This window comes from Ostrinia nubilalis, chromosome 8 (genome assembly GCF_963855985.1).
Source record: "Ostrinia nubilalis chromosome 8, ilOstNubi1.1, whole genome shotgun sequence".
NCBI classification, from domain to species: Eukaryota; Metazoa; Arthropoda; class Insecta; order Lepidoptera; family Crambidae; genus Ostrinia; species Ostrinia nubilalis.
This window is the reverse complement of record NC_087095.1, coordinates 11,522,941-11,644,836: the sequence shown is the minus strand read 5'-3', so window position 1 is coordinate 11,644,836 and position 121,896 is coordinate 11,522,941. Positions and strand designations below refer to the sequence as shown.

At 36.8% G+C, this 121,896-nt stretch overlaps 7 protein-coding genes and 2 long non-coding RNA genes across 10 annotated transcripts; 4 read left to right on the top strand and 5 right to left on the bottom strand.

Moving 5' to 3' along the window:
* The first annotated feature begins 3,450 nt into the window (after positions 1 to 3,450).
* Positions 3,451 to 13,486, top strand: LOC135073936 (alanine--glyoxylate aminotransferase 2-like). 2 transcript variants are annotated; one of them, XM_063968190.1, is made up of 10 exons: positions 3,451 to 3,570; positions 3,660 to 3,726; positions 4,326 to 4,444; positions 4,758 to 4,992; positions 5,738 to 5,831; positions 6,171 to 6,385; positions 7,831 to 8,050; positions 11,689 to 11,933; positions 12,365 to 12,539; positions 12,938 to 13,486. In XM_063968190.1, exons 2-10 carry the CDS (start codon positions 3,665 to 3,667, stop codon positions 13,019 to 13,021), a joined length of 1,449 nt encoding a protein of 482 aa, XP_063824260.1. In that variant the 5' UTR covers positions 3,451 to 3,570; positions 3,660 to 3,664; the 3' UTR covers positions 13,022 to 13,486. The 2 variants fall into 2 exon arrangements, with proteins under 2 accessions (XP_063824260.1, XP_063824259.1); XM_063968189.1 differs by having other exon boundaries at positions 3,645 to 3,726.
* Positions 13,487 to 15,710: 2,224 nt separating this feature from the next.
* On the bottom strand, positions 15,711 to 18,732 carry LOC135074228 (hornerin-like). Its single transcript, XM_063968522.1, has 3 exons — positions 18,712 to 18,732; positions 15,852 to 18,369; positions 15,711 to 15,769 (listed from the first exon to the last, which is right to left on the bottom strand). Exons 1-3 carry the CDS (start codon positions 18,730 to 18,732, stop codon positions 15,711 to 15,713), a joined length of 2,598 nt encoding a protein of 865 aa, XP_063824592.1.
* Positions 18,733 to 28,665: 9,933 nt separating this feature from the next.
* On the bottom strand, positions 28,666 to 30,469 carry LOC135074226 (leiomodin-2-like). Its single transcript, XM_063968521.1, has 2 exons — positions 30,075 to 30,469; positions 28,666 to 29,627 (listed from the first exon to the last, which is right to left on the bottom strand). Exons 1-2 carry the CDS (start codon positions 30,238 to 30,240, stop codon positions 28,666 to 28,668), a joined length of 1,128 nt encoding a protein of 375 aa, XP_063824591.1. The 5' UTR covers positions 30,241 to 30,469.
* A 9,079-nt stretch (positions 30,470 to 39,548) lies between these two features.
* LOC135074209 (uncharacterized) lies at positions 39,549 to 42,960 on the top strand. Its single transcript, XR_010257773.1, has 2 exons — positions 39,549 to 39,755; positions 40,012 to 42,960. It is a non-coding gene; the product is annotated as an uncharacterized LOC135074209 (long non-coding RNA).
* A 4,782-nt stretch (positions 42,961 to 47,742) lies between these two features.
* Positions 47,743 to 49,374, bottom strand: LOC135074210 (retinol dehydrogenase 14-like). Its single transcript, XM_063968510.1, has one exon. It carries the CDS (start codon positions 48,992 to 48,994, stop codon positions 48,053 to 48,055), a length of 942 nt encoding a protein of 313 aa, XP_063824580.1. The 5' UTR covers positions 48,995 to 49,374; the 3' UTR covers positions 47,743 to 48,052.
* A 6,504-nt stretch (positions 49,375 to 55,878) lies between these two features.
* Positions 55,879 to 56,992, bottom strand: LOC135073954 (retinol dehydrogenase 11-like). Its single transcript, XM_063968224.1, has one exon. It carries the CDS (start codon positions 56,958 to 56,960, stop codon positions 56,028 to 56,030), a length of 933 nt encoding a protein of 310 aa, XP_063824294.1. The 5' UTR covers positions 56,961 to 56,992; the 3' UTR covers positions 55,879 to 56,027.
* A 1,619-nt stretch (positions 56,993 to 58,611) lies between these two features.
* Positions 58,612 to 60,730, bottom strand: LOC135074225 (uncharacterized). The gene is made up of 2 exons (XM_063968520.1): positions 60,535 to 60,730; positions 58,612 to 59,480 (listed from the first exon to the last, which is right to left on the bottom strand). The coding sequence occupies exons 1-2, from the start codon at positions 60,728 to 60,730 to the stop codon at positions 58,612 to 58,614; spliced, it is 1,065 nt and encodes a 354-aa protein (XP_063824590.1).
* Positions 60,731 to 66,529: 5,799 nt separating this feature from the next.
* LOC135074208 (retinol dehydrogenase 13-like) lies at positions 66,530 to 68,261 on the top strand. The gene has a single exon (XM_063968509.1). The coding sequence runs from the start codon at positions 66,858 to 66,860 to the stop codon at positions 67,824 to 67,826; it is 969 nt and encodes a 322-aa protein (XP_063824579.1). The 5' UTR covers positions 66,530 to 66,857; the 3' UTR covers positions 67,827 to 68,261.
* A 28,311-nt stretch (positions 68,262 to 96,572) lies between these two features.
* On the top strand, positions 96,573 to 97,628 carry LOC135074207 (uncharacterized). Its single transcript, XR_010257772.1, has 2 exons — positions 96,573 to 96,751; positions 97,262 to 97,628. It is a non-coding gene; the product is annotated as an uncharacterized LOC135074207 (long non-coding RNA).
* The last annotated feature ends 24,268 nt before the right edge of the window (positions 97,629 to 121,896 follow it).

The window sequence follows — 121,896 nt, the reverse complement described above, 5'->3', positions numbered from 1 at the left end:
GGCTTTCTCACAACTTATGACAAATTAGAAAAATACATCCCAATTATGCCTAGTGGGGACGTACACAAATATTGGCGCAAATGTCATCGTGCATGACATAGGTACGTAAAGTAAAAGTCAAGTAAGACCAGATGAATACAAATATTATTAATTTTATTTTGAACTAGCGGCCGCCCACGACTTCGTACGCGTGGACCTCGTTTTACTCCTTAGTTCGTAAAATCTGTTGTTTGATATCATGTTGATAGATGGCGTTTCACGGCTTACCCCGCATGAATATTTACGAACGTCAAAAACAGTAGTTTGTCCAGCGCTGTAGATTTTAACCAATGACGATAGATTGCGCTTTTTAGACACGTCTTATTTATTTATTGAAATTTATTTGTCTTAAATTATAGCCTATAATGTTAATCTGGGTTATAAACAATAATACTGTAAAGTTTCAACAAAATCCGTTTAGTAGTTTTTGAGTGAAAGAGTAACAAACATCCAGACATCCAAACTTTCGCATTTATAATATTAGTTATAGTTATAATATTAGTAGGATAGGAAGTAGGATTGTTATACGTCGCCACTAATGACATTAATTTTTTTCCCATTTATCCTCAGTAGGGACATAGTCAGTGTCCACAACCGGGAATAGACGGACCGCGGATACTATGCGGTATCCACGAATTACCTTAGCCTGTGCCTCAGTGATATCATGCGTTGCGCTTTTTTCAACAGTATACATACATACTCGAGCCCCATATAGGACCAACGCGCGACGCAAAAGTATAGTCAGCGACTCAGTGCGGCCGGGCCTCCGAGATTAGGCATCAACCGGCTTAGTGCGCCGGCGGTAGCCAAAAGCTTAGGGGTGAGACGATTCAAGTGGCCGTCAAATGACCACTGTCCAACTAACTACAATCCGAGGTACCTACCGCAAAGATTTTCCGACTGTAATATGTTGTGTATGTTCCCCCTACAACTAGGTGGGACCCTGCTGGCAGAGCATTCCTATTAACTATTCTGTAACCACCTATTTATGGCAAATAAATTATTAGTATTATTCCTCTTTATAATATTAGTATACATACATACATAACTTGCTGTTCCAAATTTTCGTCATTCGTTTTCGTTTCATCGCTAAAAATAACTTAATTTTATTTTTCATTACGTCTGAAATAGAATTTGTTGTAAAAATAGACTGTAATGAAAAATAACAATAAAATATTTTAATTACCACGTGATCGCAAAATCTACCACCAAGATTTTGCGGATACACTATAAAAGTCCAGCTACCTGTCAAAGATCAACGTACGCGTGACACATGTCAGCAGAGCACCGAGCGACGTGACCTCACTCTGGAACGCCTCGAGGCGGACTGAATTTGAACGATTCGTGCGCGGCGTTTTATAGTATTTTTCAAATACTCATAGAAAAAAAATTACAATGAATTATTTAAAATTTCAAAGTAAATATTTTAGATAAGATATTCTTCTATTATATTAAGCTATTTTTGTGTTGAATAAAGGAAGAATATTGGTAAAAAAAATCACTTTGATTTTTGGGTATTTCACGTTCTTTTAATTTGTGATTTCTTATTGTAAAATGCTTAAATCTAAAAATTTTCTCAGATAACTATTTGCCCAAGGATCTATGCTATAGGATATAAATGTTTGTTAAATCGTTTTCACAGTATTTTTATAAAAATTTCAGCTTGTAAACTGACGCTAAAGTGGAAATTTACAAAACCTGTGTGGACGTATCTTGATAGAATTCTTAAATACTAAACTAATTGCAATATTTTCTCAATTAACTATTTAGACGACGAAATTGCCTAACAATTTATGCCCATAACATATTTGTAATATTACTGGTTAATGATTGTAACGAGTTGAAAAAGTACTGTTTTTGCGCCAAACGGCGTAAACGCTCTTAAAGCAGTGATTTTCCTTTCTCCAAATCACTATGTTCAGATATCACATGACAATGTTGGGGTACAGCGATTTGAAGACGGAAAATTCTTCAAAAGTTCAAATACGTTTGCCAAACAACCATATCAGTTTGTCGACGTTAGGTATATAAATATTTCGCATTTTACTAATGACATAACACATTGATGTATAAACAAAGATAGTCTATTTTAAAACTAAATGGTAGGGTCAACAAAAATATTTTCGCGATTTCATTTCGCAATTTTGAACTCAATTAATCAGTATTTAGAGTGCGTTTTCTGTCTTATTTAGGAATGTCGTCAAATTTATATTACGCATTCTTGCAATCCTATGTAATTTATTACGACTTATTTTTATGAGTCTTTATGATCTTATTTTCCTAGGTAATGTGCGAAGTTACGAACAATGATAACTTATGAACGTCATAAGAAGGGTCGAGGAAAATTGGCGTAATTGTATTGCCTTAATCTAGCAGTTAATTATTATGTTTATTACAGGCTAAACGGTACCAGGATAATTTGTAAACCGTTTTTAGTAAATGTGTGACATTAAGGCTTAATTATTAATAATTTGCTAATTATTTTACATTTATTATAATTAATCATCAATCTCTCTCAATCATCAATGCAATTTATAAATGTTGTGCTTGGTAATTACAGAAGTAATTACAAATAATTACTACAGTACCTAATCGAAAAAATAGCAACGTCAAATTAAAACACCATTCAATTTTAGTTTTAATCAAGATATTTTTTTAAATATTTTTTATACATGATTAGGTAAATGTACTAAGAAATTGTATTAACTCTATTACAACTAGCTTTTGCCCGCGGCTTCACCTGCGTGAAATTTCGTTTGTCACAGATCGTCATAAATTATAGCCTATATGTTATTCTGGGTTATAAACAATAATACTGTAAAGTTTCTTCAAAATCCGTTCAGTAGTTTTAGCGTGAAAGAGTAACAAACATCCAGACTTCCAAACTTTCGCATTTATAAATATTAGTATTAGTATAGTAAGATAGTAGGATTATGTTATTCTGAGTTATAAAGATAATACTGTAAAGTTTCATCAAAATCCGTTCAGTAGTTTTTGCGTGAAAAAGTAACAAACATGTTAACATTCAGACATCCATACAAACATTCGCATTTATAATATTAGTAAGACAATGTTGCATGCGGATGAACGGATTTGGATGCAATTTGACGTTCTATACTTAAAGTGCACCGCTTAGAAAAGGTAAACCAAATTCTAGTTATTGACAATCATGGACATTCCCGTTGATGTCTTCCGATTTGATCCAGAAGACATTCGCGCGAAAAGCTTGTCTTTAAATCTTGATGACTTCCACTTAACGCCCATGCGTTCGCGCCATGGCATCGAGCCCCGCGTCGCGTGGCCGGCGGGTTAACACGATGTCGGCTATCAGTGATAACGTTAGCCCCTGTTTTGTTGCCATTGGTCGCGCGGAGGGCGTGCGCGCCTCTCCCGCTATATAATACGCGTATACGTACTACTTTCAGCATTCAATGCTCGCAGTTCACGCGTGACGCGTCACTCGCGTTTACGACTTAGATTAGACCAACAACTGATAGATTATAGACGCAACGCGGTCGGTGCATTCGACAGGTAATTTTTATTGAAAAAATATTTTATAATTTTTTGATGAATTCGAATGTGTAATTTAATTATTTTATTTTCAGATTAAATTTTCACAGATACAATGGCGTACCTACAATCGATGCCCAAGGCTGAAACAATCAAGCTCCGCGAAAAACACATTGGGTATGTATGATTTTGATTGAACATAATAATTTGCTCTCAATTACTTGTATGTAAAAGTGCCAACATCAATCTAGTGCCAAATTGATGTCATAAAATATACTCATATACATAATTATTATATCACATCGTTTCACATTTGGCAGCTGTTGTAATTTCATATATGTACAGGGTGTTAGGTAAATGGGTATATGAGCCGACACTAGCCCATGTTAACATGTGCATATAAATCGTATGGTAAAGTCAGAAAATTGATATCATAATTTAAATTATTTTAATTTTCATACAAATCAGATTTTATACATTTTATTTTGTATGAATATTTAAAAAAATAAAATTATGATATCAAGTTTCTGACTTCACCATACCATTTATATGCATATGTTAACATGGGCTAGTGTCGGCTCATATACCCATTTACCTAACACCCTGTATAGCATGATTCTTTTTAGACATAATTTTATTGACAATTCATAAAGTTATAACATATCGTTATTCCGTTTCACATTTGGCAGATATTGTTATTTCATATACAGCATGATTCTTTTTTGGTCAGTTGTTTTTTCTGCTTATTTCTATAACGTGTTTTTTTTTTATTGCAGGGCTGCGTGTCAATTATTCTTCCGTTCATCACCATTAAAAATTGTCCGCGGTATCGCGCAATTCATGTATGATGAAACGGGCGAAAGATATCTCGATTGCATCAACAACGTTGCTCACGGTAAGAAAGTTATCTTTTGCAACATCATCAGCACACGTCAGTCCATTATGTCTAAGTATGATTTCCTGTGATTAAAAAGACATTAACAGATGACATTACATTAATTTATTTTGACAAAATGGCATTAAATTAAGATATTATTAATTGATAAAGAAACCTTACCTTTAATTAATAATGAATAACCTGGGATAAAGATTGGTCCCTATTACTCGCAGGTCCATTAAAAATAGAAAAACCTTAATTGACTCGATTCTTATAACATATTTTGATTTTATGTAAAACTAGATATTAAAATTAATTCTCCTTTCTACAGTTGGGCATTGCCACCCTCACGTGGTCGAGGCAGGTCGTAATCAAATGTCTCTGATATCAACCAATAACAGATATCTCCACGATGAGCTAGTGATCCTAGCAGAGAGACTGGTTAAGACCCTGCCCGAGCCTCTCTCTGTCTGCTTCCTCGTCAACTCCGGATCTGAGGCCAATGACCTCGCTCTAAGGCTGGCCAGGATCCACACAAAGAATAAGGACGTCATCACACTCGACCAGTAAGTTTATCTACATTTTACGAATTGGCCAAAACACAAAAGGGGGTTTTTGTTCAGTACAGTGTGGAAGGGAGCTGTGAATGAAATTCTTTGGCAGTTGATTTTGTTTTCGTATAAACGTGGCAATTTTCTGAAATGAATGTAGATAAACCCGTGAAAGCCATGTTTGATAGTTTGCCGAATAGATAAAATCAAAGCTCGTTAATGGCTTTTGTTATCTTTCCTGATAACCATGTCGCAGTTAGTATGAAAATCGTCGATTACATAAAGCTTTTAGGCAGATATTTTATACGTGAAATATAATAATTGATTCTGGAGATAATATGATCAGAAAGTAATTTGTTCAAGAATTGTATAATTCCTATAGGGTGTGCAAAATATATTTGAAATACTTTTTGCATTGTCTCGATTGTACTATTTGTGACAGTAAACTTATTTGATCTTTTTGAAGATATTCAGCATTAGGATTGAGAATTTTTAATATGAACAAATCACAGTTCGTATACAGTATCTGTCTAAAAGCTTTCATAATTTTATGTATTTCAAACAGTTTTTATGCCAAAAATATCCGTGATTATGTCGCGTATGTGCAAAGGCACTGATTTTCTTTATTTGTCCAAATATTTCGAATTATTCCCAAAACTTCGAAATGCCCAAGAATGAATGAATGAGTGAGTGAATGCCAGATTTTGTTACTTCGCTCGTCGAAGTGTTTTAGGGTGCTACTAGCCCCTGTTTGTTACAGCGCGTATCATGGCCACCTTACCTCTATGATCGATGTCTCCCCGTACAAACTGAACCTACCAGGAGGGCCAGACAAGCCAGAGTGGGTTCACGTGGTAAGTTAGTCATATATTCGGACCCACATAGGGTCACAATTGGCCGTAGTTTTGTTTGGGGGTTCTAAATTAGGAAAAACTTAACATTACAATACCTACTCGTAACTTAGTCATACAAAAATAATAAGTTGCATAAGCTATTTATAGTATGTTTAATAAACATTGTATTCAAAACCGATTAGTGATCGTTGAACTGGTCACATTCAATTTATCATTAAAATAAAGTTAGCGAAACAATATTTGTTGAAAAGATAATTTGTGGTTTGGAAAAAGATTAACAAAACGATCTATTACTTAGTTTTAAAATATTATGTGTTATAGAAAATTTTAACCCCACAGGCGCCCGTCCCTGATATCTACAGAGGGAAATACACGTACCCTAAGGACTCGATTTCTGAAGAGGAACTTGGGTTGATGTTTGCCGATGAGGTCGGCTCATTGTGCAAAGAAGCCAAGGAGAAGCATGGCGGTGTATGTGCATTTATAGCGGAGAGCCTGCAAAGTTGCGGCGGGCAGATCATACCGCCTGATGGCTACTTAAAGAGAGTATTTGAGTAAGTTCGCCATTCTTTATCCACTATCTTAGTATAAAAAGTAGTAAATAATATATTTTGCCGAAGTCCTATAGTAATGTTTATTAGTTTAGCTGGGACATTCGGTTATCATCCTATTTATAGAAGGCCCCTAGGCTATATTAGTTTTTTCGTTCGTAGTATAACGCTGGCGTATGGAAGTGTTAGATGACGTAAGTGTGTCGACAATTTCGATTTTATGTGCTTGCTCTTGATAAAAATCTCTTTAATAGGATGCACGTGTGATTTATGTTACAACAAGCCCATTGGATGGCACAGATGTTATAAAGCATATTTTAAGATCATTAAATCAATCATTATCGACCTAATCATTAGATACTAGCGTGAACTTCAAGAAAATGTAAAGAAGACAGAACTCTAAATATACTCGTAATATTGTTATCAATATGTTTTGCATTACATTAAACATACATTTTAATGTGCGCCAATAAATCTTGATTAGCCATAAGTTGCATTCACGGTCACGGTTGCAACGATGTAGTCAATTAGTTTTGTTAGAACGCAATATTATTGCACGTGATCATTGTAGTTACACATTGTATACGAACAAGTTAGATAACCGAGATGTCAAACAGTTCGGGTTACGATTACAAAATACTGGATATAACTGGAAAATATAATCTTAACTTATCTTTAAACATATTTGAATAAGCTTCAGTTCCTTTGTAATTTGAAACGATATTATATTTTACATTGTTTCAATCTATTACGCTATCTTTGTTTTGCTCATTTTAATTGGGCGTAGTTAATAGATCGCTAATTAATTTATCGGAATATGGTTTCTTAATTAGTTCACTGATTAGCATAGACTCTAGACCTATCTTAGGACTGCACTGTCTGTTCCTCATTACTGACTAGCTTTCCACCCGCGGCTTCGCCCGCGTGGAATTTTGTCTATCACAGAAAAACTTTATCGCGCGCGTCCCTGTTTCAAAAACCGGGATAAAAACTATCCTATGTCCTTTCCCGGGACTCAAACTATCTCTATGCTAAATTTCATCAAAATCGGTTCAGTGGTTTAGGCGTGAAAGCAAGACAGACAGACAGAGATACTTTCGCATTTATAATATTAGTATAGATTAGGAAGGTAATAGGCACAACATTTATTTACCTACAAAGCTGAATAATAAAAATAGTTTTCATATCGCTAACACAAGAAAATGATTCTAGTCTCCCTTACAAACTTTTATCCCCTAAAAAATCACCCGCTATAAGAATATTTTTTCCGGTTTAGTCGTAAAAACGTAACACACAGGCAGTTCTTTTCGGATTTAAAATATTAGTAGTATCGATTCTTGAAGAAGTCAACACTATGTAACAGAGCAAAACATCGATTAATCAAAATAACCACCCTAAAACTATTTGACTAACTTACAAATTCTAATAAATAATTCCATTTGTTCCAGGTACGTCCGCGAAGCCGACGGAGTGTGCATAGCTGATGAAGTCCAAGTGGGCTTCGGCCGCGTGGGCTCCCACATGTGGGCTTTCGAAACGCAAGACGTGGTGCCTGACATAGTCACCATGGGCAAACCCATGGGCAACGGCCACCCGGTAGCAGCCGTTATCACCACCCCAGAAATAGCTAAGAGCTTCGCTGATACTGGCGTGGAGTACTTTAATACTGTGAGTTGATAAAGTATTGAATAATTTGTTATGTCTGGAAAATAGGTTCAAGTGATACGGAGGCCTAATTCTGATTATTTTTTGTAAACACATTAAAGTAAGGATAGGCAAGAACTAGGCACTTAGTACTGAGATAGTTTTTGAAAAAGGTTAACCTTTCGGTACGCTCTTTTAGATGCCAAAACTCCAGGTTTGATTCTTATGATTTAGGTTTTCCAATCAAATGTTATAGAGTTGTATTTTGACATGAAACATCGAAGTAGATTTTCCGGTTAGGTACTTATTTAATTAACACCAATATTCTCACTCGCACAAACGTGATGTCATAAATGTGTTAGCAACATCAGATTGCGATAAATGCCTAATTAAACTTAAACAAACTTTGTTTACCTCCTTTAAAAAGATTGTTTATTGTTCTTGAGAGAAAATATTCCTATTGATATCTATTTAGATAACAGTATCCGATCACAAATATAAACATACGCAAGGGTTAATTATGATACGTATGTCAACCTGATTGTACACTCGCGAGCAAAACTATGGAATCACTTACATGAAGTTTTTTCCACGCGATCTTGTGTATTAACGAATTTGTTAGTAACAAAAAAAGTGGCACCATTTTAAAGATTAAACTTTTACCTTTAAATTGATACCAAATTCATTTAAATCACACCAGTATTTAAAAAGATATCGCGGCTGATGTGAAGAAGTAAGGAAAAAGACATGTATCAACTGTTTGATACGTCGCGAGTTGCAGCCCATTTACCCCCTATAAAAGCACGTGTTTTCGGATTTTTGCTTTCACACGTTGATCCATACACATCTCAGCTTCTTTTGACACTTTACCTGGGATTCTACACCTTCAGAAGCAGCACAAATCCTTGCACTATTGCAAGCAGGGCTCAGCCAGCGGGCTGTCGCATGTCAGCTGCACATAAGCCAGTCCTGGGTTTCGAAAGTTTTAAGACGCTTTCGGGAGACTAGTGGCTTTATCCCGAGACCAAGTTCTGAACAGCGCCAGTGCACATCGCAGAAGGATGACCGTTTTTTCATGTCAACCTCTCTATGAAATCGTCATTTGACTGGTATCGACGTCCAGCAAGAGCTCAGAAATGTACGTAGGATAGCTGTTAGCGTGTGGACAGTTCGTCTAAGATATAAGCAATAGAATTTGTCTCCAAAAAGGCCTGCCACAGGCTCGAAACTGACGGCAGGTCACCGATAAGCACGCTTTCAATTTGCTCGTACACATCTCGATGGGAAGTCGAGCAAGCCACCCCCATAAGCCACTGTTTCAGCGAACCAGCACTGCACAAATCGCTCCCCAGGCTGCCTATAGACCCGACCTCTTCAACTGCTGCACTGCAAACACAGTCTGCATTCATCGGAGAACAAAACTCGCCTCCATTACTCGCCTACCCATCAAAATAAGTTCGAGTTAATTGAAAGCGTGCTTGTCGGTGACCTACCGTCAGTTTCGAGCCTGTGGCAGGCCTTTTTGGAGACAAATTCTATTGCTTATATCTTAGACGATCTGTCCACACGCTAACAGCTATCCTACGTACATTTCTGAGCTCTTGCTGGACGTCGATACCAGTCAAATGACGATTTCATAGAGAGGTTGACATGAAAAAACGGTCATCCCTCTGCGATATGCACCGGCGCTGTTCAGAACTTGGTCTCGGGATAAAGCCACCAGTCTCCCGAAAGCGTCTTAAAACTTTCGAAACCCAGGACTGGCTTATTTGGAGCTGACGTGCGACAGCCCGCTGGCTGAGCCCTTCTTGCAATAGTGCAACGATTTGTGCTGCTTCTGTAGGTGTAGAATCCCAGGTAAAGTGTCAAAAAAAGCGGAGATGTGTATGGATCAACGTGTGAAAGCAAAAATCCGAAAACACGTGTTTTTATAGAGGGTAAATGGGCCGCAACTCGCGACGTATCAAACAGTTGATACATGTCTTTTTCCTTACTTCTTCACATCAGCCGGGATATATTTTTAAATACCGGTGTGATTTAAATGAATTTGGTATCAATTAAAAGGTAAAAGTTTAATCTTTAAAATGGTGCCACTTTTTTTGTTACTAACAAATTCGTTAGTACACAAGATCGCGTGGAAACAACTTCATGTAAGTGATTCCATAGTTTTGCTCGCGAGTGTAGTTTTACCTACCTATATCAGAGTCCATAGCAACCTGTTGAAGAAAAGTTGATAAATAGCCAGTAGGTGTTGTTGTCACCTGTACCTATCAGCCTATCTTAGAATTTAATACACTCAACATCAAATAAATCGCACCTTCCGCGACGCGAACTTTAAAGATTTTCTTCTGAAACAATCATGGGCACCAACAATATTGGTGTTATTTGAAAGCCCAATAAATAAACTTAAAGAAAAACACATTTAATTTTTTTTATAAACAATTAACAGGTACCATAAAATTAAATGTGACTTGAAAAAAGGCCTCATTTGGGGCTCACCTCTGGGATCAATCAGACCAATTTTTGTGGTTATAAAACTAAATAATGATCTTACGTGTCCTTTTTAACAGATGGATAGCGATTAATCCCAATATAACAGTTTTATAGCCATAAAAGTTGGCTTAAGCGTAACTACCTATTTTTTGAAGAAGTGACTCTGGATCTTTCTAAAACACATTTTTGGGGTAAAAACCTTTCCTTTAATGAAATAAAGTTTAGAACTAGGCTTTCAAATGGAACCAATATTGGTGGGAAGTGGGGATGCATACGTTTGAGAAGTGCTTGTTGCGGGAGGTGCGATTTATTTGATGCCAAGTGTATTTGATTTGTTTTGTATTTGACATATTTGGCTTCAAATAAAAGGTCTAATAAAAATAAACCGGTCGGCTTAATTTTTTGGTATTGGGTATTCAATTATTATAAGCTTTCACCCAAATGATAACTCGTAATTTTACTCGAATCTAAAGATTGGGTACAATATTTTTTCCAAATTAGCTTGTAGGTAGATAAGATTTTTAACTATACAAAAGTGACTACAAGAAAGTTAAATCTTAGATGAAATTAATAACACTAATTCTTCTATAACTTCCTTCGACCACAGAATAATAATAAGTACTACGTACAGAAGTTTTACTTCGCGAAGGTATTTAAAAAAATGTATGCTCAATGTCAATAACAATATGGTGTAATTTAGCCTGTCTCAAGAGTCAAGCACCATTTTGTTGACAAACGTCAGTGATCGGCACTGCGCCGAAGCTATAGGGCTAACTTCGGTAAAATGATGTGACGTGAGGTGCCAAACTGCGGAAAATGGCGGAGGAAATATATGATTTAGCATGAATTATCATGAATAATATTAACTACTTATTTACCTCTCAGTGTCTTGAGGCAACTTAAAAAGGTACATTCTGTGTTTTTATTATTATTTAGGCAGTTAAATACTGCACAGTATTTAGTACACCATTTTCTTTATTTTCTTCCATCATACACAAGAATACGCGTGCGTGAGTCAATGTTCGCTCGTATGTGAGGCTTTGTCGAATAGTATCCTGTAGGTGGGCCATCGTGCGTGTTTTGTTTTCGATGTAAACTCGCGGAGATGAACAGGCCTGCTTCGACTTATAAAATATACTCCAACTAATAATATTTTTTTTCATTTACAGTATGGCGGCAACCCAGTATCCTGTGCGATCGCGAACGCTGTTCTCGACGTGATCGAAGAAGAACGTCTAATGGAACGCGCCGCTCGCGTCGGCAACCATCTCCTGTCCCGCTGCGAAGACCTCAAGCACAGGCATAGCTTAGTCGGCGATGTACGAGGCAAAGGATTGTTCGTCGGAGTCGAACTGGTCACCGACAGGGAAGCGAGGACCCCAGCCACAGCTGAAGCTAAACACATTGTTAACCGGTAAGTCGCTTGAAGCAATTGATGATCAGTACTGAAACTTTAAGTCGCTTAAAGCACTTGATTAATAACATCTACGTTTTCTATTTTCGAAACCAGCGGTGACAGTCAATGAACTTTACTTGTGCAGTTAAAAATAGTTTGTACCAAACATTTACACGCGTATACTCTCGTACACAAATAGAAATAAAAATATCTTAGTTAGTTTCTCTGAATACCTGTATTATCATGACATTTAGTTCTGCAAATACAATTTGATTTGATTCGATCTGATTTATTGAATATATCCTACTAATTAGGTATATCGATAATCCCAATTTCTCTTTTTGGGTACAGAACGTTAAAAAGATTTCACAATCGTCTTCACTTTAGACCAATAGGGCTGTACAATATAATAAATTATCGATATCTAAACTCATAATGTATTTTCCCAGGATGCGCGACGAAAAGATCCTGATAAGCCGCGACGGCCCCGACAGCAATGTGTTAAAGTTCAAACCGCCTATGGTGTTCACGACGCAAGACGCAGACCGATTGGTGGATACCCTGGATAGAGTACTGGGAGAGCTGGATGGAAACAGGATAGCTGTGCCCAAACTTACATTGGAGGTAAGCATTTACTGTAACTCATCATTATTATAGTCATCATTTAGTATTCATTGCAGGAGCCATTCAGTCGCGAATTTGAGTGCTAAGATAGAGGTTGCGGGTTCGAACCCTGCACAATCTATTTTGTGTATTAATATTCATATTAATCTCTTCTCATAAAATCATTGCAAATCATCTTAAAATTACCTAAGCAGATATAATAGCTACCTATTCATAATAAATTGTATGTGTAATTTCACTGATTTCAGTCTATATAATATTCTAAATCAGAATCGAATTGATTTAGTTTGCATTTACTTATTCCCAATTCCAAAGCCAACCATAGAACAAAGACATGGCACCATCTTACCGTAAGGTTACTTTATCCCAAATACTTACCAATTAATAATTTCTTCCAGGTCCGTGTCACCCCTATCACCGACGAAGCAGCAAGCTCAGATAGCCTCAGGAATACCATTCAGCAAACCGTCAAAGCCACGTGACGGAGTTTTAATGAAGGCAATTCAGGTTTTTGTTCCTAAGTAATATTAGCTAATGTAAAATATTTACTAGTAGTTGTAAGGCCCGAACTCACCAAAGGTTAAATTTAACGGTTATTTATCCGTAAACTGCGATTAGTTAACAAGTTAAATATAAAAAAAGATTTGCGGATAAATGGATTGTTTTAATTTGGTGAATTCTGGCCTACTTATATGGCCAGTTTTTTAGCTTTATGATATTCCAAAATAGAGTAAGTTAATTAATTAAATGGCCATAACTAAACTGTATAGTATTATCGAATATTAGAAATGTAAATATGAGTAAAATGTATGTAGGATTAGAATGTAGCTAGACTTGTACAAATTATTTGTATAGTAATCATTAGAATATTATTGATAAGATAATGTAAGCTTTTGTTCCAAAGAACTACCTAAAGGAATTGAATAAAACACTATTATATCTAAAAAGCTTATTTATTTACTACACTATATTAATCACCATTGCATGCACATTAAACTAATAATAAGTTACAATAAAAAAACAAGCTCGAATAGAAATATAAAATAAAATAATTAAAACTTAGGCACGTTCAAGATTTTTTAATTGGCAAATCTGCCTGATCGTCGGTATATAGTTTTTTACATTTTTTAGGAGTCGGTGTTACTTGAGACTTTTTGATGATACGTATTATATGTTCGAATTGTCGCGATTTGTATCTTTTGGAGTCGGGACAGTGGTGGCACTGTCTGTAGCTAGCCGTGTGATCGCCGCCACAGTTGGCGCACGAGGGAGGATCGTCCTGTGGATCCCTTCTGCATTCAGCGGACCAGTGGTCTCCTGCGCACTTGACGCACTTGACCCGCCCTCCGCAGTGCCTCTGTACGTGTCCCCATCTCTGGCAGCGATGACACTGCATAGTTTTAACATCAGCAGGCTCCATCGAAACGACCTGCCCGTAAATTTTCCTTACCATTAAAATTCTCAGCCCTTCCTCAGTGTGAGGCACGATTGCCAATAAAAGATGCCTCTGTCTCCTACGAATACCCTTGAAATGCATTTTGTGAAGCCTCACCACCGGAATGCTTGCCGCTGTTAATTCTTCTTTTATTTTTGACACATCGATGTTACCCGTCAGGCCTCTGATTACTACTCTTGCCATTTTATCTGACGGATTACCAAATGTATGATAGGGAATTTGATGCTCATCAAAATATTGAGTTAATTTTAGCTGATCTTCGAAAGAAAGGCCGAGAATTTTAGTGTAGTAGGCATTCCTATCGGGATTATAAAACTGAATTCCCATTGAGAGTAATTTCCTTATGTGGGTCTGAAACTCAAATGGGGGATGTAAAAACACTGAAGGTACTCTTAGTTTCTTTCTAGGCCACGTATCCCGTGTATCTACATCTAAAACAACAGGTTTCTTGTTCTCAAGCAAACTAGCAGCCAGTTTCTCTATGAATTTAGTTCCAAAGTCAGACAAATCGCTAGATTCTCGTACCACATCTATTTGCAAAACCTCTCTTTCAATCTCTTGAACGTCCCTGAATTTTAATTTTGCATCTGTTGTTGAGATCTTGCACTTCACCATACTATTCATAAGTGAATTTACGTCTTTCGAGTAGGCTACGTCGTCGTTTTCTTGTGCAACGCCTGATGCTATTTCTGAAATTGAGGATGAAATCTGACATATCTGATCACTTTTATGTTTGTTTAAGAAAATATTACTGACCTGATTGTCTTTTTTTTTACTGGTTGAAGGCTTTTCGTTATCAGGTGGATCCTTAGGTTTATTTTTACTATTATTGGAATTATTGCTCTCACATGATAAAGTCTCTTCATCCTCATCATCTTTACCTTTTTCATTATTCGGACTTTGCGGATAACTTTTTCTTGTTGATCGTTCGCCTCTTTTATTTCTAGCCACACACTCTCTTAAATCTTCTCTCTGTTCTTCTGTCATTACGTCATACACTGCTTGTGGAACATTTAAAAAATAATCAACAATATTCCACTTTAGTCTATCAAAGTGGTCTTGATTCATGCCATTGCGTGGATCCGGGACCCTGGAGAAATCATATTCATAATATAGTGCTGAACTAGGACCTGCTCTCGATTTTTTTGATGAATGGCTGGGGCTAGCTCCTGAATTTCTTAGGGGATCGTCAGTACTTTCTCTTGAATCACCGCTTTCTGTATCTAAATCTATTATTGGATAACTGGCTTCTATTTGAACTGCACCACCACTGTAAAAAGTACTTGGGCCTGTTATAAAGTTTCTGGCCAAGTAAACAGTACCTGTTGCCGAGCCACTGTTTGAAGTACTCGGACCAGCTCCCATGTCACTTTCCACGTAAATTGCACCTGTGTTTACATCTCTATACACGTAAACTTTACCAGTTGTTGAGCCACTATGTGAAGTGCTCAGAACTGCTGCCATATCTCTCAGATAACTAGCGGCTGCGGTCGAGTCACTGTGTGAGGTACTTGTATACGCTCCCAAATCTCTCGACGTATACATTGAACCTGTTTCCAAGCCACTGTGCGAAGCTCTCGGATCTCTTGACGTATAAATTGCACCTGTTCCCGAGCCACTATGTAAAGTGCTTGGAACTGATCCCAAATCTCTAGACGCGTAAATTGGTCCTTCGACGTTACTGTGTGAAGTACTTGGACCGGCTTCTAAATATCTTAAAAGGTCACCAGCATCTGCTGTCGAGCTGCTATGTGAAGGATGTGCTCCCAAATTTCTTGATGGATAAATTGCACTTGTTCCCGAGCCACTATGTAAAGTGCTTGGTCCTGCTCCTTCTACGTTACTATGTGAAGTACTCGGACCGGCTTCTAAATATCTTAAAAGGTAACCAGCATCTGCTGTCGAGCTGCTATGTGAAGGATGTGCTCCCAAATTTCTTGATGGATAAATTGCACCTGTTCCCGAGCCACTATGTAAAGTGCTTGGTCCTGCTCCTTCTACGTTACTGTGTGAAGTACTCGGACCGGCTTCTAAATATCTTAACAGGTAACCAGCATCTGCTGCCGAGCCGCTATATGAAGGATGTGCTCCCAAATCTCTTGATGGATAAATTGCACCTGTTCCCGAGCCACTATGTACAGTGCTTGGACCTGATCCCAAATCTCTTGTCGGATAACTAGTAGTTGCCAAGGTACTATGTGAAACATATGGGTATGTTCCCGAATCTGTTGACATGTAAATGAGACCTGTTCCCGAACCACTGTGTGAAGAGCTTGAACCTGCTCCCTTATCTCTTGTCACGTAACTAGTAGCTGCCGGGCCTCTGTATGAAGTACTTGGATGTGCTCGCAAATCTCTAGATAAGTTTGGGACTACTGCTGGGCCGCTGTGTGAAGCACTTGGATGTGCTCCCAAACTTCTAGACACGTTTGCACCTGCTTCTGGGCCACTATGTGAAGCACTTGGATGTGCTCCCAAATCTCCTGATACGTATATTCTACCTGCTACCAAACCACTGTGTGAAGTACTTGGACCAGCTCTCGGATCTCTAGACAAGTTTGGGCTTGCTTCTGCGCCACTGTGTGAAGCACTTGGATGTGCTCCCAAATCTCCTGATACGTATATTCTACCTGCTACCAAACCACTGTGTGAAGTACTTGGACCAGCTCTCGGATCTCTAGACAAGTTTGGGCTTGCTTCTGCGCCACTGTGTGAAGCACTTGGATGTGTTCCCAAATCTTTTGATACGTGCATTCTACCTGCTACCATACCGCTGTGTGAAGTACTTGGACCAGCTCTCGGATCTCTAGACAAGTTTGGGCTTGCTTCTGCGCCACTGTGTGAAGTACTTGGATATGCTCCCAATTCTTTTGACACGTAAATTTTGCCTGCTTCCGAAGCACTGCGTGAAGTACTTGGACCAGTTACCAGATCTCTATACATTTTTGCACTTGCTGCTGGGCCACTATGTGAAGTACTTGGATATGCTCCCAATTCTTTTGACACGTTAATTCTACCTGATCCCAAACCACTGTTCCTAGACAAGTTTGGACCTGCTTCTGGGCCACTGTATGAAGTACTTGGATGTGCTCCCAAATCTCTTGACCCATGAACTATACCTGCTTCCAAACCACTGTGTAAAGTACTTGGACCAGCTCCCATATCTCTATACACGTTTGCACCTGCTTCTAGGCCACTGTGTGAAGTACTTAGATGTGCTCCCAAATCCCTTGACCCAAAAACTCTACCTGCTTCCAAACCACTGTGTGAAGTACTTGGACCAGCTCCCAGATCTCTATACATGTTTGCACCTGCTTCTGGGCCACTGTGTGTAGTAATTGCATATGCTCCCAAATCTCTTGACCCATAAACTCTACCTGCTTCCAAACCACTGTGTGAAGTACTTGGACCAGCTCCAATATCTCTATACATGTTTGCACCTGCTTCTGGGCCACTGTGTGTAGTAATTGCATATGCTCCCAAATCTCTTGACCCATAAACTCTACCTGCTTCCAAACCACTGTGTGAAGTACTTGGACCAGCTCCCAGATCTCTATACATGTTTGCACCTGATTCTGGGCCACTGTGTGAAGTAATTGCATATGCTCCCAAATCTCTTGACCCATAAACTATACCTGTTTCCAAACCACTGTGTGAAGTACTTGGACCAGCTCCCAGATCTCTATACATGTTTGCACCTGATTCTGGACCACTGTGTGAAGTGCTTGGACCTGCTTCCAAAGCTCTTAACAGGTAACTAGGACCTGCTGTCGAGCTACCGCTTGGAAATGCTCCCAATTCACTTGACACGTAAATTAAGCCTGTTCTCGAGGTACTCGGTATAGCTCTGGGATCAGCACCTGAAGGTCTAACTTGACTTGTTTCTGGATCTCTTAACAAACTTCTAGACGCTCCTTCTGGATAATTTACCAAATTACCATATCGATCTCTCTTTGAAGAGGTGGGAGCGGTTAAGGGACTGGATAACAATTCTCTTAACAAGGCGCTGGAACCTGATCCCGAATGTCTTGATAAGTTGAGGGGAGCTGGTTCTGATTCTGCTTCGCCGGTATCCGAATCCTTAGACAAATTAAGCGGACTTTCTTGGACAGATCTCGAGAAATCAATGGGGTTGTATGCTGGGTAGCTATCCAAAATTCGTCTCATGTGCAGTATATGTCTTGGTACTTGATCCATTAATTGCTGTTGTTCTAGGTGTTTCTCGGGACTTTCTTCTGGGGCCAGAACCGTCTCTTCATCGGAATCCTGCTGCTGTGTAGTCGAATCTTCACTTCTCTTTCGTTGCTTTGGAGCATGCTTTGTATCACTCTTTGGTGAGCCCTTTGGTGAGCCCTTTGCATCTTTACCTCTACCCTGAAATATAAGTAGAAGCTCGTTAATCATCTTTAATATAAGTTCCAGTAGTTCTGGGAAATAGCTACTTATTTACTACAATAATTTGTAATTGCATACTTACCCTAGTGATGAAAAATAAGTAGGTAAAGGTAGGTATCAATTCAAATGATATTATCGAATTATGCATTTTAAACGTTTGAGTACTTAAATTTTTTATAATTTCAAGCATACTATTAACGTTTTATCGTAAAAATATTCTGGAAAAGTTACAAGTTACCTATATTTTTTCAGTCAACTAACTACGTAAAATACACACGCAACAATGATAACTCTAATAAACTTAATATGAATAAATCTTACCTTTTTGCCTCTTTTCGTCATCTTGTAATGTAATAATTAACTTTTACTTTTAATTAATCGTATTTGTACCAACGCTTTCGAATAATGTGCTGAAGAATGTTAAAATGACGGTTTTAAAAGTGATTCAGTATTGTAATACCCCCAAAATATTTCCTTTAATAATTTTTGAACTACCCTCAATATTAAATATAATTTTATAAATGCGCAAAAAATTTGTGTTTTAAAAATGAGTCTATGATTAGTAAATCATAGACTCATTTTTAAAACACAAATTTTATGTGACGATTTACTGAAATTAATATTTTACTAAAATAAGAAGTATCTTATTTTAGTAAAATATTAATTTCAGTAAATCGTCACATAAATAAAAATCTGTATTGCAGTACTTTATTCTCATTAAAGTTAATCTTGTTAGACACAATATCACAAGATTTCATTGCTGGCAACATCCTATTTTGACCTTGACATAAGTTTAATAGTTCTTTTTAAATCCGCCAGACTTGTTGGCATGTCGTTAGGCTAGCATTTCTAAAGCAAGTTATTGTTAATACCTACGCATAAAAACATGTTATTAAAAAGGACCAACATCCATTACAAAACTGTTCCGCTCCGAATATCAGCAAAGCTTTAAAACTGTCTTGTAGATAAAAAGAGGGCCCTTTCAAACTGTCTTTATCATTGAGTAAACCGACTTTACTATGGACCCATAAAAAATATACAATACGTAAGAGAGTATAGTCGTTAACAAAAACTTGCTTTGCAGTAAACTGGCGTGGCCGTTGGAACATGAAAGTATTCTGAAATCTTTGTCTCAATATTTGTCTCAAATACGTCCTGATGCGTATTAAAATGACTTCAGGATTTTTTTGGATTATTCAAATGATTGATGATATCTTGTTAAAGTTTGTCACAGAATAAAACCGTTATTAAAAAACACGCAGGGATGTATGAGTTATTAATAATTCACTTCTTGATCTGTTTATTCAGAATAATTTCATGAAATCTGTTAACTTTTCAGAATCGGTTATAATACTGAAAATTATATTTTTGTATCACGCTGAGTCTAAAAGTTAAATGGTGCGCATCGCTCAATGTAAGCAGGTTAAATTTGTTACATACCTACATTTTCCAATATTTTTATTTTCTTGTATAAAAATTTCAGAACCCCTTTCTTTTATATATTTCTTTTTAACGTACCTACGCAAAGAAAAAAGAGAAAGTGTTTGCCACCTTTATGGGACAAGGTATCCATTTTTATAACAAAGTCCCTGATAAATATAAAGAGCTACCGTACAATAAATTTAAAGGTATAGTTAAAGATCACATGCTTAAAAAAGCCTATTATACAACTCGAGATTTTCTTAATGATAAGTCATCCTGGGAGTAGGATTATGGTCCTCTCATGCTCGCACTAAAAAGAATTAAAATCGTGCTATGAAAAGTAATGTATAAACTAATCTAATTTTCTAAAATGTTATAGTGTCATGCTTCTCAATCTGGACTGTTACTTAGCTTTATTATTAGTTTTTTTTTCTCTAAGAGATAACTTGGTATTGTCATTCTCACTAAAATGTCTCTGGGGTGGTGGCGTAGTGAGGCGGGTCGTTACATTCCCTCTAATATGGTCGAGTGAAGCGATGGCTGGTTCACTCGTCATGTCTGTGAACAGGCGCTGCTTTCGGGGACTGGTCAATCCAAGTTATTCCAACTTATGTAGGTATGCGAGTCATTTCTACTAGTATTTGAGTATGTAATCTGTAAGTCTAGATATTAGCACGTCACTACCTTGTTTAATATGCCACGCAATTTTGTATACCCATTCTTATAAGATACACTATACAAGAATGCATGGTAAATTCAGTGAACTGCTCCTGAATCGAATGTACCTACTACTGCTATTTCTATTTATTTATATTAACCGGCAGACAGTGGTGACTGAGTTTGTTGCGGCGCTTCTTCTCAGCACTTGCCAAATGTTGGTCTCGAAGCGCTGGTAGGGTAAAAAGATTATGAGACATGTAGAGGCTCCTTAAGAGCAAAATGACGATTTGTAAGAACTATTTATTAGTCTAAACAAATAAAGAAATTTTGACTTTGACTTTGACTTTGAAAAAAGACGGCGTTCGGAAAATTTTATACAAGAAAATAAATATTCCAGGAAATTTTCCTCATGAAAAAACTCGATCGGAATTTTTATACAAGAAAATAAAAATATTGGAAAATGCATCTAACAAATCTTGTGTTCGTGACTGTACAAAATAATTTATTGGAATTAAACACTATAGTAACGAAACATTTCAATACAATTTTAGGATTCTGTAACCAATTCATACAATAAATACCTAATACATGTACTGAACATGTTATTAATTATTTATCGAACAACTTTATGCAAAATTAATCGCGTCAATATTTGATAGTCTTGCGTAATAGATATTCTGTGGTAGTATGCCATTAATTAAGTATTTGCATGATTAAACCCATTTGTTTACTTACTATTAGATAGATTTGGAACATTTAAATTATACAAAGTGAATGTTATCAGGTGAAGCTTAAATACAACTACGACCATGAGAAGCATCGCAGAAAACGTCATTTCTATCATGGTGTGGAATATTATGTAACAAATTAAATTCTGTATTTTGAGACTTAATCTTGTCCTAATTAGTATCAAGTAATTTAGTTAGAAAAATGTAAGGGACCCTTCAACCTCTAACATGTATGGGGCGCAATCTTTTTTTATACCTCAAAGACGAAGCTCGGCTTGCAGCCGTCCTGAGCACGTGCGCAAACTTACCATCGGCCGTTACATCAATCTTGTCTACCTTTGTCCGTCTTGTGCAACCTTTTCTTCTGATCTCCACACCGCAACTTCTACTTAAAGTCCTCATCATAAGATGCATATTCCCTTTAATGCATCCAGGTACTTGTATCCTTTCATTCGTCGATGTTTAAGGAGCCGTCTGTAGACAATGAAGGCATTGAATGCCTGGACAATACGAGGAGCCCAGTCTGAGGCGATTAGCTGGATTTATTTAACGGTCGCGATCTCTAAGATATCGAGCGAAGTTTCAGATATCGGGTGGGCGATTGTAAAACGACCGCTTTTTATTGGCTATCTCGAGTTAATCGTGGTTAAGGGACTCTTATCTATCCCATGTGGGTATAAAGATTACTATGCCTGCCTACACGTTTAGGTGGAGATATTAAAGTTACATAAGGAAGATTTGGCAGACCAAACAAATTGTTTCAATTTTTTTTCAAAAAGTCTTCTTTAGGTCCTGTTAAATAAGACCCATATTAAGTATTCTGTGTTAAGATCATATTTCTAGCTTTTTGAAACTTTTTTAGATTTGTCATTCCAAAGGGTTAAAGATCATTAAAAGACCACCCATTACAAGCCATGGGAGTTTTGACTGCTGCTTAAATTGTTTTATTCAAATACCTTTTCAAACACACAAAGATTTCGATCTCTAGTTGTGTTGGTTAGCATTCACTGTTCGTTCTGTGAATACCATGCATATTAAAGTGATAGGGGAGTCATTATGTCGGAAAACGATTAACGAAAGTGGTTTGGCGCGCGCCACCCGCATATGACGTCACCGTTGTTCTATGATGTCACGATGCGGTGGCGGTTACAAATCGAAAATCACTACACGCGAAATCTATAGTGAATTGGTGACATAAATAAGGGTTGCTGAATTTAATACAAACTACTTAATAATGTAAGTAAATATTTTTTCATAAAAAGTCATCAGACGCACGCTTGATAAGTAATAATAAGTTAAATAAATTAATACTTTTTATTAAATTAATTATTTTTACAGGGACAAATTCTCGATTATTCTTTCCTAGTCGTTAGTCTTTGAACTAAAAAATCTATGGCATCGTGATGATGGCGCAGATTTTGATCCAATATCGGTGGTGTTGACACCCCACAAAAATAAATATTTTCTTCAGTTGTAACATTATTTGATTACTAGAAATTCTAGATTATTGAATAGGTATTAATAATCTAGGTTGAAGATACATTAACCCTACAAAATGAAACAGTAGTATCCCACAGTGTAACGGAATATTCCGAATTTTTTCACGGAATATTTGTTCGAAATCGATAAAACGGAAGATTATTATTATTATTATACTTAGCTAATTATAGTCTTTTGCATTGATTCAATAGAAAATAATAGTGTGAAAATCAAAATAATAATAGGGTGCGTTTTGAAGAGGAATACGACGTGTGAACTGTGTCGCTTTCGCATGGCTGAGGGTATGCGGGTGGCACGCGACGAAGTATTTTTTTTGAATACCCACTCGAATTTATACATTGCTTTGTAATATGACTATTAGCTGTATTAGCGGAGATTTTAAATAATTTATTTTCTAACAGCTGTTTAGATTATCCTTAATTATGAATGAAAGCAGAATATCCAAGTCAGAATACCAATGTTAAAGTATAATCTAAAAGTTATCACGAACTTGCAAGCTCCAAATGCTCCAATATATTTAATGTCAGTGCTTGTAGTAAGTAGTACCTACCTATTAATAACTCTTCAAATTCGTGAGTCCGTGAAAGCGTAGTTTTAGACGTACTATTTAGTATTACTCATTCACAGAACGTCCAAACCAAAAAGTAACAGCTTCTTACTCAACGTATAATTTACCTAAAGGAAAGATGAAAAAGTAAATCCTAACCTAAAAGTCTTATGTACGAACTTGCAAGCTCCAATATAGGTCTAGTGCTAGTAGTAAGTAATTAATAGCTCGTCGAATTCGTCTATGGACCCAGCCGTCCGCCTGGCAGATTAGAGCATGTCCTGAAGCCGCCTGACATATTGCTCCGACCGCGAGCCCCGCATTTATATTCCGAGCCGCTCCCGATCCTAGATAATGCCTTTACAATAACGACCCCAAGATGACGAATTCGATTCCAATACGGCCCCGTCTCACACCTATTCATTATGATAATACGCACCAAATTTTGAATTCAAAAACCCGAATCGTATAATGGGAAATTAATTATTGAACAGATGATCTTTGAGATAAGACGGAAAAGCTATTGTTTACATTTCATTAATAATTTATTTGGGTGCAATGCCGAGGTTAAGTTGTTTTTTAGGCGTGCGAGGACGTTTTAAAAGGAATCGACTTAATGTTCGGTTTCCGTTCTAAAAGTATCTAACAAAAGTGTATCCTTTGTTGAATAATTGACAGGCTAACTTCATTTCAATTGAGCCGCAAACGGCCTTTCTCCAAATGCGTCACAGACTGAACAATAACCTCGTTAAAGCTAAGAATGGCTATCTATTCCGCACCGCTGTCGGACTTTGGCAAAAAAGCAATCAGGCTCGCGATCCTCCGGGTAAAGTGCAAATCGCCCGAGCGCCGCCAGATGTGTTAAGGCAAATTGCTGCACCTTGCGCCTCCTGCTTTCCCACGGCTCTAGGTAAAATGTATAGTGTAACCACTTTTGTTGGTCTATTGAATATTTTAATCCTTTCCTCATACTAAAATCTGCTTTAGCTAAAAGTTTCGTTTTTTGCATTTTCACGGTGTCACGCTCGAATATGGATAAAGGTAATGGTAGATATGAGGACATGTGAGTGAGAATCAGATAAGAAAAAGAGACCTATTACCTAGATGTGTTTTGATGTGGTTGTAAGTTATCACTTATCAATGATACTCATAACAAATCTCAAACTCGCAACAATTTGACATTATTCTTATTCTATTAAACCAGCTACATAATTTAATCAGTATTTCTGACAACTGTTAGTTATTACTAGGAAGCTTTTCAACATGCTCTCGACTTTGTGATATTAACGCAGTGGTACTGAAGATACTAGGTAAATGTAAGGAAGTTCCAACATATCCAGATTAAACTTTCACCAGCTGTGTTTCTGTGGAAGTATCGCAAGAGTTAAATCTCGGCGACTATTGAACAGTTCTTGGTAAAAGTTTCCCCATGTTTCTTAGAAAACCCTAGACGCTATAGTTTTGTGGTAAAGGGGAAGAAAGTAAAATCTATCTGGGCAAAGTCGGGAGTAAATGCTAGTCTTCTTAATAGGTTTCTAAATGATTTTCTGATAATACTAGCAGACCTGTGCCCCTCGGTGTGTTAGTCCAGGGTGTCAGCTAACTCCATACCAAATAACAAACATACACACTCACTTATAATATTAGTGTGATTATAAAATGTGATATTTTGATAAGTACTGAACGGATTTTGATGAAACTATACCTACTATGCTTTTATTGTTTGTACAGCATTTATTTATTTTATTTTAGATCAGAATAACAATACACTATATTTTTACTGATTGAGGCTTAGCCACGGGCAAAAGGTACCTACTTGCTTTATAAGGATGAAGCCTTATGAAGGTTTACTACTTACTAATTCAGGCAAACATGACTGAAATAATTTTGAGTACCTACCTAATCTTTTCTTTTTACTTTAATAAGACGTCATATTATATTACTGATTATTAATGATTAAACGAACTTACCTTAGTGACGTTCTATCATAATTATACGAGGGCTTCATCCGAAGAAATTAGAAGAATAATTGTAGTTTCGTGCAACTACTCGCTAATCATACACAATAGTTTAAAGTAATAAAAAAATAACACAGGTAAAATAAAATCCTAAACTGGTATCCCCAAGCAATCGTCATAACGGTCGCTCGTTCAAACTTCATTTAGTTGAAAGTGGTAGGATACACAAGACAACATCTACAGATGTTGTCGTAGTTACTATAACACCATGGACAAAATAATATTTCGTATTATTGGGTAAGTATGTGGTGGGAGGGTTCTAATTTCTTCGGATGAAGCCCTCGTATAATTATGATAGAACGTCACTAAGGTAAGTTCGTTTAATCATTAATTATACATCGAGCTTCATTCCTCGAAATTAGAAGAATAATTGTAGACCTTGAGAGTCTGAGAAATATTATTTTTGAATGAATTAATAATCATATATTAATCAATGAAATTATTTAAGTATTGTGTCTTCACAAAAATACAAAATAAATAATAATACATAATTCGAACAAGATAATATTTTCTATCGTAATTCATAATTATGATAGGTTATTTAAAAATAATCACAACCTTTGACTTAATCATTAATATCTTCTAAGACAGATATGGCAAAATCATGCTCCTGACGATTATCTAATTGTCTTTTATAAAATTTTCCAAAGACTTTAGACGTCCCGCTCCAGCCAGCAGTGCTCCTAATTGTGTCAATGCTGACGCCTAGCCTGCTGGCCGCGGACGTGCTGGCGTGCCGCGTGGAGTGGGCCGAAAACATTGAAGTGTCAATTCCGCTTTCATTTAAAGTATTTTTAATCCATTTACTTAAGGTTTGGCTACATACTGGTTTGTATGGTTTCCGGTAGCTAATAAATAGACGATCAATATTTCCTCTCAATAATTTAGTAATCTCTATGTAATCTAATAGTGCCTTGGCTGGACAGATTTCGGGTTTCGCATCATAAAATGGAATGGTAAGGCATGGCTGATAAGCGCCTGGTCTCGAAGTTTTTATAGTATCGGGTATTTTAATGGAAATCATACCTGTACAGCGCACAATATTTTGAACTTTAATGAGTGAAAATGTTTGCACCCTATGTGCTGTAATAAGAGCTATGAGTGTGAGTGTTTTCTTAGCTAACTGTTCTAAAGGTAGGTTTTGGTTGGGATACAGATTTGTTAAATAATCAAGAACAATAGAAGTATCCCAGGTGATATTGTATTTGGGTAAAGATGGTCTAAGTTTATAAAAACCCTTGAAGAGTCTGTTGATCCGATCATCGGTACTCACTCGTGAACCTATTAATAGTGATAGAGCAGAACGGTAACTGTTCAGAGTTCCATATTGTGCGCCTGAATTGAAAACACTTGTGAAAAAGTAAATGATATTTGGAATTGACGCTTCGTAACAATTTAAATTATTTGAATTACAAAAAAGCATCCAACGTTTAAATGCGACAGTGTATTGTGATATAGAACTATCGGACAGGGACGCACAAATAATATCTAAAGAACTTGATGGTACACTTCTTCTGGAGAACGCCTCCCGGATAATACGCCGGCCATAAGTTTGAGCTGAGGCTGCGCCATCACACTGCTGGAGACAAAAGTAAGTGTCTTTTCAACTGGCTCAAGTATGCAAGCAAGATGGGTTTTGTCACTAGAAGTCGATTAAATAGTGGAAACCAGGCCTGCGTAGGCCAATAGGGAACTACTACTATTCCTTCGGCCCTGTCAGACATAATCTTTCTTATAACTTTTGTTATAACCGATACTGGAGGGAAAGCGTAAAAATTAAGATTATTCCAGCTAACCGTGAAAGCATTAATAGCATATGCTCCTGGGTCTCGATGCCATGAAATGTATCTAGGGCACTTAGTGTTTAGTCTTGTTGCAAAAAGATCAACCTCAGGCTTTCCAAATTTATAAACAATGAGATTATAAGCAGAGTCAATCAATTCCCATTCCGTGTCAGGATGTAACCGACGTGATTCCGCGTCTGCTATATCGTTATCTTTTGACCGTATATACGAAGCATATATAAAAATGTTTCTTGTTTCACAAAAGTTCCATATATCTCTTGTTAATTTATTCAGGTGTGGGAATCTTACTCCTCCCATACGATTGATATACGATATAGCAGTCGTGTTATCAATGCGTAACAATATCTGAGTGTTGTTTAAATTCGCCGCAAATATTTTCAGACCAAAATACGCAGCTAGTAATTCAAGGAAGTTAATGTGTTTGTCTGATTCTTCCGCACTCCATTGTCCGTTCGCGGTCTTTCCATTGCATACTACCCCCCACCCAGTTTTACTTGCATCAGAGAAAATCTCTAAGGTGTAAATATCTTCTCTAATTGGATTAATTGCATTTTTAATTGAACCAATCCACCATTTAAAATCATCTTGTAAATATGTAGGTATATTCATATAAGCATCGTAATCATCATCGGACTGCAGGAGAGCAAGATATTTACATCTTTCCATCTGCTTTGTGTAAAGCCAACCATATTGTACACCTGGGCAAGCGGCAGTAAGAAGACCAACAACACGAGCAAAGTGTCGAATTGAGCAACGTTGAAGACGACTCAATTTTGTTAATTCTGTTAAGATGTGATGTCTTTTAGCATCAGGTAAACAGACTTGAAAGTTTCTGGAGTCAATTATGAATCCTAAGTACGTGCATCTATTGGAAGGAATAAAACAACTCTTTTCCTCATTAATTAGAAAGCCTAAATATTCAAACAAGGCCCTTGTTTGTGCCATATTCATCATACATTCTCGATACGACGGTGCTATACAACATACGTCATCCAAATAAATGGTTGAAAGATAACCTAATGATCTCAGCACAGACATGACAGGTTTAAGCAGTTTGGTAAAAACGTAAGGGGCTGTGCTTAAACCAAAAGGAAGAACATTGAATTCGAAGAGTTTGTCGTCCCATTGGAACCTTAAATACTGTCTGTACCGTTTGTCTACCGAAATTAAGAAATATGCATTATTTAGATCGAGAGAAGCCATATAACAGTCTTTGGATACTAATTTCAGAGTTGTTCTAAGATCTTCTAATTTAAAATGGTCAGTCCTAATAAATTTATTTAATGATTTTAAATTCAAAATGAAACGATATTTATCATTTTTCTTTTTTATCAGAAAGTAGCTGGATAAAAATTGATCACTACTTGGTTTGCATTCAGAAATAGCTCCCGAATCCAAAAGCTCTTTTATGGCTTCAAAATGATTATTGATTTCATCTTTTGACAATTTTGGAGGTAGAGGAACTCGTTTCTGTATAACTGGCTTATAAAAAGGAATGCTGTAACCCTTGACCCACGATAATATCGTTGGGTCGTTAGTTATTTGACACCAATGATCATAGAATAAAGCAAGTCTCCCAGAGGAGCGTACCGGATCTAACGACGTTGATACGGGCGTTGTTTGGGCCGCTGCTGCGACTGCGGTGGTGGCGGAGGCGGTGGGGGCGGTGGAGGAGGCGGCGGCAGCGGTGGCGGCTGCGCTGGATACTGGCGCCACTGCGATGTAGCCGGGAATGGTAATGGGGCAGGGGTCTGCGCGTATGCAGCAGGCTCCTGTCTCCTCTTGGCTGGTTGCCTGCCACTCGCCAGCTGAGGTCTCGGGTTTAAAGAACGAGACTGACTGCGTGATGATCCAGCTTTAGGCTTTGTTGCCTTAATTTCAGTTCCGGATTTATTAATGGCTTTAGCTGCCTTAAGAGTATCAGCCAAGTTTTCACCGAACAAGTATTTGTCGATTCCTGTCTCATAAATCTGGCTTTTGATCTCTTTTTTAATAGATGCACATATAAAGCTTCTCCTTTTCATCGACTCGTAGTGTTGTAAATCGCAGAGAAGTTGAGCGCCTTCAAGAAGAGGTCTTATCACTGAGGTATCCTTATGATCAGACTGAAAAATCTTGGTGAGAGCCTCTCCGATGCAAGCAATGACGGACGCTACCTGCGATTGCTTGCTTTGGGAAACCTTGTCTTTGCCAATCATGGTGTCTGATAACGCGGCTTTGATTTCAGGATTCAAAATCGGGGTGCCAATCTTTGAAGAATTTCCAGGAACTAAATGTTTATCTAAAAGTTCCTTCCGGGCGTCTTTTGAGAGGCCTGAAGTAGCAATATGCTCCCATCGTAACGCAATGTCCTTCTGGATGTTATCTCCAGTCTTTTTTGATTCTAACGGAGATGCGCCTAACATCTCGAGAATATCATTATCTAGCGTACATTCCTCGGTACTTGGATCAGCCGGCGGGGAAAGCGCTGGGGCGGGTTCTAAGTCCACGCCAAGTGTGGGTAAACCGAGATGTTCGGTCGAAACCACGGCCTCCGATAACTGCGGTCCTGGGCCATCTAAAAGTGCATAAAATATGTCATATTTTATTATTTTGCACGTTTAGAAAATAATATCCAAAGCATATAGCTCTAATAGGATAACTTAATTACGAGAACAAAATTATTTACAAAGCGATATCGCTAAGTATTTGTTTATTTCGTAAAAATACACATCGGTTACTTGCAATCATAAAATACATTCGTACAAAATTATTTACATGGCGTAAATAAAGTCACAAAGTGACCTTAATACACACTAGTATTTGTACATTTGAATGTTTTAAGCATTTATTGATAGCGAAAAACGAAAAGAGAGAAAAAAAAAAAAATTAAGTAAGGTATTTGCAAATTTTCAATAAAATTACTAATTCACTATATTACGTTACTGGCTTAAAATTAAAATTGCCATTCGTATCACCTGCTGAAGTAACCGATGAAACAATAATTACAAAAGGTTAGACCTACCTTCGCTTATTGATAGCACGGGCGAGGCACATTCCATCCTCGAGTCGCTGCTATCCGAAGATATACGACGAGAACGCTTTTTGCGTTTGCGCAATTTCTTTTCGATTTTTCTCATCTTGCGCCTAATGTATTCATCACAGTCTTCGTCACTACTCCTTTTCGGCATTTTCTTTGCAAGACGGGTAGAATTTGAATTTACGTGTAGACTAGCGAAGCACTAAAACACGAATGAAGTTTGAACGAGCGACCGTTATGACGATTGCTTGGGGATACCAGTTTAGGATTTTATTTTACCTGTGTTATTTTTTTATTACTTTAAACTATTGTGTATGATTAGCGAGTAGTTGCACGAAACTACAATTATTCTTCTAATTTCGAGGAATGAAGCTCGATGTATAATTAAAGATAAAGCTTTTTCAACTTCAAATTCACAGGTGTACACCATAATACCTATTATTATTATATACGTAACAGTAAAGGGCGATGGAGCGGGCTATATGCTCGGAGTTTCCCTGCGTGATCGAATCAGAAATGAGAAGATCCGCAGGAGAACCAAAGTAACTGACATAGCTCGCAGAATTGCTAAAATCAAGTGGCAGTGGGCGGGGCACATAGCTCGTAGAGACGATGGCCGTTGGGGCAGGAAAGTTCTCGAGTGGCGACCACGGGCTGGAAGACGTAGCGTGGGCAGGCCTCCTACTAGGTGTACCGACGATCTGGTAAAGGTCGCGGAAAGAGCCTGGATGCGGGCAGTGCAGGACCGTTCATTGTGGAAAATCTTGGGGGAGGCCTTTGTCCAGCAGTGGACGTCATTTGGCTGAAACGAACGAACAGTAAAGAAACTTAGCTTTTACTCGGCACAGTTATGTACAGTTGTACCATATTGCGCCTAGTGCTGGGATGTTATCTAGAATATCACCTAAAAGCACACATTCTGCGCTGGAATTGTCTAATTTTAGTTGGCATTTTAGAACTCGAAACTAAAAGAAAACTACACGAAACTACAGTTTTATTAAATTTTTAAATGCTACTTATTTTTTCAATTTACAGTCTATACTAGTACAAAAGAAATTCATCATAGTCATATAAAATGATGCATTTTTAGAGTTTCAGACACTTTAAAAAATTAGTTTTTCTTGAAATAGGTAAACACTAGACTTTCAGCCGTCCTGACCGTTTTCAGAATTTACCTTCAAATCTTTACTTTATTTTTTCATCTAAGTAAGCTTTGTAAACTAATCTTAGAAATTAAATAATTACAATCGGATTTGAAAGAGACTTCAATTTCTCGCTGGGAAAAAAGGTTTACTTATTAAGTTTCAGAAATTAATTTAATATACTATATTAAATTTAGAATTTCCAGTGTTGGATCTGTATTGAAAGAAATCTTACATCAATAAACCAAGTCACTAATCTACTTCGTGTGTGCACTATTTATATTATGCAAAACGTTCTAAGATTTCAGTATTATTATTTTTTAGTTAACTCTGTTATTTATCCAATCAATTTTATGACTTTAAAACCGATTTGATCCAGCCGTCAGCTATTTTTATTTACACCCATGCCTCAAATTCAATTTAAAAAGAACTATATTCCGGCCAAGGAAAAATGGTATCTCAGATTTTTGTCAGAAATACCGAAGCAGAAGAAGTCCCATATAACTCGGCGTCTACTCGAAATATATCAGAAGAATAGTACGTCTCAATATGCAATAAAACTGGGAAACGTACACGACCTCAAATCCTCTCGGATTTTTCTAGAGCACACCTGAACTAGATTACTGTATCCGCGCTATAAAAAACCTACCTTCAATCGTGTCCCTGCATTGGGGCGAATTTGAAAAGGACCCCGTTACTGCCCCGGTGCTATATCAAACAAGGAGACGGCTCTTTGGTTCTGATTTACATAAACAGTTTCGCACGGAACCCTTCCGAACGAAAACAAGCCGGTTATCGGGGGTTTGATGACATTACTTACAAGATTCACAATCTTGTATACGTTTTTACCTATACTTTTCGCGGTGTAAAGCAAAAAAGGTGGACCGCCATGCTAGCTTTTACCTTCCAATACATACATAGGTATGAGATATAAAAAAAACAATAGTAAGTATCTATTACCTAATTATAATACGAAAAAGTATGTGAGAATATTTACCTATTAGAAAATAAGATGCAAAAAAAACAGAAACTAAGCACCCACAGTTGACGGCTTCAGCTCAATAACGGGAATTTTCTTTGTGACGAATTCTGTAAGCAAATGGATAAGAAAAAGATATTATTGCGAAAGGAGACCCCGTTTACCTTTGCCTACGACATTTGTACGGTCGTACGTTTGTAAGCGTATTTTTACCCTGAACACATAAAAAGGCTCTTAGGTTTTTGTAATTTATTAGTAGCAAGCACTAGCAAGGCGAACATTTTCACTTCAGTCAGACATATCTGGCGTGAAACTCCGATGGCACGTTTGTAACGGAATAAAACACGAGTGTTCCCTGTCTAGTCCTTTTATTTACGGAACACTTGCGGAGGTGTTTTACAAAAACGGCGAACGTTACATAAAGCCGTGTCGTTCACATTACATAATAACACATAACCGTCTGCATATGACGCGTAATAAACTTGGCCCGGCCTCGTTTCGGCTTAATATTAAAGCTTAAAGTTCACCTATACTGTGAGCGAGTACACGTCCTTTGCAATCTTTCCGTTGTTACCACGACCTGAATCCGCTTTTGTCCCATATGAAAAGAACGGGCCAGAAAGGGAGTGCGTGAATAATTGAGGAGCTCTGGCGCTGAGAAATCTTAGCAGAACTCATAGGAAAGTGGTCCATTGCCGGTGCACGTGCGGATCTCGCCCCCCGATGTTTTATTATGAGGACACAATGGATCGGTGGCCAATCGGGTCATTTGATAAGCATGCCTGGGGAGTCCGATTAACACGTGTTCGCGTTAAGGAAATGGGAAACGTCGGCGAATTTCCTCGACGAGACGGAATAAAAATGATGGTGATGGTTAACGATTTTTATCGGAATCGAATGATAACATCCGTGATATTATAAGCGTGTATCTTTTCTGGGAAGCTGTTGCTTATAATGTTTTATCATATATTGCAGCGATCTGTATAATGAAAGATGAAAGCTTACCTGAAACCTTCCTAATTGGATTGGAATTTTCCCGTTTTCCAACTGCCTACAGTTGAATTCTCTGTGATTCTGAGGTTCTAGGTTCAATTCTGAGGTGAGACACAAATAGTGTTAACGCAGTTAATGCAAAATCAAAAGCTTTATTAATATACAACATTGCAAGATACTTACAACTAAAACTTTGATTGATTAGGTAAGTGTAGGTATCTCATTCTGACCTCAGGGTTGTAACAGAAAACTTAAGTTCAATGCAGTTCTTATGTTTTCCGATACATTATAAGCTTACTGAAACTTATAAACAGGATAAAGGCTCCCCTATAAAGTTTAGCCTGAGGTCTAAGCAAGTTAGGAAGTGGAAGGAAAGGCTCTGTTTATAGATTCATGTTGACGGGGTGCGTGACAGTTTATATAAGTTTATATGATATAAATTCATTTCAATAACGTTCATATTGTATAATAAACGTATGTTATAATAACACTTGATATAATTTTTTAACATATAATGTTTACTTCATATAATGAATCATTTCTAATAATGTCATTTCAGATACCAATCAAAACGCATAAAAACATTTGATATAAACCTTACTTAATCTAAGACTCATTTCATGTAATTTTGTTTAACATAAATAATATTTCATATAATCATTACATAAAATAAATATTATTTGTTATAACGACTATTTGGTATACTCTTTAATTGATATATAACTTTTAGTATGTTCTTCTTTAGCTTGACTTATAAATGACTTTAGTGACAAAAACGAATCGCCGTAAAACCGACTCCACGTAGTCTTGTCTGCCCTACCCCTAGAGTGTAATTTAGAAGCGCGTAGGCACGGAGGGGCGAGGCGGCCCGCGGGCTGATGAGCAGGTGGCTGGAAGCGAGGCGCCGCGGCTGAGGCTGGCCGGCAAAGCCGGCCAGCAAGCCGAAGACGCGGTGTCGAGCGAAAGCCATCTGCGACGATTAGCACGCGAGGGACCGCCAGAGCCCCGCAGTGCCGGAGCCGTGACAGAAGTCTCAAGTTTTTAGTCAAATTTGCATGCCTGCTTGCTTGCCTGCTTGCATGCTGCATGCCTGCTTGCCTGCTTGCTTGCATGCTTGCCTGCTTGCTTGCTTGCTAGCCTGCTTGCTTGCTTGCTTGCTAGCTTGCTTGCTAGCTTGCTTGCCTGCTTCTTGCCTGCATGCTAGCTTGCTTGCTAGCTTGCTTGCTTGCTCGCTTGCTTGCTTGCTCGTTTGCTAGCTTGCTTGCTGCATGCAATGTTTATTATAAGAATTGAACTTCATATAAAATTATTATTATTATATGATTTAAGTTTTATAGGAAAAGAATTTTATCTCATTTGATTGTTAGACATTTTATTTTTATATGATTTGAATGTTATTTGTTTTAAATAGTATACATTGTAAGTTTTATAGAAAATGTTCATTATATCAAACCATTTTATATCAGTTGTTAGTTATTTGTCTTAAAATTATTCGTTTTAAAATTATATTATTCGTTTATTATAGTAAATAATTATTATATTAAATGATTTTATATAATTTGATGTTATATCCTCTAAGTATTATATGATATGTAGTTATATCATACATTACACACCCATGTTGACGAGACACAACTTGTCTCACGTGTTAAGAATGTCGGAAACGTGACTTGAGACGTAGAACTACTCGGTGCAAACTTTAAAATGTACCCAACTGTAAGCTGTAAGTATATTGATGCAATATTTTGTACTATAAAACTTTTTAAAATGACGCAAAGTAAGTTTAAGTTTTCATTTTCAGTATTGCATCTAACACGATTGAAATATTGAGTTACTCAAACGCTCCTATGATTTTAAACTTTTTTTCTAAAAGTTAATTCTGTTGCAGGTTGCTTGCTACCAACCGGGCAACATGGAAAGCTTTGGGAGAGGCCTATGTTCAGCAGTGGACGTCCTATGGCTGAGGTGATGACGATGATTCTGTTGCGTGTTGAAAAGAGCAGATTCAGGGTGTTATTAGAAGTAATTAATTACTATGGTCCTTACTCGTAATATACCAATTTGTTCCGATAGTTAATCCGAAGATTAATATAATAATATTTATAAATAACTATGGTTATGATAACCCTTTAGGCAACAAGGATCAGGGTTACAAAATTATTATTACAGTAATATCCTAAGAAAGAAATAAGTAATAGTCTATTTTTGGTTCACCAGTTGCTTGACCCTTCCACTAGAGGCCATCGAAACTAATATTATAAAGAGGAAAGATTTGATTGTTTGCATTGAATAGGCTCCGAAACTACTGGACCAAATTGAAAAAATCTTTCACCATTTAGAATCCTTAATTATTTCTGATGAACATAGGCGGTACGAAATTCGCCGGGGCAGCTATTTACGTACAAACATGAGGCTATTGTTGAGACGACTAACATGGTAGTGAGCACAACTAGTAAATATTAATAAATAAATCAATACCTAAGCGCTCGTTCATCATATTAGCTTTAATGTGTTCGTGTAATATTCATGATTCGTACAAACAGTACTCAATTAAGTATTTTCTATTTCGGTATATATCCTGAAACTGTAATTGCCTTCTGAATGTCGAATTTGTTGGCAATAGAACACAAATTATATAAAACGCAGATATAATATTTTAGAAGAAAATATTTAGGTATAGATACACCTACTAGCTGGCTATTTCTGCGAGGGCAGAGGTTACAGGAAATGGTAGAAAAAATGTAAGTATCATGTATCATACTTTGAGGTTTCCAAAGTTTTGAATTCTTGATACCTAGCAACAAACAAGAGTCCCCAACTCCGCCAAGAAAAATGTACGAAATTTAACAACAGCTCATAAGTTTACAAAAGCAAAATAGTATGAGTAAGTGCCTACTTTCAGTTGGGAATGAAATATTAGGACTTAAAAGAAGATTCTGTAAACAGATACCTTCCATTTGGTAAAGCGAGGATTTTGGTATGTTTCTCTGAAACTTGTAACTCAGATTCTGAGATATAAAAAAACATTACTTCCCAGTAATAAGAAACAGTAATATTTTATCACGTGTACGAGTATGTTTATAATATCCGAGGTATCAAAAAATGTAGCAGTCGTAGCAATGTATTATGTGATAGTAGTAGCACAGGTTACTAATAAGTTACTGTAGTAGTAGCAATGTTTTATACTACGAAACAATTTTCCTAATGACTAGGTATCTCGTAGCATTACGATACAAGTGAGCTAAACTTGCATTAGATATTCTGAGCCAGTGTTTATGAAAGGAGCTGTCATCCTCAATCCATTGTTTTGCCGCATATTTCGACCCTGCAGCCCTGGAGCCCCCTATTCCGAAACGCTGATTACGTAGTTTCGGGTCTATCTGTCACCATTCCTCATGCTGGAAACTCGGTTAGCCTGATAAGGATGCAACATTCGAAACTTCTGATAACGTTAGTCAGAGTAACCCCCCTGGAGTCTGGCTAGCTGACCTATGCTACACAACTGTAGATTTCCGTTATTGTGGTCTAATACCTCCCAGTTAGTGTGTAGGAAATAATATGTTTACCTCCAGGTTGGCCCGGAGCGAGCCTTTGTTTGCTTTGGCTCAGACTTTGAATTTGAATTATTAGTATTGTATTGTGCAAATAGTTACTATTAGATATTGAGAGAAAGCACGGGTAATTCAATTTACGTGTCTGTCCATCCTAATTCACGTCTTTTACTTGAGATAGAGAATAAGTAAGTTAGTTGAAAAATACGCTCCATTATCTAAATTACACAAATGGTAATCACAGTAATTTCTTTTATTATCCCCTACTAAGTGAAAATATATTTTGGCTACTAGAATATGGCCTAACGTAACCCATTAAAATTCATTTTAAATCCAGATCCATGGTGTAGGTATTTGCTAGTCGTACCGACTTACAATTTGAAAATGTTCAATCTTAATAACTCAAGTATCCTGGTCCTTTACGTTTTGCAATTTTCTAATACATCCTTAGCAAAATAACTGATGTAAAACCAAGCAACAAGCTTAGGTAATACATTCACAGAATCCCATTTCACGATGAATAGGTAATACAGCCTATAAACTTCCACATCCAGGTCGAAATAAACAACTATACCCAGACATATATCAGCTTTTAAATATATCCCTAGCTGTCCTTAAACGGCAAGGACTCGTAACATATTTAGTATATTATCTATATCTGCAGCTCTGGAGTTACTGCACTGGAGAAATACTCTGAAAATAATCCCCCGTGGAAATGTACCAAATAGCAAACGGTACAGGCGAGTGCCCTGTGGCAATCGGTTACTGTGCCATTATGGGAATGGACTGTCTAGGCATATTTTTGGGATGGATATTATGGTATGAACTGCATTACGACCATCGGTCGTCAGTCGTGTTAGAGCATCAGCTCTAATCTAAAAGCTTGCCGAAGTAAATTACACGGTGTATGAAAAAGCATTAAATGGCGAGAAACACTAAAGAAAGTGGAAGAAAATTGTGTGGAGTTATTGTTTAAAAGCTAATTTACTACCTATAATACTATATTACAGGTATTTGTACTAGTACTACAGTATTAAAGAGGTTTTGTTTCGTTATTACATTACCTACTACGATTGAATTGACGACTAACCGTAGTGCAATAAGGGATTATAATGACGTCACGACGGCTGCATCGAAATTTGATGTACTTGTGCAAGCGTGAGAAAGTGGGATAACCCTGCAATGATATCTGCACCTGGACGCCTTTGCAAGGATCAATTCTACCCATATTATCGACGTGTCATGCGAACGGTATTCTAAAGATAATAACAGAATGCTTTCTTTAGGACTGACAGATGTCCTTTCCGCATTCTACTCATATGACTAATAAATAGATTCACCTGATAATTAATTGCATAGGTACACACATGCAATGCCAATTTTATGGTTTAATGATTAATGTTATTGATTCTCTTTCAGTGAACTACTTTTTCTGAACGACGTCTTTCAAGTCGTTATGTGCAAAGGTACCAAGTCAACATATTTTTTTAAAGAAATTAATACCTACACTCTTAACAAATTAAGAGCTTGATTATTTTAAACTGCGCACGTCCCGGTATAGCGCTGAAAAGATCTTTTGTTCGCTGCAAAACACTTGGGCAAGTCAATCGCCATCGCAGGGCCCGTTAGGCTTTGTGAACCGCAAATTAATGACTCACGAGCACCGCAGTGCATGCAGGGTTAAGTTTCACCTCCTTGTTAAGACCCCATTTGATTTTTAGAACACAATTTCACCAAGCCAAGCACGGGCGGGTTAAATAAAAACGTATTTAAAATGAGTTATAGAACGCGTATATGGGAAGCTATTTTTGTTTTTTTCGGAACGAAATGAAGCATTTTATTTGTGAAACCATATAAAATATGCAAAAAGGAAATCTCATAGGTGTAACATTCACGAGAATCTTGTTTACGAGCATGTAAGCTTTTCATTACAAAATAATAAATAATACATTAAGCACCTTCCTTAGATCGTATGAAATACTTAGTGGGAATTTCAGGATGTTGCTAGCTCGATGACTTTGTGTTTTTAAACATTCTTATTAAGATTCCTGTTTGAAAAGCTTAAAGCCTAGTTTATTATAGGGATTTTAAAGTGAGATTAAATCAAAATGGTAACACGGATTATTCCTTCTTAGTTTATCTTATTGGTCCCTAATATTTTTATTTTATTTTCATAGGTCCAAAGGCGATCTAAGAGCGATATCAGGAAGCGAAATTATTTTAGTTTCAATTTATCCTGGCAATCAAAGACAAAAGAGCACAATACAGCATATCATAGCGGCGGAATTTTCATTCTAGTTACCGCCGTTTTTGTCGGTTTTTATCTAAATTCGTATTATATTTATCCATATAATTTAGAAGTACGACCCGGAGACAGTTATTGGCAAATATCCAGTTTGTCTTTTGAAGACCTGATATTGCACAAGTAACGGTAACTCCAACGGCCATCGTGTCTTCACGCGCAATAAGGATGACCATTTACATAACAATAAAGCCGACCCGTGAGAAATGCGACTTTGCAACCCTCTTAAAAATTATAATGATTGTATTCAATAATTTCAGTTACTCCGCGAGTTCCCACCGGGCGAGATTTCTCCCCTTGCACAGGTAAATACAGATACGTAAGACGTTCGAGGGGTGGAAATAAAAGCAGTGGAAGAAAGAAGGCCATTGTGTGCGCTTACGCAAGTGACCCACGTGCGCCGGAGTTCCCACGGGCGCGCGGGGAGGGTTCCCGGGAGCCCTATATAAGGTCAACGGGACTCCGAAACGATCACTTCCGAATTTGACTAGCTACAGTAAACACCCCGGGGGGCAGCGCCCCCTGAGGGCTCTGAGTGCGAATTGCGTCTGCAAAATTTACCAGGCCTATCAATAGTTTGTCAATTAAAAGTTCGAAGCCAAAGTGGTGGTAATTAAAGTTTCATTACGGAAACAGTTTTTACATCGAAAATAAGTTTCAAAGGCGAACCGAGGCGAGGATTCTCTTTTTTTTGTTTTGGTAAGTTACACACTTTGTTACTGTTATTACTTATTTTATAGCCTTTTCAGTATTTTAAACTGTGTTTAACATTTTTTCAAGTACATAACTCAAAAATATTTTTGTTTTTATTTGTTTCCAAAACTTAAATTGTGAAGGTTTATTTTCAAAATGTTTATTTCTTTCTTAACTTACATTATCTAACTACATAATAGGTATCCTTAACAATCTGTGAAATTTCTAAACATGTTATTAAAAAATTCTCTACTTGTTTCAGATTTGAACACAAAAATGTATTACCAGCTGGGTATATCAAACGTCATCGTGAACAAACAAAAATCCTGGATCAAAATTTCATCTGGCCAAATTTTTCGGGGTCTTCTTGTAAATATTGGAATCACCGGAGGACTCGGACAAGACATCATGACTAAGGTGAAGTGAAACAGTCTCTAGATTCCCAAAGATAGGATAGGCTTAGGTTTATTGTATGTAGGTAGGCTAGGTTTGTAGTTTTAGCTGTGAGTGCCAAATTATTCCGTACAATTTTTACCTTCGTGAGCAATGCGTACTTACCAATGATTATTATCAATGTGTAAGAATCTTTTTCGATAGTGCCTTAATGATCGGTGTTGTTAGTTAAACCAGTTACCATTCATGTTTTTGTTTGTAATGGTACGTTTTCTCGAGTTCTTGTTAACGTTTTTGTTATAAATCCGAATTTGCCAGTTGATAAAACTCACAATTAGTTTTAAATTCACCAGTTTATCGCGGGTTTTCACAATTCCAAAGTTTCCTGTTGTTACATGTTTCTGTTGTGTGGTTGTTAAGTTTTTGTTATTAACACACTTAAAGCTCCAAATTGTTTTCTTGATCATTTGTTACATTTCGTTATTGATCAGGGATGTAAATTATTGTTTGGTTAACTGTAAATATGTTGATATTTTGTTTGTAAATACCAATTTGTTGTTACCAGCTGGACTGGACATTGGGAGGATTGTGACTGACGTTAAATTGTTGAGTTTGAATTTTTGTTTTGTTACTTTCTGATCACATCTAAAACCACATTGGATTATTCAAAATCATCACAATCCATCAGTTATAGATTCATAGATGAAACAGTTAAAATTAATCTCAATTACTTTAATGATTTTAAGTTTAAAAAACATTATTTGGATCATCCTACTTTTCTGAATCTAAAAAACCTACCTACCAGTCTGATAATCATGTTGTTAAAGTTATGTTTGTGTCATTTGCCTGAATACATCGTTGATTTTGTAATAATTACTAAACATATTTTTTGTGAATGTTTTAAATCCTAACAACCAATTAAAATAGAATACCGTGCTTTACTTAATTACATCTTCGTTCATGTTTTTGTTTTCGTTTGTAAATGTTACTCGTTGAATTTTTGTTTTGTTTTCTCATTCCGTCAACCAGTTAGTAAAACAAACAGAAAAAAAAAATACACAAAAAATCTTTGGCTGTTTACGTTCATACACATTGAATTTTTGTTTTGTTGCTTTTCTACTTGTAGAATTATCAGTATCAGTTATATTAGAAACTAAAGCACGTACAGAATTGTTAATTTTATTTGTTGATTTTTTTGTTTCGATTTAAGTTGATTTTTTGTTTTGTTACTTTTCCAATCCATAACCCGGTTATCTTTTTGGATCTAAATTGTTTTTTAATCCCCGCCTTTATTAGATCAAAAAACGTGCATCAGTACACTTTTATCCTGCTATCACAGCTTGTTGATTTCACTGTTAAAGTTAGTTGAGTTTTTGTTTCGTTGCTATTTTGTTTTACATTGTCAAATTGAATTGTTAAGTTGATTCTGAATTTGAGCCTACTTTATCAGTAAACCTACGTTTAGTAAAGATGGTTTCACAGATTTGATTCAAATCAAAATGCGTGTTAAGTTTTTGTTCTCGTTTTGCCTGAAACAATCACAACGTGCCTTACGCCAAAAGTGCCTGAAATTGTTTCATTTTTTATTATCTCTTTGTGTTTCTGTTATTGCTTTCTGTTGGGGTTTTGACTTTTGTGAAAACCTTATCAGGACGCTTTGTTCCTTTTTACGTGTAGTATAACTTAATCGGCTTCTGATATTTCTGTCAAAACCAACAAACGATTGTTGATACGTTTTAGAACAAAAATAATTTTCCGACAATAAGTACCTACATGTTTGTTATAATTTATTGCGAGTTATCTACACGTAAAATTGTTGTCTGTTATTTTAACTTGGTGTTTATCTTATCCCCTACATTATTTGTTCAAAAATTTTGTCAGCATTTTCATGATCAAAGGCTTTCAGGATCAGGGCACATCAGATACAAAATATCATTTAAATTGTAATTGACTGAGTTTCTTCCTCCTCTTCTCCAGTGAAATGTAGATGTCACAATTTTTATTTTGCACGTGTAAAGGGCTTAACATTGGTACTAATTTACATAATTTGATTTGGAATTAGAGTCATTACGCAACGTTTAATTATAAGTCACATCTACACTTGAGTGATATTTACAGTCAATACCATACTTTTATTTATTACTAGCTTTCCGCCCGCGGCTTCGCCCGCGTGGAATTTTGTCTGTCACAGAAAAACTTTATCGCGCGCGTCCCTGTTTCAAAAACCGGGATAAAAACTATCCTATGTTCTTTCCCGGGACTCAAACTATCTCTATGCCAAATTTCATCAAAATCGGTTGCGAGGTTTAAGCGGGAAAGCGTAACAGACAGACAGACAGACAGAGTTACTTTCGCATTTATAATATTAGTTGGGATTGTTAACTTCAACTTATTTTAATTTACATAAGTTAGTTCTTTTTTATGGTCTTGCATCACGCTACGATTTTTATTATGGGGGTAAGATATTCATTAAGACATATTGTTGACTTTTGTTCAAGTTTTTTGTTATTTATTTTTAAGCGTTAAGTTGTCGTTAAGTTTTGTGATATTACTGTTAAATTAAAATGGCTGTGTTTGTTAGTTTTATGTTAAGTTTTCGTTTTAACTGTTTGTTGTTTGTTTTCCGACATTAAGGCCGCCTAAACCAAATAAAAACTTGTACTATATTAATTAGATTAAGTTTTGCTTTTGTAATAATTAATAATGGATAAGTTAAAACTGAAGCTTTGTGTAAAATTAACAAATAGTGTAAGGTAATTTATTAGAGATGTATGACAGTAATGTGTGTTTGTGTGGAATAATAAAAGAAAAACACGAAGTTATTTGGTTTTATTTTGTATATTTTTAGAAACCTTACCTCAGTAGTATGAACTCTTTATTAGGTTTCGTTATTGCTTTGTGGTAAAACATAATAAGGTATGTTTAACCATTCAAGATATGTTATGATAATTTTATGAAAGGTTGTGTTCAATACAACCTTAATGTACAATGTTTACCTATTTTCGATGTAACTCAGTCCTCCTTACTATTATACTTATCATACTTAGTTACGTATCTAGTAGTAGGACATTTGTTTATTTGACAAAAACCTCCATTGAAAATGTCCAACACCAATCGAATACAAAAGGGTAGGATCTCATCTCTCGGTCCCATCACAGGCCCGAATGGTGTGGAACGATCTTGACTCGAGAAGCAATATGCTAACACTGCCACAACATAAAATGAAATGTAAGGAAACTATCCCACCCTAGTAGCTTTGATTTGATTAAACGATCCTATAGTTGTACACGTTTCTTTTGTTACATATTCGAAGACATTTTCATCCTATATTATCTGGAAATTCGGAAAATACTTATGTATGTCAAAAGAAACTACTCATTAGACTAAAGTAGTAAAATCGCTTATCGTCCGTATGTAATTTACAAAGCAAACCAAATGAAAGCGTCTAAGTGTCGAGTACCTATGTAGAAGCTCAGTCTACTACCACAGAATACATTATGTACCTACTACTCAATCGCGTTAAATAAATGTTAAACTACCTACATAAGTAGAACATCTGTAAAAGGATTTGTGGCGACGCCTGGTGGTAAGTAATTGAAACACTTTTTCTATACAAAACCAAACGACAAACGATATCAAGTCAATCTCATACGAAACCCTCGCGTAAGGTAGGTCCCCAATGTTGGGTTAGAGTAAATGTATCACGGTATCACAATAGATAGGTACTACAAAGTCTATTATCATAGAGAAATTCTGTTATAAAATTATTTAACGTGCTTAAACTTTGTTTTCATGAACTTTGCAAAGTTAATAAAAGCAGTATTGATAACCTATACAGTACACTTTCTTAGAATCAAAGTAAGAAACTCGTGCATAACGGTAATTTAATCCTACATAAAACCTACCTACTTCATTAACTTGCTGTTCATGAAATAGGTAAGTAAGTAAGTAAGCATTTTTCACTAAACTTTAGCGATATTTTAAAAGACCATGTTTAAGTATTCGTTGGATGGCGAATAAGAACAGAAACATAGCAACGTCAAAAACTAATTTCATGTCCAATTAAAACATTTTAAAAGGTTGGCGTTTTGTCCAACTCATAAAGCATTGTTGTGAATAAAGACCATGTTTTAAAGCCACTAATCTAGTCGGTTATTGTTGGAGCTTATCCAACTGTTCACTATCGCAATACATACGTTCCGCGCATCCATGGGCGCAAAACATTGTACCGTGGTTACATATAACATCGCATAACAGATGTAATGAAGATAGTTTTCGGTGGAGAAACAAGAACTTCGCCCCATGCAATCTCGCCGCTTAGCCTCTTCTTAATTGCTTAACTTTAACCGGAGCGTCTTCCTGCTGTCGCTGGCTTCGTTTAACTTCACGCATACTTCACGGTTCACACGAAATAAGATACTTTGAGCGCCTACGCGGAACTGCGATGCAAAGTTAAAAATCGCGCCGCTTATTGAACGCCTGCGGAAATGTAATAGCAATAGTACCGTTCGTAGAGTTGTATAAGTCCTATTTTATTAGGAGATGTTTGGGTCAGTGTGTGTTGCTCTGCACTTCAACTACTAGCAGTAGCAGTTGATTTTTGTACAATTCATTCTACAAAAATCCTTATACCAACCTATTAATTATCTTGACGCCTTTAATTAACACGCCATTCTTCGTTTGTAATCGTTTTGTAAGCAGGTGTACCCACCTAATTATTTCTTGAAGTAATTAAGTACTTACTGTCTGCTGTGATGGGCAATTAAGAGTACCTACCTAGCCACTTATTTATGTGTCTTTTATAATAAGCGGAAAAACACACATCAACTTAACCACCGCGACCGTGGCGTATTATCTCGTTAAGTTATAGAATTGTAGGTAGGACTTAGTCTGATGTGCTAACAACTGTACGATAGGTAGGTACAGTCAGCAGTAGGTACATCAAAATACAACTCTTTACAAATTAAGATACTTAAGTACCTACAATGTTTAAGTTAACGTGCTATAAATAGTTAATAACTTTGTAATAGCTAGGGTAAGTAATAACGCAGATAGTGATGATTTGCTTTGTAAACTTTATTGTAACACGAACAAGAGAGATTCAAATAATATTCCCTGAAACTTGAAACATTCTCTATAAATCAGTTTGATGTTGGCTTAGAATCTTATCTTTTGTAGTCACAACTTTTATTGCTATAAAATATCAGGCGAACTTACACAAATAGTCTCAAAGAGAGCTGTATCGAAAATATGGAACGTTGGCGACTGTGGAACTTCAGAAGAAAACTTTGCTAGCAAACTTATTTAGGTCGATATTTTAAAATTCAGTTACTAACAATATAGAGGTACACTCAAAAGTACAACAGACTACATTTTCTTTTCAAAATAGCACTTATTGTACATCTAAATAAAATTCTAAAGTGCTTACCTTAAAGATGCCCATCTGCAATGCCTACGTTGTTGCACCGATTGCGATCTTTGCTAATGAAAGTAAGTAGGCGCCGGTTCAGTGTCCACTTCGCGTATTTTCGCTTGCTATTTTATTATTCAGTGACTTGCATTTGTGAACGTTTCAGGCTGAAACTTTTCTAGACAGGGGGAGATTTGGGCGTTATTTCTTTGTTGGCTCAGTGAAGCGAAGGCGCTGTGTGCCCGCGGACCGTCCACGGGAATTCGATATTGCCTCAAGTGAGGCGTTCTGGCTGCATTGTGCACTTTTATTCGCCATTGTAAGTCTGAGAGATGCCACTCCGCTTTGCTCCGATGATTGTGGTATCGTATTCTTTCTTTAGAAAACACTTAAAGCTAGATGAGATGGAGTGTAGTTCTTTTTGTGTTGGTTTTCATTACGAATCAAGTGTAGTATGCTGTTATTTTGTTGCACTCACTGGCACTCACCATCTAGCTCGCTATAAACAAATGGACGTAGATTTTGTATTGACACGAGGTTTAGAATCGACACAATGTTATAACTACTATATATTTCTTAAAGTTAGTTACCATTGTTCATACAGCCTACTGATGCCAATAAACAAATATAAATTTGAAAAATAATTACTTTATTACCAAGATAGTTAAGTAGGTGAGTACTTTAACTAACTTAGCTAGTTATGATAAATTAAGCTGCAACAGTGATATCTGCTCATATCCATTAACTTGCACTTTTTGTCAAGTAATGGTCCAAAGATTTATGATGAACTCAGTCGACTTATAGTTGACCTGGAAACAGCAGGCATAGGCAATAGTCACCTGTATGTATGATAAGAATTTACATTAATTTATCTTGGTCCAAAGTATCCAAAACCTTAGAAAAAGGCAAGTATTAAAAAATTGAATTTGTCAACTCTGTCAGCAAATGTCAGTGTTGATATCAATTTATTGTAAACCGAAGTAAATTACGCTAAATTCTCAGTAAAATTAACCAGTCAGCATGAATCGTATGGACGACGATGTGGTACTGTCCCCATCTTACTTTTGGGACTGCGTGACATTCAGCAAGGACTGCCCTTTTCTGTCTAATATAGACCCGAAGTTGTACTACTTTGGCATAGGCCTCCTCATCCTCTACGGAACGTTTCTACTCGTGATTCTTGCTGACTTGAAGTTCTACTGGTCTCTGGACAACTTCCAGCGCCAGATTGATTATTACATAAATCTAGTGAGGAAGAAAGTACGGCACGTGCAAATGGACCAGCGAAGGTTGGTCAGCACTCAGGAGAGAACCGAGAAATTGTTGAAAAGAAGTGAGCAATGCAAGCGCATGGTGACTGCTCTTAGAGGCGCGTTACACGAAGACGATTCCCGATATCTGTCGATACTCACGAGCACTGACGACCCGAATATATCGGGCACAGGGGAGTTATGGAGTGAGGATCGCAGTGTCATCGATTTTTAGCTTGTTGCATTTTAGAAAAAAAACATAACTAGTTATTGATAAATATTTGGACGTCAGACAATGTGTATTCTTTTCTCACGCTTTGTATTTCCTCGTTCTTAGTGGGAGCGTGACGCGCCGTTGTTTGCTGAGGCGAGGGAATACCTTATACTTTATCCTTTGCAGTCGGCTGAACGTAAAATACAGTTCAAAAGAGAATTACTATTATCCCTGTGAAAGCTTTAACTGCTACTGTTCATGCTATCGTAAACTTATATTATTTTAGTTCAGCTGTGCCTGCTTACAAGGAATTTAATAAAATTTCTAGTGGAAGATATGTAGTTTAATACAAGTTAGGTAGATAGCTTAATATGAATTCAAATTGAGGTTGATGTGACTTATCTTTATAACTTTAAAATAATATAAAATAATGTCACCTGATTGATAATAGGATAAACGAAGTTCTGGACGTTAAAGTAAACCAGTTAAAAATGTTATAATAATAATAATAATAGTTCCTCAGCCTGTGACCCTGACCACCGGTAGCTTGGGCCCTGCTGCCAGCGGATTTACTATTTTCAACCGACTTCAAAAAAAAGGAGGAGGTTCTCAATTCGACCCGTATGTTTTTTAAAGTTTTTTTTTATAATGTATTTTTATTATTTGATAATTTACATTGTAAAAAAAATATTTAAAAATAAGAAAGAAAAGTAAATAAAGAGAATGTTAAAAGGCGAATTGATAAATAATCTGATATTCCTTATCTTTTATTATTACACATAGATTAAACGAACATACATTTAGCGAACGCATTTCATACTCAAAATCCTACTTAGATATCAAATAATTTATTAATGCTTAAAGGTACAAAAAGCATAGGACGTCTCACAAGGTGAACCGATGACCTCAAAAAGTTAGCAGGAAGGCGCTGGATGCAGGTCGCTACCAACTGGTCATTATGGAAATCATTGGGGGAGGCATAAGTTCAGCAGTGGACGTCCTATGGCTGAAATGACGATGATGAAAGGTAATTATTTCATTGTTTAATATGCACTAGTTTTTCCGAGATCTCCCACAATTTCCGAGCTGTTTCGGAGTTTCCAGCTAATTCTGTCGTAGGCTTTTCGCGGCAGTCGACGAAGTATTTCCCGCTAACATTCTGCACTTCGGGTGACACAGCTAAATAGGTGGTGGTCTGCGCCCCTTGCCACGGCGTTTTGTAGAATGGTCTGAACAGAATAAAAGCATACTTTGCTAGTGGAACATTCAGCGCAATGTCTGTATAAATTACGCCGGGGTGCAAGCTGTTCACAGTCACGCCGGTGCCTTTGAGACGCTCTGCTAACTCAACTGTCATTAAAACGTTGCACAGCTTCGTTGCACCGTAAACTTTGTATGGGCTATACTTCCCATGATCGAAGTTCAGATTGTCTAAATCCAAATCAGCAAAGGAATAAGCCATCGACGACACGTTTACGATGCGGCTGGGTGCGCTGGACTTGAGTAGAGGCAGCAGGAGTGATGTCAGCAGGAATGGCCCGAAATGGTTCGTTTGCATGTCCAGCAGTAACCCGTCCTCCGTGGTCGAGTGTCCGCTTCCAAACATTCCAGCGTTGTTGATAAGAATGTCCAGGCGCTTCTCATTCTTCAGTATATCTTCAGCAAACGCTTTCACCGATTTAAATGAAGCCAAGTCCAATGGCTTGAAGTAGACCTCCTTATTTTCAGTCTCTTTGATGATTTTATCCCTAGCTCTCGTTCCTCTGTCCGCATTTCTGCAGGCCAAAATCACTTTAGCACCTCGCTCGGCTAAATCCTTCGCAGCTTCGAATCCTATGCCGTTATTTCCGCCGGTAACTATGACCACTTTCCCCACTAGATGTCTACTACATTTATTAATTCCCCAAGTTAGCCTGCAATATATCACAAACAAAAAATATATGCAAGCATTAACTAAGAACAAAGCTAACAAAAACATCGTCGCTTGAGATATCTCGTACAACTGAACTGACTCGGTCACTGAGTTGACTTTATTTATTGAGTCACCAGTTACGCCACGTTTTAGTTACTTGCCGGTTCCTCTATGAGTTATCTGATAATGACGTTGCGATTAAAGAACCAGTTTTCAACGTCAAAGTTTGGGGATACTACACTTATTATTATTCTGTGATACTACACACCATGTTTTGTCAATTCATAAAACTCACAATTCCACGCGTCCGTTCGATATTAGCGTGGTAGATACTACCAGAGCTAGGCAACTTCACGTACATTGATATAGAACAGTGAGTCACAGATAATGGCCAAGTGACTTCGTGTGCGTCCGCGTTTGTTTGTATTTACTTACTGGGCTCACAGCCCAACACGCCGTTAGTTTTTAATAAGGTTTCCGACCTTGACAATTGTTTATGAGTTCCTAGTATGTTATTAAATTAACTTGTGATAACTGCCTGACCACACCAAGAAAAACAATGATTGGTTTAAGGCCGGGTAGCAGAGAAAATGGCGAAAATGAGGTTTTCATTTTTCATTTTTGAGGTACTAAACAGTAAAATTAAAGGCTAAGATTTTTATTGGGCATAGTTGAGGATATTTTCTAGGGCTATTAACGGATGGAAACACGATTTGATGAAGTTGACTCGATAGAATAAATTCCCAAAGTTACCTCTATTCGTTTTCTATTTATGGTTTTATTTTTAAAATAAGCGATTTGAGATTCTAAATCTTATACTAAACTAAAGTTCAGAAATAACTTGAGGGCTTTTTTTAATTCGGATGAAATTTTTATATTGCGTCTTATTTAGTTACTATGTTAAAAAATGTGGAAAAAATCGTCCATGACGGCTTGGACAATCTCAATCAGTCGCGCGGTGGCGCTTACGGAGGACGGACGCGTGTCAGTTTTTTGGCCGTGACAGTTCGCGATTTGTCAATATTTTTGACAATGATGACTTTGATGAGTCACAGTATAATAATATCAGTGTTACTGGAGAAAGCTTAAATTTTTGATAATTAAAAATTATCAATTTTGTCTACCTATTGAAATTTAAATCGTTCGCATCCTTTTAAACGAAGACTCTACTCATGATACATAGTACATTCCTCAAATATGAGACAAAACCAATGAGTTAAAATTTCATTTTAATAGTACCTACATACAATCGTCTTATGCCCGTTTTCACCATCAATCCCTAATTTTTAAGTGACCCCTATGGAAACCAAATTCCTGTTATATGTTACCATAGGGGTCACTTAAAAATTAGGGATTGATGGTGAAAACGGGCATTACACTCTTTAGAAGAGCACACTGACACAAATAAATAATAAAAAATACTGTCTAAGGTCTGTAGCTAAAGGTCTAAGCTGTAAGATAGAAGAATCTTCTAGCCAAAAAGATGGCAGATGCAGCAGATGTCAACGGATTTAAAACTGGAGTTCATATGACTCCTTGTAGACTTGAGTCTTTAGAGCGTCCCTTCCTCCACGATGCGTAAGAATTTTCACAAAAATACTGTCTAAGGTCTGTAGCTAAAGGTCTAAGCTGCAAGATAGAAGAATCTTCTAGCCAAAAAGATGGCAGATGCAGCAGATGTCAACGGATTTAAAACTGGAGTTCATGTGACTTCTTGTAGACTTGAGTGTCTAGAGCGTTCCTTCCTCCACCATGCGTAAGAATTTTCACAAAAATACTGTCTACGGTCTGTAGCTAAAGGTCTAAGCTGCAAGATGGAAGAATCTTCTAACCAAAAAGATGGCAGATGCAGCAGATGTCAATGGATTTAAAACTGGAGTTGATGTGACTCCTTGTAGACTTGAGTGTCTAGAGCGTCCCTTCCTCCACCATGCGTAAGAATTTTCACAAAAATACTGTCTAAGGCCTGTAGCTAAAGGTCTAAGCGGTAAGATAGAAGAATCTTATAGCCAAAAACATGGCAGATGCAGCAGATGTCAACGGATTTAAAACTTGGAGTTCATGTGACTCCTTCTAGACTTGAGTCTCTAGAGCGTCCCTTCCTCCACCATGCGTAAAAGTTTTCCAAAAATACTGTCTGAGGTCTGTAATAAAAGTCTAAACTGCAAGATAGAAGAATCTTTTAGCCAAAAACATGGCAGATGCAGCATATATCAACGGATTTAAGACTGGACTGGTAATGCACTCCAGGTAACCCTGTGTGATGCTTATTGCTCATAGTGATTTTCCATACAGAGCCCCGTACATACGTTATACATAAATTATGGAAAGAAAACACCTGGGTGTGTAGACCAATACAAACAAATATGTATGCAATTTTAGTATGATATTTTTATCCCAACTAATATTATAAATGCGAAAGTAACTCTGTCTGTCTGTCTGTCTGTTACGCTTTCCCGCTTAAACCTCGCAACCGATTTTGATGAAATTTGGCATAGAGATAGTTTGAGTCCCGGGAAAGAACATAGGATAGTTTTTATCCCGGTTTTTGAAACAGGGACGCGCGCGATAAAGTTTTTCTGTGACAGACAAAATTCCACGCGGGCGAAGCCGCGGGCGGAAAGCTAGTTTATTAATAAACAAAAAGACTGAACAAAATTGATGCGTGTACTGATTAATGTAATTAACCACATGCAAAGCTTTGTGAATTGCAACAACTATAATTTATTATCCAAGCTCTAAATAATCGCTACTACGAGTAACTGATCATAAAATGTTTTTCCTATCGCTCAAGCTCCCGAGGATCTACCGATAGGTCGGGTGACGTAATCTTGAAATTCTTTTAGCCAGCGCGGAACTTCCGGAAGGTCGGGTGACGCCACGCCTCTTTGAACTGTGTTTACTTTGGCAGTTATATTCTATATTTATTCGATTCTAAAATATATTCCCAAAAATTTTGAAAGTTGTTTTAATTTGTATCACTTGGATATGATTTGTATTAAAAAGTGCTGTGAGTGTGACGCTTGAACGCAAGGAAGTCAACCTAACCTAACCAACTGCGTATTTCTAAACTGCGTATTTCTATACTGTGTAGCCGCGAGAGCTCTTTGGCGCGCTGTCTTCGGCGAAGTATTGCGCGCGCAGATTTTGACAGCGCGAAATACCTACTTTAGCAGAAATACCAAGCCTTAACTTTGTCGCAGTTGGATATCTAAAAAAATCCAAATTTTATCTAACTTTATCACCATAGACACAAAATATAACAGAAGACAAACTCCATACTAAACGCGCTCGAGCCACGCACACATAGACACCGCTCTAGCAAGACTGTCTTGGACGAATGCGAGCGCGACGTGGGGCGAGCGCGACAGACGTTCGCCACACGTTCGCTGTGGTTCGCTTGAGTCACGCGCCGGTCAACCGCCTGTGATATTATTTTGTTTTGCGAAATTGACGAAAATGAGTGAACAGAAAAAGTCGTATTATAATTGTTCGGTATTTGGTTGGTTAAACTCATCATTAAATACCGAATTTTCATTTTTTAAATTACCAGTTGATTCGGGGAGGTAAGTAAGTTATTTATTTGAATTTCAATTGAAATTGAAAGCCAACTCAATTATTAGGAATATCGAATTGTTTTAGAGAGGTTTTATGAATTATTGGATAACTAGCTTTTGCCCGCGTGAAATTCAGTTTGTCACAGATCGTCATAAATTATAGCCTATATGTTATTCTGGGTTATAAACAATAATACTGTAAAGTTACATCAAAATCCGTTCAGTAGTTTTTGCGTGAAAGAGCAACAAACATCCAGACATCCACTTTCGCATTTATAATATTAGTTGGATAATAGTGTCAACCACTCAACTAAATACTACTTCCTTCTCGTGTATTTGTTTGCAAACTATTACTATAATAACGTACTAAATATAAATAAGTATACGTGGATAGCTGTTATTGTCTTTCTTGCATAGTATTAAGAGTAACATTTTTCTATCATAACGAAATAAACGCAACACATGTCATGACAAGACAACCCTAGCGCGACGGCCGAGCGTGCGAGCGAGAGAGGTATGCAAAGCGAGGTACATACATAAGTTTACCTTCTGTTATATTTTGTGCCATAGACGTCTGAACATTTGAAGTGGCGTATTATGATAAATTAAACCGCATTAATATAATGTTACCTCTTCTCATAATGACCACTCATATCCATTATCTTGCGCCGAAACACTTTTTGTCGAGTAATGGTACAAAGGTTACTGATCATTTTATTATGAGTTGGCTCTTACGTACGAGTAAGTAGTTGACCATGGAAAAAGCAGATTTCGGCATTAAAATACGCTAATTCACCGGTAACATCCAAAATTGCCAGTCACCATGGATAGTTAAGAGACCGAGATAGCTCACAGAATTGCTATAATCAAGTGGCAGTGACGGGGCGGGGCACATAGCTCGTAGAGACGATGGCCGTTGGGGCAGAAAAGTTCTCGAGTGGCGACCACGGGCCGGAAGACGTAGTGTGGGCAGGTCTCCCACTAGCTGGACCGATGATCTGGTGAAGGTCGCGGGAAGAGCCTGGATGCGGGCAGCGCAGGACCGGTCGTTATAGGAAATCCTTGGGGGAGGCTTTTGTCCAGCAGTGGACGTAATTTGGCTGAAACAAACGAACGAACAATGGATAGTTAAACGATTACGTGGTGTTGCCCCCTATTAGGTAACTTCTGTGACTTTGTGACTTTCACCATCTAGTAAAAACATTTAAATTGTGGACACGAAACTGTATAACTTCTGTTCGGCCTCTTTATCCTTTACGGAGCATTATTTTTCCTGACTTGAAGTTTTAATCTAGTCGGGAAAAAGACGTGTGTGAAGGACCAAGTAAGACGAAAGAAGATTGACAGTGACACAAATTAATAAAATTAATATCAATAAGCCATTAAATTCGCAAGATTAGATTCACAATAGAATCTTGTAATTATTCCATTAGTATTATTAGGTTGACTGGAGGAAAATGCCGAAAGGCATTAAGTCCGCCTTATGTACACTGTTTTATGTGCATACAAGTTTAAAATAAATAAATAAAATAATAAGTATTTGATTATTACTTATATTTATGTAAAACTATTTGTATAGCCTGACCAGGAACATAAAAACCCTGGCATAGAGGCGCGTCAATTGCATTTGATAGTGCAACACTGAGTACAGTCGTACCTGTGTTAAATTAATAGGCTAACTTTATGTATCAGGATTCAGGATTACGGGCTAATTTGATATTTTCATAAATTAACGTCAAAATATCATTATAGGTAACCTGGTTTAAATAAATTAAATGAAAACATCAATCGAGCTAGTAGGATTTATTTTATTATTCATCAATAATCAAATTCAGAACTTGAATATTTAACTGCAATGTCTGCTCATGAACGCTTCAAACTCGGTACTTCTTTCCCAATTCCATAAAATTCAAGACTTAGAAAGTGACAAAATTTTTTAAAATAGGTAGTTGAAACAAACCACAGCTAATTTTCATAGTGGACTGTACTATACGATAAAAATGTCAGTCAATTTGACAACCTTTGTCGGAAACATTATTCAATGAAAATATTGTCCGAACCCTTAGTATTTCTCTTCGACAAATACTTTAACACATTGTCAACCACTTTTCTTTCACGACTATAAAAATATTTTAGCAATTTAATTCACAAAATCAATTGCGCACATTTAAAATAAAGTTTGTTTACACTTTGACAGCAATAGACTGACATGCAAGGTGACATGTCAATGAAGTTTTCAGTTACTGTTGCCATTAAAAGAAATTAGTACCATTAGTTTTCCGCAACATGGCGAGGGTTTTTATGTTCCTGGTCGGGCTATTCGCTGGGTGCGAAGTACTAGGTGGGGGTAACATAATCGATCGCAGCATTCATGGTGGTCAAAAGTAGAAATAATGTAAGCTCTGTCATCAGATGTATCTGTCAATGGCAAAGCGATTCTACTTATTACATTTTAATATCATTAATTAATCGCATGAAAAGGGTCCTACTGGGAACTTAAATAAAAGAGTGGACTGTATTTCGATAGGGCTGGTTTAATAGCCGTTTACAATTTGGAAATAACTAGACTATGCAACGTGGTAGTACAAAAATGAGTCACAGTAGTTGTGCACAGATGTTTGCCTTATGATGAGAGCGTGAATTATTGAACTCTGCCCTTGTTTTGTTCTTAATTCTTCTACATCTCGGACTTGTCCAGCCAATACCAACAACTTTCCTTTAAATACGGTTTGTGGTTGGAATTTGATATTGTAACACTCACAAACCCGGTCTTCAAAACAATACTCATTTCGATCTGAAAACGATATTTAATTTATTACTAGCGATACAGGAACATTTAAATATATTTACTGTTATATAATGAAACCGTTAAAGTAGCTTTTTCTTTTTGTTTTACTGTAAAACTACAACTATAAATGAAGTAAACAAACCCTGACACAATCAAAATTAAACACACTTTTTGGACTTACCTCATTTGATTTGAATGACCAAAATGATTTCAAAACCTTTTTTCCACCCAAATCGTGGTATCACAACAATTTATTAGTTGAACATATTTGTTATTTTTTCATTTCGATATTTTTTCACAAATATACGAACTAAATGTCAATGTGACAGAGCCCACAAAGTTGTGGACGCTAGTTGGCGCTGTAATCGTGCACAGAGCCAATATAGATGACCCACGCTGAACTGTCCCGCCAAACTCAATGACAGGGGGGCGCTACCATCGTTCAACTTTATGGTTTCCAACATGGCAAAAATTGGAACCAGCGATTCGGTATTGACGGTGGCGCCCCGCTGTCAATGTCATCGATAGGACAGTTCAGTATTTTGGAACTATACATAGGTATATTTTACGAACTATTACCACAGAATAATAATAAGTACTACGTACTATTACTGTAACTTGCAATTTCACATGCACTTCACTTTTCTTAGGCACCCTGTAAAAAATACCTTTTTCATCTTTTGTCTGCATTTCAGATCATATGTCTCGTCCAGGTAAAGCTCGACCTGACTGCAGGGTTAGTGAATAATATGCACTAGTTTTTCCGAGATCTGCCACAATTTCCGGGCTGTTTCAGAATTTCGAGCTGCTTCTGTTGTAGATTTTTCCCGGCAATCAACGAAATATTTCCCGCTGACATTCTGCACTTCGGGTGACACGGCCAAATAGATGGTAGTCTGTGCGCCTTGCCACGGCGTTTTAAAGAATGGCTTATCAGAGGAAAAATTAACTTTAGATACTTTGCTAGTGGATATGCCAGCGTAATGTCAGTGTCAACTGCTCCAGGGTGTAAGCAGTTCGCGGTAACGTCGGTGCCTTTAAGACGCTCGGCTAACTGAACTGTCGTTAAAATGGTGCACATTTTTGATACACTGTAAGCTTGGAATGGGCTATACTTCCCGTTATCCATGTTAAGATTGTCTAAGTCTAATTTGGCAAAGGAATAAGCCATCGACGACACGTTTACGATGCGGCTGGGTGCGCTGGACTTGAGTAGAGGCAGCAGGAGTGAAGTCAGCAGGAATGGCCCGAAATGGTTCGTTTGCATGTCCAGCAGCAACCCGTCCTCCGTGGTCGAGTGTCCGCTTCCAAACATTCCAGCGTTGTTGATAAGAATGTCCAGGCGCTTCTCATTCTTCAGTATGTCTTCAGCAAATGCTTTTACCGATTTAAATGAAGCCAAGTCCAATGGCTTAAAGTAGACTTCCTTATTTTCAGTCTCTTTGATAATTTTATCCCTAGCTGTCGTTCCCCTGTCCACATTTCTGCAGCCCAAGATAACTTTAGCACCTCGCTCGGCTAAATCCTTCGCAGCTTCGTATCCTATGCCTTTATTGCCACCGGTTACTAGAACAACTTTTCCCACTAGATGTCTGCTACATTTATTAATTCCACAAAGTTTGCAAAAGAACACGATCAAAAAATATAATATGCAAGCATTAACTATGAATAAAGCTAACAAAAACATCGTCACTTGAGATATCTCTTAAACTGAATTGATTCGGCCAATAAGCCTTCATTTATTGCAGCATGTACATAGATAGATACGTCATATAATTAGACAGGTTCCTCTTCGACCAGTTTTAAATGTCAAAGCTTAAAGTAGAAGAGCCGACTTCAAAATTTCTTACCGATTAGATACCGCGATGAAATGCACAATCGCCATCATTATCATTTCAGCCACAGGACATCCACTGCTGAACATAGGTTGGTAGCGGCCTGCATCTAGCGCCCTCCTGCTGCCCCATCGGCCGTCAGTTCTGCGTACTATGCACAACGTTTTCTATAAAATTGATGCTAAGTCCGGATTTGATACCTAGACTGCCACGGTGGAACTTGTCGAAAGTAAAAAAAAAACCGATGCAAGAAAGGGGTGTTACTTATCCCCACTTATACCAGACCAAATTGTGGCATGGCCAGGTTAGTTAGAAATTCTGACAGTATTTTTTGCGGATAAGGATTGATTACAGAATACCGGCATAAATTAAATGGTGTTCCAAACTTCATGATGCATCCACGTTCTTACCTATGTTGGGAGCATAAAATATGCTGCCAAACTCAGTTTTTATACAATAACGTAGGTCTGGCGTTCACTAGCTCTTAGTCCATATGCTAAACAAGGTTAATCCTGACTCACCTTGGTCATTTTACCTATTTGAAATTCTCGTTTTTTTCGTACTCATTTTAGCACCGCTAATTAACGCTAGATGTTTGAACACGTTTGGACGTCAGTTTGTACGTGGTACAAAGGTTACTGACTGATATTATTTTACTTTACGATCTTGTGGTGACGGCAAAGAAGAAGAAAAACATTTGTCACCAACTCCTACTCTTCTTGCGGGTGTCGTAAGAGGCGACCTAGAGACTACACACACATTAAACAGAGAACAGGTACCTATAGTCTTTTTCACGTAAGATGATTCGTATGACGTTTCGAGTTTGAAAGTTATAGAGATGTCACATAACTAAACCATAGCGATTTATCTATCGATTTTTTTCTAAGAGTTAGTAAAACCTACTTTTAGAGAAATATTTTGTATAGGTGTCTTTTAACAAAAAACATGTTTTTTTTAATTACAAATATTTTTGTAACAATTTTTATTGATAATATTAAAATTCCAAGGACTTCGTGTTAAAAAAAACGATTCCTAAAAAGTACTGGTTCTATTACTTTAAATTAAAAACTATTTATTTATTTTCAATGCGTTTATTAAAGTCAACAATCGAAAAATATAGTTAATTTTTGTGATGTTTTTAATAACTAAGTATTCACTGCAATCGATTAATGAACCGCGGAAATAATCGATTTTGTTAAACAACAAATACCCCAGCACTATGTTAGGGTCCTAACGAATATTAGTATAAATAAAATAGTGGACTGTATAAAAAATAGGTGCTGTAATTCTCGCCAGCCTAATTACAGAAAATTATCTAAGACTACGCGGTAATCGTGCGTCGACGGTGGTGTCCAAAGGCGAGTGTGTGACCCGAGCGCAGCCGATGATGACGCTGTCGGCCCGAGGTGACGTTAGTCATTGTACGCCGCCCGCACGTCTCCTCCCGCGCGTTGTTGGGTTCCCAACATGCTCCCCGGCTTGAAGTCTGAAGACGATAAGACTTCAAAAATCTGGAAGAGGGCACAAATTAATGAGGGCTCTTCGAATGGTGCCACCCTTCGTCTTGAGCTCAGCGACTCTAGACACATTATCGGTGCCAGGATAGAGCTTGATGACTCGGCCCATAGACCAGAGCAATGGTGGAAGAGCTCTATCTTTGATGAGCACAAGAGCACCAATCTTTGGTTCTGCCTTCGATGACCGCCACTTCACCTTCTGCTGTAACAGAGCCACATACTCCAAGGAGAAGCGTCTCCAAAAGTGCTGCTTTATGAGCTCTATTCTCTTGAAGCGCTGCAGCCGGTTGATGTTGGTCTCCTCTGGGATCTGTGGATGAGGCACAAAAGACAGTGATCGTCCAATAAGAAAATGAGCAGGAGTAAGGACAGAAAGGTCATTGGGGTCTGAAGAGAGAGGAGTGAGTGGACGGGAGTTTAAAACGGCCTCAATTTGAGCGAGGCATGTAGCCATCTCTTCGAATGTGAAGTTGGTTGTCTGTAGCAAGCGTCTAAGGTGGTATTTGGTTGATTTGACCGCTGCTTCTGCCAGACCGTTAAAATGAGGACTATGTGGGGGAACGAATTTAAATTCGATGCCCTCCTGAGCTACACGGCTTTCAAGGTCAGACTGAACCAAGAATCTCGACAGTTCATTGTAAGTGCCTACAAAATTCGTTCCGTTATCGGAAGTAATGCTCTGGGGCTTTCCCCTGCGAGATATAAAGCGGTTCAAAGCAGCAAGGTAAGCATCAGAAGATAGAGCCGTAACGAGTTCAATATGACAGGCTTTAGTCGAACTACAAATGAAAATTGCCAAATATGACTTGATGAGTCGACATCCACGACCGCTACGGTCTGCTATCAACACTGGACCTGCGTAATCAACGCAACAATGTAAAAAAGGGTACTCTAACTCAGTTCGAGATGTTGGCAACTGTCCCATGATAGGTTGGATAGTATCTGCCTTGAATCTGCAACATCGAACACATTTATGTACTGTGGCCTTGGCTAAGTTTCTGCCACCTAATGGCCAATAAGTTTGCCTAATGTTGGCTAAAAGAAGCTGTGGACCAGCATGTATAAATTTTAAATGAAAATAATTAAAAAGAATTTTTGTAAAATGATGTTTAGAACATAATAAAATTGGATGTTTAGTATCGAAGCTGTATGGGGAATTTTGTATTCTCCCACCAACTCTAATAATGTCATTTTTGTCTAAAAATGGAGATAACGAGATAAGACGGTTTTTGATAGGAAGTGCTTTTCCTGACTTTAGAATGGCATATTCAGAAGGAAACATTTCCATCTGTGCCTTGTGTATGATAACATTTAAAGAATTATTAAGCTCTTGTACAGATAAGTGACCATTTAATTTATTATTTTTATTTTTGCAATTATAAATGAACCTTTGTAAATATGCCATTGATCTTTGTAAATATGTAAAATTTGATTTGTTTTTTATTAATTCAGAGATGGGGTCAGAATTCGAATCAGAATTGAGATTGAGATCAATTGAACAAGCGACTAATTCGGGTAGATCATGTTTCTCATCATATCTGTTATTAGGATTTTTAGGCCAGTCTGTCTCGTCTTTTAATAAAAAGCTAGGACCTGTCCACCAAAGAGATGAAAAGCAGATGGAATCGGCCTTCAGCCCCCGAGAAACATGATCCGCCGGATTGTCCTTAGAAGGTACGTAGCGCCACGTGTAACTACTCGTACTGTCCTGAATTTCGTTGACACGATTGCGGACGAAATTTTTAAGTTGAAGAGGTGGAGTTTTTAACCACCCTAACACAATAGTGGAGTCACACCAAAACATGACGACGCGGCATCGTAGTTGGCTTGCTAGGCGCTACCTTACTCTTTGACGTCAAAAGGTGAACTGTGACGGACCCTGAATGACTCACAGAACGAACATACAAACAAGCGCCGTAAGCTCGTTCCGATGCGTCTGAAAATACGTGGATTTCATAATGATCAGAGCCGTTGCTAAGAATCCAACGAGGGATTTTTAAATTGTTGAGATAAGGTAGAGTAGACGAAAATGAACTCCACAACTCTTTTATTTCCGACGAGACATCATCATCCCAGTCATATTTATCCACCCATAACCTCTGCATAATGATCTTGGCCTCAATAATGCATGGACTCCGGCTCGAAGGACCATTGTTAGGGTCCTAACGAATATTAGTATAAATAAAATAGTGGACTGTATAAAAAATAGGTGCTGTAATTCTCGCCAGCCTAATTACAGAAAATTATCTAAGACTACGCGGTAATCGTGCGTCGACGGTGGTGGTCATCTATTCCGTTTCACACATTGCGTACATTAAATAAAAAATATTTTTACATCGTATTTAATTAAAATATTAATCAATAGACTCAGATTTTAGTATATATTTCAAGAAAAGTAGTTAATTTTTTTTTATTATATTGCTAATAAAATACAAATATTTTTTCAAAAATATTCTGCATATGTAGTATGCGTAATATGGATAACCTTGAAGTGTCATACGGATCATCTTAGGTGAAAAAGACTATAGTAGTGCCCTCTGATAAACATTAATTTTAAACTGCGATCTCCAACACGCCTGACAAGCGTGATTCTGTGTTACGGAACATACACAAGGAAGATTGATAAAATCTATAGATAAAATAATTTAGCTTGAGAAATTAATAATAATTAAAACGACTACAAAACAGCATATATAGTAGGTATGTTGTATTAGAAACATACATGACAAATTAATAGTAATGTAGCCCACAACACAACGCTATCTTCGGATTACAAAAGTAAATGAATAAATTACTGCTTAGGTAACAGTGCAGATGGTAAAAACATACAGAAACTTAGGTAAGATACATAAACAGAAGATTTAAATTCTAAGTAACTCAAAACCCCTTATAATAAAAATAACAATTGAAACCAGAATTCAACCAGGGATAGAATTGAAGTTCTCTGACAAATAGGTACATAATATTAACTAACCATCCATGGCATAAAATATGGTTAGTGAATCTGCACTAATTTTTCCGAGATCTCCCACAATTTCCGACCTGTTTCAGAGTTTCGAGCTGTTTCTGTTGTAGGCTTTTCGCGGCAGTCGAAGAAGTATATTTCCCGCTAACATTCTTCACTTCGGATGACACGGCCAAATAGATGGTAGTCTGTGCGCCTATTGAGTATCATCATGGTTTCCATCGTCACTGTCCTCATGAAATGGACTAGCAAAATTTATCAAAGCGCGAACCATCACATTTGCTGTCGCAGCACTGCCAGGCGGAAAGCATCGAAGTGGTGTTAACGAGCATTCTATTTTTAACGAGTGATCATAATATTTAGTTCAGAATCCACGGGCAAACTGTTAAATTAAAACATAAAATATGCATTTCAGACCAGATAGAGTAGTTAAGTGAGTAGTGTAGAGCCAGCATGAAATTGTTATAAAGGTTACAGCAAATCCAGCCGGTACCAGACCCACGTACCTACATCTTTTTAAGCAAGAAAACATCGGCCGTTACTTTACGATGTACTCTGTTGTGGTCGAAATAAATAAATTTATTATTTATTTATTATTATTTACTTATATTTTACGTAGAATCTTCAACGTTCAGTTTAACCGAATGATAATGGTATCACTTTCAGTGTCAGCATCACTACAGTTAATGGTTTTCCATGGTTCCGTTTTGGAGGTGTCAGTCAAATTTTGACAAATGATAAGTGTAAAGTTGTTGTTGCTGCTATAGGGGTGTATCCTTGTTATTATAATATGTATTCCTGCCTACAACACTTACTTATGTATTTATTACTCTAATTTTGATGCCGTTGGTATTATGTTGGGGTATAAAAGTTTAACTACTCAAATTATTTTTGGTTTTGACGTGTAACATGTACATCTGCTTGAATATTAATATTATATTTCGAGTTAATTTTGTACTTCACCATTAACTGCTATTGTATTTCTAACTAGCGGCCGCCCGCGACTTCGTACGCAAGGATCCCGTTTTACCCCCTTATGGGTGGAGTTACGTAAAATCCTTTCTAAGCGGATGCCTACGTCATAACATCTATCTGCATGCCAAATTTCAGCCCGATCCGTCCAGTGGTTTGGGCTGTGCGTTGTCAGTCAGTCAGTCAGTCAGTCAGCCAATCAATCAGTCAGTCAGTCAGTCAGTCTCCTTTGAGTTATATATATTTAGATTAGTAAGCAGTTTGCTAGGGCAATGCTTAAAAATATAAAATCTATGTTATTGCCGTTGTTATTGAAATAAGTACATCGTAACAGCGTCATAAACTAGAGGAAATAATACAAATGTAATTACTTTCAACTAAACGGGTTCTTTATCAACAAAGTAGGTAGAATTTCACGTAGGTTTCATGTATGTTACCTACGATTACCTCTAACCTTCATCACATGATACCTACTTGGGTTCACGATAGACTGCAAGCAGTGCTGAGCTAATTACCAAGGAAAGGACGGGACTCCCAAAAATGACGTAATAAGCAATTACGAGTGCGTCGAATCTCCTTTGAGGTTGAAACTGTATTAACCCAGTTCCCTTCAGACGTATCGCCGTCATTTAAGACAGAGGTTCCCAATGTTTTCAGGATCTCCCACTGTCTTCTCTGAATCTTGTCCATCTAGATTATTTAGACCCTAGACATGAATGAAATGAAGACGTAGCGTGGGCAGGCCTACCACTAGGTGGACCGACGATCTGGTGAAGGTCGTGGGAAGTGCCTGGATGCGTGGTGGTCAGCAAGTTGGAGACGCGTGGCGCAATTTATCACGACAGGCATAGTGGCCTATCATTTTGGGATTCGCAGCTGTGTTTACCCCCTGGAGTATTTTAAAACTACGAAATTGAGGTTCAGAGTGTAAGTGGGCTGGACCCTTCTGGAGTGTTTCAAACACATTGAGAACCACAGTCCAAAGCGGCGGCATGGCCCGCCTTGTACTGCCAAGCAATTTGCCACGTTAAACACCATGTATATTGCTAGTACACAGCTAGTACTACTAGGAGTTTGTCCTTCGTCTAGACTGGACTCATATAGGAAGGGATTAACAGATGTCTTTACTAAACTTTTTCCACGGGGGCTGTGTTTTCAATACATTGAGAACCATAGTCCAAGGCGGCGGCATGGCCCGCCTTGTATTGCCAAGCAATTTGTCGCATCTGACATCGTATCCCTTCCTAGATACTGTTAACGGGACTATTCCCACCTCCCGTTCCTGACTGGACCCCCCTGGAGTGTTTTAAACACATTGAGAACCATAGTCCAAGGCGGCGGCATGTGGCATGGCCCGCCTTGTATTGCCAAGCAATTTGTTGCGTTAAACATCATGTAAATTGCTAGTACCACAGCTAGAAGGAGCTTGTCGTTCATCTAGACTGGACTCATATGGGGATTAACAGATAACTTTACTAAAGCATTTACAGGGGGGCTGGAGTGTTTTCAACACATTGAGAACCGTAGTCCAAGGCGGCGGCATGGCCCGCCTTGTATTGCCAAGCAATTTGTCGCGTCAGATCACATCAAACGATCTCATTACGGCGAGAGCATGGCGGACGGTGTTATTAAAGACCACCTTAATTTTAAACAAGGTTACAATTTCACTGCCTCGATTTGACTGGGAAAAGCAACACGTATGGTAGAGCAGGTTTTACTGTGTTTAATGACAGGGAAATTTATTGAGGAGGTATGAATGACGCAACGACCCGTGTCGTGTAAGCGAAAATATTCCCTTTAATGCATTTGTATTGCGAACGGGAACAACTAATCCTAACGTAAGTCTAAGTAATATTTGAAAGATTGAAAGTAATATAAAATGTCATAGGATATTATTACAAGATGCCCCAAATATTTTATGCCCCAAATATGTATAATATGTATGTATTAAAAAAAAAAGTATATAAATAGTATATCCGTTAAGCTAGCACCCATAACACAAGCATATTAATTGCTTACTTTGGGGCTAGATAGCGCTGTGTGAGATTGTCCAAAGATATTATATATTATATATTTTGAAAGACCAAATAAGAACTATGATACAAAAAAATCATGGCTGCTTTACGTAAAGATATCCAACGTTTTTTCACAGCTTTGTTGGCGTGATTAAGCTGAGTTAAACCGCTGTAGATGGACGGACTTGGCGAAACTATAAATAAGAGCTCTTCGTTGTTTTACTACGGAACCCTATTAAAAGCCTTCATTTAATCTCCTTCTGATTGTACTATCTTATCATTAACATTTCCTTATCAATTGAATTTTGTTAGATAAATTATTACAGCAACAGTTGTGTAAGATACTAACAAGATAAGCCGTAAATGCTTTTAATAACGATTTTATAATTCCAGCTAATAAATGTTATTAGCTGCCTAAGTATTCTATAACACCTGCAATAAAAATCTGCGAAATTATTATTTTTTTCAAAAGCGAAACCTAAATCTATAATTTGAAGGTAATTGTGTCTGAAAGCAATAAAGGAATTACTGAGTGATTAACATGAATTTAAACCGACTTTATTAAGATATTCTAGGTTGCCCGTGAAATGTAGACGTTTGCGGACGTTTAATAACGGTGTCCTATAAATAGTCTTACAACTTGATTGATAACACTCTGAGGCCCATTATAATATTAGAAACCATTAATAAAATTAACGGGAAAAGGAGAGCTGCAATTTTATAACAGCATAACACAACTAAAGATAATGTTGGTAGTGAATCATCATCAATCTAAAAATTTAAAAATATGTAAGAAATTAAGTTTTGTTTACGATAAGCACAATAAACTTACCATTTAAAAGTGTACCTGAGAAAAAATAATGAATAAAACAAACGTTAGGCTTTCATTTCCTGGAAAAAAGTCACTATCAAACTCGGGAAGTTGATCCGAGTCCAGCGTTTGAGTTGGAACTAGCAACCTTGAAACTTGGGAATCAGATAAGAGGATCAAGATTACTGTAGCATTAATTAATGTAATGGGTGATGCATCAGTTTTTATATTATGTGTTGTTACGCTGATGTTAGATACAGCACTTTATTTTAATGCTTTCCATTTATCTCATAATATCTCAGTAATTTCAAGGCAACTGTAGGGTTTAAATGACATCGTTACATAAATGATTTAATGGGCAATCCTACTACAAATTACTTGCGGTGGCCATTTTAGCGTTGCTAATTGGTATAAGAACTACTCTACTAACAAACTGCTCTGTTATTTCACTCGTAGGGTTTTTCTTGTAAATAATATACCTGTTAAATTGAGAGTTTAAATTAAAGTCGACATTAATGCTACCTTTACTGAAATTTTAAAACTACGAATGAATAATTGAACTCTATGTAGAGCAACTAATTGAGTATCTTTTGTACGTACGTAAGAAGGTGTGAATTAGCTTACTTTTAATTTACTGTAATACTTATTACATCATTAATAAATATGACATAATTTGACGATATTGTTTTTGTTTTCGATAATACAATTAAAATGTTTCACAAATAAGCATTTTTGTTTCTTTAGTTACAACCAGGTGACTTTTTAATTGCACGTGATGCGCAGTATTAATTAAACTGCAGTTCAATTAATTAGAAATCATTCCAATGACTTTCTAGTTTCACAAGTAGTGTGCGTGTGTTGTTTATAGACTGGAACGGGTAATCGGACACACACGGACATGCAAAGGTATCCTACTTTCTGTGTATTGACATGGATAAGTGAGCCTCAAAAGATTGTATTCCTAATCTAATCGTTAGGTATGACTCCGCAAAAATTAATTATGATAGTAGCTATACAGAAAATCGATAAATGCTGAAGTGTAAAATACGCCACGAGAAATTATAAACTGACGCAGATCAAAACGCGAAGTAGACGTAACTATTCCTAGTTTTTTTTTTTATTTTAATTCAAGGTTGCTTCGGTTTAGAACGGTATTCAATGGTCCACGCGTTACGCAACGCCGTCAACCGAGCGACGCGACGCGTGCGCATGCTGCCAACAAGTAGTGTCTCGCCGGACTAGAGCTAGGCGAACGTAACTTTACGCGACCAAAAAATGTAAACATCGAACAATACTTATCTCAGCGATAACACGCGGCTCTCAACTGATAGACCAAGTGCAATCCGTGGCTTATCAATACTATCCAGACGTGTGATCTTTCTGTTTTACTCATTATACATTGGAAATACTAAATTGTAATCATTCCGCGTGTGCTCGCTTAGCCGACGCTGTAATAATAACGCGGAACCATGTTTTTTTGGAGTATACTGGTGGCGGTCACGGGACTGCTCGTTGTTGTGATAAAGATTTATCAGAAGTTGACATGCGGGGTATGCAGGTCGAGTGCGCACATGGTCGGGAAAGTGGTGATAGTGACGGGCGGGAACTGCGGGATCGGGTTGGAGACAGCGAAAGATTTGGCGAATCGCGGCGCGCGAGTGATACTGGCCTGTCGCAGCGTGCGCAGGGCGACGGAAGCCGTGCAGGAGATAGTGCGGGACACCGGCAACACGGATGTGCATTTCAAACAGCTAAATTTAGCGTCGCTGCGATCTGTCAAGGAATTCTGTGAGCACATCATTAAAACAGAGAGACGACTCGACGTGCTAATCAACAATGCGGGGGCCGGCGGCCTCGGGAACTTCAAGACGGAGGACGGCATTCATATAGGAATGCAAGTCAATTACTTTGCACCGTTTCTACTCACGTGTTTATTGCTGCCTCTGCTCAGATCATCAGCGCCTAGCCGCATTATCAATGTGTCATCACTGATACACAAGTACGGTGAATTGGACTTTGAAAATTTGAACATGGAGAAATATTGGAGTGATTATCTGGTGTACGCTAACAGCAAACTGTTTCTTAACTTGATGACTTTAGAACTTAGCGAGAGATTGAAAGACACTGGTGTGACTGTGAATGCTTTACACCCTGGTGTGGCAGCCACTAATATATTTAGGAACATTCCTAGTGACATTATTCGCAACTTAGTTGAGAAAAGTATTGGATGCATGTATAAAACTCCTTGGGAGGCAGCTCAGACCTCAATATATTTAGCAGTGTCTCCTGAAGTCCGTGAAGTTAGTGGAAAATACTTCAGTGACTGTCGGGACATCAAACCTTCTAAGCTATCGCTAGATTCCAAAGAAGCCAAGAGACTATGGGCTGAATCTGAAAGACTAGTAAAATTCTCACTGAACAATAATAGCAAATTATAATTTTAGACTGTTTATTTATTATTTTGTTATAGCTAAATGCTGTTCAGGGCTCAAGTTATGTTATAATTATTGTTGAAGTAGTGAAACTACTAAATGTTTGTAAATATCAAGGTTGTTTTAAGTACGTTATTAAGGTCATGTTTATGTTTTGCAAAGAATGTCACGCGCGAAAAATGATAATGTGAATAAATTATTAATTAATATGTACGAAGAAAACTCGATGTCATGCAAAATGTATGCAGTTTTATACTAAATTTTGCATTTTAAGAGGGACTGCTTTGTTGGTTTATTTATATCTGTATTTTTTTTACAAGATGAAGGTGAGCGAAAACTGTTACAATTAAATTGTAATATTTTCGACGTTATGGTCAATTAATAGCTGTAGTACGTAGTACTTAGATGTTGAAGTAAAAGACATGAGATTTTATATTTAAACATGTATTTTCATTTCAACTGCCTGAGATATACTTAATTAAGATAAGGTTAGGTGTCAAAAGTTTTACTGCTTCGTAATTAAAGGACTGATTTAATTAAATTTGAAGAAGACTAGCGATCTACTTCGATAAATCTCTCTCTAAGTTGCGATGGTAAATTTTCTACTTATTGACACCTTTTTCGAAGAGATTCGCGTATACGTTTGAATTTGATTATTTTGATTTACATAGGTAATTATATTTTTTTATGATAGAGCCATATGATTACTAGCTTTTGCCTGCGACTTCGTCTGCGTGGAATAGTTACTTGTCATAGTTGATGAAATCTAGATAAATGGGCTATCTAACACTGAAAGATTTTTTAAAATCGGACCAGTAGCTCCTGAGATTAGAACGTCAAGCAAACAAACTCTTCAGCTTTATAATATTAGTATACATTAAATTGAATTGAATTGGGTTTGCTTTTAAATAACACTGGCGCTCAATTCGTGGCCGCGAGCCAGTGCGGTTCTAATCTATCCGAGATGTACGAGTATATTCGATCACTGTGGTCCCACTGGTAATCGATACACGGTTTCATTTCGGGTTCATTAAATCAATCCTACTTAATGGTCCCATTTATCTAAACCGCTTTCAATTGTACTTTTTGGTTACACAAACAGTTACAATGTGTAACAATTAGAAAACTGGTATTTATATTAAAACCACCCTAAGCTTATTTTTAAACCTGGATGCGGGCAGCGTAGGACTGGTCATTATGGAAATCCTTGGGGGAGGCCTTCGTCCAGCAGTTAGTCATTTAGTTGAAACGAACGAATGAATGAAGACTAAATAATCCATCTCAAATTTATTTTTTATTGAAAAAAATGATTGAGATCAAGTATTCTGTCACAGATTACTTGATAACTTACTTTAGCTGTCGTACCTGGGTCTTTTGAAGTGAGCGTGGTATCCTGGACAGACTCATCTAAACTAACATTATAGATAAGGTTGCAAATAATCTCAAAACATAATAGTCGTTATATTATCTGGGAGAATGAGGGAAGTAATAGAAGGGAGTTGTGACATTGTCGATTTTTTGAAACTTATCAAATATGTACTAGCGAGCTCGTAACAGTTCGTGTTTTTGTGACAACTTAAATCGACAATGTCACAAGTCTCCGTTACGATTCTCCTCGGTCTCCCCTACTTACCTGCTCGTTCCTACACATGTTTGGTTTCCTCAAGTGATCAATTTTCCGTCCCAGGATAATTATTTTCATTTGTGGGATTGCTTTGTTGACTTGGTAGCATTATTTACTTCGCTGTTTTAGGTTGGATTATCCAAATCGCTCTATAAGTTGTGTTTCATTAAACATCCGCATCATCGGGAAGCATTATTAATTATGTTGTACAAAGATGTTAATTAGCAAATTCGCTAATGAGTCTGCATCGATAATGATTGTAGCGCTTTGGAGTAAGGTAAACGTTATATTGAAACAGTTACGCAGTGTTTATTTTGGAATTTATCTTCTAATGTAAAACTTTATTTAGAGAACTTATTTGTCTGTTAGTTTGAGGAAAATTTTATCAGGACAGTTACAAAGTTCGCGTAGCAAGAGTTGAGGCGATCAACACAAGCAAAGATTTGTATCTGTATTACTATTGTCACACTAACGTCTTGCGTATTTTGACTGATTTTCGTGTTCTGTATTCAAATTTCACATCAGTGTGAATATGTATTCGCCTCAATTTTCATTATGCGACCTATACCAATTGACATCTTTTTGAAAGTGGTCAAAACGCGACTCTTCTGGGCTCTACCATAACTTTTGCAAAGGAAAGACGTCACGCAATGACGTTACTTCTGAGCAATGACGTCATTTCTTTGCTAGTATAAAGAACATTCAAAGCAATTAACAAGCGTTAACAACCATCGATGTGTCGCTTAAAGTAATTCGCGCGCGCGTCGCAGCGTTAACTTGATATAATTCCGTCCGTTTTATTTGTGCATAAATCTGGCGGGCCTGATTTACAGAACAGTGTCTGCCCACCTCAGTGGGGCTTTGCGGCGACACATTCGCAGTGTTAAGGCTTATCTCCAACGAGGTTAATTACTCTAGATGTGACAGCACGTGCTTAATCGCGGCCGAAAAATTACTCAAAAGTATACGCAACGCGCATGTTGAAAATAGTAACAACTAATGTTTCCAGTATTCAAAAGAGGACGATAGAAATGATAGAGAAATATCGTATAACACCCTATCGTTTTTAGAGTTTTAAAAGTATATTTTGTATTTTTTCACGGAGCATTTTGGCATTCGGCACCGTTTTTAGAGTTGTAAAAGTAGTTATATCTTGCTTGTCTTTTATGGAGCACTTGACACTAGGTGGACCGACGATCTGTTTGCACGGGAAGCGCCTGGATGTGGGCAGCGTATAGGATTCAGTGGCTGTGAAAATTATTGGGCACGAAGGCTTTTGTCCAGCAGTGGACGTCATTTGATGAAAACGCAACCAAAAGAGTGCTCAACAGGCGTTTAACCACTTTTTTCGGCCCATGTTTTGAGCGCTGGCTGCGTATCTAGGATATTTAACATCGTTGCTCATCCCACCCGATTTCACTATTGCACGTTGATGCATTGTGCCCGTTATAATTTTGCAGTGCCGGCTTAAAACTAATTAGGTAACGTCGCTCCTGATTTACGGGATAGTGTAACTTAATCAAGTTTTTACTACTACGTGTATTTAAGTACGCTCTGGTGCCACTTTAGTTTTATTTACAAATATTTTTAGTCGGTATCTAGAGGTTTAATTTTATTTAGAGTGTATCATTATTATTATTTAGCCTTAATAAATAAAGAGTGACAGAGTATTGAGTAAATAGAAGACGAAGCAAAAAGTATACCTTAGTCTTAGATCATTATCTTGTGTGTATCTTTTTACTTATCTGGGGGCACGGCAGTGCCCCCACCAAGTCGAGCAAAAAAGCGGCACGGCCGTACCATCCTTTTCTCGAAGCAATTCAGGCCATTTTCGACCGCCTGTAACTTCGTTGTGGATAAAACTAGAAGGCTGAATTTTCATTAGCTATGCAGGCATTGTAAAGACACGGTATATTTAAAATTTCATTCAATTTGAACCAGTAGTTTAAGAATTATAACGGGTCAAAGTTACTTAATTTTGTCACTCACTGACTCACTGACTCACTGACTGACTCACCGATCATCAAAATTCTAAGGCACTTCTAGCAGACCTAGAAGCTTCAAATTTGGAATATAAGTAGTGTTTGGTGTATGAATCAAGGAAAAACTAAAATATTTGGGGGCACGGCAGTGCAACCGCCAAGTCGAGTAAAATTTTTCAATTTCGGTCCAGTTTTCTAGATACATAACTGCTGTCTACAAAATACAAAAAGAAATGAGATCCCATCAAAAACAATACTTGTCAAAAAAACCAAGTCTCGCAACTCAGTTGTTCTACGGTAAAAAGTTGTGAGATCCATGTAATACCAAGTCCAGGCCAGGAAATCTTTAACGTTTTACATAAATATATTGACTTGGCCATCGCATGAAAACACGTGTAAATTAAATTATTTAGTGCGATGGCCAAGTCAATAATTCAAAAAGTTCAATGTCATATTTTCATTGTAAACCATTCTTATTTGTTTTTGAAATATACTTAGCATTAATTTGCATTCACTTACGTTTTGTTATCGACTGTTGATATTTTTTTTATTGTTTTGTACAGGTGACATTAATACAAAGACACTAAACAGGAAGTGCTTTGCATAATAAGACATTTTCATTCTTCAGGTCAACAAAAACCAAGCTATAGAAAATAAACTTGAGAAATAGTGTTATGAAGATTCTAATATCAGAAGAGTTAAAATTTACGTTAGATATTTGAATTTTCGTTGGTAATGTTGTTTTGTCTAACATACAATGTATTTATTTTAAGAATACGTAGCTCAAAAGTGCTCATTGGTCTGACGATTCGAGAATTGCGAAACGCTAGTTCGATCATATCAATATGGTTTTAGAGCTGGTCCAGATGACGCGTTTTTACTCGCTCTGCATGAGTACACCATCCGGGCTAGCATGCGTGCCGTGATAAAATCTTATCGATAATGTTTGACGACAAATGTATTGGCTTATCGCGTAAAATCGATAAAAGTGATAAACGCTTATTGCGGCGCGCATCTTAGGCCTATAACAGGTCATAGTTAATTGTAATTAAGTATAGTAACAGTGTAGGTAGGCACAGAATAAATTGGCGTAAACAGGTACGTAGAGGCACTACTTTGACGATAAATCCACTTCACAGGAAGCACTAGAGTCCCTCGAATCTACGCAGATTTAGAAGCTGGAAAATAGGCGGGCCACTGTCGGAAGCTGGCGGAATAAATGCGAGCCATAAGTCAGCAGCCGCGCATTTTTCTCACACAGGAAGGGCAGCCGACACCACTAATTAACAAGATTAGCATATTCTCTTGAAAATGCCTTTTTGCAGCCGGCAAATATATCTCCCTCTATGGTAATGGATTTTGCCTAATTTTCGCGTCGCGCGCAGCGTTCGGCGTTTGGAATAAAGATGTTTTGGTGTGCGGTGTTTTGATGGAACATCTCTTTTACTTTTCTGTTATTGTCAGTACCTACATTGGTTTATTTAAGATAAGAATAAAGGCATTTCATGTTAAACAATGCATCTTAAGTACTTGTAAAAGTTGCTGTTTTGCAGTAAAAGTAAAAATTTTGGTTGATATCAAACTGTATTTACTGAAAACACTGATTTTCATCAAATTGATTCACAAACACTGATTTTCATCAAATTTCACCGCAGACTCTTCTATTATTTTTAACATTAGACGGAACAAAAGTAAGTAAGCAGCAGTTAGAATTTAACTTGACTAATTGAACTCGGGACCTTCACGTTTAAAGCATTTGGACTGATAAACTACTAAACCATTGAGCCGTTGAAAAGGTTGTTAGAACAGGTCTTTATTAATTCATTAGTTAGGGTCATTAGTGTACCTAAGTATAATGAGGATCAGTACTGTTGTAGAAAATTCAATAAAACTACTATCTACGTTAATCTTTAAGACATAAGAAAGATATATCTTTTTGAATTATCCAAATCGGACCATTACTTACGAAGATATTAAGCAATAAACATAGGCCGTTTTTGCCGCTAAAAGTCAACGTACGCAGGGCCGCGTGACGTCACTATATCCGAATCGAGCGCAGCCGGCGTACTATTGGGATGGAAAATATTTTTTTCCAGCTAAACTATCAGTTTTAGAAAAAAACTTTTAATAACATTTATTCATCAAAATAAAGTAACCCATCGACCAGTAATTTTTAAAAATAAAAATTGTGAAAAATAAGTATCGCTATGTCCAAAAACCACATTTTCATAGGATTCGATGGAATGCGGAGACGCGGTTGGGGTGAGTGTAACTTAATGATTGTTTGTATTGAACATAATAATACATAATATGATGCTAATACCCAGTTTCTGGCCTGGGGGGGGGGGGGGGGGGATAAGTCATACCCAGCTTATAGCCTGGGGGGAGGGACAAGCCTTACCCAGCTTCTGGCCTTGGTGGGAGGGGGGAGAGGCAAGTCATACCCAGTTTCTGGACTGGGGGGGGGGGGCTAGCCTTACCCAGCTTCTGGCCTGAGGGGAGGGGGGGGGGGTCAAGTCATACCCACTTTCTGACCTGGGGGGGGGGGGTCGGGGTCAAGTCATACCCAGTTTCTGGCATGGGGGGTGTCATACCCAGCTCCTGGCCGAAGCGGAGTCATATCCAGCTTATGCTTATGGCCTGGGGGGAGGGGCAAGCCTTACCCAGTTTCGGGCCTAGGGGGGGGGGGGGGGGGGGTAAATCATACCCAACTTCTGGCTGAGGGGGAAGTCATGCCCAGCTTATGACCTGGGGAGAGGAGGGGGGCGGGGGAGTCATACCCAGCTTCTAGGCTAAGATTAAATAGATTTCCAGGAGGGAGCAGCTGTCCTTTCCTGCAGCAGCTGGCCCGCCCATGGGAACGGCGAATAGATAGGTAGGTACGTAGGTTTAACTCAGAAAAACTAAATAACAGGTAGGTATTGCGTGTACATCGAAATGATCTTCATAGCAATGTCTTGTAGCCTAGGCAGAGTGTATCTGCCTCAGCTATACCTTATTGTTAGAAGTAAATAAATTAATACTTATACATTTTTATATTTTACTTGGAAGAAGATATGACTCTAACAACACTTATTAACACTTTATTTGAATAAATCGCCAAATATACCACCGCGGAGACCCCAATCGCGTCTCTGCGTTCCATTGAATCGTATGAGCGTATGGATTTTTTGCGATATTTTTACAATTTCTATTTTTAAAAATTACCTATCGATAGCTTACTTTATTCTGATGAATAAATGTCATTACAAGTTTTTCTCTAAAACTGATAGTTTGGCTAGAAAAAAATATTTTCTATCCACGCAGTACGCCGGCAGCGTTCGGATCGGATATAGTGACGTCATCGTCCCCGCGCCGGGCGGTCAGTGAACTTTTTTAGTAATTTGGCCATAACTTCGTAAATTTTTGTCGTAGAACAAAAATTTTTGGACTGGGTATTAAGGATTTCTTAGCCCTATAAATCTGCATTCACAGCTAAAAATCGAAATGATCCTCATTGCCATAGGCTGTTATTTATTCGACTCCAAACAGACATTTACAAAATAAAAAAGGCAGTCAAGAAAGAGCATGATTTGGAAATGATCCGTATCTCCAAACATAATTATAAATTATGAACATCGTGTGACCTGTGACCTCTGAATATATTTCTCAAAACTGTCTTGAGCTAATTTGTCGCTCTATGCCCGCTTGACGTTAAATTTTGGGACACCTTGTATAAAGTTTTCTTTTGTCAAGTAAATGGCAATGAAACAGAAGTATGTTTGATTGCAACAGAAAAAGTGCAATAATATCTTCTTATTAGGAATTTGACAATTGAGTTAGTCGGTTTGCAAGTCAAAACCCTTTATGAGAAACATTTTTTACTAAGGGTGCTTTATAGGATCATACACATACGGACCCCCAAAGCTTTGTTGTATAGCTGGTCATATTTCGGTGTTTTGTCTAACTACATACATTAATCATGATTTTACTTTACCCGTGTTATGGACCGGTACCGAAAAGGGTTTGTGGAGTGCGCTTTTATTTATGCAAATCGAGAGTTCCGGACATTCCGCGCTCGCTTTGAGCGTTACGCTCGCTGTTTAAGCGTTACGCTCGCTTTTTGAGAAGCGCTACTCCTGGCTTTGTGATGTAACGCTCAGTTGATCAACTTCACACTGATGTTTCATTTTCTAAAGTAGCTCTTGGTTTGAACCTGTAAAGATCGAAAATAACATTTTATGTAGGTATAGCTTTTCTTCTATTTGTAATCAAAGGACACTTACTTTTGATTACATTTATTACTCTTATTAAATAATAACGAATGTAGTGTGGTAATATTTTTCCAGGAGTAATTTCCAGGAGCCAGGAGCTTTTTTGTAGAAATTTCCATTGCGAATGCATGTTTAAAGAATTCGCAATGGAAATTCCTCAATTCCACGAACCATGCAACACCGTCAGCTTTTTGGGGAATTTCAATGGTTTCACTGACCTTAATGGGGATCTTTCCACCCGATAGAAACCTTTCCGTTACGAAGGAATATTGTTGAAAATCACAGGAATTTATTATTTTATGCTGTCCGATTCGCATGGTCTAATGAAAAATCCATTTTATTTTCGAGATATACTCGTGGTCGAAATCAACTTCCAACTGTCGATTATAATAAAAATTAATAAAATTACAGTGATGAATATAAAATATTCATCGCCTTGGGTAACTTATGTAGGTAACTAAAAATTAATTTATCAATTAAGATGTCAAGAAATTAATATCAAATATGAAAGACGTGTTGGCAGTGAATCCTTCATCGAATGGGGTCTTTGATACCTACAGGCCTAGATTTTTTTCCTAAATGAGAGATGCTCGCGATAAAAAATCTAATTCTGAGGCCTCTTAAAATGCGCATAAAGTTTTTAATGGGTGTCCAAACTCTTCATGACAATAATATTATTTCATTATTCACACGAAACATAACAATTATATCTATGACAATATTTTTACATTCAATTAAAACCATTGTTTAAAATTATACACCTTCCTTCTACTCTATCTTGTTTAGTTATTCAGTTTCATATAAGGTTAATGTGAAAGGTCATCAACACATTGTTGGAGACACGAGTATGCCAACAAACAATTGCCTAAGTACTAACGGGCAACAAAAAAATATAGTCGTATTTAACTAACTTAATTTTTGACTTTGTAAGTTCGTTCGAAAGACGTCCACTGCTGGACAAAGGCCTCCCCCAATGTTTTATACAAAGACCGGTCTTACGCTGCCTGCATCCAGGCACCTCCCGCGACCTTCATCAGATCGTCGGTCCTAGTGGGAGGCCTGCCCACGGCTCGTGGTCGCCACTCGAGAACTTTTCTGCTCCAGCGGCCATTAGCTCTACGAGCTATGTGCCCCGCCCACTGCCTATGCTATGTGACTCTGTAAGTAATAGAAAACAAAATATAAGCTACGTGCTATAGTTTGTTTTTGGGATTAGCTAGCAAAATAATAATATGAAAATAGGTAGGTACAATTGAAAATTGTTTATAAACATACAGTTTAAAGTCTAATTTACACCCGAAGGTTACTGTTGACGACATCTGATAATGTGTACACACACTAGGATATTATATTACACACATATTATTCGCACCGGACGTGATTAAATAATTCAATATTTATTCAACATATTATGGGATTCGAAATATTTCAATGCTTAGGTAGGTACTAAGCATTTAGCTTTGGTAAAGGGGCCAAGGTAAATTTTATCTTGGTTTGGTTTTACTGCTTAATTTTCATCATGGTAAGCTAAAGTTTTAATCAAAAGCAATTGGTATCTATGAACATGTAGGTATGTATATTACTTTTTAAAAGCCATACTCTATAATCAACTTGATGATCTATTTGAAAGGGTCTCTAACAAAAATAAAAGTCACTTTACCCCCTCCATGGGTCCAAAAAAGGGTAAAACGCGATAAGTTCTCCCGAATAGTTACGGTTCGCGGGCCGTCGCGGTTCGCCGGAGCTCGACAGTGAGTATGCCCCCTTATCTTTTTGGCTTTTTTACGTCCTAACAAAGTTAATGCCAAGAACCGTTAAAGTATTTTCTTGGCAGAATAGAAACTAAAGAAGTCGCAGAACTGTTGGCATAAAGCACAGATGACAAAAAACTTTTAAGACACTAAGATTTTGCTGATGAAGTAACAAATAGGCTATAACCGAGTTGTGGTGAGCTATTAGAGAGTTGTTTACGTATAGGTTACAAAGTTCAGGTTCAAAGGTCATTATTTTCAAGGTGCATTTGTTACATAATGGTAATACCATGTGGTATTCTTATACGCCTGTGAGTTTAAATATCACTGGGGGCAAAATTTAGCGTTATCCGCGTTTAGTAAAATTGAAGTCAAGTATAACTGTTAAAGTACGTGAATGTTTAATTATGCCTTTCCAGCCCCTCTGGCTAATATGGGAAGAGCCAAATCCTCAATTTGCCTTCGATAAATTGGAAGGGGTCGTGTTCCTGCAGTAAGACTAAATAACTTGATGATGACCAGTGAAACTGCTGTACCAAGAACCCTAGTGATTTCATTAGAGGGACTGCAAAAACAGTTCAAATAAAAATATTTGCCCTGTTACAGCGAGTGGATTCTAATGGATTTCAGTTTAACTCGGTTAGAAGTAAAAACCCGGTGGCTCGCCGGCGCGGCGCCACGCCGGATGTACTAACCGTTGACTCTATAACTTGAATGTATTTATAAAACTACCCAACTAAGTAGGCTAGTGGACACCCTCGGTTTTGTCCACGCTGAAGAATTTTGTAGGTATTTTACGTGATTAGTTATTCGTTTTTAGTTTATTATTATTCTGTTTAATGGCTTCAATGGTGCGTATTTGAAGCACACTGGTTTTGGTTACAAAGAAACTTATTAGTAGGTCTGTGGTTTAAGTGTAAATGTGCCATGTCAAACGCCTATGCGGCTCCTAAAGTTTCTTCTTGATATGTACTTAGATAAAAAATGTTTAGGTATATGGGTAAGTTATAATTATTTCAGACTTGTAGAAGTGTAGGTACTGAAGGTGTCTACAAACTCAACATACAACATATTGATAAAAATCTGAATATGTGGAAATGAATTTATGTTCCTATAAAATATGCATGTGTAACATTATGATAGAATAATAACAGTTATGTTATGGAAAAGGTATCAATCACACTTATAAACATACCCATATAAAACTATCTAAACCACTGTGCAAGCAGACTGGAACCGGAATGTTTCGCTTGCCTGCAAAATTCGAAAATAGATAGAAATAAACGACGCTTCGAACAGATTTTTCCGTAACTTTGTTACGAAGCAAAAGCCGCACGGAGGCGGCGACGCGGATACCGGACGCGCGACAACCGCGCGACAACTGCGCGACAAGCATGCGACAGCGATGCGGGATAGCACAATGCGGTTTGTCAATAGAATAAACAAGGTAACTTTTTCCGGTTTGTACGGATAGTCTGCTTGTTTTGTTCAGGTTTAACTTACAAATGCGAATTTCTCTTGGTAACATTGGTTTGACTTCCACTTTTTGTTCGGTATTGACATGGAGTCTCTGATTGTCGCGTCATTACGTATAATCGATTAAATTGGCTTGTGAAAGGTACCTAGTTTTTCAGCTTGTTGTTTAGTTTACCTAAAACCTTGAAACATTTTTTACCTGTTTCGCAGGTAAGTAAATACTTTCAGTTGTGTGTTTGCTTAGGAATTAAACATTAATGCACATCTAGATTTTTAACCCAAATATACATATAACTGTCTTCGTTATTGTATATTTGGGTTACATTCAAATCTTGATCATGGTTACCTTGATTAACAAAACACGCTAGAATTAGGAAATTTAGCATGAGAGTGAAAATAGCGATACCTCATCTACGAAAGATAAAATGGTAATTTACTATGTTCCAACACACGCACGTAAGGTTTTGAAGTTTAAAAACATTTCAGCTATTTCAGTGTTCAGTTCCGATACTTTCATGTTCTTTTCACTTAAAATGCAAAGCTTAGGTCGTTGAAGTATAACAATAGTAATTTATTGGGATCGGGGTCCATGAGGCCGCAGCCTGGTATTCAGAGTCGCGCTGCATGTGACAGTTTCGACTCTAAACGTTAACTTATGGCGGCGTTTATAGCACTTCATATTTCTAGATAAGTGCCGCAAAAATGTTTGAATCTAAACTCTTTGGTGTAGAGATTTATGTCTATACAATCGATAGAGTCTTTTTGGAATACGTTTAATACAGCAATGTATTGATTCAGCTTTTGAGAATGGGCTTTTGAAATCGGATCTGCGTTGTTACGTGCAATAAAGAAAATACACTGAGGCTGGGTTGCACCTTCTTAGTTCTTCTTAGTTACCGTTAAAGATAGGTGGTGCAACCCACCCTTAGGCTGAGAATTGCACCACCTAACTTTGACCGTAACATTGACGATAACCGGTGTTTTTTGTATGGAGTTTGACAGATTTTTGACGTTTGTCAAAGTTAAAGTAAGATAGTGCAACCCAGCCTTATTGTGTTTGAATATGGTAGAGCTATTGATCTTTTTCGTTCGTTTCTAACAACAATGATATTTAGGGTGAGTTGCACCACTCAACTTTGACAAAAAATATAACGATAACCGGTGCTTTTTGTAAGGATTTTGACAGATTTTTGACGTTTATTAATGTCAAAGTAAGATGGTGCACCCCAGTCATAGCGTCGTAATACAAACTTAAATATACCTACTACTTAAGTTGCAGCAACAAAGGGCGTAAAGGCAAGACCCACATTATTGAGTCCAACAATATAAATAAAGGCCATAAATCAGCAATGATAAGTCATTACTATTTAATATATCATTATCTTCAGCAGGAAATGCGATTTTCCGCTCATCAAAAATGGTTCCATCACGATTATATGACTTCTAGTGAATGATAAATGGACACAAAAATACGAGCACAACAACAAATAAGGTACTATTTATAAATTGGACATAACCAGTGAAACTGTAACAAAACATTTTGAGATTGGAATTATTAATATGTATATGTATTATTTCAAAATATGCTTCAACATGTCAATAAACATGGTAGCAATCCCGTAATTATTCTAATGATAGTGACCAACGCCACAGATAAATAATACTTATGAAAGTTTGAAACAATGTACCTAATGCTTCAGCATTTTTTATAAAACCAAATACATTGTTTTCGCACCTGCAAAAAACGTATGACACCGCCCAAAACTGACACAACACAACACCAATCGAAAGTTAGGTAACATGGAAAACCGATTTTATCTCTGAATCAAAACATAAAAACATATTTGGCTCTACGCACAGATAACTTAGCTTGATAGTCACCGCATTGTGTGATTTCTGAATGAATAAGTTGTTGACAGCACATTGAGATAAACTTTACTACGATATCTTATGAAGTGGATTATTTATTTATTTATTTATTATCAGAAAATGTATGTGATACTATTAAATTAAAATGTGTTGTCTGATGTACTATAGATACGAATTGGAGAAAATAATGGTATGTGCGTTGTCGCAAAGAAAAAGAGGTCCTTAGACCTTAAACAGAATTTTTGTTCTTAAACAGAGTGGAAACAAATATTTCTTTTGAAATATAAGGTGACAGAATGTGTATCAAATCAAATCAACTAGTTTATTCAGTACATAGGCCCTTTCCAGGACACTTATACATGACCCAAATATACTGTGAAATTCACTGAAGAGTTGAGGAAGAGGATAATATTGGTAGCTGCTATACAATTATAAACATGACTTTTAATGCGAGTGACAGTGAGCGGTAAGTCGTAGGCTCCGTGCTTGCATAAAAAATAATGGTAGGCAGTTTGAACAGGATTTGTAATGTTTGTTTATGTAGGGGAGACTGAGTACGATTGTAATAGGATACGGTTGTAACTAACTCGAAAACCTGTCTCGAAAGCCTAACTCGAAAACCTAACTCGACTCGAAAACCGAAATTTTGGGAACATAACTTACGATTTCCTAATTTGCTGCCACACTGCGTGTGATGTAATTTGTAACAACTCGTATTCATGAGTTTGCCTGAAATAGGTGTGTTTATACAAAGAAAGCCTCAACGAGTATTGCCAACAACAAAAAATAATAAGAAGGAACAAAGAAAGCTGACTCTATGTACCAAGTGGTCTGAGCGCTACCCTCCGAACGAGTTTGACAAGGTTATATTCTTCGCATTTGCCATTTCCTGGATTAACCACAATGAAACGTGTATTACTTTCTTGATCCTGTTTGCGTTACATCCATCCAAATGTGCGCATTGCGAAAATCCAAAATTTCGATTCGAGGAAACATTTATGGAAGATTTGATACAAGACATATGAAACGTGGTTGAGATGGAAATCGTGTGGCTGAAGAATGTAAAACTTTAATAAGGTTTAGAAATATTGTGAAAAACTTATGTTGTTCTCTCTTTAAATTATTTCAAACTAGCTTTCCGCCCGCGGCTTCGCCCGCGTGAAATTTTGTCTGTCACAGAAAAACAATATCGCGCGCGTATTTGCTCACCGTTTAGACCTACTCTGGACTACGACAAACATTTTAAAACCAAAATCAGGTCAATCGGCCTAGCCGTTCTCGAGTTTTAATCAGACTAACGAACATCAATTAATTTTTATTTATATGTATAGATAGATTGATAATTTTCGAATACGCCTATACCTTCACACTTAATAGGTACAATCTTGGCAAGTCAAACAATGTTATGTCTTCACCTACAAGGTTAAATTGATTCATGACCTTTAGGTATTTCAGGTCTAATGAAACCTTAATCGGAATAAGGTTATGTATAGAACCTTCACCTGTCTACCTGCTTTTCGGGGAACAGTTCAAGCGAATGTGATATCAAAACCCAACTAGGTACATTAACATATCAAAACCCAACGATATTATACATATTATTATAGTCAATATGTATAATAAATTTACGCCCACTTTGACGTCCGTTTTCGCCATCAATCCCTAATTTTTAAGTGATTATGAAAACAAAATTGATATTATGTGTTACCATAGGGGTCACTTAAAAGTAGGGTTTGATGGTGGTTTGGGCATGAAACTGAAACAAATATAACACACTAACTTAAAAAAAAGTTTTGTTTAAAGTTTAAACCTATTTAAAATCTACATATTTAACGTAAGTAATGCAATTTCTCTTTTCAATATCAAAAGTTCTTAATGGTTCTGAAAAGCCGCTACCATCAAACTCGTTTTGTATCCTTGCTGTCGCATTGTGGTCGCTATCCAATTTGCTTACTCGCGCTATGCCAGCGATACGAAGGTAACGTAATTACGGCGCGAATATTGTGTTTATGTAACTAGCAGCTTGAATTGGCTGGCAGTGGCACGTCAAATTGTAATGGGACTACTTAATGATAGACACGGTTCAGTTATTTGGCGGTCTCATGTTCTACACTGTTGAACAGGGAACACCGATCACTTTAAGTGATTTTTTCCTGTGATGCGGATTTTCAGACATGTTTTTTCCCAGGTATGTGTTTTTCATAATTATGTTTGTTCGAAGCGCTGGTAGAGCCCAAAATATAAGGAGACATGTAAAGTGTCCGTAAGGGCTATCTTTTTTTGTTTTGACGTTCATAAGTGCCAAAAGTTTAAATTGAATAAAATATTTTTGATTTTTTTTTTATTTTATCCGCGTACATGTAGACCGCGTAATGGGAAACATTATGGAATAATGAAAATGAAATGCGGGTAGTCCGCATGCGGCCCCGATCCGTACGCGTGCTGAAATCAGTGTCACAGGGAAAAGGTATTAGATAAGTGCTAGTGCTACACTCGGGGTACGACGTGTGTAGGCGGACAAAAACAAATGACATACTGCAGAATTTTTGAACGTCCGATACGATGTTTTCTCTTTACGTGGATTTTTCAGATAGCTGAAGAGGTTTTGCGCGGATTGTTTGCCGTCCACGGATCGCTATGCTCTGTAGATGCAAAGAAACGATTTCGGTTAGCGGTCTGCTTTGAATTCAGACTAGGATCGTCTATGCCAAATAGAACGCGTTCTTAGCGCGCGTTATCTGAGTCTCCATAGTCTGAGGTCTACAATGTAATTCGACTATAATACTCTTAGGCGCTCTAGGCACGTCTTCTGTTTAGGAAAGGTCTAGATTCATAATTTGACACGTCTCAGTTTTTAGGGTTTTCAGATGCGCCATACTTAATGCACATGTCGCAAAACGTGCAGAAAACCATTTTTAACCGACTTCAAAAAAGGGGTATTTAATATTTATATGCTCGGCTGTATGTATTTTTTTTTAATTCAAATGAAATATGTAAACACCAAATAAATACTAAAGGTCCTTGCATCTGTCTCCGTTAAACAAATTACCTTACTTAAGTTACTACACATTGCACGTTGGGCTCGAATGAACCACTTAATTTTCATTCAGGCCGTGACAGTGACCCGTGCTTTTACTCGGTAGTTGATATGAGAAATTACGTAGTTCGGGACTAAAATTGTATAATGTTCTCGCTCAGGTTTGTAGGTGAAGGCATGAATATTTGATTTCACTCCACTTTTTCTGCAGCCGTTCGTGTGACCCGAAAATGTTGGGCACGCAACATCAGCGGCCGACACACGGTATTGGAATTTTCATCGCTATTTGGCCGCTGTGTACGACTCTTTTTCTCTAATACAGCCCGAAAAAAACAGCCAGCTTTAGCCACGGTTTCCACCAAAGTGAAGAGTAGAGATGTGCTTGAATAACCTCTGAATGGAGAGAAACTGAATGGAGAGGTGATGTAGAAACAAATTAGATTGCTAATTTTGGCTAAAAATGTAAATAAATATTAGAGCTGTGTTCTAAGAATTCCAAGTTCAACTTACACTTGTATCGTGAAAGTGAAATGTAAAGATTCTTGACTGTAGATTTATCTTTAATTGTGTATATGTAGACAAACAAGTCCATGTCAATCCAAAAATCTTTTTGTTTTGATCTATGATCTGTGTAGGCGGTTCCAGCCCGCCTGTGACCGCCGAGGGATATGGTTGCCCACTGGAAATAATTGTGGTCCTCTTTTATAGCAGTGTGGCGACACCTATCCATTTTTATTAGTGGAACGACATGCAGTTAGATCGTCACAAAGGATTTCCTGGCAAAACACGTAAAGAATGAGTTATACGTAAAAACTCGACTCTTGCTGAATTACGTATGCATGACTGACGCCAGTTTGAAGCTTGAAGTTTGGAATGTAAAGTTGCGAAAGTCACTACCTACCCTCAGTATTTATTTTTGGGAAGTCTTTCGGGTTCAGTGGATTTTATTCGCCGAAAGGCACGAATGTAAAACCAAGTCGAATGCTTTAAATATTCTGAAATCACCACACTTTTCTCTATTTCTTGGTTTGTATTTCGATTGGTTTTAGGAATAGAAGTTTTATTTTTTTCGAGACTTCATAAATTAGAATAATATAGTAAGTTAAATATAATATATGACTTTTAATCTATTAAAAAAACAGTATAAAATAATGAGATTGATTCACAAAACATCAACTACGGCTCAAATTATTTACTTAAAGCACAAACAAATGAAATAAGAAAACAAAAGAAATCACTACAAATTAAGAATGCAAAATCTACCCTCAAAAGCAAATGTCAGTACCCGTACAAAGAAAACATCACGTAACATGCCGTTAAAAACTAAAGACTCGTTCGGGATAGAAAATTCAATTTACATATACAAGAGGGGGCCGCTGGACACCTCATTATCCCATATAACTGCCCCTCCTGCACTCCCTGAAGACTTAATTACTGCTAATCTGGCATTCTGCGAATCTAACAGAATCCTGCTTGTGTAATTACGGTCCACTGTTCAGAAGCTAATGGACTCGTTTATTTATCCGTTAATTACACATAATCCGAATGCCAAGATGTATTATGTAATATGTTAAAATGTAGGGCGGTGTTATGATTGGTCATGGTTGAGGGTTAGTTTCATTATTGAGGGTTAGGTACATTTTTCCGATACATTCCGAAACCGCTTTGGGAAACAGTTTGAAACAAGAACCTAACGCCCGTATTCACAAACATATTACTATGAGGTCTCACAGTGCGGGTGGACGCACAGGGTTACACACGAACCAATCAAAAAGCTCTATTTGACTCTGTGCGTTCGATTTGCTGTTTCTCTTAAGCAAGAATCGTTTATGAATACGGACGTATGACTATTAGGTATATTGTATAGTATCTTCTAGTCACCTAGTGTCAATTTGTAATTTTACCTTAGTGAGAGAAAGATACTTTAGTTTAGAGTTTGATTAGAGTGTAATTATGCTGTAAGCCATCAAGTTATTACTTTCATACCTAAACATTTGAACCTAATTAATATAATAAAATTAAAATGGAAAAACCGTCATCTCCTTTCCAAAGTGTTTACATGTCTGCCGCGGCTTGCTTTATTCGTTTTGTGACGTCACTTGGCGGTGCAAAGTTGGAAAGAATTAAAGCGGAAAGCTTCATAAACCCGAGCAGTCTCGTTTAAAAGTCGTGTGTAAACGTTATGATATCGCCCGGCCTGCTTACGTGCACTTTGCCTGCTCTTAATTGGAGGGGCTGCCGCGGCCCCACACGCGACTGTGTGCCCGGGCAAACAAAACTCAACCCTCAACCAACACCCCATAGACTAATATCCTCGAGCACCGCAAATACCTTTAACTAAACGAGGTTAGCGATTTTATGCTGAAATAGTTCGTAAAAAGGCACTCCACGCATAGTAATGGTGTATATAATATAATAGCTACAAAGATTAATATTAGGCAAGCATTAACTTTACGCCGGGTACAATTTAGTATTTTGTTAGCTTTGCGGTAATGGGCATGGGAGAGCAGACGTCGCACTGATTTAAAAATCGTATTTTTTCAATGTTTCTTTTTCCAGATTCAGTGTAAAGTTAATAATTAGAAAATTAATGATAGATTTTTCTTGAGTTTCAGGAAGGATATGGTACTTTACCACAATCTCACGGAGACTTTCAGCGACTTTAAAATGATGTTGCATCGTTTAGTTTTATTTGTGTACACTCATGCACTTTCACTATAATAATAACTGTTTAATGTTCAGTTAAATACAAATTTTAGAAAATTAAACCAATTGAAGATCAATGAACATGAAGATCAATATCCCGCTAAGAACTTCTATTTCAATGTTATAAATAGATTTCTAAACAAATTCAGCGCTCAATTTAGCATCTGATTTCGCTCAATTTAGCCTCTGATTTATCTTAAGCTGGGTAATAATTGTTTTCTCAGTACTTCGGAGTAATTCAACAAACGGTCGGCTCTGTTTTTTTTCCGGCACATGTTCAAGACCTCAGAGGAAATTGCCAATGAGGTTAAACTTTACTTTGTTTTTACTGCGGCCCCGACTCGATATGTTTTGCGTTGTTTTTTTTTTATTATCTTAGTAGATACTGCTTGTTTTCTCACCATACTTAGTTACTTACACATTTATTAAGTTGTTTTAAGTAGTTATGACGAGTATTTTTCCGTTATGTCCAATAAAATCAATGCCGTGATTATAATAATATTTTCACTTTATTAAGGTAAATGTCCCAATACTCGACAGTTTTAGCACTTCAGCTAAATTTTCAGCACTGTGAAAAATTTTCACTTTGAAAAAATATTTGTGACGTGTCTTTTTTCTTCAGCAGTATCAAGATGATCTGTTCTTATTTAACGTTGTTATTTCAGCAAAACCGTCGTTATATTTTTGCTATAAAATATTTTTCTACTCAGAATTATAACGATAGAGATAAAAGTAAATGAAATAACAACCTTAAACAGTACAGACCGTCTTGAGATAAGTATTCTTGGCTATTCAAAATAGTATCCTTTAAGCGGGACATTTTTCTTTTTCTGGTATTCTCTCCTAATCGCCACTTTGTTATTCAATTTGGAGGATTGCCAGCGGCCCCACTAAATAATAGACAAAACGGATTGAAGAGTTTGGTTACTTTATTCTGCTGCTGAGCAAATATGGGCGTTGAGATTGTATCGGCGTATTGTCAAAGCTGCAAAATGATATTCCGTATTTTTAAATAGTTTTGAAAGTAAAAGTAAAGTGCGGTATGCGACAGCTGTCACAATGATCAGAAAAAAAGGGGTTTCCCTTAGTTCCACAAATAAAAATACTGTAAACGGCATGACAATAGTTTGGCAAAAATGCCTAATGATATTATTCTAATGTACGAAGTAGGTAAAAATAAATATTTATGGAAAAAATAAGAAACATAAAAACAGAGTAAATTGAAAAACAATGTTGTGATTGTGATTATTCTCATAGCGCAGGGCACTTAAAAATGAAAATTAATTATGTGAGTGAACCATTTCATAAGGCCACAGATACAATGTTTCCAGGGAATATGAAATTTTACTAAATTATTATTACGAAAAGATGGAGCAGTTTGGAAGAGGATATGTGTATTTTGCGATACATATGCCGTCAGATTACCGTGACAAATTTATTACCATACCTACGTGTTTTGTTTACATTTAGGCGAAATTCGTTTTAAGTAAGCGAGGGACCTGAATATGAAATTGAGTAATACGACAATCCATTATTTTCATATTTTATGAAAGACCTTGCTATTTTTGCGACTGTACTATTTTGTTTAAAGACGGTTTAAGTATGGGGATAATGTTTATTTTCCTTAAAATTAGCATTAGGTATATTAATAACATATTTAACTACTACAATATTCATTACCCTTTTTATAAATCCATATTAGTTACATTTCAAAATCGAATCCAACATCAGCAAAAAAATCATAACGCCATAATTTTTCCAGAAACAATATTTGTGATAAATTTTTTGGCCAACAATTCTGCCTTTTAAATTAAAGAAAATGTTCCTAAGGCAAACATCTACAAATGTTGGTCGTAATGAATTGTATTTTCACATCAAAGTTGCGAATTATAACTGTCCCTTTTACTGAGATAATTTAGTAAATGCACAAATACAATTTCCTGTTAACTGTCATCTCGTTAATTTCGTTAAGATATTACAAAACAGAGCTTTCAATTAGTAAAGTAATTTGATCTAAGTGCTGAATCAACAGTTTCGTTATTTGATTTGACTACGATCTGAAGTGTTTTCGCTAATAAACTCCCAAGGGCTTGTAAGAGGACTTTCGTTCGATATCACTTACAAAATTAAGTGTTTTTACGACAATATTATTCTGGCAGGCTCCTTTGTGAGCTCAGAGTATTATTTTACTTGGAATTATGTGTATTTGAGAACGTAGGACAAACATATTATTTAATTGGCACTAGACATGGAAAGGGCCCTTCACTGTTTGCTTTGACACGATTTACATTAAGTACCTATTTGATACCAAATATTGTATATGCTGTGTATGGTAACTGTGTATTTGGTAACGTTATATTTTATAATATTGATAAATAAATCAAATAAAACCATTGGATTTTGGGGAAAATTCTGAAGTTTTATCAACAAATCGACTGACTGCGGTTTGGGTCACTGTAGTTAATTTACGAGTATGTATTGGTTTACCAACAACTGTTCAGTAAAACATAAAATATTTTTTAAGTAATGAAGTTAAGCCGAGTCTTCAAAAAAAACTGTAACACCAGCTTGTTGGGTTTATATTTGTAAAATAACAGTTGGGCTTTGTTGCTAATAATTGAAAATTCGCGACTCTCAATAAAAACTTCTCAGCGGCCGCTGGGAGCAATTAAATAAAACAAGTTTACGAAATCAATTAGTTGCAATGTTGGCTTTTACACAAGTTGTTATTGAGTTTCGCAACTCGTAATATGTCCCGTATCAGCTTTTTGTTCGTTTCGTGCCCAATTGTGTTGGATAACTTCCCGCGTTAATTCTCTAGACTAATAATTTGAATTAATTTGTCTGGTTGATATTTAATTACGAATACAGTCTCTTCGAGATGTCCTTTATGCTAAAAGCAATTAGAATGATTTCAATGCTTCAAGCTTTTGTTTGTTTTAATACTAATATGAATTCAGCTCATCTTGCAGTATCCCTTCCGAAAATTATGTACTGAGCTGCTGAACTGTTTAAAACCTAACATTAAAATATCTGTCTGTAAATAATAATAAAGTCAATAATTTTTGGAGTGGTTTACGTCAATCGTAGTGATCGATTGCGCGTTACGTTTTTGTAAAAAGAGACACTCATTGTTTATCAACCTGAATTTTACTCAATGAATGCTGTAAGTACCGCTACATACAGCATTTATTAGTAAAACCGGTTACGCAGATAAAGTACCCACTTGAAAACACTCATAAAATATCAGATGCGAAAAAATAAGATAAGTAAGTCTGTAAGTAGTTACACTCGTGCTAAATGATATTGGAAAAAATCCAACATTTTTGCTGAAGGGGCATGATAAGCAACTTTAAATACAACTTTGCTCCTGAATCAATAGTATGTATTATATGTAGTAGTAATATGTACCTAGTAGTTACCGTTTTTTGTATTTATTTAAACCGGCTGGTAGTGGTGGGCTTCTCACCTATGGTTGCTAGGTCCTAAAACACAAAAGCCGGACTCTGTGCTTCATTTGGCCGGACATTTTACCCTAAAAGCCGGACACGTCAATTAGTGTCACAGCTTACGAGTGAATTCTATCATCATCGGTTGCCCAACATCCTAATGCGTGCGCTTGATATTATTCTGTAGCTCGACTTTCGCCTGGCGCGTCAACCACATAAAAAGCCTAACAAAAGCCGGACAGGCCGGACAAGACAATTTTTGGCCGGACACGACCGTTAAAAAGCCAAACATGTCCGGCTAAAGGACACCTGGCAACCCTATTCTCACCACTTGCCAAAAATGTTGATCTAGAAGCTCTGTTAGAGCAAAAAGAGTATGAGACATATTTGATGATTTGTAAGCACTTTAACGCTGGGTTACCTTACTTTAACTTTGACAAACGTAAAAAATCTGTGAAAATCCATACAAAAAACACCGGTTATCGTTAAAGTTACGGTTAATGGTAGGTGGTGCAACACAGCCTAACATGTTTGACTTTGACTAAAATGTGACGCGAATTTTTGAATGTGGTTTACCACAAAAATTTACCGGCACCGACTGCAAAAATATGTATCATGGTATACATTTGTCCTAATAAATAAATAATGTAATTATTTTCTACTTTTTAGTGCAGGTTTTTTGGAGTCGGTTTTAATTTTTTTGTTAAAATTAATTTATTTCATGCTTTTTAGTTGATTAGTCCTTGTTATTCTCACTAAAGATGGACAGTACCTATGTTTAATGAGATTGAGACTATAGTTTTCCATTTTAAGTGTAAATAATCTTCCCTACAACACAGGATACCTACTTTAACACGTTGACTGCCAAAGTAAATTTACTAATTCGCCAAAATTGAATTTTTTGCTAATCGATGTGTAATGGCTTGAAATGAATAGTTATTGTTAAAAAATATTTTTTTACTATTTATATTGACATATTATACCCATAAAAAAAACTGTCAGCCACCCGTGCCTGACGCGGCCCGAATGGTATAAATTTCAGTCACAGCGCCATGTCAAGCATTTTGTCAGGCACAACAAAATCACGTTTCTGCGTTTTGGCGGGAACTACCGTGTCGCATCGCTTTCCTCGCTTTAGCCCTCGTGAATACTATCGCTCTGTCCGGTTGCTGTCGGTCAACTGTCAAATTTCGGTCGTGTAAAGTCGAGAAAGACAGCAAGTTATAACTTACTCTCTTCAAAGCCCTAATCAGCCTAATTTTTGTCTGTAATGTTTCAATTTTTTACACAAATAATAATTTTAATAATTATGCTTAATAATTTATTCCGAAATATATCGTAAACTTGTAATTTTATTAAGAATTTCAAATATTTGTCGCGTTTTTACTAAAATTTTCATTCAAACCTGTGTTAATTTTTATTTAGGTACAAGAGTTGCAGGCCATGCTGAACATACTTTGTTGGGGGCCACGTCAGTCATTTAAAATAGGAAGTAACGCATTAAACGTGCCAGGCGGCCTACTCTGCGGTCGTTTGATTTAGATGCTTCAGTGTCAGGCTCTAGTGACTGACATGGCCCGAATAGGTTGCATGTTTGTCAGTCACCGGTGACTGTCATGGCAGCCTACGTGTTAATATGGGCAATTAAAAAGTATAATTTAACTTACGAAGTTTGACCTTTCATCATCAGCTCACCTAAAAAACCTGAAGTATTACAACTGTATGTACATACTTACCTAAAATATTTAAAGAATTATTCTCCAACTCCTAAGCGTTAAGGAGTTTTGCCCTCCATCATCACCTCATCAACATTAGATGATGACTACTAGATGCATACTCGTATACTTGAATATCTTTAGAATAAATATGAAAAACGATATACGTGCCTAGAAAATTTGAGGGTTGCCCTCGATTTCCCTAGGATCCCATCATCAGATCCTGACTTGGTGACAATGGGACCACCTCAGAAGTGTACCCTATCGAACAAAAAAAGAATTTTGAAAATCGGTCCACAATTGACGGAGAAATAAGTGAACATACATAGAAAAAAAAAACATACATACAGCCGAACATATAACCTCCTCCTTTTTTGAAGTCGGTTAAAAACCTAACTTCGCTACGCTATGTTAAGATTTCCATAAACAATGCTTACTTAATTGACCAAGCACGATGATCTCAGGATATTCAGGTCCTTCACTTAAAAGAACAACAGGCAACTCGCAAACTTTCTAACTCGATAAACAAGTTTGTAAACAGCCGACAACAACGAAACTAATTGATTTCCTGGAAGTTGTTTCTTCATTGCATTATTACTGTTTTATGCTATGGTGAAGGGAGAAGCCATGTTATAAGAGAAGCGTTAATTAAATTCTATCTTTAAAGGTACTTAAAGATTTTGTTCGTTGGCATTCAAAAAGGACTATGTGCTTACTACACATAAGAAATGCCGATTGTTCTAAAGTACCTACTTACATATCAGTGCGTGGCGTGTGTGTTGGCAATCGCAATTATTTATTGCGATATCCGGTGGGAAGTGACGTCATTGCCGCCGAAAAATCAAGATGCAGCCGGAAGTTGTCGTAACTCGCTGTAGATGGCGCCACCCGGCGTAGATGGCGTGACTCGTCGTAGATGGCGCCACTGCGGCGCTCGGGCGAGTTAATAAAAGAAGCTACGCAGTCGACGGAGCGCCACTACGTTTTCGTACCTCGAAGTGTAAACTTGAATAGTCGGACGGAGTTATTTTGATCATATTTTGAGTGTAACTTTTGTAATTATTTTAAAGTTAAATATATTTAGTTCAGTGAAGGCGTTGTTTCACTTTTCGTTTACATCCGAAGTGAGACCAGTAACCCGCGCATCATGGGGAAACGAAGTAAGGAGAAAAAACGGCCGTCAAGAAAAAGGGCTCGCTCGAGTTCAAGTTCGAGTTTGAGCACTTCGAGTTCAAGTCGGAGCAGTTCGAGCAGCGCCAGGACGCCGTCACCTCCACCAAAACAAAGGAAAAGGTTATCACATAAACCTGATGCCTTAAAAGTAAGCTCGAATAATTTTACTTTGAACAACATAATTCCCGAATTTGACCCTTTAAAAGATGATATTAATGCTTGGCTTGGTATTATACATTCTTACTCTCAAACGTTTGCGTGGTCTGACGAGATGATCCGTTATCAGGCTTTGAATAAATTGAAAGGCTCTTCAAAAGTTTGGTATGATTCATTATTACGGACTGAAAATCAGTGGCCTTCATGGAAATGGAAGGATTGGAAAAGGAAATTAGCCTCAAGTTTCCAAATCCGTCGTAACATGTTTGAACTATTGAAAGAGATAATAGATAAAAAACCAACCGAAAATCAATCTCTTTATGAATTTTATTTTGACCAAAAGTGCAAGATTGATCGCCTCTCATTAGAATTCTCGGAACAGGACATAATTTCCATAATTATTGGAAATATAGGTGATAGTAATATAGGAGCGTCGATTGAAGCGAGTAATTTCGTTACTTGCGACAGTCTAGCTAGCTTTTTACATGGGCGCACTTATAAAAGTAAAACACCAAAACAAACGAGTGTAAATGCACGCGATAGCTCTAATAAAATAAATAGTCACTTACCTACGACACAAACACCCATTCCTACATCACCTTCTTTGCCTTCCGCGAGTATATCGGGTCAGCCTGCGCATAATAATAATATTTTATGCCCCCTAGTAAACAGGATTCGGGTCAAATGCAGAATCGTAAACCTATTAAATGTTACTTATGCGGTGGCAATCATAGGAGGAATCAATGTGAGCTCAATAAATGCGCTTATTGTGGTAAGCGAGGCCATTTAGAAAATGTATGTTACCATAAACAGAATGCCTTGAAAACGGAAAAACAAGAAACAAAAACCGTTTCATCGGCAGACTCACGAAATAAATTTGTTAAATCTATATTATTAAACGACTTTACTCATGAAGCATTTATTGATACAGGCAGCAGCTGCTCAATAATGTCAGATTTTTTAGCGAAATCAAAGTCTCTTAATTATATACGATTACCCTCTCCTGTGTATTTGCAAGGATTTTCTAAACAAAACGTAAAACAAGTTGACCACAAAGTAACAGTCAATCTAAAAATCGATTCTGTGCAACAAACGAACATAGATTTTTATATTATTGATGATTTGGCGGATTGTGAAATTTTGATAGGGAGAAATGTAACGGAGCGCCCTGACTTGATGTACTCTCGTGTAGGAAGTATACTTAAATTTGATTATGCTAATGCATTTACTGAATTTTCTAATGTATTGACCGAACTTGAGGTACATTGTTCTGCTGAGTACCAAAATGAATTGGTAACTCTTTTAAGGAAATATAGTGATTGCATTGCTAAAAATGTCAAAGAGTTAGGTAAAGTAAAAGACCACGAAATGATTATTAATTTGACCACCTCTCAACCAATTCAATGCAGACCATATAGAGCCTCACCTACTGATAGGAAAATTATACGCGAAATGGTTGATGAACTCTTGGAAAACAATATTATACGAGAAAGCAACTCGCCCTATGCTAGCCCCGCGCTTCTTGTTGGTAAAAAAAATGGCGAAAAAAGGCTCTGCGTAGATTATAGGCAGTTGAATAAAATCACAATTAAAGATAAATTCCCCATGCCTCGAATTGAGGATTTGATCGATAGGCTACAGGGCCGTAAATGCTTTACATGTCTAGACCTTAAAAGTGGCTATTACCAGATTAGGATGAGCGAGAGCGAAAAATCTATAGAAAAAACTGCATTTATTACTGAGGATGGGCACTATGAGTTTCTAAGGTTACCGTTTGGTTTGGCAAACGCACCGTCCTGTTTTCAACAAATGATGAATAAGGTGTTGGGAAATTTAAGATTTGACAATGTAATTTTGTATTTAGATGACGTTTACTTAGTTACTGAAACAGTGGAAGAAAATATTAAATTACTAGAAAAGGTTTTGAAAATCTTTAGAGACAATGGTTTGACACTGAACCTAAAAAAATGTCATTTCTTTAAAACTGAAATTGAATTTTTAGGGTAGAAAATAAGACAGGACTGTGTGATGCCAAATGAAACGAAATTGCAAGCCGTAAACGACTTTCCCACTCCCAAAACAGTACACCAACTCCGTCAATTTCTTGGTCTAATAAGCTATTTTCGAAAATTTATTAAAAACTGTGCCATGATATCTGCTCCCTTGACGAAACTACTTAAAAAAGATGCTAAATTTGTTTGGGGTACAAATGAGGAGCAGGCTTTTCAAAATTTAAAATCCAAATTGACTTCAGAGAGTGTTTTATCAATTTTCGATCCAAGCAGACCGACTATTCTATATACGGATGCTAGTAGAGACGGTATAGCCGGAATACTTATGCAAGTAACAGACGAAGGTGAGAAACCCATACATTATTATAGTAGGCAGACAACAGAAGATGAAAAAAAATATCATTCTTTTGAGTTAGAATTATTAGCCATCGTCTGTTCCTTGCAGAAGTTCCGACTGTATTTGTTGGGATCGCCCTTCAAAGTTATTACCGACTGCAATGCAGTGAGATATGCCTTAACTAAAAAAGAGATTATTCCCCGAATAGCACGGTGGGTCTTGTCAACACAAGAGTACTCATTTGAAATTATTCACCGACAAGGGTCGCGAATGCAACATGTAGACGCATTGAGTCGAAACCCCGTGCCATCCGGAGAAAAATCTGAAACCGAAATCATTATGTCAATAACTGAGGCAGACTGGTTGCTTACTGTACAATTACAAGATCCCCAGATAGAACGAATCAAAACAATAATTTTAGAGTCAGGTGATATTGATAGTGACAGAGATGTTTTTAACAAATATGAGCTATTGGGTAGTAAGGTTTATAGGAGAACGGCTCAAGGTCGACGCTGGGTGGTACCCAAAAAGTGTATTTGGCAAATTATAAAATGCAACCATGACGATTTAGGCCACTTTTCAATAGATAAAACTGTTGAACGAATTAGTCATCAATATTGGTTCCCTCGTATGCGACGTATTGTAAAAAAATACATTGCAAACTGCCTTAATTGTATATATTATAAAAACAAAGGCGGCCCTAAGGAAGGAGAATTACACCCGCTACCAAAGTATGCACAGCCCTTTCATACACTCCATTTGGACCATTTGGGCCCATTTGTTGAAACTAAAAGCAAAAATAAGTATTTGCTTGTTACTGTGGATGCCTTTACAAAATTCGTATTTATTTCTGCTGTACGATCTACTAAAAGTGCATGCATTATGAAACAGTTGGATAAATTATCACGAAAATATTTGGTAACCCCAAAAGAATTATCACTGATGCAGGATCTGGGTTTACTTCCAACGAATTCGTTCGTTATTGCACTGATAAAAATATTCGCTTGCATACTGTGGCTACGGGTATGCCTCGTTCCAATGGCCAAGTAGAGCGCTTTAATAAAACTATTTTAGAAGCCTTAAAAGCCATCGGATCTAATACGACTGAGCATAATTGGGATCAATACATAAACGTTTTACAACAAGGTCTAAATAGTACTATCCATAAAACTACAAAGGCCGTGCCAAGTGAAGTGTTTTTTGGCTACCGTTTACAGTAAAAAAGGTCATGGGAAACGATCGATATGAGGTGACGGATATAAAAGGTACTGAAAGAAGCCTTAAAAAGTACACTGGCATAACAGCCGTCGAAAACATGAAACCATGGATAAAAATCAATAATTGGAGTGATTAACACTACTTATCTATTAATAATAACCCGTGTTGGCAAGGTAATAACAAATTTTCTTGTATGAAATTATATATCGTAAAGTATTATTTAAAAAAAAAACAGTTTATATACACATTTATTTATTTGAAAGAAGGTTTTACATAATACATTATTATTATTTACATAATAATGAAATTATTTACATTTTGTAACATGATTGATTCGTATTCACAATATAAATTAAGGTTGCGGGTCAAGATAAAATGCTTTAGATTGGTGACTTACACATTGTTGGTAATTTTTCACATGCGAGATTCACAAATAAGATCTGGAGCGAACTTGGTACGCTCAAGTGTGGCATATGTCCCTTTGAGTGCAAGTAGCTCTGTGATTAGCGGGAAAAGACTGACTTGGTCTCTTAAATGTGGTAAAGTCCCCTTTAAGTGCGAGCAGTCTAAATAAACGCATGTGCATGGTATTGGTAATGTGTAAGTCAGCAATAATTGACAAGTTGACCGCATAACCTTAATGTAATTAAAATAATATATTCTAATATTCAATTTTGCTTCAGCATTTTATCTAGACCTGAAGTGCCTGGGGCAGGCACCGCGCAGAATGGCCGTGTTGGCAATCGCAATTATTTATTGCGATATCCGGTGGGAAGTGACGTCATTGCCGCCGAAAAATCAAGATGCAGCCGGAAGTTGTCGTAACTCGCTGTAGATGGCGCCACCCGGCGTAGATGGCGTGACTCGTCGTAGATGGCGCCACTGCGGCGCTCGGGCGAGTTAATAAAAGAAGCTACGCAGTCGACGGAGCGCCACTACGTTTTCGTACCTCGAAGTGTAAACTTGAATAGTCGGACGGAGTTATTTTGATCATATTTTGAGTGTAACTTTTGTAATTATTTTAAAGTTAAATATATTTAGTTCAGTGAAGGCGTTGTTTCACTTTTCGTTTACATGTGCTGCACATTCAAGTAACGTATTTATTCATTGTGTAATTAATCATGGACTTTTATTATAATAGTAGGTAAGTATAATTGGGGAGATTGTGTGTTGTGTTGTGTGGCTGTTGCAAAGCGGTCTTGAACTCTTGATACAGTATGAAAGTCTCTTCCACTTCGCAACACATCAACGTTTGCCAAGTAATGCGTGAGCTAGTCTTAGGCTGGGTTTCACAATCTTTAACATTGACAAACGTCAAAAATATGTCAAACTCCATACAAAAAAACACCGGTTATCGTCAAAGTTACGGTCTAGGTGGTGCAACTCAGCCTTGATGTGACATTACCGGGAACATTTTCACATTAATTTTCAGGAATCTACTGCAGTAACAAGTATTCTACTGTAGCAGTAAGAAAAAAAAACCAAACAAATATTGCAGGAGTAAAACAAATGAATTTTTCGCGTCCTTCGTGTGTTTTTACAGCTTTGCGTGATCCATGTTGCGCGTGCTATTGCTGTCACACACATATTTTGTACTCAAAGTGAAGTGAATATACGTAGCACTCATTCGTGGAGCGTCCCTGTGTCGCAGCGGGAAGTGGTTTGATGTTCAGGCGAGCGAGCTCGTTTGTAGTCTGCCGAACGAATGTTCTTGTTCCTGGAGCGTGATTTTAGCCGAAAGAGTATAATGACTTTGTTGCTGAACTTCACCTAAAAAATAACAAGTCTCATGGCATGATTTCAGGCAAAGGTTTCGTGGGCAATTCCATTTTAAAAGTAATGAAATCTATGTTACCTATTGAATATCTCACAGTTATAATATTTTTTTGTTTGTGACACAAGGCATCCTTTATTGCTGGACAAAGGTTAATCACAAGGCATCCTTTATTGCTGGACAAAGGTAAAGGCTCCCCCAAGGATTAGTCGTAACTTCAATCATAATGATTTAGTTTCATAAAGTTGTACCTAATTTATCAAAAACCATTCCCAACATCGAAATCAACTCGTAAGTCTTATTACATTGCGTAGTTTATGTTTCCTCGTATAATAATCTGTTTTTTGATGCATTATTCTACCGATTACTCGATCGTTTCATCAAAAACATCCCCCAATATCGAACACTCGCAATCACGGCTAATATCTATGTTAATAGCGCCGTCTTCGCCCGCTTCCACGTTTAATAGCATCAAATCGTATGCATTATCTGAAACGTGTTTCATGTCACCCGTCGAGACGAGTACGATACCTTTAGGATACGTGTACGTAGGTACATGTACCTTTATATTATACGGGTGATTTGTTTGTTCGTCATTGTTAACCTTGGGAGAATCAACTTGTAAATATCGATCAGATTTTTCGGGCGCTTTCATAATGATGACTCTTGCTGCGAGATGGCAGATGTTGTACATTGAATTTTCCTAATCGTACCTAGATAGGTAGTTTTCTATATTTCTTTTTAGGTAGAGGTCTATCTAAAAAGAAATATAGAGAACGACTCAGCCAATAGCCAATATTATGGTAAAAACCGTCACAAATGGTCTTAACCAGTATTCGATGAAATACAGACACCCCAAGAGCGAGGACACCCGATCCCAAATAAGGGATAATGTTATAAAGGAGTGCCCTACATACAAATTTCTTTTCTGCATAGGGAAAGATAAGGGCACACCTATAACCCGCGTGTCATTCAGTTTACTTACACTACTCTATTTGCATGTGAAAGACGGTATGTGTCTTCCAGAAGTTCGTCGCGACAGGGATAAAGCAATAAATTGTCTACATTTCAAGCGTCTCCAATAAGCGAACAATACAAGCGCTGGGAATTACGTTTTCCATCGGAACAGCAAAAGAACAAAAGTGCCGCCGACGAGTTTGAAATTTAAATATCGGGTTGAATTATTGCGATTGCTTGCAGTCTTGAGTAATGACACTTGCCGTCTTTCTGTGACTGTCAGAGTATTTGGTCATAGCTAAAGAAAATCTGCTGATCCATTAGGGCACTTGTTTTCTTAATGCTAATCTGTAGTGAAACATTTAAGCGATTAAGATTACCTTAATGATCCCAAATCTATTTTGGTTTAGGCCTACGGCTTATTCTAGAATTAAATAGATGTAAATTACACTTGGCCCTCGGGACTAAGAAGTAATTTTAACCTTGCTTTATTTTCAGCTTAGATTAAGGAATGATGAGCCAAGAAAATTACCTACCTATTTCTCTGATTTTCACTCTCAGTCTTGTCTGCTAAAAACTATTCATAACTAAAATAAATTTATCCTTTGTCTTCTGGGTAGCCATCCAGATAACTTATTGTAGTGATAGCATAAAGAGCAGTATGCAAAATTCTTCGAATAATTATGGTAATGGGCACATTCCCCGTGACTGCCACTGACATTCAAGTAGACACTTTGGTGCCAGCAAATCTTTACTTCATGCGTAAAATGATATTTCTTGATCATTTTGTAAAAAAATGCCCAACATTTTGATTTTCGTCTACAGAGCTTTTGTTTTTCAGATAACGAACCTAATTGGACAGGTACGAGATTTTAACATTAATATTTTGTAAGATTCTGGGTAACCATTTTTATATGATATTCCAAGCGTAGGATTGACGTGGGTAAATTATTTAGCGTTGGTTAAACATCAGAAAAATATAGAGCTTTTATATTTGGTTTGTCAATCAACCTCGCAGATATTGTGGTATGACATTTTATGAATCCGAATTCACGCAATATCCTTTACTAGGGTCGCAAACAATCGTTCATGCCTGATCAAATATTCGCGAATATCCTACCGAGAAATGGGCCTCATTTATAAGGGAGGTCGATATTGATTTTTCGATTGAATAAGCGGCTCGTTTGGCTCCGCGAAAATTCGACTTTTAATTCTCTATTGTTGGGTGGGGCGAAGGTCCGTAATGGAATCAAGCGGCGGGTCACGTCGCGACCCCCAAACGGCTGACGGTGGAAGATAAAGTTTACCTTCATTGTCAATTTCCTCAAGTCTTAAGGGCACTCCGCACGGCCGGAAACAATGAAAGAAAAGTACTTTGAAATGTTCGCTGTGTGCGTGTGGTGGCTCTGTTGACTTTTTAAATGGCCCGTAGTCTATTAAGATGTCTCTTTCGCGGGATATTCGGGACAAGGATGGTGTTGTTATTTCTTTTATAAGGGTTTACAGGCTTTATATTTTAATTTTATTTTGTTATCTCTGTTGCTAACACTGTTGATGTTCTTAATTTTTGAAGGAAAGTTGAAAGCTTATCCGTTGTGAAGGTTACTGTAATAATTTGACAAATATAAGAAAAACGTTTGTCAGTTGTCGTCAGGTAAATAATATCATTGTTCCTTCACCAAATAGGTACAATCCATCTCGTGCAATTATTTTCACCTTTCCGAAACGTATTTCCTCTTAGTCATTATGATAGTTTCCAAGTCAATTTTCCCATTTCTAAGACACAACAGAATTCGATGCAGAAAACCTTCGTGAAAGGTTCCTAAAGGTGTAGGATGTGCGAAATTTAAGTAGGTAGGCTATTGTTAAGAATATTATTAAGTTCATTAAAGTTGACTTGAGTGATTTAGAGAATAAAAATAGACATTTTAGAATCTAAACTCCCAGTTGTAATACTTAAAACTAATACAACAAAACATTAGAAATGGTTAACCCATATATGCCCAGAGCAATTGTTTTCTTCATTTTTTTTTAACTTTGCGTTTTCCAGAAAATGTTTTACGGGTCGAAAACTGCCGTATTTTATATAATGACGTTTTTTACACAGAATAAGTAGGTACTAGCAGTACTAGTACTTGTTTTTATTGTGTGTTACCTGTTACAAAGAGACTACTATGCATTCCTGTACTGTCTAAGAAGCGAACTCTTTAATTGGGCGACGTGTTTTGGAAACGTGCCAAGAGAAAACGCACCGCAAGCAACGTTGATTAGCGATTAATTCTATTTCATGCAAAATCGGTACTGTACTGCTGGACACTAGTATTGGATATTGGATAAGCCAAAAATATCTTTCTGGTAACATAATTTTTTAGTTGGCACGACTTCCTGTACATCTAGCATGAACAACTTTAGTCTTCGAATCGTTTGCGTATTCGTTAAAATTCGATACTCAACCTTCGAAAACATTAAGGTGACAATTTTGATTCTCAAAATAAGTTTCGTGCAAACATTTCTCATATTAAGTTCACTTTACGACACGTTCACAAGGGCGCTGTTGTAATTTTCGTGCTAAATCTTTTGATGGCGATTCGAATACCTACTCAAACGATTCGAACTCGAAAGGTTTTCGTGCTAGTCATACTGTATGTCCATTCCACAATACACTGAGGAGCGTAACTTGAAGAGTTATTGAAGATTTTTTATTTTAAATATTTCACATTTAATTATCTGGAATATGACTTTCCTGCAATGTTCCAGATTTTAGATCTTTCTTTCACTTTGCGAGAAAGGTGTTTCACTGAGCTACAATTTTGTAAACATGGGTGCAGGTGCAGCACACGGTGCAGTGTGCCAGAGTCGTTTCATTCATGAATTCAGGGTAGTACCTATCAAGCTTTACCTCAAGAGAAATATTTGTTCAAATTACTGTTCAAACTTAGTGCAGAGACCGCCAGAATAATTTGTACAATGTGACATCTTTTAGTAATAAATACTCTTTTACTTTTTACTTTTTAAATATTAAACAATCTATTCAGACTCTTAAAATTATAATTTTATTTACATTGCAAACCATGATTTTTCATGGGAAAATGGTAACTATGCGTATCCGTTTAGATGCCGTTTTCGTGTCCGGGAGTGCATCTATCCTCTGGAACTAAATTGCTACCAGCAATTATAATTAACTGCGGATTAGTGGAATCCATTCTAGTTATTTGTAGTAACGTTAATGCAACAACCAACTGTAAAACCACTGAACGGCCCGTATATTTGAGGTTTGGTATCGTAATGAGTTTTGGTGATTATCTATATTCGAATAAATCTGTATTTGTAGTAATGAGAAGCATATCACCACGCCTTCATTTTAACTGAATCGAAGCGTGCATTTTTTATGAAAAATATTTATGTATCTTTATCCTGTGTGCCAAAGAAATATTTTATAAATTAAATTATTTCCTTAACACATTATGCAAATAAGTAGATAGTAGATTTTTGCTTATAAAATTTGGTTTATTAATAAAGGCGTACCTAGTTTTAGTTTAGTTAAGACCTACATCTATGCTTTTGTATGATTAAAATACAAAAGCAAAAGTAGTTTTTCAGTGTTGCACGCGCTGGACTGTTCACAAGCCTCGTTGAAGGATTTTTTTTATTCGGAATTTTAAAGGAAAGATAAAATCTATGAAAATGCTCACAAAATTATGGTTGGTTCAAATTCCGGATAAAATTACAGACTAAATAATGTTAATCTGACATTTAAAGAGCATTTAATTTAATATTAGATCACACTTTAGATAAAACTGTCATGGCCGGCGCTCCAGTGAGTCCAAGCCTTAACCATTCTTGAAATTAAATGACTGAAAACTTTGAAATGAATTTTATTGTTTCATTCGTATATTATCTAACTCTATAATAGTTGTTTGAAAACTGAGTTAAAGACGCTTCAATTAATATAGAGGTGAAGTTTAATTATAACTTTTGAGTGAACTTTAGATAACAAAATATCGAAGTGTGCAGACTGATTAATTGAAGCCTACGGAGCATTTATGATGTAATTAAGTTTTCATCACAACTTAACTTTAACAAGTTAATGAAAAATCAAAATTTTTATCCAATTTAGACCAATATTTGGCACTTATGAATGTCAAAATAAATAGTAAAAAAGTTAGCCCTTGAGGGGGGGCCTCTTTACATGACTTCTTATCTTTTGGGCCCTACCAGCGCTTCGAAACAAACGTATTATAATAATATGGCAAGTGCTGAGAAGAAACCGGAACAAACTCAGTCACTACTAGTTGCCAGTCATTATTACAAAAAAATAGTATAGTCAAATTTAAGTACATGAAATATGTGCAGACTGAACTGACCACGCATCCTTGTCATTAATTAATCTTGAACCTTGTAGTACCCATTTGATTTTTTTAACGGATTAGGAGCCTTATTTTTTTGGAAAGAGATGGTAAACAATTCTGTAAGTACTTTCAATGTTTATTGAATTGAAAAACAAATCACGTCAGTTCGAGTTTAAATCTAGTTCGCAGTCGGACTGTAAACAGCGACGAATGTTCGAGCCATACATCACTCTCAGGCAATCGGGCAAGTTACATATTAGGCCCATACGTCACCGCGCCTCACCGCGACAAAAACCACTCGCACGTTATGTTAAGCCCGGAATTGATTCCAGATACAGTCTTTGAGATAGGTCTGTTTTTAACGCGTATAGCAAACATGTGGGACATATTGCTTTTTTCGTCCGTTTTCTATTTCGTGTTTTCTACGTTGGTGGAGATTGTGGGTTTTTGTGATGACGTAAAATTTGATGAATGAAATGATTGGCAGGAAAACAGTACCATTACAAACAGTATACTCGTATATGATGATTCTTTGAAATGAAAACAAGAAGAATTTATACAAAGGAGTTAATAATAATTACGCCCGTATTCACAAACGATGCTTGCTTAAATAAAGCAGCAAATCTAACACACAGCATTGAATAGAGCTCTATGATTGGTTCGTGTGTCACCCTGTACTTCCACGGGCACTGTGAGACCTCATAGTAATGTTTGAAAATACGGGTGTTAGTTACTATGAGCAGGAATTTTCATTAGGTATTTTAAAACGTAAAAGTTTACCGGTTACCATTTATTTAGTTAATTTCCTTTGTATCGTTACTAGAGTAATTAAGGACCACAGCATGGTACTGTGGGTTGTATTAATTAAGCCAATAAAACTTACGTTTTAAATATCCAGTAACTCAATATAAATTTTCACATAATTATTTTGAATCTGAAAGCGCCTGTTCATTGAAATTAATGAGCTTATTTATAATATCGTGAACTATTATGACATGCGATGCTAATTACTATCAATTGATTAAAATATCTCACGCCGTTTTAATATCATCATGCTAATTGAATTAATATCAAACAACCGGGTCATTTGCATGATCCAAAATATTGGTTACGGGATTGTAACCAAATGTTTTGTTGGTGCCGAATATTTGGGTTGGCTTTAATTTTCCAAAGAGGCAATCAGCTCGTTCAGTGTATTTAAAATGGTTTTACATTAATAGGTTTCATCAAACGTACTCGTACCTACACATGATATTTGTTATAATTATTCATATTATCGTGTAGAGTTTTGATGTATTCATTGATATATCCCATTTAGAAAACAGTAGTAATTGCTCATAGGTTAATGTATTTTGAGCTGAAACACAGGTTTTTAACCTAGCTCAGGCTACAAAAGACTATTGAACTATATGTAAACTCTAGCATAATAAGTTCTTATAATGTTCTTATTTTAATGAATAAATTATTATTATTAAATTATTATTATTATTATTATAGCTTCATTAAATTTTCATCACCTGTTGCTTAGTGTGAGACTGGTTTGTAGAGTTGTTAGAACTGGATATTCATTATGGTAGGTGGCAATATCAATATTAAGAACAATATTATAAGAAATCCCTATAAAACCATTCCTTTAATTAAGTCAAGATAGATGATAAAATAGGCTTTTATGCTTTTTATTGAAGCCAAGTGTCGTAGGTACAGAAAATCCTTAGCAAATACAGAATTATCGCAGTCCATTGCGCTAGAAAGAGACTGCTCTATTAAAAAACCTGAGACGCGCTTTATTTCAATTGAACCCATCTCACTCCGGCCTGGATTCTTACAGGACGTGACCCGATTTGGGTAGAATACTTATAGTGCTAACTCTCGTGTCAAACCAATGGGGTAGAAAGTGGTCAAAACTTACCCAATTGAAGTCAGAGCGATTGATTTGGAAGACCTTTTTTGGGCTCTTGGCTCTAGATCTGATGGCCAAAATTTTAACGACGACGAGATCCAAAATGCCTCTTAATTGTAAGACTTGAAGAGCAAGGAAAAGGTATCTGAAATTTTGGTAATTAGTGTTACTTGATTATGTATAAGTAAGATTAAAAACTAGTGAGTGAAAGATTTTTGATTTCGATAAAAATACCACTGTACGTGAAATAGAAGTTTTCAGCTTTAATATTAAATAATAAATAATAAACAAATATCCTTGGACATTTTACACTGCGCCTCTAGTCCCAAACTAAGCAAAGCTTGTACTATGGGTACTAGACGACGGGATAAACATACTTAAATACTTTTTTTTTGTAAATACATACATATTATACATAGAAAACACCCAGACCCGTCACAGAAATTAAAATTCATCATTCAATTTCTGCCCGGCCGGGAATCGAACCCGGGACCTCTCGGCATAGTAGTCCGTTCTGAACCACTACACCAAACGGCCGGCCAATATAAAAGTACGTAGCAGATAAATAACCATGACGAGAAATCTTCCAGTGACTTGGCCCACTTTTAGCTTGGTCCACCATTACTATTCATACATAATGCCTAATTTATTTAGTAAGTACTTAAAAATTCCTTTCAATACAAACTCAATGTGTTCGAGTGATAAAAATATCGATATCACGTCGTCCTCTGAAACAGAAAGTAACTACATTTTTCTTTCCAGAACAAAATGAAAGTAATACGAGAAATTAATAACAAGAACCACAGCGTAGAAACGAATCGCTCCACTCAAGTCTTAATCAAAAGGTCGGCTAGAGACGACGATAAATCACTGAATAGCGGGCCTTATTGACAGCCGGCGTTACATTTTGAGAGAACTCTTGAAATCAATTTCCGCGTCGAGTTTAAAATCCGATATGGCGGTGGGGTTGCCTTGAAGAATGTGATAATTTTGGGACAAACTGCATCTTTAGTAGGGTTAGTATTCAAAGAGATAAGTAACTAATGGTGATGTTTTCGAAAAAAAATCATAGTACTTATCTCTCTTATATGGACCATGTTTAAATGTATAATCATCAGGAACAACACGTTTGCCATCAGTTTCAGAAATCTTTAACTCGATGTCTTTGAAATTCGCATTTAAGAGGGTTTACACGAGAGTTGGAGTTAGAGAATCAACATGACCTACGTTCATCTTGATTGATTTTAGATCATAAATTAGCAGTTTTATCTTTGGTCAAAGGTTATTTCTCCAATATCTGCGTTCAATTCTACGTTATGAATTTCCATTATTTTCCATCGTCAATTTTAGCCCCGAGTCTTCTTCCAACATCTTTCACTACTTCTTTAACGTCCATTAAAGGAGAAATACTACTAATAATGAAAAATACTAAGACTTACCCAAGATTTGGACCCCATAGGTGGGGTCCGCTTCGGCCAACCGACCGTTCAAATCAGAGCCCTCTAGCTATGCGACCTTCGGACAACCTGAAAATTAGATTTTAGCTGTCGCCGAAATGCGACTTCGCTATCCCCCTTATGCTTGAAATAACTACCCCCAATATTGCACGGCATCCTGTTTGAATTTTGAAAAATACCGTAAAAATACTTACTCTTATTTGTGATATTGAAGAAGAAATATTTAACCGATTGAAAGATACTACGAATGATATATTTTTTGTTTAAAAACTATTAAATAAGTAAGTAGGTAGTAACTAGCGATTGAGTTAACAAGCACCAAAATATCTCAGTGTACCAATTATTAAAACAACAGCAATTTCTTAATTACATCGTGACTGCTAAAACTTGTGAGACACTTTAGTATTTCATACCAACAGCTCAAACAATTTGACACCAAGAGTTGTTCAAATGCGCGCGAAAGATTAATAAAATAAAGATTTGTCTGAACACCGAAATCGTTATGGATTGTGAACGAAAAATATTTTTTTAAATCAGAGGTTATTCGAGCTCGATTGTTGAGACATCTCTCAATTTCTTTGCTTCACCTAATAGCGATTGAGCAGGCAAATTGGTCGCATAAATTGCAAAGATTTCGACAGTTCTGCTGGCTGAACGCCAGGCTTTATCAATTCATCGAGTTCAATAACACCATTTAATATAATTATATCGATATTTGGGGTTTTGATCGCATTTATCAAACAGTATAAAATTTTAATACACCGGGCATTTTATATTTTATCGAAATAAATAACGTTTTAGCCAGCTTTAAATTTATTTTTACTTAAAATTTATACCTAGGTGGGGCAAAGTTTACGACACTTAATCGTATGAAAATAGAAAGTAATTAGTGGCTAACTCGAAATAATGTTAAGTAGGTAGGTAGGTAGGCATATCAAATGCAGGACTGAAAATGAAAGTCGCGCCTTTACGTGACACTGAGCGATAATAATAAGGTCGCGCTTATCTCGGGGAAAAAACGTTATAACGTGACATTTATTACGTGTACTTGTCCTCAAGTAAATCAGATAACAAATTCACTTAGGCGGCATAAAAATGATGTACTACTCCGCCAGGAGGCGATGCGACTCGAGCTTAGCGCCGTGTTAAGTGTCTGTCGTAAACAACGACCCTCAACACGTCACTCGCTACAAATGGACTCTTTATGTCCCTGTCAAATATAAATTCGCCCGATTCCTTCCCCAATTCCGCTCCCAACTCTATTGTTTCGCAGATAAAAACAGTTTTATTTCCATTAACGTTAAAAATTCGTTGAAAAGACTTTGTGAAGTTCACTGCGCCGAACAAAATGAGAGTTTGTGTTGGACGTAGTTTTTGATGTACGGCGGGATGAAAAACGCGTAATAGACAAATGTTTGCGAGGCTGTGCGGTGGTGTGTACTGTGTTCACCGCTGCAGATGAGTGTATGATAAAAATCCGCAGTTTATTTAGACTTTAAATTTTGGCGCGCGTAGCTACATGTCAAGAAGTGCTGACAGTGCTCATGCAGCGCTGTTTGCTTGTCGGCTGCTTTTTTCTTCTCGCTGGCTGGTTTGCAATTCAACGCTCGTTTTTCGTTTACTTCCCTTCAGCGTTCGCGTAGTTTGCAATCGGAGTTCTGCTTTGTGACAACTGTTCGTTGGCGGAGCCGCTTTTGAATTTGTGCGAGGCATAGTTAGGGATCCTTTGATACCTGTTAGATCCTGCACGCTAATTAGATGCATCAGAGTTTTTAGGTATTTTGGGTATGTGTCAATGAACCTGGAACTTGAAATATACGAGTATGTATTCATCAATATTAAAGCTGTCTTTATAATGTACGCGATAAACATAACTTAATCACTGTATTTCTAGCTTCGTGACTCTTAATTTAGCCATTAAAAGACAGTAAGCGACCCGGCCCTTCCAAAATCCAAAATTTCACAGGCAGTACACATTCCGAGCGGGCTTAAAGTGGAATTAGGGTGATTCATAACGAAAATTAATGCGACCTATAAGTGGTTAAACCGGCCCATCCTTCAAAATAAGTGAGCTTCATGGAACTCGTTTAATACTTTATTTGAGCTCAAACTTCCGTGCCGTTTAAATTATTTGTCCGTTGAGGCTGGACGAGGTCCAAATTTAATTATACGCAGAAAATTTTCGGTTACATTTCAATATGTAGCGATACGCTTAGCGTATCCTTAGCGCCTGCCAAGTTTTTGCTGCCACGTTTAAGGATATTTTTTATGAAAAGAAAAATATTAATAAATGTAAATTCAAATTAAATGAAGTCTCCGAATATTAGTCTTACTAAGAAGAAGATATTTTGCCTTGAGACTAGGAACTTCTAAGAAATTAACACTACATAACTTTCAAAGATTTCAATATAAAAATATAACTTAGCCTAAACCGTTTGTTTTGTTTTATAACAAAGTCTGATCCTAAGCAAACGTTTTTATGATATTGGTAGGTACTGAAGTAAAAATTCAAGGAATCCGTCTTTGTTCTATTCAAAAAGAAGACATAAAACGTACATTATGAAAGAGTAGAGTACATACGGTGGCATATCAAGTTTAATACCTGACTTACTTTGACTTATGGTCCTATGTCCCCTAGATGGGGCAGAGGGCGTCCACAACAGTCCTCCATCTCGTTCGGTCTTGAGCTTCTCGCTTGATCTCGCTCCAGGTTTTGCCGATCTTCTTCGCCTCGTCCGCTACAGTGCGCCGCCAAGTTTGCCTGGGTCGACCACGTTTGCGTTTTCATTGGGGATTAAAATCCAGAGCCTGCCTAGGGATGTGATCGTGAGTTTAATACCTACTGTGTCATTTTATGTAGTTGCAAAGGACTATAAATACCAAGCCCGTCTACAGCTTGGAGGCTTGTTGTCGGCGGCTTTATTTCAAAAATGATTCTTTTGACGATTTTTACTCTCTAGGGCTGAGTTGCATCATCTTACTTTGTTATTAAAATTTCTTAGCGAATAGAGTCGCTTCTCAAACTTAAACAACTTGAAAAAATCGAACTGCCTAAGGCGGGACTCGAACCCACGCCTTAGGCAGTTCGTTTTTTGCATCTTACTTTGACTCCATACAAAAAACACCGGTTATCGTTATATAGATAACGAAGTTACGGTTAAAGTAAGTTGCAACTCAGCCTACAACATATCAAATTTATGTCGGTAGGTCCGCGGGTTTAAAGTTTAGACTGCATCACAGGTTCATAATTATATCTATTCTCTCAGTGGTTCATTAATATAATTTAACTGGCATTGATAAACTAATTTTCGATGGGGTTTGTCATACTAATGAACACTAATAAACATACAAATGGCACCATCTTAATTTGTCGTTTAAAATTCAGGAGCCATCGCCGGATTAGTTCGATTAGGCGAAACAGTGCTGCATGAGAATATGTTGGAGAAACAATACTGAAGTAGCAACAGCACATTTTATAGAGTATACATTTTTGGTGAAATACAGGTTGGAAACGATAAGTGATCTCACTCGATTATTTCTAAACTATACAAGATATCGAAAAACTGGTTACTGACCTGAAAGTGCTACACGAGCTCTTTTAAACGGTTACAGAATTAACTGGATCTATCCGAAAATTAAATGTTTTCAGGATCAGTAACCAGTTTTTGAATATCTTGTATAGTTTAGAAATAATCGAGTGAGATTAGGGGAGACCTAGGAGAGTTGTGACAATTTTTACTTTAGAGGCCATATCTCGCTCAAAAAACATTCCACAGCTATGAATCATACAAATTAATGTAGCGCCGTTCCTTCTGTTTTCAAAAAAATCACCAAAGTTAACTAAAGTATTAGGGTTTCTAAGAAAATCACCAAAATCTTAGACCACTCCCTCTGTCACAACTCTCCTAGCACCGAGGTACGTTGTGACAGGTACCGAGGTGAGTTGTGACAGCATTGTATTTCGTCTACTAGATATAAAAATACCATAATACTCAATCAAATATGATTTTTAGCAAAAAAGTACTTCAATCATCCTTTGTAACAATTAAAACAAATAGGACGTCGTTACACAGATTGAGCCTCATTTCTCCAGCTTTCATTTTTCTCCCACGACACTGGATTTTTTTTTTATATTTTTTAGCTAATATAGTCACTTAATATATTTTCTTCCTCTTCTGTAAAAATAAAATAGTCGCGGTGGTATAATCCATAGACGGAGTTTCGCCTTCTGGGTTTACTTGATAAGCCTCTTTCTTCTTAATATATCTTAACAAGTTTAGATTGTAAGATGTCGCAGCATATCTTAAACTTTAACCCTTTTTAACCTAATCACTTCATAAGCCAGGTCCTATACTTCGATCCCAGCAAGCAATTCCTCTATATGGCATTCATGTATAGTTATTAGGCATTCAGAATCAAAAAAGTAGCAGCAGGCAATTATACAAATTATGAACCTACTAACACACAAAAAACATCTGAAAACATCGTGGAAATAGCCCATCAGAAAAATCAAGTAAGCTAGGAGAGTTGTGACAGCCTGTCACAACTCTCCTAGGTGTTTAAAATGACGACTTGGTCCGAATAATAATTTTTATTTTCTAAACACGATGCGCACACAAAATATCAGTGCTACATTTTGAGACCTGAATAACCATGCAACTTGAGAAAAAATAAAATAACACAACAGTGCACATATACTAATACATGATATAAATTGAAATAAAATTTTGAGGAAAAACTTACTTTTCGCATTTTTTTGTACACAGACGTCATATTTACGTAACCGTGCCTCTAGCGCCGCCCGCAGGTACTTAGTTAAGAAGAGCGTCTTAAAAGCGACAAACAAGCGTTTTTTCCAGCTTCCTAACTATATTAAGTAAGGAGAAATCGTCCTTGTCACAACTCACCTCTGTCACAACTCTCCTAGGTCTCCCCTACTTATCGTTTCCTCCCTGTATAGCACTTATTACCACTGCTCAAGATGTTAATATCAAGCTTGATGTTCTTAGGTAGTTATCTGAAACAGTTTGTGCATGAATCGATTATTAGCATTCTATTTTGAATAAACCTTTATTAAGAATGACTTTACATTATACTAGCTGTGCCCGTGACTTTGGAACAAATTGTATTTTTCAGCAGACGCTTTTTCACCGAAACCGTCAAGTATTGACCAGAGTAATGTGTAGGTAGCCCCATAATACCAAACGTCATATTTTACGCACAGTCAGCGTCAAATTAGTTCGTGGAGCCCAATGCAGTCAAAAAGTTAGCAACACATCTTTGTTACAATTTTATTGGAATATGGTAGTTTCGACAACTTTTTGGCCACTTTGGGTGTCACGCACGAACTATTTGGATCTGCCTGTATTCAAATAGTGTTCAAATCATATAGTGTCGCTTTACGTCCATATTAGCAAACACGTTTCGTGTTCTGTGCCATTAGTCCACAACTCCACACGCAAGAGGATCTACGAATATTAGGGACGTAGTAAACACACTTACCTACTTAGTCTGCGGAACAGTTGACAAATCTTGACACAGTAACCTTAACTAGGTCATCAGTATACCGGGTGGCAAGACTTCTTATGCGTCTTTAAGTCCGTGGTCGCTCTTTGAGATCTAGAATTATCTTTCCACCAGTCCATGGTTGTCAGATCTGCAAGCAATATCCAGCTTACTCATACTCACTGCTATTTTGAAGGAAAGAAGAGCTATGTCGGTGACTTTAATTTTTTGCGTATATCCTCATCATAATGAAATTCGTCGCTTACCTCTCTAACTGACGTAACTGACAAGCGATTAGACAGATCGATTCGTCTTGCAAAATTGATTAAGATAGTAATACCTAACTCAGTTTCGAAAAAAAATTACAGATACATCAGTTAGAGAGGCAAGCGACGAATTATGTGTGTTAATGCCTACAACGGTTTCGTTCGTGGAAATTTCTTTCCATGATAGGCTCTTAGTTTCCAAAAACTGACTTGTTTCATAAAATATAAACTCCGGATACTTTACACCTTTTATTTGTTGATTCCAAAAATACATTTATTACAATTTACAACTAGGACTATATACGTAGGGATTTGAGGTCTTTACTGTGCCAATGCTACAACCCAATTAGCTCCTGTCCGGCGGCATGCCAGCGATCACGTCACTTCCCCTTCCATTCGTCAAAATCGATCAGCTCAAACGACTTATCGACGGCATGCCCCGGAAGTAGTCAAGTACAATATTTAATTAAAAATAATAGTTGATTTTTATTTCTACAATACTAAACTGCATACAATAAAAATTCTAGAATATTTACATTAAATAATAATCAAATATTAAATGTGGAATAATCGACTATAATACAGAATACATTTTAAAATCATTCTAATATCTGCAACATGTCCAGGAAGTAATCAAATAAAGTTCTTTAATTTAATAATGGATTTTTAGGTTTTACGTTACAAAACAATACCTAATCGTATTAAATACAATATAAATTCTAAAATCATTACATTCGGCCATCCGTCACCGTGATGCCTCCTGGCATTCACGTCTAATAAATATAAAAATCATTACATTCGGCCTGGTCTTAACGTCTAATAAAGTTATTCTAAAATCATTAATATTAATTTCAAAACTATACTTAATATTAATTTCGAATCATATAAAATATACAACTTTTGACAACTTGTAAATAAGTGCTATAATCATGTGCAAATTGTGTTAAGAAAGGGAAAAAGTGTTGTATTTACTGTACAGTAGAAAACTTAAAAACCTAGTCCAAGTAACTTAAGAACTATGCACACCCGGTTGGGTACAACAATCTATACATAATAACTTTTCTTAGATAATACCTATTATTACTTATATTAACTGGTATTGCCTACAGAGAGCATATTATGCCTACATAAAGAGCATACTGTTAATTATTTATTACTTTAGATACTTTCATCAGAATTATGATTTTTCCAAGGCCTCAACATGAATCTAAGCTCGAATTTTGTAGGCCGCATTTCACAAACGTAATAAGGTTTACCTTTTCTTTGGCAAAAATTGGAACACCAGCTATCCTAATGTAACGTTACCTAAAGTTTCTGTCACTTTACAGGGTCCAAAGAACTTTGACACAAGCTTTGTACTTTTTGTTTTCAGTTCTATACATACAGTTCACAATACTTTTTAGAAAAATCGTCTATGACAGTGTGTATTATTATTTATTATTATTCTATTGTGTTACCGTCTATCGTCTTCGCAGAGGAATCTAAATAATTCATTATAGTGTAAAAACTGTATTTCAACTTTTTGTTTTAAACTTTCATTGTCACTATCATTATTATTACTGACGGGACTATTATTACGGGACGGAAACTCAAAATTAAGGTACATGTAGCAGTCCTGTCAGAAATAACAATTATTTCAACTTGTTTTTTTTTTTTTGTTTGATATTATCTTTAATATAAGCGCACTAACTTTTATGCTCTTTGAGCGGAACATAGTGATACTACCTACTGTAACATGTCACCATTTTACCTATAATTCATAATAAATAATTTTGTATTTTATTTGTATTTAAAACACTTTTTTAATAACCTTTCTGTACGCTTCCGACTACATAATTTTGATGAATATTACTACATTCTTGACCATCAGCAGGTTTTAAAATTTTCTAAATATTTCTGTATCCTCTATTTGAAGAGACAATAGCCAATTTTCCTTCCCTATGCTATAAAGCCCTATGACTAATTTGGTATTTCGACCCAGCGCACTATAGATCTGTAATCTAAATCGACATTTAATATCAAAAGAGTATTCCACCTGTCGGTAGCCGCTGTAGTGCTATTCGCTGAACTAAAGCTCTTCTTTTTTTGTGGTTTGGTTATGTCATTGTTCTAGCTATAAGAAATATTAGCTTGAAGTGTTATTTACTAGGAGACATGACTATTATGACTAACAACGACTTCATCTCCGCCATTGTGGATTCAAAAGACTTTGTAACATCCGGTACTCGGCCTCAGATTATTATGATCGCAATATTATATTCCTCGATCATAACAATCTCCTGATATATATTTTTTTATTTGAAACAAAAAGGGAACTGATTAAGGAGGGAATCGAACCCACGTAAAGATTTTGATCGAGAGGCGACGCTTATCGCCAGGCAATTTGAATTATTATCCCCGGTAAAACTAGAATAGTTCACCTGCATTTTCTATCGTACCGCTAGCAAGAACTTTCAAAACGTCTTCGTGGTTTTCAAAAATATTCTGTTTAAAATTAATTCTTCTGATCAGGACCTTAATAGAATGTTAGTTTAGGACTACTCTTCAAAATATATTTATATGCATAATGCAACTCATATTAAATGTCGCGTTAAGATCCGTGTTTCTTTATATTTCCTTAATTTTCTTCAAAACCATGAGAAATGGCAGTTCCGAGAAGTTACGACCATTTCTGTCAGTGGTCTGTATATGAATACATCATTGATTACTAACAATTCTATTACAACGTCAATACTATCAATATTCATGTTATATTAACTCTTTTTAAGGTAAGAATGATAACTGACCAAATCTCTTACAAATGGAGTATTATCAAAATGCTTCGCCAAACTAAGTACCTACATCAGTATCGGTTTTGCGTAAAAGAGTGCTCTCATTACAAAAATATTAAGTACGCGTTTATGGATTTTCCATTTACCAAAACAGTCATTCTATTTGAAGTCGAGTTCAGGGATTACATTGTCAAAACTGTTATTAAAAGAATAACTACGTAACTACTAAACGTATAAAATAATTTCAAAATACTTCAATAAAGAGTATTTTCGAACCTAAGCTGCTAACCTGCTTGCTTCTTCAGTAGAGCTCGAAGATGAGCCCCTTGCATTATTTTCTTGGAACTTCGCTCCATAGAAGACGGACGTGGTGACGCTTCCTTACTTGGATGACGAAGATAACTTCATACGCTTATCTCGCTTATTTCGTCGTCGGCTGACGGGCGTCCCCAGTGGTGTACCGGATTCATCTTCAGACGTCATTGTTCTCAACTGTGAAATAAAGTCCTCGACGGAATAAACTGTGTATGACAAGTATCAACTCAACATTTTCTGGGAATAAGAATAATAAGAATAAGAAATTTATTTATAATATTCATTACATGTCAAATTGTGAAATTGTCAATACAGATTATTAATTATAGTCAATTGCAGAATTGGGAGTTATGTTCAATGTTAATTTCATATTTAAAGCACGTTTAATTTATCTCCTATCCAAAATTAAATATTAAAATCTAGTAATCGACAATTATTGTATGCTCTTTGAGCAAAGCACGGTAATTCCACTGTTACATGTAACCATTTTACTTATGCTTCACAAATAAAGATTTTATGTTTGTATTTTTATTTTTATTTTTTTATGCAACTTTCATACACAATCCTGTGACGACTGGTTGGCTCGCTTGACATACCCGCAAAATCCTACCGGAAGTCAGCAAGTACAACCAGTGCGTCTCCTAAAGGGGCATACATAGCCCAACGCCAGGTGGCTCGCTTGACATGCCAGCAAGCACACCTAGTGTGTCTACTAAACAGACATACATAGCCCTTCAACGCCAGGTGGCTCGCTTGACATGCCAGCAAGCACACCTAGTGAGTCTTATAACGGACATACTTAGCCCTTCAACGCCAGGTGGCTCGCTTGACTTGCCAGCAAGCACACCTAGCGAGTCTTCTAAACGGACATACTTAGCCCTTCAACGCCAGGTGGCTCGCTCGACTTGCCAGCAAGCACAACCAGTGTGTCTATCAAACGGACATACATAGCCCTTCACTGCCAGGTGGCTCGCTTGACATGCCAGCAAGCACACCTTGCGAGTCTTCTGGACATACTTAGCCCTTTAACGCAAGGTGGCTCGCCTGAAATGCCAGCAAGCACACCTAGTGTGTCTACTTCATGGCCTTTCAATACTAGGTGGGTAATATATTTATATTATAACTTCAATATCTATATTAATATCTATACTAAAATTATAAATGCGAAAGTAACTCTGTCTACCAGTGTCTGTCTGTCTGTCCTTAAGGCTTAAACCACTAAATCGATTTTGATGAATTTTGGCATAGAGATAGTTTGAGTCCCGGGAAAGGACGAAGGATCCCGGTTTTTAAAAACAGATACGCGCGTGATATTTTTTTTTGTGACACAATATTCCACGCGGGCGAAGCCGCGGGCGGAAAGTTAGTTTTATCATAAAAAAAGAAACTGGAAAGGCTAAAAGCTAGCTAGCTAAAAAAAAAATAAATAAATGAAAACAATTACCAACTATGATCACACCGCTAACGCTTCATAATTTAAAAATCAAGGACACACTTGGCCCATCGGCACACTTGGCCGCTAAAACTTCATAATAAAAATCAAGGACACACCAGGCCCATCGGCATACTTGGCCGCTACTTGTCGTGGATCATACATAGCTCCACAACAGCAAACAGCACACATGGCCATTACACTAGTTGTGGAACATACATAGCTCAACTGTATCCTACATAGCGTTTACGAATTTTATGTCTTTTCACCATACCTCGAGTGCTTATTGCAATAATAGCGTATAATAAAACTACACAAGTCTGTCGTCTGCATATAACTACAATAATTATGAACCTTATTTATCACTAGCACAAGCAGTCGTCGCATCGTAAAATCGAAGTTTTCTTTATTCGTATAGACTAATTAAATTTGTTTTTACAAATCGTCAAATGCTCTTAAGGAGCCTATACATGTCTTTTTTTTTTTTTTATAACAGTGCTTCGAGACAAACATTCGGTAAGTGTTGAGAAGAAGCGTATCAAGGGTCAACAGTATCAAGGAGTAACCTTGACCAAATGAATAGTATGATAAATTAATTATACTCGACTTACGAGAATGATATTGGTAGTATTAAATTGGTCACATATTATTTCAGTAATTTGTGCTAGTATAACCTTGTCCTCAAGTCTACAACAATATGAAGTTGTCTAACTTTGTATAAGTGATTGTAGGCGCATCTAGCCGTACGAGTGCTTTGTAGTCGCATTTTGATAAACTGAAGGGGCAACTAGCCAATTTACAATCGATATTATATTACGTTAAGTTTTGCATAAATACTAAATTTATAAAGTTTTAGACTGCCTTAATTGGGGATTTTTAATAGGTACTATACGAACTAATATATAGGTACTTAGTCTTTGAATTATCTTCATCAGGACTTAGCACACTTAACTAGTCCTTAACGTTAATAAATACCGCCGACACACTAAATCGGTCTGTATAGCCATAGAACTAACATACTTCCTTTGAATTATCTCCATCAGGACATAGCACACTTAACTAGTCCTGCACGTTTATAAATGCCGACACACTTAATCGGTCATACAACAAACATACTAAGTCTTTGAATTATCTTCATCAGGACATAGCACACTTAACTAGTCCTTCACGTTAAATAAATTCCGACACACTTAATCGGACTGTATAGCATCAGGACATAGCACACTTAACTAGTCCTTCACGTTAAATAAATTCCGACACACTTAATCGGACTGTATGGCATCAGGACATAGCACACTTAACTAGTCCTTCACGTTAGTAAATTCCGACACACTTAATCGGACTGTATAGCATCAGGACATAGCACACTTAACTAGTCCTTTACGTTAAATAAATTCCGACACACTTAATCGGACTGTATAGCATCAGGACATAGCACACTTAACTAGTCCTTCACGTTAAATAAATTCCGACACACTTAATCGGACTGTATAGCATCAGGATATAGCACACTTAACTAGTCCTTCACGTTAAATAAATTCCGACACACTTAATCGGACTGCATAGTATCAGGACATAGCACACTTAACTAGTCCTTCACGTTAAATAAATTCCGACACACTTAATCGGACTGTATAGCATCAGGACATAGCACACTTAACTAGTCCGTAACAAAAATCGACAACGACACTAAATCGGTCTGAAGAAAATAAAATTTTATTTTATTAAGTTAGTGTAACAAGAGGATAGCCCCGTTTATATACGAACATAATAATTTGAATAAAAAATGTGCTCCGCATTATGCCCTTTGCGCAATACAGCACACAAGATTCGAACATGCACTTCAGTAGTTTTTAAAATATAGGTACACGCTTCATTATGTTAATATCGTCAAAGGGTAGACCCAATCATATACAAACATAATAATTTAAATACAAATGTGCTCCGTATTATGTCCGTTCCGCCGGAGAATAGCCCCGACCATATACGAGACGCAATACAGCACACAAGATTCGAGCGTAATACATTATTATACAAATACAAAATTTTATTAAGAAACATGTTGCATTGTCATTACAAATTATGTATTTTAGTCGGTATTTTCAAACGGAAAAATTATCTACTTAAGTCAAATGAACGCGTCCTTTTATGTTAGTATTAACCGAGGGTAGACCCGATCAAATACGAACAAAATAATTAATTTGAATGCACGTGTGATCTGTATTATGACCGTTCCGCCGGGGAGTAGCCCCGACCATATACGGAACACAATACTACACAAATGAGTTCAAAAATACGCTTCAGACTTAGCTAGTAAAATCTATTATGATAATAATCTTTTGTACAGATGCAATTATTGTTCTTAATAAATATATGTATTTAAAAAAAATGTTCTCAATAATTTAACATACCTTTGTCTGTGGGCTGAAGATGTGGATCACTCGCACTTCTGATATTTCATAAAATATAAACTCCGGATACTTTACACCTTTTATTTGTTGATTCCAAAAATACATTTATTACAATTTACAACTAGGACTATATACGTAGGGATTTGATGTCTTTACTGTGCCAATGCTACAACCCAATTAGCTCCTGTCCGGCGGCATGCCAGCGATCACGTCACTTCCCCTTCCATTCGTCAAAATCGATCAGCTCAAACGACTTATCGACGGCATGCCCCGGAAGTAGTCAAGTACAATATTTAATTAAAAATAATAGTTGATTTTTATTTCTACAATACTAAACTGCATACAATAAAAATTCTAGAATATTTACATTAAATAATAATCAAATATTAAATGTGGAATAATCGACTATAATACAGAATACATTTTAAAATCATTCTAATATCTGCAACATGTCCAGGAAGTAATCAAATAAAGTTCTTTAATTTAATAATGGATTTTTAGGTTTTACGTTACAAAACAATACCTAATCGTATTAAATACAATATAAATTCTAAAATCATTACACTTGGATGACTGCGTGCAGTAGAGGGCTAACCAAAGCCATTCTTAGGCTAAACTACTCAAGATTGCTCAGCTGTTTTCGACTCTATAGATAAGTAATGTACATTCATGGTGTAAAATTACATATAAATTGTAATGTGACATGCAATAAACGTTTGGAATTTGAATTTGAAAATATTCTGAAAGGTTAATTATAAAAGTCTATTAAAAATATGACTACCGTTTTTAGTTCAATTACAGGTAAAATTTCCACTAAAGCGGCCAAGTGTTTTAAAATATGTCGCATTCATACCACTGCGGCACAAAAACAACATTCCAATTGTATCAAACCGAACGTTAAATCCGATACTGACCAGGTTTATAATTAAAAATCGTGCCACCGTACCGCATCGCATCGGTAGCGGGTCGCTAACAAAGCACCGCAGGATTCCGCGGGTCGCTGTGGCCGACTGTACCAAAACAGACGGATTTCATGGTACCAACAATCAACTGCAAAATTAATGAGCAAGTATACAATTACAGATACGCGGTGTAATGCGGGATACTCGGGTAGGTAACTAGGATTCCGTGAAATTGTTCTGTTAGGGCTCGCGCACACGGGTGGCTTTTGTCACCGTGACAGTATTTTTCTCCATAATAAGAACTAGCGGCCGCCTGCGACTTCATACGCGTGGAAACTTCCAACCCCCGTTTTACCACCTTTGCAAAATCCCGTCTTAATGAGCACCTACGTTCTAAAAAGTAACCCCCATGCAAAATTTGAGACTCTTAGCACTTGTAGTTTCTGAGATTTCGTGATGAATGAGTGAGTCAGTCAGTCAATCAGTCAGTGACCTTCGCTTTTATAGATATAAGTAAATAAATACTACGTTGTCTCCCTTTCTCTCTTTATAAAAGTAGAAGAAGAAAGATATAATGTAACCTACGTGTCACGGTGACAAAAGTCACCCGGGCGCGCTGCCCTTACATAGAGTATTGTTTTTTTATTTATTTATTTAAGACAACCAACAAGAAAGATTTTTGTTGTTTCAATTCTTGATGCTTGATATTTCAATTAATAGGGCAAGTATTGAGATTTGGTTGACCTTATTTGCAAGATTTTTAAGTTCGATCCCGCAGTCGCACACTTCGTTGCTACGTTTGGTATGCGAACCACTAGATATGGTGTGACAGAGTTGCCTATAATATGAAAAGACTAAATTCCTTCAAATGTAAGATTTAGCTTTCAGCACGTATTTTTGTACATTTTGTAAATTCTATGAGACTCGTATGCAAGTTTTCAAAACCATGAGACATACTTTTTCTTATCAGGAAAATATAAATATAATAATATTGAGTATATGCTTACCTTAATTCCTTTGAACTATTTACTAAAATTTAATAAAATGTCTATTAGGTACTGATTGGTTGAAGAAATTCTAAGAAATTTAATATCGTATTACTTATTTTAAAAGCAGATAATCTTTTAAACTAGGCTACTAAATATTCATGAGGAATTCTACGAAAAATATCCAGTTTAGTAAGTGGTTTAAGAAATTAATTAAGCTTATCCATCTTCAAAGATTTTCAATCATTTCCATTATTTCTACCTTGAAAATGTCTAATACTTTTCTACAATTC

What these genes read in the sequence shown, in the direction of transcription:
- LOC135073936 (XM_063968190.1), top strand. Translation starts at nt 3,665, where the DNA reads ATGGCGTACCTACAATCGATGCCCAAGGCTGAAACAATCAAGCTCCGC. An exon ending in GCGTGGAGTACTTTAATACT is followed by an intron (nt 8,051 to 11,688) that starts GTGAGTTGATAA and finishes TTTCATTTACAG; the next exon opens with TATGGCGGCAACCCAGTATC. An exon ending in TGCCCAAACTTACATTGGAG is followed by an intron (nt 12,540 to 12,937) that starts GTAAGCATTTAC and finishes AATTTCTTCCAG; the next exon opens with GTCCGTGTCACCCCTATCAC.
- LOC135074228 (XM_063968522.1), bottom strand. Translation starts at nt 18,732, where the DNA reads ATGACGAAAAGAGGCAAAAAG. An exon ending in TGACGAAAAGAGGCAAAAAG is followed by an intron (nt 18,370 to 18,711) that starts GTAAGATTTATT and finishes CTTATATTTCAG; the next exon opens with GGTAGAGGTAAAGATGCAAA. An exon ending in ATATTTAGAAGCCGGTCCGA is followed by an intron (nt 15,770 to 15,851) that starts GTACTTCACATA and finishes TTATCCATCAAG; the next exon opens with AAATTTGGGAGCACATCCTT.
- LOC135074226 (XM_063968521.1), bottom strand. Translation starts at nt 30,240, where the DNA reads ATGCCGAAAAGGAGTAGTGACGAAGACTGTGATGAATACATTAGGCGC. An exon ending in CGTGCTATCAATAAGCGAAG is followed by an intron (nt 29,628 to 30,074) that starts GTAGGTCTAACC and finishes ATGCACTTTTAG; the next exon opens with ATGGCCCAGGACCGCAGTTA.
- LOC135074210 (XM_063968510.1), bottom strand. Translation starts at nt 48,994, where the DNA reads ATGTTTTTGTTAGCTTTGTTCTTAGTTAATGCTTGCATATATTTTTTG.
- LOC135073954 (XM_063968224.1), bottom strand. Translation starts at nt 56,960, where the DNA reads ATGTTTTTGTTAGCTTTATTCATAGTTAATGCTTGCATATTATATTTT.
- LOC135074225 (XM_063968520.1), bottom strand. Translation starts at nt 60,730, where the DNA reads ATGCAGAGGTTATGGGTGGATAAATATGACTGGGATGATGATGTCTCG. An exon ending in GGAACGAGCTTACGGCGCTT is followed by an intron (nt 59,481 to 60,534) that starts GTTTGTATGTTC and finishes TTGATTACGCAG; the next exon opens with GTCCAGTGTTGATAGCAGAC.
- LOC135074208 (XM_063968509.1), top strand. Translation starts at nt 66,858, where the DNA reads ATGTTTTTTTGGAGTATACTGGTGGCGGTCACGGGACTGCTCGTTGTT.